Here is a 144,179-nt window from a genome sequence, read left to right on the forward strand (position 1 = left end):
CGGTACACCGACATCCACTTTGATCAGATCAAGTATTTTTAGATTTTATTTCTCATGATTTTATTGAATTGTCCACATGATAATCTTAGCATGATTTGATCTGATCGATCTAATTTATTGAATCATATCGTCTGAGGAGTCCAAGATGAATTTTCTCTCTCTAAAGTCATTTCTCTCTCAATCAATTTCTCTCTCTTGATCGATTTATCAATGAAGAAATTCTTTTAATATTTTTGATCTGATGAAGAATCTTGATCCATGATTGTCAGACAGCGTACTGGCACCCACCTTGATCAGACCATGAATCTTTAGATTTGATCATCCATGATTTCGATCTAACCATGACTTGATTTGATCATGTTGATTTCACCAATCGAGATATTGGACCAATCGTAATGTTGGATTGTGTCACCTGATCAATTCGAATTGTACCTCATAAATTCTCTCTCCTCTAATTGTCTCTCTCTACTTAATTTTATGAAATTGATGAAGAAATCTCGGTCCTATCACTTCGAATCTGATTTGATCTGATAGTCAAATTTTGGATCGTTTAGGTTCTAATTAGATTTTGATTAGATGAAATTAGATGATCAGACCCAATCTAAACCGTTGAAATATGGTATTCGTATTCTTTCTAATTATTGAAATTGATTCTGTATAGGATTGTGGATGTTTGATCATGGGATATCGTAATATGATCTACGAACAGAATTTTTAGAAGAAAATTTATAGAATTATGTGATTTATTGGAATACGTTCGAGGTAAGTAATATTTTACTTTTTCTAGATTTATTGACAAATTATAATGTATTTTTCTGACATGATTTGTGTTGCCCAGCTATGCAACCCAAGAGGGGGGGGTGAATTGGGTTTCTAAAAATTTGAGCTTAACTAATGACTTGTGAAAAATGATTGTCAATAGCTAAATGAATATGAAGAGTAAACTTAATTCAAGACTAATTGCCAAAAGCAAGAATGCAAGGAAATAATGAAGAGTTAAAGAGAAACAATTATGCACACCATAAACAAAAGGATTTATAGTGGTTCGGTGCCAACCTTGCACCTACATCCACTCCCCAAGCTCCTACTTGAGAATTCCAATCCACTAAACTTGTATTCAACCCGAATACAAACGTCGGAAACTCCGACTCTAGCTATCCCAAGCTAGACCACTTGTTTCTCGGGTATAAATCAACCCAATACACTCTGATTCTAGGTTCGGATCAACCTTCTCTTGTTTTGGAACCCTTCCAAAACAAAAACAATCACTCAAACTGAGTAAAACAATTTATAGCACAAATAAGTACAAGGAAAGCTCCTTTAATGAGCGAATATAACTTTAAATACACTTTACTCAAGAGAAGAAGATCCTCTTTGAATTTTCTCAAGGTAGTTGGAGACTTAAAAGTGCACTTGAGGAGTTGGTGAGCTTGGATTAAAGGCTTCTTCAAAGCTTTGAATGAACTCTTGATTAGGACTGAAAAGTTGGCTTGAAAAACTCTTTTTCAAATTTTCTCTTTTGAATGCTCTTGAATGCTCTCTTGAATGCTCTTCAAATCTCTTTCAATCTCTCTTACTTATTTCCCACCTTTTGGATCCTTTTATAGCTTTAAGAAATAGAGGAAAACACTCTAGACTGAAAAAGAGCCGTTAGACCACATTAAATGAGCATTAAAAGCACTTAAAACGGGTTAAAAACTAGCCGTTGCGGAGAAATTCCGTCACAGGGGTCGACTCATGGGTCGACTCATGCCTGGGGGTCGACTCATGGGTCGACTCACAGGTTGTGCCAAGCCAAAAAATCTGCGTGCCAAACAGCTCATGTGCCATGAGTTGACTCATGGGTCGACTCATGAATTTCAAACATGCATAACTTTCAAAATACAAGTTCAAAAATAATGAAATTTTTGTCAATGGATCACAAATCTTTTGTTCTATCATTTGATACTTTCAAATCAGGATTTTGATAAAATTACGATTTTGCCCCTGAAGAGCAATAGGTCTTTTTCAAATGAAAATTATTAGTACCCCTTCAACTATTTTGTAATCATCAAAATCAATCTAAGGAGCAACAATCTTTCCCTTTTTGATGATGACAAAATACTTGAACAAAAGTATCTATGTGAAGCATGAATTTCAAAAGAATGCATTATAAGTAGTTTGAAGATAAAAAGTAGATTTATTACCAACTTATAAGTGCATTTGCTTGAGAAGAAGATTGATTCTTTTGGTATGTGATACAAGTACTCATTTGCATAAATAGTTTGCCCATTGCTTAATGATTTGAAAATTTGCTCATTTGATTATGTGATTTTGGTATTAGAGTAAAAAATTTATTTTTGTTATCAGAGCAAGTTGTATCTTGAAAATTTGCTCATTCTCATTTGATTATTTAGTTTTAGTATCAGAGCAAAAATAATTAAGTATACCAATGCATGTCTAAGAATTAATTTATAAAGTATATCAGAGCATGTCAAATTTAAGATGTATCAGAGCAAGTTAAATTTTAAAGCATATCAGAGCATGTTTAAAGAAGTAATTTTAAAGGTTGCTCATTTGCATTGTACTTAGCAAGTTACTCATTGTATTTTTAAGTCATTTAACAATTTTACTTTTGATATTATTCTTTAATTTCTCTCCAATTCATTCATTTTATTTTCAAGTCTTTTAATAATTTATAATTTTACTTTTGATATTTTTTTTTCTTTAATTTCTCTCCCTTTTTGACATCATCAAACATTGTTAGCTCCCCCTCTTTCTCTGAATACGTTTTCTCTTTAGTGTTTCTTCAAACTTCTAGTGCTAATCATTAATGTTTGCTCCCCCTGAATACAGCAATCATTAACCAAAATATGCCATATATTACCATAGATATGAATTATCAATAAAGAGAAGATATATAATCAAGAGATGATAGACACCATTACAAAGAGTAGATATATAATTAAAAGATGATTAAAACCATAGTTGTTTCAATACATATTTCATAACATAAAAGTCAGCTAGCTAATGTCATTACATGGCCCAAAATACAGATCCTAGAAAGAACAAGAGACTAACACCTAGGATCTAGTAAAGCTCATGACTAGATGGATCGGAATCATCAGAGATAGGGTGAGGAGATGATGGATCTTAACCAAGAGTACGTTCTCTACCCCGTCTGCCTCTGCCACGAGTGGAGGTGCTGGCACGAGCAGGTGAGCGAGATGAACTAGGAGGTTGAGAACGTTGAGAGGCCAAAGACTGGACTGAAAGAGTGAGTCTAATGGAATCAAGAACGTTCAGTGCTCTCGAAACAGACTGAAGCAGAGCAGTGAACTGAGTAGATGCATGCTCACTCGAGCCTCTGATCTCTCTCCTCAATAACTCATAACCACCCTCCAATGCACCTCTGAGCCTGCCAGCCTCTGCAGTAAGGTCTGTGACCTCAATAGTACTCTCCTGTGGCTGAGGATGGGCCAAAGCTAAGACTTGCCCCTGCAAGTCAAGAACTCTCCCAATCAGTCTCAAAATACTATCCTCGAGCTGCTGAATCCAAATAGACTGATCTGAGATCAACTGAAATACAGTGGAGATATGGGGGATCAAGGTCTGATCAGATGAATCTAATGAAGTGGATCCCGGTGCAAATGTAGAAGTGCTCCACTGTCGAGAAAGCAAGGAAGCCACACGCTGAGAAATCTGCTCAATCTGATCATCAGCCAATCTGAACTCTGAAGGTGGTGCTCTGCTCTCTGGCTGCTGTACTGGTGTGTACCTCCTGGTGAACTCTGAAGGGCCAGCCTCTGGATCTGAAACAAACTGGATATCTGGAGATGCTGCCCTGAAGTCATGGAGAGGAGATGAGGGACCTTCTTCTTCAGCTCTGTCCTCAGGTCTCTCCTCAGAACCCTTGATTCAACCACCATCAGATTTAGTGAATCCCATACGGTGTAGAGTGTGTTGGTTGATGGTGTCTGCGTGAGAAAGCTTAGCAGATACCTCCCCCTCAAAACTGACTCCAAACCTCCTGAAAACTAGTGTGAGAGCCATACCAAAAGGCAAATGTGCCTTGGATCTGTTCAGTGTCTCTCTCATGACCTCAATCATTAAAGCAGGGAGGTTTAATGGGGTTTGAGTGATCACATGAAATATTATACAAATATCTCTGTCAGAAAGGAGGTCATGCCTACCACTCCTAGGGAAGAAGAGCTTTGTCACTAATTGATGTAGGATTCTCATTTCAATTGACAAGATTTTGGCTTTCAATTTATTCAAACTTCCGAGTAGGTTCCTCCTAGAATTACACTGATCTCCTCTTCCTTCACTAGGAGTTCCATGTAAGAATATCCCTCACAGGGTAAATGTAGTATCTCTCCCAAAATAATAGGATCCAGACAGATATCAACTCCCTTAACTGTAGAAGTTACTGTTCCATTGTCATAATGCAGATTTTGATAAAATTCTCTAACCAAGTCTACAAAAGTAACTTCCTTGAGAGAGCAGTAAAAACCCCAACCCTGATTTTTTATCTTTGTTCCAAAGGTGAAACCCTCTTTTTCAAAGAATCTAAAATCCACATTCTTGCCGGTTTCAACCTTCCTATCAGATAGAGGGATTTTACTAGGGCTAAGGGGAGACTGAGAGGGACCTTGAGCAGACACTGAAGCCGGAATGGGAGCAGTGGAGGACTGAGCAGCTTGCCTTTTTCTGCGGACGCTTTCTTCCAGCTCACGGACTGATTTTCTTCTTTGAGGAAGCTTCATCTTGAGAGCCATTCTCACCACAAGAGCAGGCAGGGAGACTCGGAAGACCAAAAAGGTGAGTAGAAGGAGGGTTACAAGATGATGGAAAGGGATTTTGGCGGAGAGAAGAGACGATTTTGAGAAGAATGGTGGAAGCTAGGGCACGCTCCAACCGCTTCAATCAAGGGAGAAAGATGCGAAAAGCTCCTTTCCCAAGGAGTGATTTGAGGTGGAGAGGAGAAGGGAGAATGCTCTTGGGCTAAATCTTTAGTTTTGGAGAGAAAGAAGATGAGGATGACGGGTCTTGGAGGGAGGAAGACGAAGAGAATAGGGGGTCGGCTCATGAACAGGTTTAAGATAAAAAGGAATGAACCCGTGGGATATTGGCCGAAAATTACAAGTATGCCATAGGGTCGACCCTAGGGGGTCGACTCATGAATCACAAAAATTCAGAAAAAATATGAATAAATTTCAAAAAAATTTAAAATTTTGGAAGAAGAAATTTTGCTCAATGACAAGTTGTGAGAATGATAATCTTGAGCTTTTAGGACCAAGAGAGATGATGAAAATTGATCTCAAATCGATTCTTTGGAAATGGAGAAACACTTAGGCATAAGGATCAAAAATTCCTAGATTTCTCCTAATTTCAGAGAATCTATCCTCGCTAAGGGCCTTTGTAAAGATATCAGCTAATTGATTTTCAGTGCAAACATATTCAAGAGTTATATCTTTATTTTGAACATGTTCTCTTATAAAATGATGTCTTATTTCAATATGCTTAGACCTTGAATGTTGAATTGGATTTTTAGTTAGATTTATGGCACTTGTGTTGTCGCATCTTATGGGTGTTTCATTAAGTTTGATATCAAAGTCTTCGAGTTGTTGCTTAATCCACAAGATTTGAGCACAACAACTTCCGGCTGCAATGTATTCGGCCTCAGCCGTAGACAGTGCTACCAAATTTTATTTCTTGCTAAATCAGGAGATTAGGTTAACTCCAAAAAATTGGCAAGTTCCACTAGTGCTTTTTCTATCTAACCTACATCCAGCAAAATCAGCATCTGAATATCCTAATAAATCAATTAGTGAGTCTTTAGAGTACCATAATCCTAGAGTTTGAGTACCATTTAGATATCTAAGGATTCTTTTAACAGCATTCAAGTGAGACTCTTTAGGATTAGATTGATATCTAGCACACAAACAAACACTAAACATGATATCAGGCCTACTTGCAGTTAAATATAATAAAGAGCCAATCATACCTCTATAGTATTTTAAGTCTACACATTTACCTTCTTCATCCTTGTCAAGCTTACATGAAGGGCTCATGGGTGTGCCAATTGGTTTGGAGTTCTCCATTCCTAATCTTTTGAGCAGTTCCTTGGTGTACTTGCTTTGGATGATGGAGATTCCTTCTTTTGTTTGTTTGATTTGGAGTCCGAGGAAGAAGGTGAGTTCTCCCATCATGCTCATCTCGAACTTCCCCTGCATGAGCTTAGCAAAGTCTTGACAAAGAGACTCATTAGTAGACCCAAAAATAATGTCATCAACATAAATTTGTATAACTAATATGTCATTTTGATTTTTTTTAATAAAGAGGGTTGTGTCTATATTACTTCTTGAAAAATCATTGTTTAGTAAGAATTTGCTTATCCTATCATACCAAGCCCTAGGTGCTTGTTTTAATCCATATAGAGCTTTATTTAATTTAAAAATATGATTAGGAAAAGCATGATTTTCAAAACCTGGGGGTTGTTCTACATGGACTTTTTCAGCAATATATCTATTTAAAAATGCACTCTTGACATCCATTTGAAATAATTTGAATTTCATAAAGCAAGCATATGCAAGTAGAAGTCTAATGGCTTCTAATCTAGCAACAGGTGCAAAGGTCTCATCAAAATCAATTCCTTCTTCTTGATTATAACTTTTAGCAATCAATCTTGCTTTATTTCTTATTACATTACCATGTTCATCTAATTTGTTCCTAAAGACCCATTTTGTGCCAATTATTGAATAATTTTTAGGTCTTGATACTAAAGTCCAAACATTATTTCTTTCAAATTGATTAAGTTTCTCTTGCATTGCATTAATTCAATTATGATCATTTTCAGCTTTTTCAATAGTTTTTGGTTCAAGATGAGATACAAAAGCATAATGATTAAATACATCCCTAAGTGAAGAACGAGTTTTTACCCCATGCATAGGATCATCAATAATTAACTCCTTAGGGTGATTGTGAACATACCTCCATTCCTTGGGTAGGTTATTTATACCTTGAGGTTGTTCTTGAATTTCTTCACCTCTCTCATCTTGTTTGTCTTCTTGTTCCTCGTCCTCTTGAGTTGTTGAATCTTTCAGAGTGATCTCCTTCATTCCTTCTATTAGAGGATCTGCATCATCAACACCCTCATTCTTCTTGAAGGAAGATCGTTAGATTCATCAAAAACAACATGTATGGACTCCTCTACTACTAAAGTTCTTTTGTTAAAAACTCTAAAAGCTTTACTAGTGGAGGAGTAACCAAGAAAGATCACTTCATCTGATTTGGCATCAAATTTATCAAGTCTTTCTTTGCCATTATTTAGTACAAAACATCGGCAACCAAAAATATGAAAATATGCAATATTCGGTTTTCTTTCTTTCCAAAGCTCATAAGGGATTTTTTTTAAAATTTGTCTAATCAAAGCACAATTTAAAATGTAATATACTGTGTTAATTGCTTCCGTCCAAAAATATCTTGGAAGGTTGCTTTCACAAAGCATGGTACGGGCCATTTCTTCTAAGGTTCTGTTTTTCCTTTCAACTACCCCATTTTGTTGGGGTGTCCTAGGAGCAGAGAAGTTATGGCCAATTTCATTTTCATCACAAAAGTTTTCAAAGTCTTGATTTTCAAATTCTGTTCCATGATCGCTTCGAATATTTTGAATTGAAAATTCTTTTTCATTGGTGATTTTTCGATAAAATTTAGTGAAAATATGAAAAGTTTCATCTTTGTGTGCTAAAAAGAAAACTCAAGTAAAACGAGAGTAATCATCTATAATTACAAAACCATATCATTTTCCTCCTAGACTAGTGGTTCTAGTTGGTCCAAATAAGTCCATATGCAAAAGCTCTAAAGGTCTAGAAGTTGAAACAATATTTTTGGATTTAAATGAAACTCTTGTTTGTTTACCTAGTTGGCATGCATCACAAATTCTATCTTTTTCAAAATTCAGTTTAGGCAAGCCAAGAACTAATTCTTTCTTAATTAATTTTGAAAGAGAATGCATGCTAATGTGTGCAAGTCTACGATGCCAAAGCCAACTAGTCTCATTAACTTTAGCATTCAAGGATACTAGGCATTGCATGTTTATTTTGGCTAAATTATTTAAATCTACCATATAAACATTGCCATGTCTATGTCCAATAAATTTAATGCCATCGTTAATAGGACTAGTTACAATGCAAACAGATGATTCAAAAATAACTTTATATCCTTTATCACAAAATTGACTAATGCTTAGTAAATTATGCTTTAAACCATTAACTAACAAAATATTTTCAATGTATTTGGAGGGAGTGATACCAATGTTACCTATATCGATGATCTTTCCTTTGCCATTATCTCCAAAGGTGACCATCCCTCCATCCTTAGCATCAAGCGTGATGAATTATGATTCATCACCAGTCATGTGTCTCGAGTATCTACTGTCAAGATACCATTTCCTGTTTTCTCCTTGGGATGCTAGACACACCTGCAAGCAAAAGTCAAGTTTTTGTTTTAGGTACCCAAGCTTTCTTGGGTCCTTTTTGGTTAGTCATAATGGTTCCTTTTGGAACCCAAATTTTCTTTATAGTTGAGTTTGCAGATTTGTTAAAGAAGCAAGTGTATGACTTATGTCCTACTCTACCACATTTGAAACAAGTAATATTGGTAGACTTGTTACTTAAAGAGTTTACATAAATATTTTTCAGATATTTTTGTTTCTTCAAGGGGTTATAGCCAAGTCCAGCCTTATCATATACGGCTTTTTGATTATCAAGAATCATATTGAGTTTATTTGAACTCAAGGTGAACTTTTCTACTATTGGTTTCAGCTTGGCAATTTCATTTTTTAAGCTTTGATTTTCTTGTAGCAAGGTGGATTTTTCAATTGAAAAGTTTTCAGCTTGTTTCAATAAAGATTGATTTTTCAATTTTAGCTCTTTGTTCTTCATCCCTAGTTTCTTTAATTCATCAACTAAATCATAGAATGCTTCATGTAATTCTTCAAATGTAAAGTCACTAGGGGTTTCGGGAGTTACCTCATTTTCGTGTGCCATAAGGCATAGGTTGGCTTGTTCGGTTGAGGTTTCCTCATCGGAGCTTGAGTCATCACTCGCACTCCATGTGGCCATCATGGCCTTCTTCTTGAACTTCTTGGGACCTTTCTTCAGTTGTGGGCATTCGAATTTGAAGTGTCCCGGCTTCTTGCATTCGTAGCAAATAAGGGGTTGGTCTTTCTCTTTTTCTTTGCTTTGTTCCCCTTTTGTGAATGGCCTCTTCCTCATCCCCTGTTTTCTTTTTCTCAAAAATTTCTTGAATCTTCGGGTGATGAGTGCCATCTCTTCATCCTGTTCTTTATCTTCAGTGTCATCAGTTTCTTCATCTGGTGGAGCTGTGGATTTGAGGGCAATGGTTCTTTTCTTTTTGACTTCTTCCTCTTGATGTTGCTTCATGCTTAGCTCATGAGTCATCAAAGATTCAAGAAGCTCTTCTAGAGGTAGAGTGTTCAAGTCCTTGGCTTCTTGGATGGCAGTCACTTTGGCTTTTCAAGTTCTTAGTAAGGACCTGAGAATCTTTCTTACAAGCTCACTGTTAGTATAGGACTTACCAAGACTCTTTAAACCATTAATAGTATCAGTAAAGCGAGTAAACATTTCAGTAATGGACTCATCATGCTCCATTTTAAATAATTCATATTTATGCACAAGCATGTTTATTTTAGACTCTTTTACTTGATTGGTTTCCTCATGGGTTACTTCTAACCTATCCCATATTTCTTTAGCAGATGAGCAAGTAGAAATACGATTAAATTCGTTTGCATCAAGAGCACAATAAAGAACATCATTGCTTTAGCATTTAATTGGGCCATCTTCTTATCAACCTCATCCCATTCTTTCTCGGGTTTGGTTGATTCCTCACCATCTATAATTTTAGTGGGTGAGTGAGGACCGTTCACTATGATACTCCACATATCATAGTCGAGTGCTTGTATGAATATTTTCATCCAAGCTTTCCAATAGGTATAATTAGACCCATTGAAAAGTGGAGGTCGGTTGGTGGATTGCCCCTCGACTAGAGAAGTACCGACGTGGGTTGCCATAGATCTTTGGCTCTTTGATTGTTTAGATCAAAGAAGGGCTAGAGCACCGGGCTCTGATACCACTTGTTGCCCAGCTATGCAACCCAAGAGGGGGGGTGAATTGGGTTTCTAAAAATTTGAGCTTAACTAATGACTTGTGAAAAATGATTGTCAATAGCTAAATGAATATAGAGAGTAAACTTAATTCAAGACTAATTGCCAAAAGCAAAAATACAAGGAAATAATGAAGAGTTAAAGAGAAACAATTATGCACACCACAAACAAAAGGATTTATAGTGGTTCGGTGCCAACCTTGCACCTACATCCACTCTCCAAGCTCCTACTTGGAAATTTCAATCCACTAAACTTGTATTCAACCCGAATACAAACGTTGGAAACTCCGACTCTAGCTATCCCAAGTTAGACCACTTATTTTTTGGGTACAAGTCAACCCAATACACTCCGATTCTAGGTTCGGATCAACCTTCCCTTGTTTTGGAATCCTTCCAAAACAAAAACAATCACTCAAACTGAGTAAAACAATTTATAGCACAAATAAGTACAAGGAAAGCTCCTTTAATGAGCGAATATAACTTTAAATACACTTTACTCAAGAGAAGAAGACCCTCTTTGGATTTTCTCAAGGTAGTTGAAGACTTAAAAGTGCACTTGAGGAGTTGGTGAGCTTGGATTAAAGGCTTCTTCAAAGCTTTGAATGAACTCTTGATTAGGGCTGAAAAGTTGGCTTGAAAAATCTTTTTCAAATTCTCTCTTTTGAATGCTCTTGAATGCTCTCTTGAATGCTCTTCAAATCTCTTTCAATCTCTCTTACTTGTTTCCCACCTTTTGGATCCTTTTATAGCTTTAAGAAATAGAGGAAAACATTCTAGGCTAAAAAAGAGCCGTTAGACCACATTAAATGAGCATTAAAAGCACTTAAAACGGGTTAAAAACTAGCCGTTGCGGAGAAATCCCATCACAGGGGTTGACTCATGGGTCGACTCACAGGTTGTGCCAAGCCAAAAAATCTGCGTGCCAAACAGCTCATGTGCCATGAGTTGACTCATGGGTCGACTCATGAATTTCAAACATGCATAACTTTCAAAATACAAGTCCAAAAATAATAAAATTTTCGTCAATGGATCACAAATCTTTTGTTCTATCATTTGATACTTTCAAATCAGGATTTTGGTAAAATTACAATTTTGCCCCTGAAGAGCAATTGGTCTTTTTCAAATGAAAATTATTAGTACCCCTTCAACTGTTTTGTAATCATCAAAATCAATCTAAGGAGCAACAATTTATGAAACGATGCATGAATTGGATGAATGGTATTTTGTTATGAAAATATCTTATTTGAAATGTTATGATGAAGCATGATTGAATATATTGATTCTATGATGTATTATATTGATTGATTTCGATACTACATGATTATATATTTTATTATCAAAATTAGAATATGAAACATGATTTATGAAGAATTCTGATATAAGAACAATATGAATTGACAACCTGACTATATAAAGGACCCCGTCAATGGGGGCATATACGTTGGCAATTGATTTGTCGTGAGGGTTTACGTCGTCAGAGAGACCAGCGACAAACCACCAGAGAGACCAACAGTTCCGAAGGACTTTGCTGCCAGATGATTCACAGCTCACCGTAAGAAGATACACGGTGTTATGACCCTGTCACAGAAAAAATGTGGTCATAGCTCATGGTTGACGAAAGAAATTTAAGAATGAAAGAAATTGAAATCTGGAAAGAAACTTGAATTTTCGAAAAAAAATGAATTTGGCATGAATTATGTTGCATACTTGAAATTGATTTCGAATTGATGAACTCCATATGCTTATTTTCTATAAATGATTATTTACTTAAATGCCTGATAAAATCTGTTAAAAAGTAATCATTGCTTACTGGGCTGTCTAGCTCATTACCTCTTATTTTACTGTTTTTACAGATGTTGAGGAATTAAGATGATACAAGATATGAATAGAAGAGTGATCAGAAGCAGAATCTCTATACTTTTATTTTAAATTGAAAGTCTTATTGAATTTGATGTAAGGACTATGAATCATTGTTGAATTTATGGAGACATTAAAGAAAAAAAAATTTAGGTCATTATATTTTGGATTTAAATAATTAACTAATTATTCCACTGTTATTTTAGGATAGTATGATAAGATGCCTTGCATGCTTATGGGAAGAGTTTTCTATGAGTATGCGGCGGTTGCCATGACCCTCGATTCACAATCTCGGATCGGGGGCGTGACACAATTGATGAGGACACTAAGTTGGGGGTTCCTTCTAAATTCACTTTGTTGGAGAAGACCCATTTTGAAGCCCCACATAATTTTTCTGATGAACAAGAAATGAAAATTTCTAAACCTTTCACTTTCCAAGCTATCTAGTCTACAAATGTGTCTTACAAAGAAAAGAGGAAGAGGTCACCTCCTTCTCTGAAGGGTCAAAGTTGGGCTTCTATTCTACTTCACCCCCTTAGACAAAGGTAATTATAGTTGAAGACCCTTCATTCAAAAGGTTTGGTCACGATAAGGCTGCATAGGCTCACATGGCTACATCACAAACAAGCACTATGAGGATTTCCCAGGAGGTGTGGAAGCCGATTAGGGATTCTAATAGATTGAAGGTTGCAAAAGACTCTATGAAAGCTAAAGATCAACCAGATGGATCCAAAAATCATGATAAATCTAGCTAGATTAATAAAGGTAAAAGCTCTCAATCTCATTAGACTATTTTTCAAGAGTTGAAAAGTAAATTTTAGGGCAGTGAGGCACATAGGAAGCATATAGTGTCTGGTATTGCTTATGAGATCAGAGAGTGTTTCTATAAGGATGGGGGGTTTTCCTCAGGTAAAGGGGAAGTGTCTAGTCAAGTTGGTGTTGAAATGGCTTCTATGTTTTCAACTTTATCATGAAAATTATTGCTTGGAACTGTAGGAGGCCTGGGGCAACTAAGACTTCCTTTAAAAATTATGCTAAAATTTTGATAAAACAACATCAACTTGATGTTTGTTGTTGCTTTGAAACAAAGCTATCTTTAAATGCTTTGGCTCGAATCAAAAAGTTTATGGGCCCTCCTTGGGAGGTCTATATGATTCCTTCAAATGGATCATGTGAGGGGATTGTCATTTATTGGTGTAAGAACTTTAGAGATATTTAGTTTACTCATGTTAATAGGTAGGTGGCTTTTGGTCTTATTTCTCAGCATAATGGTCTGGTTTAGATTTTGGGGGTAGTTTTTGCTAGTACAAATGGGTTGGAGAGAAGGGCTCTATAGAGTTAGGTGAGGTTTGTTTTATCTATGGAGATTTTTTTTCTTTGATTGATGACTTTAACTGCATTCTTAGTGCTCATGATAAAAAAGAGAGCACGCCATTTTCTATGGATTGGGATATTAAAGAGTTTCGGACTTTTCCTCGTTAGACTAGCCTATTAGATTTGGATTTTCAAGGTCTCCATTACACTTGGTGTAATAATAGGTATGATATGGCGAGGGTTTAGGAGAGAATCGATCAAGCTTTTGAGTATGATAAATGGCTTGATATCTTTTCTAACTCTACTATCACACATCTAACTAGATTTGCATCTGATCATTGCCCTCTCTTGCTAAATATTTTTAATGCTAAAAATAATGCATTGAAGATTCTTAGATTTAAAAAAATATGGCTGACATTTCAGGAGATTCATGGGGTGGTGAAGGAGGCTTGGTATTGTCAAAATAATCATTCTCTTGAGGAGAAATTATACATCCTATTATAAAATATTGAAGAAGCTATTAAAAATTGGAAGAGGAGCGTAGGAAATATTTTTAGGAAAGGTCAAAAGCTAAATGAGCAAATCAAGGTGTTGCAGTAGATGGAAGATCAAAATGGTGGCTTAAATGTTCAAATGCATATGAGGCTTTTAGCTCTTCTTAGATAATATCAAAAAAATTTAATCTTACGAGAAGATTTTTGGAAGCAAAAGTCTAAAATTGCTTGGCTAAAGGAAGGTAATACGAATATAATTTTTTTTCATAAGTCAACGATTCTTAGAAGGAGAAGGAACAAAATTCTTATGCTTCATAATGATCAAGGAGTAAGGACTCAAGATCTTAAGGAAATCCAAAATCTTTTGCTTTCTCATTTCAGCAAAGGTGGCTGAGGATATCATATCTGAAATGAATCTTCAAGGGTTACTTTTTCAACTAACAAATGCACAAACTGAGGCATTATCTAGAGAGGTTTGGAGGAGGAGATATAGGAAGTGTTGGAATTTCGTGTCAGGATATGCATGTATGTTTTAATTTTTTTTTTTAAATAATACAACAGAATAGAAGAATAAAATATCTTTTAATTTAAATTATGCATGCATAAAATATAGAACATAAGGATCTACTTCATATACTGAAATTGAATACATACTAAATTTTATGTTGAAATTAAATATGTGATCGAATCACATATATGTTTCATAATTTTTTTCTTCAAATATAGATCTAAAAGAAGGTAGGCTCTTCCTTAGCCATACAAGTATCTGACCTCTATGGGTATCCACTCAAGATCAGCTTGAAATAGTCCTCTATGACATTGATCTTTTTTCTCCAAGAATGATCACCACGCGAATCTGTACGAAGTCTGGATCGTAATTTACTCTTTGATATTTTTCTTCATATTTTTCTTCTCTTCTTTTCTTACTCTTCTTTTCTTGATTATGAAGAAACCAAAGTCTAAAAACCAACCATCAAAGAGGATGCCCAAACTCTTTTTGGGCATGGAGATGGAGGATGCCCAAGCTCCTTGAGCATTGGAATTAGAAGAGAGAAGAGAGGGAGGCATGAGGAGATCTTAGAAGGTATGGGAGCTATTAAAAATCTGATGTTTAGAGTCTTAGAGAAGATCCCTTTAAATAGGCAAAAGTTTTGAATTCTATTCAAAATCAAATAGTCCCTTAATACCAGTCCTACTTGCATTAGGAATCCTTGTAGCCTTAGATATTTGATCCCTTTTCGGAGATCCATTAGGCACCAACTATTGGAGCCTTTTCATCCACTTTTTTATATGCTACATGGGGCTTAGGGGATGCCCCATGCTGGTCTCACATGCCATATATCATATGGGCACGTCCAACTTGATTAAATCAAGTAGTGCCCCAATGTAAATAATTAAGGAAATTGATTAAGGATTTGAACCCTTAATACATATGATACAAAATCCTAAGCACCTAACAATTGGAGTCTAATAAATCTAATTCATTTAGATTATTAGTAGATAATTAATTAAAATTAATCTTATCAAATAAATAATTCAAGTACAAAAAGAAAATTAGATTCAATCATGTGCTAACAAGATTATCCTAAAGCTAATAGGATTTTTCTAAATCCAATTGAAACTTCATAAGCTCAATTACTTATTCTAGATTTAATTTTTTTATTGTGTGACCCCATAGGTTTAATTCTATTTAGTAATGAGATATACAATGATCTCTATCGTAGCATTATTAAAACTTTTTTCAATAAGTCGGAACGATTCCACTCTAACTCATCAAGAATTATTGATTTTGAACAATCCTAGTGAACTCTCACAATCTATCAGTAACACCTAGCAGTATATAGTAGCAACCCAGTAGAACCGAAATAGAACCTCAAGGTATAGTTCACATATGATTTAGTCCCTCTATCATGAGTCCCGACTTGATGGCAGATCATGGATAAATCGTCAAACCTCATCATCAGTCATATGATAGATTCGATCAGCTCAAGTTCATTTGTGATCCTCATTAAAATTTTTTTCCATCAATCATACTGCTATGGCCACAGACTTTCGGATTTAGCCTCTCAAATCTTATAGGACTACTTTTCTCTATCAAGATCAATAAATTTTATCTAGATGCGCATCGTACTTCTATAGTGGATCAACTATCGTCAACATCCACTATAAAGACTCATCGAGATTATATTTATGTGTCAGTCAAACTCCAACAGTCTCACTGTGAGCAATCGTATTATCGTAGGTCAAAGAACCATTTACACAATTACAGTATCGAGACGATCATTGACGATTGAGTAAAAATCCAAATGATCTCTCATATGGTCATGCTCAGTACTAGTTGTTCTCTAATAACTATCCGCACTCGTCGCTCAATATCTCTATATTGTAAATCAGAGACTCATCTATCTTGAAAAAAGTGATCTGTGTATCGATCTATCTGAATCAATAACCGTCCTTATGATGATACTATGATAGGAAGTATTTAGAAATTATATACATACCTCTAATTCTTAATATCTTGAGAATATATATCGAAAATATTAATTTTATGGACGATTCAAGGACACATTATAGTTGAATAAAAATAAAATTTGTCCTTTTATTGATCAAATCAATGTATTAAGTATAAAATTATGTCCTAGATTTATTATATTGTGTCAGCCATATTAACTTTTAGGATATACATCTAACAGAAAATAGTCAACAGTATGCCACCAGATAAAGCTCTAGGCCCTAATGGACTTCCAAATTTCTTTTTTCAGAACTTTTGGTATATTATTAGACATATTGTGGTTGATGCTATAAAAGATTTTTTTACTAATGTTAGTCTTCCAACTTCATGGAAGAGAACCTATATTGCTCTGATCCCAAAATCCTCTGCACCTGAAACTATGGATGATTATAGGCCTATTAGCCTTTGTAATACGGTCTATATAAGTTAGTTGCTAGGATCGTTGCAAATAGATTAAGGCCTATTCTTTTATATTTGGTCTCAATTGAACAAGGGGCCTTTGTTCAAGACCATAGCATGTTGGACAATATTATCCTTGCACAGAAAATAATGCATAGTCTAAATTGGAAGCCATCCTTGAGATGTTAAAGATTGATATAAAGAAGACTTATGATAGAGTTCATTGGCCTTTCTTGATACACATTATGTAGGTCTTTGGATTTCATGATAATTTCTTGAGGTGGGTGCGGGTGTGTATCTCTAGGCCTCTATTTGCTGTATTAATCAATTGTCAGCCAACCACTTGGTTGACTCCTCAAGGCCTAAGGTAAGGATGCCCTCTCTCTCCATACTTATTCTTTATTATGATATTTTATTAAGATTTCCTTCATCTGGCGATTCAATCAAAGTTACTGAGAGCTTACCAACCTCAGGGAGGACCGTTTTGTATGTTTTATTTGCTGATGATTGTCTTTTAGTATCTCAAGCAAATGTGAGGGATGCAATTATTATTAAAGCTATTCTTTAAGCTTATGATTCTCTTTCAATATTATTATGCTATCTTATATTTTTAGTCCTTCAATGCTTCTATTTATTAAGTTTTAGGTGTGTAATTTGCATAATATTGGTCAAAATAGTGGATCTTGGAAATACCCTGGGGTCCCAATTTCGGAAAGAAATCTTGGCGCTGCTAATTTTGACTTTTTCATTGAAAAGATTCATACTGAGATAGCTGGGTGGAAATGGAGGACTCTTTTTTCAGCTGGGAGAGTAACTCTGCTCCACTTTATACTTTTCTCTATATATTTATTCTCCTTGTCGTGTATCTCTATTTCTGTATCTATTTTAATAAAGCTTGAAAGAAAATTAATGTCCTTCTTTTGGGCGCGCCCTAGTGACCAAAGGGGGTTGCACATGATAGCTTGGGAGACTATTTGTACACCTAAAAGTTCTGGGAGACTTGGTTTTCCATCTCTATTTATGCATCAGCAAGCTTGTTTATGTAAGTTGGCTACTCAACTTACTATACACCCATTATCTCTCTGGGCGTAGATTGTTTACTCTAAATACCACTTTGCTAGATCCTGGAAAAATTATTCTATACCTAGATAAGCATCTACCATCTAAAGGAAAATATGTTTCTTAGGGCTAATTGTGCAATATCAGTCTCAGTAGCTTATTAGTTTAGTCAGCATGTTCGTGCATTATATGATCCTTGGATTTCTAATATACCTCTTAATAGATGGCCAACATTTATTAATATGGATTCTAATATCAATGATTTGCATGTCTCGGATTTCATAACTCCTTCTAGAGGCTGGGATATTTCAAAACTTTCTAATTGCTTTGCTATTGAAATGATGAACCTTATAGTTTGTATCGCTATTAGGTAGCCCCTCTGGTCTGATCAGCTTATGTAAGCTTCTTCTAAACTTTCTGATTCCTCTTTAGCCAATATGTACCCTCTTGTTTCTCATCCTTACCAATTGATAATATACCTTGTTTCACTTCGATTTGGAAGCTTAAGGTTCTTCCTCATGTTAAATTATTTTTATGATGTCTTTTATGGGAAAGATTACCATATAGGTATGCATTGACTAGAAGAAGAATCATCCTGAATGAGGAGCAACTTTGTGATCTTTGTCATTCACCTGAAAATTCTCATGATGCTGTTATTTCATGTAATTATGCGAAGGATTGCTGGATGTTATTAATGTTGTTTGCCAGCTAGGATTTGTGCCAAATTCTTTGCAAGAATTTTTTGATTGTCTATCTAGTACCACGATGCATGAGGGCAACAAAACCATCATTGTGACCATGGCTTGAAAATTATGGCTAAATCGGAATGAGAGGATCTTTCAACATTCAAATGTTCTCCCTTTTCATTTGGTCCGAGGCACCCTACTGAAGTATATACTCTCTGGGAGTCTACTTATAATGATGATGCTCTATGTAAGCACTAAGGTAGTGGCTTGCAGCAAAGTCGTAATAGGATTTCTTCAAACCATATAAGGTGGCTGTCCCCTTCCTATGGAGTTCTAAAATAAACTTTGATGCCTCCGTGACCTAGGACTAGGTAGCTATTGAGTATGTAATAAAGAATCATGTTGGCCAATTACTTTATGCTGGGAAAAATCTTATCTTCCTTGATTCCTTTTGCAGAGCTCACAACTGCCTGGCTTAGTCTCCAATTTGTGGTTAAGAAATTTGGAACTAGGAAGGTTTGGTTAGAGGGAGATTCCTTGACTGCTGTTATATGGATTTTAAAATTAGATGGAAATAATTATAAGCATCTTTTTATTGTGAAAGATTTACTTAAGTGAAAAGATTACAGTTCATCCTATAAAATCTCTCACACTTATAGAGAAGCAAACTATGCAGCTGATTATATGGCTAATAAGGCTTTGTCAGGGGATGTGCAGGTTTTCTAGGACGAGACTCTAAAATCTGAATTTGCCAGAATTATCCGGTCTGATGCCTATTCTATTGCTTTCATTAGATATGTTTAGTTTGCTATTAATGAGGATGCTTTGAGTTCTATTGTATTATTTTGCTGCTTCATGTGTCACTGGTCTACTTTCTCTGCTTTTGGTTAGTCTTACTTGGGGTCATTGAATTCTTGGAGTTTTTTACTATTTGCAAGGTCAGCGCTGGTTATACATTCCTTTAACCTATGGACTGCATAGTTATGTCATTAGCTTGGGTACTGTTCAATTGCAATTCTATCCTCTTCTCTATATGCTCATAGGTAAATGCACAAGAAGAGAGGTGATGGAAGTGTGTTTCATGTTGGGTGCTTTGTTTTCGCAACTTAGCTGCTAAAATATTTGCCACTGAAACTTTATGCTACATACCTTATTTGTCTTCATGATAATTGTTCAATTCCTTAGCAAAATCCAGATGAGCTATTAATGCAAGAGTTTTTTGTTTTAGCTATTTGAAATGCAATGGATATGTAGCCTTATTGATGAATTTATACCTTATTTTGTTGAACTATGGTATACGCAGTTACAAAGACATAATATTACTAAACTATTTGGCCACTATATATGGAGTTCAGCAGATATTCAGCTTCCATGATAGGCAGCTTTGAGCTCTCTATATCAACAACAGAGGACATTTTGTTCATCCAACTGCATCAATATTTTTGTTAGAAGACTGTTCTGTTCAAAACAGTGGTTTCTGGATGTTAACTGATATCCATCAATTTCACTTCTACTTCATTATTCTATTGGAAATTATTACATGAGATTTATCTTCCTTAACATGGCTATTTCTCTCACTGCTGGGTTTCTTATTCCATAGCCTTTTATAATCATGAGTGCATTATAATCTTGTTGACCAGCTAGTATTGCAATCCAACTTCAGACTTAAACATTCAGCAGCTTCAAGTTAAGATTCTTTAGAAACTCCAACAGCATATGAGCTTGGTACCAACTCAGTTGCTTTTGTATTGGATGTTTCTCTCATGTTATCAATTTTTCGAGCTGTTTTGTTCTTATGATTACCGGCTTATTGCTCTTCTTATTTATTTCAACTTCCATGTTATGTAACTTTATACTCAGCTTCCCTGGGGTGTATTTCTCTCTATGTTGTTGGTCTAGGGGCCTTCTGTATATGAATACTTTGTAATCTGCTCAGGTTAATTTACTATTGCATCTTTGATAAAAAAAAAATATATATATATATCAATTAGAAAAAATAACAAAAATTATAAAAATAGAGCACTTCATAGTACTGTATAATTAAACAAATCACAAAGCATATCATGCATGCTTAAATCATCAATAATTCATAAATATGATTAATAAAATTATAAATCATTTTTTGTCATAGTTATATCATAATCCTCATATATTCGTACTATGGTCATTATATGAATGCAACAAGGCTCATGTTTCTTAATCGACCAAGTTTTTATTTATATGCTAACTTTATATATATATATCTACTGATAGGATCCGTATTTGTATCAATGCTAGCTCTGGATATTGATTTTCTCCAATTCTAAGGATTCATAAATAACTGTCTGAAAGCTTTTAAAGAACTTTATATTTTTTTCTAAAACATGTGTGTCTATATATATATAGATAGGAAAAATAATAAAAGGCATGATAAGATTCGTACTTTATAAACTTGCTATTTTCATAAAATACATTCATATAATCACTTTTCATAATGAAGCATACTTTTTTTATTTTACTTATGCTGATTCTTTATTTTAAGAAAAATATAATTTCATTAATAACAATCCATATGCATGAAAATATGATAATTTGAAATAAATGAGGAGTGTAAGATCTATTTATAGTTGGATAGTAAGGAGTGTAAGATTTACTTATCTCAATTATTTTAGATTTCAGAGCTCGTTAGGTGAATCTAGCAATCCTATTTAAGATATTAAATTATAATCAATTTTTTTAATAAATTCAATAAAATTAAATAGTAAGAGAAGAGACTGTTGATCAGTGATGGTGTTTGGTGGCTTTGGATGGGTCAGGTATAAGTGATACGATCAACAAATCATAAGGCATGGACTCGATCAATGTCAAGATCGATCCAATAAAGTTCATCAATAGTGAGTTTTAAAAAATACTCAATATGATCAGGATGATCGGTTCGATAGGCTATCCAGGCATCAGGATGGTTTCGGACCTCCTTGCTAGGGGTTAACACACATCTATAGGACTTAAAGTCAAACTTTAAACTAGAATTTATGGGTCAAGAGAAAGAAGAGAGAGACATAAGAGAGAGAAATAGAGCTGGTCTTCTCTCTCTCTCTCTCTTTTTTTTTTCTTCTTCTTCTTCTCTTCTTTCTTTCTTTGGCCTAAGAAGGAAGGGGCTGGTGGTTGATGGTCGAAAGTCTGGCAATGGGTGGTAGGGCATAGCTAGTGTGGGTAGTAATGGACTGATGGTGGCAATAATCGACCAACAAAAAATCATGGGAAAAGGCCCAAAAATAAAAAATGATCTTGTTGTTTCTTGGATTTTGGTCGCTAGCTATTCACTGGTGGTCATGATCTTATCGAGATAGGTGGTAGGTAGACTGAGCAACCCGACCAAGGGTCTGACATCAAGAGATGGTGGTGCTGATGGCCAAAAAAAGAATAAAGAAGGCTGAAAAATAGAGGATATAGAATCGAGTGTTGATTTTGGCCAATTTATCAATAGAAACTAGCTAGAAAAAGGTCCATGAGAAGATGAAGAGGAAGGGGAATCGAGACTTTATCTCCAATAGCTTTCTAGCAAGCACAATGATGGGATTCTAATGAAACAACACAAGAAAAAGGGAGAAAAAAGAGATGGTGATTGTGGTGGAAGGTCATAGAGGGAGAGGGTCCAATTTATAGAGGACCTTCAAGTTTTTTGTTCAAGAATGACAGTCCTAGGAGTCCTTTTCCTTTCCAAACTCATTGGGAAGAAGACTCCCATTGGAAGTCTTCCCTGACTTTTTTTTTTTTTTTTTGTTTCATTTCATTTGTGGATTTGTGGCTCTTTAGAGATGGCTTGGTCTAGTAGACTGGGCCATCACGGTTATCCCATTCGCTTTCACTAAAAGTGAAGGTATTGGTACAGACACATATTTTGACAAGAATTTAATACAAATGCCAATACATATGATTGTTACTTAGGTAGCATGAAACATGTTCTCCATCTTGTTTAGCTTCACATGTACATGTTTTTCAAACTTGATGAGATTGTAGTTAATTTAGTCCAGAAAAATATGTGCAATTTGTACTATTTGTCGAGGAGAGAAATGAGAGGGTGCATATATATAAAGTTGAGATGCATTTGCTATGTTAAAATCCAAAAGAAAATTAATGAGGATTGTAAATTGTCCATACTTATGAAATTGTTTTCAACTATGATAGATTAAGATATTATCAAAATTTGACCAAGTAACTAGAACATTTATGTTTATGTCTAGTATTAACAAAATTGCTTCGAGCCACATCCATAATATGACAATAATATGATTAATAATATATTATAATTTAATATATATCATAAATATAATATATAATATCAAATATAATAAATATCAGACATATATATTGATATAATATATTAACGGTATATTGATATATCAAAGTTTTTGCTAGATTGAGAGTATTTTGGTCTTTATATTTCATCTCAAGATTATTGTCCAGGGGTGATATTAAATTTCTGACTTCAAGAATGAATATCCCATCACTAGATTTAGGGATGATTTGAGGAGTAGGGATGATTTAAGATCATTGTCCCATCGAATCATCATGGACAACCAAATATGATGATTTTATCACCCTTAATTTTAGATGGATCATCTTATTACGTCAAGACTCTGGGGTGCTAATCTGATCGAGGTTGGAGGGAGATCTGGAGGTCAAGACACCAGAACAGACCTGCAAAAGAAATTCGTTCACACCAAAGATGGGCCTTTGGTGAGAGATCCTCTGATGATTAAGTCAGCTGGATTGGCTTACCAAGCCTACCTCTAGGGTCTCCTTATTATCTTTTTATATGGAGAGATGTCAAAATTTGTTAGGCCTAAACTTGTAGGTTATCAGATTTGCGCCCATAGGTTCTTAGTCGTAGGTGTTTCTTACACTCATGTGGCCATATTTTGAGAGTTTATGGGAGATTCCAACAAACCGCCCAGTGGCATGATGAATTAGTAGACTGAGATCGGCTCATAGTCGAGGTGTCGTCCCAAACAGATATGTATCAGTACGAGCCATGGGACTTTATCCTTGATAGTCGATGGAATTCCAACCCAGAGGTCGGCATTGGTTGCAGGCTTCATTCCTGCTGATAATGAGGTATCAACCCGGAGTAGATGGGAGTCTGGGCTAGTGTGATTATTTCGCCTAACTTTCAATGGTGGACCGTCATCATCTTGATGTCTCCATAGGCTCAGGATTTCTGAGGATGAGTCCTGAAGTCTATGGCCAGGTGGCATGACCCCAAAACACATCCCATGCCAAACACCCCGAACATTTTTCTAAAGCATGCATCCCTTTGTGTCCATTCTCAAATCAAATAACCATACAAAAAGTATATAATTTAAACTATTTAGTGTAAATACCTATTGTTGCATTAAGGCTCTAGAGGTGCTGATGTGGTCAAGGGCAGAGGGAGATTCGAAGGTTGGAACATCAGAATGGACCTGTAAAAGAAGTCCACTCACACCAGAGTTGAGGGACTCCAATGGGAGATCCTCCAATGGTTAAGTTAGCTGGAGCTTAAGCACATACACAGAGAGAGAGAGTATAGAAACTGAGAATGGCTTGGATTGGCTTACTAGAGCCTTCTTGAGGATCTCCTTGTTACCTTTTTATATAAAGAGGTGTTGGAGTTTGTTAGGCCTAGACCTGTAAATTGTCAGACCTAATCCTATAGGTTGTTAGTCGTGGGTGTTTTTTACACCCATGTGGCCGTATTTCGAGAGTGGGAGATTCCAACAAACTACCCATGTAGCATGATGAATTGGCAGACTAAGATCAGCTCGTAGCCGAGGTGCCATTCCCATCAAATCCATATCAATATGGGCCGTAGGACCTTATCCTGGTGGTCAGCGAAATCCCGAACTGGAGGTCAGCATTGGTTGCGGGCCTCATTCTTGTTGATAAGAGCTATCGACCTAAGGGTGCTGGGAGTTTAAGCTAGTTTTATCATTTCACCTCAGCTTTCCATGGTGGACTATCGTCATCTCGATGTCTCCATTTGCCCAAGATTTTTGAGGATGAGTCTCGAGGTCTCGACTGCCCCCATAACACATCCCATACTAAATGCCCTTAATATTTTTCTAAAGCATGCATCCCTTTGTGTCCATTCTCGAATGAAATAACCATACAAAAAGTATACAATTTAAACTATTTAGTGTAAATACCTATTATTGCATCAAGGCTCTGGAGGTGCTAATATGCTTGAGGACGGAGGAGATCCAGAGATTGGAACACCAGAACAGACTCACAAAAGAAATCCGCTCACACCAAAAGGTGGGGCCTCCGACAGGGGATCCTCTAATGGTTAAGTTAGTCGAAGCTTGAGTATATGTACAGAGAGAGAATAAAAGCTGAGAATGGCTTGGATTGGCTTACCAGAGTCTACCTTGAGGGTCCTTTTATTACCTTCTTATATAGGGAGGTGCCAGAGTTTGTTAGGGTTAAACCTATAGGTTGTCAGATCTAAGCCCATAGGTTGTTAGTCATGGGTATTTATTATACCCACGTGGCCATGTTTCGAGAGTTTGTTAGGAGATTTCAATAAAACACCCATATGACATGATGAACTGGCAGACTGAGATTAGCTTGTAGCCGGGGTGCCATCCTGATTAGATCCATATCAGTACGGACCATCGGATCTTATCCTTGGTGGTCGGCAGAATCCCGATCTGGAGGTCGGTGTTAGTTGTGGACTTCATTCCTATTGATAACAAGGCGTCGATTCGGAGGTTGATGGGAGTCCAGGCTGGTATGATAATTTCATCTTGACTTCTCGTGGTAGGTCATCATTATCCCAATGTCTCCATCGGCCCAAAATTTTCAAGGATGAGTCCTGAGGTCCACGACTGAGGTAGGACAACCCCATAACACCTAATGAATTATTATTTTGGATTTTCTTACTGATGGGATCTTAACTTGTGTGTATCCACTCTTATGTGTGTTTTATGGAATCGTAAGAGTGATGTTTATCAAGAAATGGAGTGTAAACAATAATTTATTTTTCCATATATGTCAAGCTCTTAACTAGTTCTATAAATTCTAAGGGGACCTTCTTAGCAATAAATGAATAAATGATTTGAATAAATTTGTCAGAACTTTGATATTTTAAATAAGGGGTACTAAATGTGTCTTGGAAATCTTATAGAAACCTTAAGCATGAAGAGCTTTCTGTTGTGTAGCCTAATATAGTTTAAAAATTATCAAAATTGATAGGCTATTAGAAAGTTTACTTAAGGATTGTTACAGCTGAAATCTGGCTCTTGATCGGATAGATGGAGCAGTGGCGTGCCCTTCCAAAGAAGAGACTTGCAAGACAAGTCCTAACTGAAGTTGGCTCCGACGGGGACCATCTGATACTCAAATCAGATATCAAAAAATAAGAGAGAAGGAGCATTTTTGAAAGAGATTGTATGCATACTTTAGGGGTTCACTAGAGGCCATTTTATAGGCGAGGGCTAAACAGCTATTTTGGACAGGTTGTTTAGCCGATTTGGATGTGATATGACGAGATTTTCATTCAAAATCATCGAGATTAGGTAGTTATATTTGTCTTATCTGTTTTAGAGCCTACAGCGTCATAGGTACTTTTGAATTTGAAACGAAGATGTAGGTAGGATCGGTCCACTTTGATTGAGGAGACTTTGGAGCAGTCCAATGAATATAGGCATCGAAGGAAAGAGGTGGCCAACTAGAATAAAGATCGATAGGTGTCGAAGTATGCCTGCGGAAACTAGGATCAGCTGGTGAAGTTTTGATCAAGGTGTCGAAGTCTGAACCGGTTGGAATATGATGTAATCTATTTAAGATGTTCACCAGGGATAAGGATCATTGAGCTCGAAGCTAGGATCGAGGAGGTTCGGTGTCATGTACTGAATGACCTCCTTCACATAGTCCTCTCATGGTTTAGAGAAACATATCTACTTCCGAGATTGGACAAATTCATGTCCAACAGTGTTTTGTGGTGTCATCTGTACACTTTACACATGCCTTTCTATTGACTCATGTCTTCGGTCTGGGTGACAAATTATCCCCCAATGAGGATTATGAAAATTGATAGACCATTAAAAATTTTTATTACTTTCTAATTTGAAAAGGTTCAAATTGTTAGATTTCATATTTTCCAATCCCACATAAGTGATGTATGTTTAAAAATTAACAAAATTGATCCTCTATTAGAAAATTTTATTTAAGGATTATTGAAATTGATAGACCATTGGAAATTTTTGTTACTTTCTAATTTGAAAAGGTTCAAATTATTAATTTCATATTTTCCAATCCCACATTAGAAATTCAAATGCAAGTGTATTTATATTTAGGGGGTGCTTGGTTCATGGCCAGAATCGAAATTAGAATGATTTGAAATCAGAATCAAAATGGTCAAATTCTTCAAAGCACTTGGTTCATAGAATCGGAATCGAAATTAGAATGATAATTTGAATCTATAGAGGAACGTAGGATTGAGTTTTATATAGATTGAGCCATTCCCATCCCACTCTGGAATCGGAATCGGAATGTGATTCCTTTCAACCAAATAGTTGGAATGGGAGTTATCCATTTCAATTCCGATTTCAGACCCTGACTCTCCCCAATCAAGCACCCTCTTAGTGAAGTCAAGGCATTCCGAATCCAGTTGTGCATAATGGTTTTAGGTTGGCGACCCTATGCTTACTTGGCCTAGCTTAGCTTGTTATGCTGCCTTTATATATATATGATGCAATGAAATCTATGTGCACATAATGCTTGTTCATAAATTCTTCTTAGTCCAAATGCTAGCCTATAATTTCAATATTTTTTGTTTGACTATGCATGCTGATAAGATGGCTTTATTTTCCTCATTTGTTTGCTTTCTTTTTAACCAAAATTTTCTTACTTTTTTATTTTTAAAGTCAACATTACCTAACCATTTATGCACCCTCTATCGTATTAAGTTTAAGAAGAGAGTGATGCAAACCTAGTAGTCTGGTATACTTTTGGATAGGATAAATAACTATCCGTGGCTTTTTTTATGCACTCCATGAGTTGGGTTTGGCACATGACATGCCACATTATATCCAAACAAACGTGCCCTTGCCAAACAATTCTAATTAAAGTTCTTTAAATCCAGTTGGATATGTTTGGTTGGGTGAAATGAAATAGAAATGATGATTCTATTCTATCTATTTAGTTGAAGTAATTTTTAATTTTAATTTCAAAAAAAATAAAAATATTTTAAATTTTTAAATTTAATTTTTATTTATCTTAACATTCAAATTTTATTTTAATTTTAATTTTAATTTTATATATTAAAAATATAATTATTATAATTTTTATTTTAACCCATCCATCAAATTTCAGTTGCGAACCAAAAGCACCCCAAAACTTCTGAGGTCATCGCTCAGGGACTTTTCAGCCCCTGCTAGACTCAAACTGGTACTTCGTTGTGTTTGGGGCTGCTTGGCCCATTGAGTCAGTGGCAGCCGCTGCTCCAATTCAATTATGCACTGGAGCGCCGCCATCGTTATAACCGACGTCAGAGCGGAACGGCAATCTCCTTTCCGCGAGTCCAGAAAGAAAGGGGGAGTGGGGGCATGCTGAGAGGGTTTCCTCTTCTTCTGCGGCCTCCCGTTTCCGCGCCAGAGCGCTGGTACGAGCTAATCTCCAAGACGACTCTGAGAAACTTGTAGCTGTCATGATTTAGGGCTCCAGAATTCCAATCTCTTTGCACCCAAGATCCGTCTTCTTCTCTTTGGCAAACCAGCAGATGCAAGCTTCTGGATTCTCTTTTTTCTTTTTGTCCTTGAGCTGAATTCCGTTTAAAGTTGAAGTTCAAGTTGGCCATAAATCTTTTGTATCCCTTACTCAAAAAATAAATCTTTTGCATCCAAAATTTTGACTAAATAGAGTTAGTTGGCTTTTCTTTTCTGCAATGTCCGCTGGATTTGTTGATATATGTCCTTTTTATAATCATGCATAAGTTCTGATGAAGATTGCAAAATAGTTTCCGTTGTAAAATAACTTTAAATTAGTATTTATTTCGCTACTAGTGGAGGTCATTTAATTTAGTCTTTCTTTATAAAAATGAGATCTTGATCAGTTTCTTGCTGCCCTCTTGGTATAGAGGTGTTGAGGGTAATTCTTTACTTTCCTTTCCTTTCTCTGTATATATTCGCTGTTTTACATGTTATGAAGTTTGGCTAGGTACTGTTGATTACCTTTTCCCGTTCTTTCTTTTGATTAATATAGTGGAAAGCCACCTTCTTCTTTCAACAGAAATGAAATAGGAGAGAATTGGAAGTGGCTAAAACCTCAGAAAGAAGAAAAAACAAGCGATAGAACTCTTTCCCACCACCTTAAAAATTAGAAAGAAAAGGAGGAGGAAGAAGCAATCGAGTAATAGGACTCTCTCACCATCCCAAGAAAGCAGCAGTGATAGAATTCTCTTCAACCTTTCCTAGCATGAAGCAGTGATTGGACTCTTTTCCATGCCCCATAGTTCACAAAACCTGCATGGAAACTCATTCCCAAGCTGTAAAACAGGATATTTTCCCCTTTACAAAAATATCAAACAAACAAAATGGCTATCAGATAACTACATTGTGGTGACCTTTTTGTCTTGTTGTCTGTGCCTATATCATCCCTATCATTGTCCCTTGGCCTTTGTTGCTTTGAACATCTTGTGCTTGAAGCACAACTTCTTCAGTCAAGTCAACCCCAACTCAAGTAGTTGAGTCCCTGAACTGATACACACCTTCACCTTATTTCTTAGACAGCACCCCTGCTCTTCCCTTCCTTTTGAAGCCCAAGAGAGTCGCTGATCAACTTCAAGGAGTTGAGAGCATGACGTCCATGCAACTCATTTCTGTCTTGCATCTTTCCAGTAGCCAAAACACCTCCAAGGCCATAGACACAGAGCCAATGAAGCATAAAATAATCAAGCAAATATCTGGATTGAGCAACATGCAAAGGAGAAAAAAATGTTCCTTGGCGCCAATGAGCAGTTGAGCGCTTTTCAAGCTTGATGGGAGATAGTCCACTGGAAGACCTGGCATCCTCCTTGGTTGACAGCTCAAGCCTGTGAGCTGGTTTCTCCATGCCTCACTTAGTTGTGAATTATTTAGATGAAGAACTCAAGCACAACCTCTCCATGCAATGCATCCTCTCATGCCTCACTCCCTAATGTAAGGGAAGGATTTGTTGCAACTGCCTGTATGTTGATTGGCAAGTAGTGTGTTGCCAATATATACAGAAGCGGCCCTTGTACCATACATAGAATCTCCACCTGCAAACCTTAACTTATCTTCCACAAACTGCCCAAATCCTATTCTCCTCCAAAGCTAGCTACCTAGGCATGGTGAACTTACTACCTCACCCTTTTATCTTCCCCTTTCTCCATTCCAATAGAACAAGCATCAATTGTCCTTGTACTATGTGGATAATCTCATCTAGCTTATTGAATCTATGTTGATACGTTTTCGAATTGGATACATGTTAGAGACTTGGATACTTTTTTTTTTTTCTTGTTAGAGCTTTTAGAAATTTGTAAAGAGTTTTCGAAAATGGATTCATTACTATAATAATGTTACAAGTGACATTTTATTGTTTTTTAGATGGGTCAAGAATGTGGCCATTTAGGTACTAAAATGGCATTATGAAATGTCATTTTTCTAAAATCCCTAAGCTTGTTAGGAGTTTCAATAAGAAATATGTATTATTGCAAGACCTTAACAATTGATGTCATTTATTTTTTTTATTTATTTAATTATATAATACTTTAATGTAAATTATTTCTATATGCATACCTATATCTTCCTTTTTTCCTCCTCTTGTTGAGTCATACCTATTGGAGACACTATCGGATCCAATTCTTGTAAGTTGTAACTATGTTCATGGAACACTAGCTACACTCGATCTAGCAACAACTAAGGACTTAACCTGACAATAAAGTGTTTCATCTTGAGAGCTATCCTTGCATCCCATCTTTTCTCATGTCTCTCGTCTAGAATCTTTAAATCTTTATTGATCAAAGATGGGAAAGAAACCTAACTCCCTTTTAATCGCATTCTACAGCAAAAAAAAAAGTTGTTAGAGCATATTGGAACTCAATGTGTACTAGGTGCTTGGTTGGAGTGGTAAAATATTTCGATCAAGATTCACTGTGTCGATATCAGGGCCTGCACTGGTCGGCCAGCGGCATGATTCAGTACGTCTTTGTGCTGTTCCATGTTAGGCCGGAATCGACACAGGAGAGAGAGTGGGGGAGAGGGAGAGCTATAGAGAGGGGGGGAGAGAGGGAGGGTAGGGAGGCCGGTCGTGGCCACCAGAGGCCCACGGAAGCCCTCGAATGATCGGAGGAGCAGGAGAGAGGGAGTACTAGAGAGAGGAAAAGAGGGAGAGATAGGGAGCGGGAGAGGGAGGGAAGGAAAGGGAGAGGTCGGGGAGGTTGGTTTGCTAACTTTCCTGTGAGTTGGCAAAAGAAAAATTAAATTGCGATTGAAACAATGGTGAATCACTCCTATTTTAATCTGATGAAGGGCGGAGAGGAAGGTCTGACCAATCAGAGGCCTCCATAACTCTTCGACAGCCATCGTCGGCCTCCCTGCCCTCTCCCTCTTCTTCCCTCCCTCTTTCTTCCTCCCCTCCTCTCTCTATTTTCGGCCTTCTGGTGGCCTTGGCGAGCCTCCAGCGGTCTCTTTGGCCTTTCTTTCTCCTTCTCTGCCCCCTCGCTCTCTCTCTTCCCTCCCTTCATCTTTATCGTTGTTTTGTTTTGAACATTGGAATTATCTCGGTTAGCCGTTGGTATGGTTTGGCATGCCCCAAATTGGGTGGTTGGGTGGTTTAGCGAATCTTGATCTCGATGATGTCAAACCAATCCTTTTGGCTCAGTTGAGGGCAAAAGTACTATAGATGCCCATAGGCATCATAGTAGAAGAAGTTGCTTTGACACTTAAAAGCAAAGTACCCCTTCTGGTCACAATGATAGCAATGGAAACCAAGGTGCTTGAGGGTTCTTTCCCCTTTTCTATGCTTTCTATGTCACTAGGAGGAAGTCTCCATTGGTGATTTTCATCTTCTCCTAACCATCCCTGGAAAGAGTAGGACAGGAGCATTGCCTCCTCTTGCTCCTTGATAGTCTATGCCTCAATCCTTGAGGGCTCCATTAAACGACACCTTTTCCACTCTCCAAATTGTCATGTCATTATGGGGGAGATCAAATTCCAAATGTGTAGATCAGAGTCTGCATAGGTGTCCCCCTTGGAGATTGTGTCGAATACCTCTTGAGTTGATGACCTTAGGCTAGATTGAGTGAGGGAGGTGGTTTTAGAGAGGGAGGCTATAGTTAGTCTATTGAATGGGAAGTAGTAGAAAAAGAGGAGGGGAAGAGAAGGGGGTTAGTTGTTGCTCTTACATGTGGCAATAGTAGGATACAAATGAGATGATTATATACATGATTTTTGATTGGGAATGATCTTTCGAGATAGGCATTATGACCAATAGTGGGATATAAATTAGATGGTGATGTAGATAGAGGTTGCCTGTTCTAGAAGCACTAGCGACATCTTATTTCTGTTAGGAAAGGCCACTCAGCAAGAAGACCATGTATGGGAATGAAAATTGTGTGCGTGCATCACAAGGCTAAGTGGGACATCCAACTAATAATATTTGTCTGTGTCAATTTGATCGTAGTTTATTGGTTAGTTCACTTTCTGTTTTTAGTGTAATACAGAGACCTTGTATGTTGCAATGGAAAATTACAATTATCATATGGAGAGTTTGAAGTCCAAGTTTGGCTTAAGAGTTTGATGATTGTTCTTGCTGGTTTAGGACAGACAACAACCAAAAGTTTGAACAATCAGTGAAAAGCTTTAGGCAAGAGTAGACATTTCATAAACTTTTCACTAGGTTAAGAATTGTGTGAAGTAGAGACAATTCCATTTTACAGGATAACCAGAGCTGTTTAAAATTATGATCTTGCCATTCTTTTCATGTAGATGATGATTACGGATGAATCAGTTGTTTTCTGTCTTTTTTAGGGTGCCATTGCCTAAACTATTTAGGGGTAGGATTGTCGCTGCCTGTGAATAAACTACTTTTTTTTTTACCAGGAAGCTCGGGATGGGGATCGGATCCGAGTCTATAAAAAATTATTTTGCTGCACTTTTCATACACAGTTAATACATTTGAGGCTGTGAGGCTTTATTAAACACTTATTCTTTTGTGGTGCTGAATCTATGCAAAACACCACAATGCTGACTCTGTGGTTCACCAGTGGAGGCCTTGTACTGACTCCAAGGACTGGATCAAACAACCCTCATGGATCATCAGGGTTGACTTCTTTCTCTTGATTTATATTGCTTCTGCTCTTGCTGCTTTGCTAAAAATTGCATGCCATCTCTTCATATGACTACACCAATTTAGTATTAGATCAATCTGATTACTCCTGCTTTTATCTTCTCTTTACTTTTGTGATTGCTTCTCTGACATCTTTGTGGTTTATTCTCCCAAGGTGGCCTGCACAATTGCACCAGCTATTTGAAGGTTGAGCATATCCAAAATTTTTGTAAGGCTGGCCTGTTTACATAAACTTAGTATTTGATAGACCTCGAAGCTGGCCACATCACGAGCTAGTAAGATCTTGCGTTAGATTACTCTTGAACATGAAATTCATAAGGTAGAAAAATTGGAAAATATCCTCAAAAGGAAGAGCAGGAAAAATTATTCTAAGGAATGATTAAAATAAATTATAGTATTTTTGTAAAATTGTGTAGATCGTATCTGGTGCTTGGTTTCATGATTATGTATCGTATCTGGTGCTTGGTCTCATGATTTTGTATCTGTTTGTGCCTTTGTCACAAAATGGATTTCTTGCAGTGATTAAATTCATTGTTGGACATTCTATATCTACTTAGTCACTCCATATGCCTTCATATATCATGGACAATTCTGCGATCAATTCCAATGTGACCAAAAAATGATAGAGAACAGTTTGAATTTTCTTTTACTAGTAGGGGTTTTCATGGATCAAAGACAAATTTTGTGGTTTAGATCATCTGTTGATGATGTTGGATTTGGAAATGAGTTATTCAGAGGAAGTTGGGAAAACAACTTTCACATATTTGTTGAGTAGATTGGGGTTGTTAATATCAAGAGAAAAAGTCTAGGGGTTAAGGTATTAGGGTTTCAAAGGAAATGGATAGGTTTCCCTAGGAAAGCAGTTATGGAGATTAATGATAACTGGAATGGAATAGAATCATGAAAATAGGAATGGATCAAGGTTGCCAATATGCAGGCCCTGTGGGTTTTTTGTTTTCTGAGAGTTGGCAATAGCAATGGTTTGGGGAAGGGTGCCAGGGCGAGTGTTTGGGAAGATAGGGTATGGAATTTATGAAGGTGACTTTGTTAAAATATTATTCATGGTAGGCGTCGCATCATGGTTACTTGCATTGAGTTTGCCCTCATTTGAAGAGAATTGGGAGAATTATGGCTTATGCATTATGTTTGAAGAAAAAAGATGAGAATTTTTGAAAAGTATAAGTAATTAGATGGTATTTGGTAGGATGTACCTTCTTGCAATTGTCATGGGACTGGGAAAGATATTCTGTTGTTTTGCAGTGAAAACTAAAATTTTACTCTCCTTTGGCATTCTCTATTTATTTTGCATTCTTCCCCATTTTGCTGTTAATATGCTTCATCATTTAGTTGAGGAGGTGATTTTTGCTGTATTATTTTCATCAAAAATTTGATCCCATTGCTTATGTGAAAACAAATTTTTCTGAAAATTTCACTTAATCTAACCATTTAATATTTCAGAAACTGACAGTTATACATTTTTTAGAAATTCTTTCTGTATTTCCTATTAGCTAGCTTAATCTTGGGTTGCCATCATAAATCTTAATGACTGCTTTTAAAATTGATGTTGTTTCTGCTTTAATACTTGGAGCTGTTCAATGCATTGCACACTGTTATGTCATCCTTTCTGCAATCCTTGTCATTCTTGAAGATGTCAATTAGAAAAAATCTATAAAATAGTTAAATTTACCATAAGAATTTAAGTATTTTCAGTTAGACAAATGAAAAAAAACTTGCAAGATGCTTCCTTCCAATAAACTATCAACAGCCAATTGTTCAGGAGGATTTGCAAGAGCAAGATGAGTGGAATGCCGAAGCCTCCTTGTCCGAAGTTTATTTCTTTGGAAGATGGAGAATTTACAACAAAAAGTACTTCAAATGGTATGTTTATTCATGTTCTCTTTTGACAGTTAATTGTTAGAGAAAACATGTAGTCATTTGAATGTTAACAAATTTTGTTGTTTTTGGCTATACTTTTTTTTTTTTAAAATTTACTATGATTTAAAGGTCATCCTTTGGCAATAATGTGAGTGCACGTATCACTTAAGCTAGACATGATCAAAACTCTCAAAAGTGTTACTGCATTCTCTAGATAAGGCTGGCAGATCTGCTTGGCTTTTCTGAAATATTCTTTTTGGAGGATTTGTTTTCTTTTGCTGTTTCCTTCTTCACATGCTATCTATACCTTGTAACATAAACTTGCTTTGAGAAAAGGTTGGGGTGTGATTATTTTGCTTCTGCAGTTTGGAAGTAATGATTTTGTGTATTCCTTTGCGATTAGAATCTTTAGGTTGTGAACTCGCATTTCTTTACATGATAAGACAAAAAATTCGAAATATCAACACTTTTTGCAGCTGTATTTTCTTACCAGTAAATTCTCTATCAAAATTAGGGTCCTACGGTTGTGTCACATTGTAATGTTATAGAACTGTTAGTCTGTGATGCGTACTTTCTTAGCTTGAAGCTGCTAAACCCTTCCATCTTCCATTCATAATTATTGAATTCTGTTGTTGGAGGATTACTAGCTTCTTTGGTTATTTAATTGTCTTCATTGTCCGAAAAAGACCACATACACCAATTCTATTAGCACCTCCCCTCCTTCCCACACACTAAATGATGTTGTCATTGTCCAAAAATGAATGGAGTTCTTGAGGCATATAACAGCTCAAGGGTCCATCTAGTTCCCATATGATTCTGCCCCTTGATTTAAGTACAATGCATGGGATGCACATTTGCTGAAGACACTATGCGTATATTTATGCAATTTGCATCTGTTTAGACTACTGCTCACTTTGTACTTATCTCCAATGACAAAAACTTTGCAGACATCCTTCTGCAAAAAAAAAAAAATTGACCTTTTCGCTAGCTGAATAATTAAGTGGATAAGTAGCCAGTGGAAGGTTAAGGTAGACAGGGTTGGAAAGAATTTATCATGATGCTGTATTATCTTATGCTTTCATGTTAGAACTATGAAAAATACACATGCATTTCTGCCACTGGTGAAATTCACCTTTGATTCCTTTATACTGATGTTGGACTTTGGGTGAGCTAGAAGTATGTGAGATGAAGAAAATTGCTACTTATGCCCGCTCTATTGTTAGGCATACTTGTTCTGTCACTTTCTAGAATATGTCTAGAGAACACAAGTGGAGTGAGTTGACCAACAAGATGTATTCATTTAAGTTATCAGAACATAGATAAAAAATTAGGAAAAAAACCGCTCAACACACTGTTGGGGCCCTCGCCATTATCTTCTCATTTTTAGTGAATTGTTGGGCCCTTATTTCACGCCATCATAAAAAGTGGTTCACCAGTGAACTTTTTAAGAAATCTTGCCACAAGATCAAGAGCCTCTTGAGTAATCACAAGACTTCATCTAGTCTTATTTTTTCTAATATCATATATATCACTAATCTTAATCAGTCATACATGCATTACATGTGCTCAAATATAGCGCATACATATTTAAGTACGTTCATGCATATATAGCATAAAGACACAACTGTATTTCATCTCATCAGGGTCTACATTTTGGATCCCATTTCATTGTTTGTTCCTATCTAGGTCAACTGCAAATTTTAATGTTGTAAGAGCTGGACACATTGATATGAAGTTAGTAGAATTTGTGGGGCAGCTACTCATTCTTTGTTAGAATGCCACAATTGATGCATGTTAGATGTTCTCTTTTAAGATGATCTTTGAGAAGCAATGTTGGGTAAAGTTTTGGAGAGAACAGACTTTGTACCAAAGCAGCCAGTTTGGGAGGCATAAACTTCAATATATGTAGGATGACTTTCCAGACCATGACAAGCATGATTTTTCCCCCCAAGTGGTAACTCACAAGTGTTGTTGTTTATCAATTCATTATACTTTAAGAAACAAATCATTATATTGCCAAATGTGCCTCATCCTTCTTTAGCAGATAAGATGATTGTTTCATGCAGCCTGCCATACTCACAAAATTAAATTTTCTTGGAAGATTTAGGGCAAGTTGATCCATTGACAACCATAGAGAGAGTAATTTTGGTGAAGTTTTCTTAAGAATAACCACATCAATCAATCATCATTTGGCATGGCTAGCACGTGCAAAAGCACTGGAGGTATAAAAAATCATTTATCATTTGGCATGGTTTACAATGAAGTCAATATAATTTGATGGGCCCCTTGCAGTAGGTATAAAAGTCCCTTGATGACAGCATTAGATTTCTACAAACACAAAAATGCATGCTAAACATGGTCTATGAAAAAAAATAGATATCACAAAATGTGGGGCATTGAGATGAATTTGTTACATCATTATGTGTTTCAATCAAGTGTATATGAATGTAAAAATTATATAGAAAGACAACTAATTTGAAACATGAAAGATATTTGATATCGGACTTAAAATTGTGTGGTGTTTCCACACCAAATTAAGCATAATAAAAGGGGACCAGTTTAATATGACTTCTTGCTATTTATTTTGTGCTCTCATGATGAGTAGGATAAGTGGTAATGGCTTCTGAGTGAACTTTTAAGTGCTCCGCATTCAACAAATTATGAATGGGAAGATCATCTTGCGACTAGTGAAACTAATTTTGAGTTGTTTAACTTTAGAGTCTAGATGTTAGCTTGAAATTTTTTCCTTGGGAACAAAAATAAATGGTGTTATTATCTTTATCAATTCATTTCTAACAAGTCATAGGAACTTTGAATTCCAGAAATTCCTTATGTTGTAAATGTTTGAGATCCATTTTGACACTACAAGTTACCATAATAATACCATTTCCATACCTATGCTTGTGACCTATTTATTTTGCACATTATTTTTTTTAAAATGAACAAACAGTTTTGCTGACCTTTTTTCATGATTGCACTTAGTTTCTAATTGACATGCCAAAATTTTGTTCCAGGTTTCAAATTCCGCCTTGTATCGTATAATATTTTAGCCCAGGTATGTGACCTGTTCTAAGAGCATTTTACTTCCAAAAACAATGTTTTAGTAACATTTGTTACTTGATGCTTTTGTTATGATTTTGTTTTGGTATTGAAGGGCCAGTTGAATTAGAAGTGACCTTTTATTATATACTGTTCACATATTCATTTTAATTGTATCAAGGTTTTTCATACCATGCTGAACCGGTCGGTACACTCCGTATCGTATCGGACCGACGGGGAATTGGTATGATTCGGCCGGTAAATTCGATACATGGGAGGTACGGAAAGAAAAAAGAGAGAAAGTGAGAAAGAGAGAGAGAGAGGAGGAGAGGGAGGGAGGTGGGAGCCGTTGGAGGCCGGCTGCGGCTGTCGGAGGGCTTCCGAGCTCCGTATCGCCCGATAGGGCTTTCAAGAGAGCGAGAAAGAGAGAGAGAGAGCTCGGAGGGGGGGTGAGGGACCTACCGGACGGATGGCGCCTCCGTCACGAGGGCCCCGGTGGCCGGCGAGCAGACGTCGACGACCTTAGGGCAGTCGAGCGGGCGGAGCCCGCGGCTCTGCCCCCTTCTTCTTTTTCGAAACAGACGATCGTCTGTTTCGATTTTTTAATTTTTTTTTGATTTTAAACTTATGAAGTCGGTAACTTTTTTTTTTTTTGTTTTAAACTTATGAAGTCGGTAACCTAGTTGCCGACTTAAGAAATTTTAAAAAAAAAAATACAAAAATCGTGAAGCCGGCAAACTATTTGCCGGCTTCACTTAAAACTAGGTTTTTTAAAAAAATTTGCGAAACAGGGGCGACGCCCCTGTTTCACGCCTGCGGCACTGCGCGCGTGGACTGCACCCTCCGGCGATCACGGCGGCCAGCCGGATGCCGTCCGGCGGCCCCGTCGGCTCCTTCCCCTCCCTCTTTTTCTTTCTTCCTCTTTCTCTCTCTTTCTCTTTTTTTTTCTTCCGGTTCGGGTCCGCTTGCCTTCGTCGTCGGTTCGGTACGGTATGAAACCATATCGCCGGCCGGCCGGCCGATATGGCTGACGGCACCGGTTCAGCATACCTTGAATTGTATCACAGATACTTTTGGAAAATAAAAGAATTATAAGTTGAATTATTGTGTATGTCTATCCTGCTCATGCTTAATGTGATTCTTTTTGTATTTGCATAATATCATGATCTACTATAGGCATGAATAATTTGTAGTAGTTCTACCATTTTTTTTCACACCTACATACAAAAGGTCACATCTTTTTATTGCATCTCTCATCAACTAGCTTATCCATAATAAAGGGGCGCTAAAGCATCATGCCAAACCATGACAATGCTTGGCACACAGTCAGACAAGAATAGATGCTAGTTTAAATAATCCTGAATATTTTGTGCTGATTGTTATTTAACATTTGCATTTCTCAGTTTGAAGTGAATAATCATTTAAATCAACATGACACAGCTATTGATAAATACTAACAAGAAACAGCACAAACAAGCTGGAAATAAGACTACAAAAGGAAATAAGACTGTGTTCGCACATTAATAAAAATTTGTAGGTCGTCACATTTTGCCAGTAGTACAGGAAACACCTCAATGCTCCCATAGTATGTGTCACCTTCATTTGTAATCTTTGGTTCGATAAGATCTCTCTCTCTCTCTCTCTCTCTCTCTCTCTATATATATATATATATATATATATAGACTACTAGTGGAGAGTTAAACTACAAGTTGGTTTTTTTTGTTGCGGGGGGTGGGTGATGTGTTAAACCCCAGGACAAAAAACAGGATTAACAAGAATGAAAACAGTGGCAGCCCATGTACTCATATTGAAATAGCAAAGCAAGCTCAATCACAATGAAGAGTGGAAGTAGCAGGTATCCTTCCAGCTAGCCATTCAGCAGCATAATTAGCTTTCCAAAGTTTATGGTGGGCCCTGAAAAGCTGGAGACGGGATATAGCTTGATGAATATCTCTGAGCAGAGGCTAAGTACCGTGTGTAAGAGGCACTATAGGTCCAAATCCAATGCACAGTAGAGATTGAATCACCTTCAAGCATAATTTTGCTACATCTTAAAGTATAAATGGCTACCATCAGTGCCTCCAAAGCAGCTCATAGTTCAGAGATTGGCATAGAAGATGCATAAACCTGCGAATAGGAACTGACCAAAGTGATTTTGAACAATGAATCCAGCTCCAGCTTGTCCATCTTTAAACGGGCCATCAAAATTTACTTTCCCCATCCCATGAGGAGGGGGTACCCAACAGACCAAAGTTGAAGGCGAAGGGAGTGAGCTCCTGGAGCTGCAGGTATCCCAATGTCATAGGTCGGTAGCCAAGGTAGATGATCGTGCCTCATAAAATTCATATGCAAGTTGGATGGCATAGAAGCCCTGTTATGTAAAAGCCTTTCATTCCTGGAACTCTATAAAAGCCAGCCCAATGCGAACCAATAGACTGTTGATGACCGGGAACTCCCATGAGAAATGCAGCTTAGCAAACATTTAATGGAGTCAAAATTATTCGAAGCACAAACCTTTGCACTGGTATGGATCCAAGTGGCTCTAGCTGCATGACAATTTATCAAGATATGTTCAATCACCTCAATTCTGCTGATGTCACAATGGACTGATTGATGATTAATCAAGCCTCTTTGTGCCAAAGAGAGTTTTACAGGGGACCCGTTGCCCAGCAATTTTCCACTAGAATATTTGAACCCTTGGAACAGCTAAATTATTCCAAAATCAAGAAAAGATATGTATGTGAATCAGAATTATACTTCAGAGGTTTATAGACATCAGGGCCTTCATATGGTTAGAGCCAGTTTTGCACCAGACCAGTCTATTATCACATTGAAATCTTGGTATAGCCAAAGAAGTGATATCACTAACAAGTTCTGTAGAAAGATCTCCTGCAATAGCTGCGAATGCCAGGTGTGTTAGTTAGGAACTTAGCATGCCTTCACAAATGATAGCAGATCATTAGCAACCAACAAGTGTGATATTTGAGGACCATCATTCCTGGCTGAAACACTTTTGAGTATACCTGCTGTATACAACATTATTTTAAGGATCTAGAAAGCTTATCTGAACAAGTCAACAACATGTAAACAGGAAAGGAGAAAGGGGCCAACCTTGTCGCATACCCAAGATTGAAGAGAAGCACGATTAAGAAGCACCATTTATAAACAAACAGGGTCACAAGCACATTCACGGATGCAAAAGACAAGCTTAGAATTAAATTAAAGTGTTGAAGCACTCAGAAAAAGATAGTGCCATTTAATCCTATCATAGACTTTCTCCACGTCTGCCTTGATCACGATCAACGAATTCCTCTTTGAAGCTTTTTTCCATGGTGTGCATAATTTCTTGGGCAATCATCACATTGTTAGTAATACTTCATTTCTGAATGAAAGCCTCTGCTCTTTAGAGACTAGGAGAGGCATAAACTCCCTCGTTCCATTTACCAAAATGCATGCCCTATGCCAAGATTTTATGTCCCAGCCATCGTATCCCGTTTCTGTGAGAAAATGGGATTGAAATGGGGTTAAAACTCAGAAACCCATCCACACGAGGAGAGAACATGAAAGAGAAAAGAAAGAAAAAAAGAAAGAAAGAGGATGTTTACTAGGATGCCTGATCGGGGCTGCTGCTGTAATGGGATGGGACCAGGCCATCCCTTTCCATGGAGAAACAAGGACATCTTTATCCCATAGGATTTAAAACCTTCCCCTAAGGTTCGTCATCTTGGTACTAGAACCCGTACCAGTGAAATCTCGCTATAATTTCGATATATGGTATGGTATGGTACGGTTGTGTCGATATAGGATGGTTTGGCATACCGGTATAGTATTGGTATGGTGTGGTACGCCTTATACTGCCCAGTATGGGGTGGTACGGTGAACGTTGCCTTCCCCTATGCTAGAGAAAAGTTTATCTTGATCATTTCAGGAATGATTTCTGTAATTCTGGTGTGTATCATAAGATGACTGGATAAAATTAGTTATGTAATTATTAGAATGTCCAAAAACTCAACGCCATACTACCATAGGACTATTTATCTAACACATTAAAGAAAAAAGATATTCATAGGCATAGATGAAGCTGGGTGTTGAACTTGTATGGCTGTCATCATGTGCAGTTGTCTAGGCATACTAGAGTGGTTCAACTTGACACATGGGTTCGTTCTCCTTCGGTGATCAAAGCAATATCAACAAAATCATATTTTTGGGAAAGATACATAAATTCCATATGCTTGGAGGTCCTCATACTTGAGGGCATAATTGTTCACTATCATTCTTTATTCACACTGGAATGGATGACAGCGTGTCCATGATATATGACAAGGAACATGGAGCAACTAATTAGATACAGAATGTCTGAAAATGAATTTTGTTACTGCAATTAATCCATTTTGTAACAAAAGCATGATCAGGTACATATTCATGAATCAAAGCACTGGAAATGGTCTACAGAATCTTACAACCACACTATAATGTATTTTAGCTATTCCTAAGAAGGATTTTCCTGTTCTTCATTTAAGAAATTCACATTCTAGAGTAATCTAACTTAAGAACTTATCTAGCGATGTAAATAGGCCAACTTCGAGATCTATCAAATCCTAAGTTTATGTAAGCCAGCCAGCCTTACAAACAAGATTTCAAATGTCATTGTTGGACCTCGTACCAGTTATTTTTCTGGAATGGTGTGGTAGCGGGTACCAACACACAGTTATAAGACTATCTTGTGCCAATACAGTGTACCGATTCTGAAAACTTGCTGGAACAGTATAGTACCATTTCGGCTGTCCTGTTCTGGTTGTCTTTGAAACTGTGCTGACACATATCTTGGATGTGCTCAACCTTCAAAATCTCAAATAGCTGGTGTGATTGTGCTTGGTTGCTTGTCACTTTGGGAGCTTGAATCTTCAAATACTGAGATGAGGTCAGAGGGTTTCTGGTTCAGCTTGCCATAAATCACAAGCATCAAGGCCCACTTAGTTCCTGAACTCTAGGATTCCCCACTGGTTTTCCAGTCTCTTGTTTGATTTTTTGGTACTTGATCACATCTGTCCAACCAAATTCCTCTGTGAAATCATATATCAGCCAATTTCCTGGATGTCCTGTTTAAAAGTGCCATCCTTTGAAAATAAGAAGATCAGACTAGAGATCAAGACTCCAAGACCTCTTAAAAAGCTAAGAGAAAGGGCCCATATGATGGGGGACAACCCTAAAGAAGAGAGAAAAAGAAAATCAATCCTAATGATCAAGCTCTCTTTTGTTCATCAACAACAAATCACGTCCAGCCAGGGACTCATTATTTCCAGAACAGACAGTATAGTTGCCTATACTCTGCTCAGGCGGTGTGATTGATTGATACGAGACTAAAGCGAGATCAATCTAAATGATACAGACGAATGCCATTCGAGAGATCAGTAAACAACTAGCAATAGAGAATTTCATAAACAGATAGCAGAAATTAAATATGCTCACGAGTAAATGCAAACAGAAATATGAATGGAACGAGAGAATAAAACATTAAACTTGTGAGAAAAATCTAAGAAGATAAGAATTCGGATCGTGGTAGTTAAGAAACTACTTTGATTAGGACTCTTAATCTTTTAACCAAACAGATCCATCGATAAAGAATTAGGTTTTTACCAACATCGGATTAAAAAAAAATCAAAGATCAACTGATAAGGAATGAAGGTCCTTGACAACATATGATCTGTAGAATAAGAAATCACTCCTCTCAGCACGATAGATGAAAATTCTGAAGGGACAGATCTTCTCTTGGCGGAATAGGCTTGCGTGGGTAGATGGTGGAGTCGAATCAGAGTCGCACGAACACTGGATCTTAAGTAGAAGAGTAGGATAGAAAGTGGGCCTCACACCCTCCCTTTGTGGGACGATTTTGGGTCTCACACCCTCTCCCTCTCGGAGCGATTGACATAAGTATTTGTGGAGTTTGTAAAATTATTCATTTCTCTTCATGGAAGATACAAGAATTTATATAGGACTCTAAGGTCCTGTTTCTTTAGGAATCTCTTACCTTTTACAAGGAAGAAATCAGTCCTCTACAAAAAAGTAAAGCATTATATGTGATAAAATAATTACCATGGGAAAAAAATCAGCCTTCAACAAAATAAGTAAGTAGCCAAGAACTCTTAAGGAATTCTAGGGAAGAAATGGAACTCCATGTGGGTGCTTGATGCTTGACACAACTTGGCATGAGCACGGCACACGCTGGCATGCATATTTCTTCTCTTGGCATGTGGAGAGTGGTGGCTCCAAAGATGACGTGAATAAATCCAAGTATGGCCCTATGGATCCAAAGCTAAATGCATTAAAAATTTATTGACTGAAAATAAATAACTGAAGTAGAATCAATCTAATGAGGCTTCTTCGATCCAAATCGAATTTAAATCATGTTGCTGATTTTTGATGGCTCTGGTATCCGCACCAATTCTCCCGAGGTGGGAGAAACTCGATCCTGTCGAGTGTGGGTCGATTTCGCTCTGGTGATGCTCAAGTAGATCGAGATCAATGCATTGCAGCTCTTCTCGAGTGATTCAGGTATCGTCAGACTCCGGTCGACCTCGTCATCTGACAGATACCGCTGATAGCCTCGACTTCGGGTGGAGAGGATCTGCTCATCCAAAATTCTCTCTATCTGATCGTGTTTTGCTGACATTTTGGCTAGTGGACATTCAGGGACAGATTTGCTCTCAAAGGTTGGTTCAGGCTCAAATGGCTCACTAGGTATCCGAGTTGGTTCTTTATAGGCGACAAGATCTGTAATGTTAAAAGTAGAGCTAATCCCAAAATCAGAAGGTAGGTCCACAACATACGCATTTGATCCATTTTCTTTATGATCTTAAACGGACCTGCTCCTTGGGCATGTAACTTCTTCACGATTCTAGATGGAAACTGTTTAGGCCTCAATCGAACCATCATATAGTCTCCTTCTGCAAACTCTTGGACACGTCGATGAGAATCTGCATTCTGTTTATAAACTTTATTGCTCATACTAATTTTTTTACTGATATCTTTATGCAGACTTTTGACATGCTGTGCAAATGACTCTGCAGATTCGGAAATCCTGGCATGCATGGGTAGTGGGATGAGGTCTATTGGTTTTCTAGGTTGATATCCATGAACTACTTCAAAAGAACTCATACCAATGGACCTATTAACAGAGCTATTATATGCAAATTCGGCTCGGGGCAGCAAAAGATCCTAGTTACTTATATGTTCCCCAATCAAGCAACGCAAAAGATTTGCAAGACTCCTATTAACCACTTCGGTCTGACCATCTGTTTGCGGATGATAGGCAGAAGAAAACTTTAGTTTTGTGTCTAAAAAGTGTCATAGGATTTTTCAAAAGTAGCTCATAAATCTAACATCCCTATCAGAAACAATGATTTTAGGCAATCCATGTAGTCTAACAATCTCATCAAAGCATATCCTTGCAACTTTCGACGCATCAGACGTTTGGCAACAGGGCAAAAAATGGGTCTTTTTTGAAAATCTATCTACAACCACTAGAATAGAATCATGCTTCCTAGCTGTCTTAGGTAATCTCAAAACAAAATCCATACAAACATCCTGCCAAGGACAGTCTGGTATAGTAAGGGTGTATATAGGCCGGTGTTTTGTTTTCTCTGTTTGGCCACGGCACATGTTCTGCATTGGGCAACAATTCGGACGACATCTCTTTTCAAGCTTAGCCAAAAGAACTGGGCTTCTACCAACTCTATAGTTTTATTCCTACCAAAGTATCTAGCTAATCCTCCAACATGTAATTCTCAAACTAAAAAATCTCTTAAAGATGTGCGGGGATACACAGTCTAGTTTCTCTAAATAGGTAACCATCTTGAAGGGTATATTCACTACATTCTCTAGATGGCCCTTTCGTAAAGCGGTAAGTATGTCACCAAAATCTGGACACTCATAATTTTCTTTAACCTTATCAAAACCATCAACTTCTATATTAACAGTGGACAGCAAAGTATGACGACGACTCAGGACATCAGCAGCACGATTCTCTACACCTGCACGATGTTTCAAAACAAAAGTATAGGCTTGCAAAAACTCGATCCACCTACCGTGTCTATGATTCAATTTCTTTTGAAAATTCAGAAATCTAAGGGCCTCATGGTCAGAGTACAAAAAAATTCTTGCGGTAGTAGGTAATGCCTCCAATATCTTAAAGCTTGGATTATCGCATAAAACTCCTTATCATAGGTAGAATACTTGGGTTTAGAATCGTTAAGTTTCTCGCTAAAGTATGCTATCGGATGACCTTCTTGACTAAGGACACCATCAATCCCAACTCCTGACGCATCGCACGCTACTTCAAAAATCTTAGAAAAATCAAGGAGACGTAAGATTGGGGCATGGGTCATCTTGTCCTTAATGTCTAGAAAGGCTCTATTGACTGTCCTAGTCCATTCAAATTTTTTCTTTCTAATGTAGTCCGTGATGGGAGCGACTATGGTGCTAAACTCTTTTATGAACCTACGATAAAAGGTTGCTAATCCATGAAAACTCGCATATCATGCACACTCTTGGGCACTGGCCACTCAACTATTGCTCTAATCTTTTCAGGATCAGCAGATACACCATTGGGGGTAACAACAAAACCTAAAAAGATGATATGGTCTGTCATAAAAGCGCACTTCTTAGGATTAGCATACAAGCTTTCTGTTTTAAGAACTTGACACACTCTTTGGAGATGATCTAGATGGTCTTCCCTAGTTCGACTATAGATCAAAATATCATCAAAATATACGACTATAAATACTCCTATAAATGGTCATAGTACTTGGATCATCAACCTCATGAAGGTACTAAGGGTATTAGATAATCCAAATGGCATCACCATCCACTCATATAAATCATTTTTTGTCTTGAAACAGTTTTTCACTCATCTCCCGGTCTAATCCTTACTTGATGGTAACCACTCTTAAGATCAATCTTAGAAAAGATAGTGGATCCGCCATCATATCTAACATGTCATCTAATCTAGGGATGGGAAAGCGGTACTTAATGGTGATCTTGTTAATGGCACGGCTATCTATGCACATCCTCCATGTACCATCCTTCTTTGGAGTCAGTAGTGCAGAACCGCGCAAGGACTCAAACTCTCCCTCACAAATTTTTTTTTATCAGCTCTCCAATTTGTCTTTGTAGCTCGACATGCTCATTAGGTTCAACCTATAGTGGGGCAAGTTGGGTAGGATAGATCTAGGAACTAAATCAATGGCATGTTGAATGTTTCTCATAGGCGGTAAGTAATATGAAAGATCCTCAGGAAAGACATCATGAAACTCACTAAGAAGGCTAGCTACTTCCTTAGGATAATTCACCTTAGAATCCTCACGAACTTCTCTAGCAGCAAGCATCCAAACTGGTGATCCTTCACTCATGGTCATCTCTAATTCTTTAGCACCTATCAGATGGAGGCTTTTCTTCTTGAGATTTTCTTTTGGTCCATCGCTATTTTCTATTAGTAGTCTTAGGTGGGGAAGGATTAATCGTGATCTTCTTACTCTGATGAGTAAAGCTACAGGAGTTGGTTCGGCCATAAATCATAACATCATTGTCGAATAGCCAAAGCCGACCTAATATGATACTTCGACTTCCATGGGTAAGACATCGCACCACACATGATCTTGATAGGAATGAAGCTGGATGGGCACACGGTATCTAAATTTGATGGAAATAGAGAGGAATCAATCCAAGACACACGGTATGGACTGGGATGATCCACAGGAGTTAATCCTAATCGCTTAACCGTGTCGGTGGAGATGGCGTTGATACAGCTACCGCTATCAATGATCACCTTACAAATTTTATCGCCAAATTTTATGAAGGTATGGAAAATAGAGGTCCTACGCCAGTCTTCACTTTCCTTAGTTTGTGTTAGGATATATCTAATGACTCCAAGTCTAAGGTCTGACTCGGGTGCGGCATAATCTAGGATGTCCTCAGTACTCTCAAATTGCTCGGCTAAATCTGGATCAGCTTCATAAACTTCCCTCAATATTTTTAGAGTTTCTCCTTCTAATTCTTCTATGAATAATGATCGGTTGGGGCATTGTGCAGCAAAATGACCGTAACCATGGCATTTGAAGCAATGGGATCGAGAACTACTTCCTTTTGATAACTCTCCTATAGCTCCTTTTTCTTTATCTTCTTTTCTCCCAATAGGATTTGTAAGTGGAGGTCCGTTACTAGGAGTTTGATTAATATTAGGTCTCGATCCAGAAGGGTTACTCGGTTGGGTTCAGGACGACGGAGAGTCGAATATCTAAAAATCTTTCAAAGTCTAAGGCAAGTTGATAAGCTTGTTCCAACGTGGTTACCTCTCACAGAAAGAGCTCATGCTGAATATCCTCTCGTAATCCAGCTCTAAATCTAGATAAGGTAACAACCCTATCTTCGGCTACTCCACATCTCATGAGGTATTCATCAAATCTCGTGATATACTCGGTGACTGATCTATTCCTTGAGTAAGCCTCTGCCATTGATCTAAAAGTCTTTGTTGATAAGAGGTGGGGAGGTATTTCTCTCTGAGTTTTTCTTTCATCTCATCCCAGGTTTCTATCGGATCTTGTCTTCTCTGATTGAGAAGACGCTCAACATTTTTCAATAAAGTCGGGCTTGCCTAATCAATTTATCCTAACAAACCTAACTCTCCTTGCTTCAGACATTTCGTACCATCTAAAATAGTGGTCCATACCTGATTTCAATCTAGGTACTCTCTCGATCTAGACAACCATCAAAACTTGGGGCTTCGACCTTCACATTCCTAAGAATATGCTCATCTTGATCGAACTGGTTATGGTGCGGGCGTGCCCCTATAAGTCGATCAAGTTCTAGATTCCTACCTCTTTGTCCTATAGGTAGTCGGAGAGACTCAGGTTCAGGTTGTTTCTGCCTAGCTTCTTCTAATACCACTATTCTCTCATCCATGGCTTTCATAAAATTTTTCATGTTATCAAACTTTTCAGTTAGAGATTAATGATGGCTGCTATATTGGGATCCATATTGGTGTTGGGTGGGGAAGTAGGATGTTGGTACCAGATACCTGATCTAGTGATCATGCAACTTTAGGATGTAGAAATAAGGTGTAATAAAAATTAAAATGCTTGAATACGAAATTTAGAGTGCGAAAATTTAACTTGCGAAAATTTAAATTGCTGAATTTAAACTAAAGCCCTAATCAACCGGCTCTGATACCAAATTGATGGGGGATAACCCTAAAGAAGAGAGAAAAAAAAATCAATCATAATGATCAAGCTCTCTTCTATTCATCAACGACAAATCACGTCTAGCCAAGGGCTCATTATTCCAGGACAGACAGTATAGTTGCCTATACTCTGCTCAGGAGGCGTGATTGATTGATATGAGACTAAAGCGAGATCAATCTAAATGATACAGACGAATGCATTCAAGAGATCAGTAAACAACTAGCAATAGAGAATTTCATAAACAGATAGCAGAAATTAAACATACTCACGAGTAAATGCAAAAAAAATATGAATGGAACGAGAGAAAATAAAACATTAAATCCGTGAGAAAAATTCAAGAAGATGATAAGAATCCGGATCGTGGTAGTTAAGAAACTACTTTGATTAAGACTCTTAATCTTTTAACCAAACAGATCATCGATAAAGAACTAGGTCTTTACCAACATCGAATTAAAAAAAAAAATCAAAGATCAACTGATAAGGAACGAAGGTCCTTGACAGCATATGATCTGTAGAATAAGAAATCACTCCTCTCAGCACGATAGATGAAAATTCTGGAGGAGACAGATCTTCTCTTGGTGGAATAGGCTTGCGTGGGTAGATGGTGGAGTCGAATCAGAGTCGCAGGAACACTGGATCTTAAGTAAGAGTAGGATAGAAAGTGGCCTCACACCCTCCCCTTGTGGGGCGATTTTGGGTCTCACACCCTCTCCCTCTCGGAGCGATTGACATAAGTATTTGTGGAGTTTGTAAAATCATTCATTATCTCTTCATGAAGATACAAGGATTTATATAGGACTCTAAGGGTCCTGTTTCTTTAGGAATCTCTTACCTTTTACAAGGAAGAAATCAGCCGTCCACAAAAAAGTAAAGCATTATATGTGATAAAATAATCTATCATGGAAAAGAAATCAACCTTCAACAAAATAAGTAGCCAAGAACTCTTAAGGAATTCTAGGAAAGAAATGAACTCCATGTGGGTGCTTGATGCTTGACACAACTTGGTATGAGCACGGCACACGCTGGCATGCATATTTCTTCTCTTGGCATGTGGAGAGTGGTGGCTCCAAAGGTGATGTGGACAAATCCAAGTATGGCCTTATGGATCAAAGCTAAATGCATTAAAAATTTATTGACTGAAAATAAATAACTGAAGTAGAATCAATCTACTGAGGCTTCTTCGATCCAAATCGAATTTAAATCATGTTGCTGATTTTTGATGGCTCTGGTGTCCGCACCACCATATATATATATATATGTGTGTGTGTGTGTGTGTGTGTATATATATGTATAAAGTTGAGATCCATTTTGGGGATTAAACCTTATTGGGCTTAAGATGTCTAGGAATTAGTGGAAGTCCTTGGAATAAGGAAAGTTAATATCTTGGTTAAAAGGAATTCTAATTATCATAAATTTATGCCAAAAGGGCTCAAACTTGTGAAGTTATAATTTTATTAGGATTGCCTTTTGCTGTAATTTGGATACCCCTCTATGTAAACTGTTAAGCTTGTTGGATCCACATATTGTAATGTCTAAGTGTACTTTTTAATGAAAAGGAATATTTCTTGCGGTGATTCCTTAGAACTCTGTTCTCTCTTATTTTCGTCTTCTCCGCTTCATCTTCTTTCTTAATCAAAATGTTGTAACTTGTAATTCTATCACCAGCATTACATAAGAAATTCACAAGTTTTGAAGTCTACTCATATCTATAATTGATTGCAGAATCCTTTCATAATTCATGCAACATGTTGCCAATCATATTTTGTCATATCATTAAGTGCCACTAGTTGGTAAAAATATAGGTGCGGTAGGAGTGATCCTCATTGTTAGCCTATAATTCTGCAATAGCTGGACTTAACATAATTGAAGTGCAAAATTTCTCCGTGCAAATTTTTGTCATGTTTATCCAATAGATTATCAATTCATGTCTTGCATGTGATGTATAGATTATGTTGAAAGTTCCCATCCTATAAATCTGGAATGGCTAATTTTAAGTCCTTTACTCCATCTTGCTATGCAGGTTTATGTGAAGAGTTCCTATTTTCCACACTCTCCATCTTCTTGTCTCAAGTAAATCTTTTAAATCCCTATATTTATTTGTGCAATCATGTGTGTGTGTGTGTATATATATTGCAAGTAAGATTAAAGAAATCAGCCCAACCCATTGCACAAGCATGAAGAGTTATAACCATGTTAATCAAAAGAAATCATGTAGGAATACTTTTCACTGCTGTTCAAACTAGTTGCAGCTTTAGAACTTAGCAAATAAATATCTCTTCTAAATAGGATTGGATTTATGGATTAAATTATTAACTTGTGTAAGTTGTAATCTGAAAGGAAGGGGCTGAAACACTCTTTTATCTGTGCCTTCAATTCATGACCTATGTTTTTCAGTAATTTTCACTCTTATAGTCTTACCTAAACTTACAAAAGTACCAAGCGAGGATTTGGGTCCTGCTGTCCTATTGAGCATAATACCGTTCCATTGAGAGAACAGTACCTAGGATGCACCTGGGACACTGGTTCGCCCATGGACCAAGATGTCTTGACTGTCCTAGTTGATACCAGCGGTGATGAACCATGATACGTGTGACTTGACACTTGGGAGTTGGGATGACTTGGTATCCTGCGACATCTTTTTTCCCCCCTATACATTCTTGTTCGTAATGATTGTTCCACACCATCCATCTCCATCCTGGTACTATACCAACATAGGACCAAACCAAGATAGATACCAGTACTTGGACTTTAATCCTTGTTACCAAGTGTCTAGTTGTCTTTAAGTTTCCAGCATTTTATCCTCCAAAACTCATGACAAATACCAAAAATGTTAAAAAAAAATATTAAACATGTGAAGAAGAGCTCAAAGTAAGTTCACCAATCAATGGTACTTTTGTTAGAGATAACTTGTATGAATGCCTTGTTATTTAAAGTCATACAAAATAGGTGTGATCACTGGAAGAATCCAAACCGTGGTTTGCCGTACTAGTCCGCTATGCATATCAACTATACTGTACCATACCTGTATCGAACCAGTATGCGGTATGGGGGCATATCGAGTGTCAGTATGTTGAACTAGCTCCCATATTGGGTGTACTGACAGTAATAAGATGATACAGGTATGGTGTCTGGTATCGAGATAGCAAACCTTAATTTGAACACTTTAGATTGATATTATCTAGCAATAAATAGTGGGGATTTCAAGTATTATGAAGTGCAACAAGATGTTTTTTGATGCAATATAGAAATCTGTGCCAATTGATGATACTTTTAGTTAATACTAGCAAGATGCTCCATTCCTTGAGGGCCGCTAGGGCTGAAACTGGATCTGATACTAGTATATCGATATTCATATTTGTTTTGTCTGATGAATATAAATATGAATCGGATATTAGTTGAATGCAAAACTTCATATCCATATTTGTTTTAAACAGATACGGAAACAAATTGGATATTAGAAGCATGGATATAAAAATGGATGTAAGTTGGATAAGTAAATTTTATGACTATAGAATCAAAGATATTACTAAATCGATGATAAATCAAGTTAATAGCATGTTAATATGATTGTATATTTCTCTTAAAAATTAATTAATGCTATATAAAATTAAATAGGGTTATAGGTAAAATCAGATATTCGAATATGGATCGGAAATTGCTTATCCATATCATATCCAATTTTTTTTTTGATAGGCATAGATACGGATATTAGTCGGATGCTCAAATTTCTGTCAATATCGGATAGATTTGGATATGAAAATGGATCCGGACAGATATTATTTGATCCACTTTCATCTCTAAGTGCCATAGAGTGTTGTTCGGTGTTTGGTAACATGTTGTATCCGATTATAAAGGAGCATCAATGCTAAAATTCCAGAACACTTATTGGTCTTAGGATGTTCTACAGAGTTCATTAGATAAATGATCTTGTACCCAATTGATATCGTGTGTTCCCTTCAACACTTCTTGAGTAAGAAACTTCCTAACTCATGCATGTGTTTGATACCTATTCACTACTACTATTCACTACTTGCCATATATCATTATTTAACATGCTTATATGCATTGGTATTTTATAATTTTAACATGTTTATGTGTATTGACATTTGCCTACTATTTGGTGTCACAGGTGGAAAGCTCGTTCACAAGCTATTTTGATGGAATTTAAGAACCTTAGTGCTGACTTCCTCTGCATACAGGTGCAAATTCAACTAGAGGTTTACATATATTTGCTTTTCAAAAACCTAGAATGGGAGCTTATGAATTTGTTGGTTTTGTGCTTATGACTTAACCATGTAGATGCTTTTCTTATTTATCTTCTAATCCTATCTGTGCCATAGATCATAGCAACCATTTTAATAATCTACTCTGCTGGAATGATTCCATTAAAGTATTAAAATATGTTGCATTTGGAAGCAGCCCTCCATTTCATCTAAAGTTTGTAAGTTATGCAACTTGAGGCCTGTAATATTTCTGCGTATGATTCGAACATCTGCATTTTCTGGGAAAGGAGCAAATAATGGAGGACATTTTAGCCATTTCTGGGTGTGCAGATCAGATTAATTCAATTACTCAACCATTTACAATTGCCAACTGCTTGTAAATGCATATGTGGAGTTGATGCTCCATTTCTTTCAAGTTCATTTAATCTTCCTAATGCTTAGAGACATAGTATGTTAACTCATATAATGTTATGGGTGGTTGTTTTGATGGTACTTGTGCAGTTCGTTCCAGTTTCAGGATTAGTGTTTTTCGAATGGCACCATCTAGTTTTATGTGGGACTTTGGCTGTTTTGCTCAGGCCCTACCATTTAGGCAGTCCTTATATGTGGACTAGCCACCTGGTGGTCCCTAAGCAATCTATATTTTTTAGTTTATTTTGAAACACCAGTTTTTTTTACTTATGTATAACCATAACTATAACCATCAAGCCTTGCCCCAACTCCCTAGGGTTGGGTTCATGAATCCTCACTCGCAATGAGTTCCCATTTAGCAATGACTTTGGTGTTATTTGAGTTTTGTCATAGCCTTTTTTTCACAAATACTATGTTTGTTATCTAGGTATTTCCCCTATATTCAGTTCTTCCTACATTATTCAACAATTAATAAAGTTTTTTCCTTTTTGTATTCTCCTCAGTTTTCTTTGCATATGCTCATACTAGCTCAGTCGATTCTCCATCACTTAGTTCTTGATTTGTGCAACTCCTACAACATGCTATGTTACAATTATGTCAAACTAAGTTGCAAATCTTTTCTCCAATTTATAAGGCAATCATTGTCCTGCTGGTGTGTTGAAATGGATCTGATGTTGAAAATGGTATAAAATTGAAGTTCACTTCCCACCCTTAATATGCAATAGTTTCATCCTCCCATGTGATGGTTACTAGCTTGAGGCCTTGTCTTGTCTTCTTTTATCTGGATTTTGCTCCTAAACTATTCCTTAAAGAGGGGTTTGCTTCCTTCCTTTTCCTGCTTATAGGAAATTTTATTTACCATTTCAGGAGTTAGATGAATATAACAGCTTTTACAAAAGCAACATGGAGAGCCTTGGATATTCAAGTCTTTACATTCAAAGAACTGGGCAAAAAAGAGATGGGTGTGGGATTTTTTACAGGTCTAGCAGGTATAAGAACTGTATCTTTCTATAGTGCAATATAGTGTAGCAAATCTACTCTTGTATATCTTTGAGATACCAAAGGTAATGTCTAAAAAGACAATTTCTCCACAGGTCTACATCATCTACAGTGTTCTTTAATGTGCTAGTGTTTAACTTCATTTCTTTTGAACATCTCTGGGTTATGTATCTGTAATTTTAAACATTGCTACTTTGGTTCCCCCTACTTCTGTTTGGCAGGTCTTTATGTCCGAGTAACAGCAATTTTTTTTTAAGTTTGTGCTTCAAATCATTCATTGAAGATAAAAAATGGATCATGTGAACTTGGAATTTTTTGAGACCTAAAATCACATGTTTTTTTGGTATGTGAAATAGGGATTCTTAAGATGGATCTAGAGTCATTTCTTTTTTCCTGATATAACCAGATATAGGAGGTTAACTGGGAGTTGACTGCAAAATATTTGAGGATTTTGATTTAATGACTGATCTTATTATTCACAAAAACTCAATGCAGTAGGAAGATTTTGTCACTGATTTTTTTGCATGGCTTATTGCTTGCATCAAAGAGTCAAAAACTTGGAAGGTTATTACCCTAGAAGCAGAGGTTGACACCTTTCTCATTTTATAAAATTTGGATTGAATCACTAATTATTCTTCATATATTCTTCCAACTATTTGAGGTACTAATATCAACATCTTTGGGAGTTATTGTAGGATTCTTACTCCTCTACATGAAACTTCTTTTTTTTCAAGTATTCTTACAAATCAAATAACAAATATTTTGATACCTTGTTTTTTCTTTCACCATCTTATAGATTACTATGACTTTTGAAAAAACGCACCATGAGTGTTAATTTGAGATGTATGTGATATTTATGAGGAGTATATATGGATTTACAGTGTGACATTCTTTTTTAAATGTTTAACAATGTCATGTTACTTAATCTTATATTGAGTGGCTAGACAGTTGTTGCCCTACTAGTGTGCAACACACTACATTAAAGCAAGATATATTTTTTGGATTATAAGAAATGAGACTTGGGACTAAACTCGGAATTTAAGAAATTTGAGAAAGCTTTGCATTTCAAAGAAACTGAAAAATTCTTCATAGAATTTAAGCATTGTGATTATATATATCTTTCTAATCAAGATTTGCTGCACTGATTTTGGGGAATGTACTGATCGGCAACCGGTCAGTATAGTACGATATGTACCCTAATTGAGCTCAGGTGTTTTGGAACCAGGAGGGTAGAGAGTGAGTAGGGGGAGAAGGAGAAGGAGAGGGGAGAGGGGAGAGAGGGAGAAGAGGTTTTGTCTTGATCTGATTCAGTATGTCCCAAAGATCCCGATTTGGGACAGTTTGGCAGTCCTTTCTAATTCTTGAAGCCAGTTATGTTCTCAAGGATTGCAGAGGTTTCTTCTTAGTCTTCTTTTGAGAAGTATAAATATTAATTACTAGAATTTGGCGTGTGCATTTGCACATGATATTTAGGTATGGATTTTTTAATCAGATCACTATCATGAAATATCATAGAGGATGGCATTTTCAAAGGGAATTTGCTTAGAAGACATTTTTAAAGGACGGTGCTTTTTTGGTAGACACACCCTTTGTGGCAGTGCCTTTTGGACAATATATATGTCTGAGAGGGAGAAGGAAACTGGAGGAATATGGCTTATATAATGCAAGTGCTCTTATCAATTCCCAGGTTGCTCCAAAGACAAACTTGGAAAGTAGGAAGAGGGGTATGGCTCCCTAATGGTTTTGCTGTTTCAGGAGTCAATAGCAATTTGAATTAACTAATAGTATACGTATCTTACTATTTTTCCTGTTAATTTCTTATTTCATATATTCATGATCCAACTGGTTGGAATAGCTTACAAGCTGATGTGCAAAACTGCTATTTTGTCAAATGATTCAAGGGCATTTCCTTTATTTATTTATTAAGTTCAACCATAGAATTTACTTCTTCTTAATGAACATTTTGTTCAACTTCTTGCCAATTTTTTGCAGTGCGGAATTGATCCTAATGGAAGAAATACATTACAATGATCTTGTGAACGGTATTGATTATGAGAATGTTCCAACTGAAATTGAAAGCAATAACACACTTGATGTTGATAGAAGAGAGGAAGCATCTGGAAAAGGTATGCAATTCCTTTATATGAAGTATGGTTTCTTTTTTTTTGTTATACTTTGTGTGTGTCAGCAACAGTTGTACCAGTGCACCTTGAGCTCTTTATCCTATAGGGTGCAGTTATAATACATATAGGGTGTAAACAGAGGGCTTGCCAGGTTTAATAATCAATTTGTGGAATGATAATATAATATAACGCCTAAGATTCCTATGAACAAAAATTTTACATTGAAGATCTTTTGCCTATGCATTAAATCCTTCCAAATTAATGATCATGGTAGTATCTAAGGGTGTTGATTTATGGAGGCCTTGATGCATAGGAAAGAAGGCAGCATTTTACACCTTGTAGATTTGCATCCACTGATATGTATTTTATTTTGCAACTCTGATCATTGAATTTGGCAGTGGACATAACTGCATTCTATGTGTATTATAGCCACATAAATGCACAGAGACACTAATTTGGAAACATGTATGCTTCCTCTGATTTAATAGGCCCTGTGTTCTTTGTCAACCTTTCAAGGATCCCTTGTAATTTGGCATTTTCATATTTTGGCCGTTTATGCTAGTGTAATGAATTTGACTACCTTGATCTATTATCAGTAGCTGTCATTGAAATAACCATAATATCTTGCTTCAAATTTCTAATCTCCTGACATTTAGTCATATCATTTTGGTATCAAGTTATTAATATTCTTGGATATAAGCTCCTTGCAGATTCTACAAAAGCGAACAGTCATGGTGATCAAGGAGATCCTAATGATCCATGTGTCAGATTGAAACGTGATTGTGTTGGCTTATTGATGGCTTTTAAGCTTAGAGATCCTTCTAATCATTTGATTGTTGTGGCAAATACACACATTTACTGGTAAATGAGATCATTATCAATCTTTGCAGTTTTCATGGCCAACAAAGACATTATGATCCACCTAATTCTCAATTTCTTATGAAATTTTCAAGTTGTCTCAATCTATTGCTCTGTTTTGACTTGTTATTGAGCTATTCTTTTAATGGATAATTTTTGGACGCGACGGCACTAGTAGTTTTTTTTTTTCCTTTTTTAATTATGCCCCTTTTTTAAAAGGATTTTTTACGTACATACCTTCCGGGATGTTAGAATTTGTATAAATATCCTCTTAAAATTGATATTTACATGTATAGCCTCGTGAAACACTTGTTTTGCATGTATGCCCTTTTTTTTCTTTTCTTTTTTTTTTTGCATATTTATGCATATCATTAATGCCGTTAAGAAATTAGCAGTTTAAAATTAAAATGACCGAAACATCCTTAATGAGTAGACATACAAAAAAAAATATTTATAAGTAAACATGCAAATAGCAACTTTGCGAGGGTATTCATATAATTTAATATATTTAGGAGGGTATACACGTAAAAAAAAAGCTATTTTTATCTATTTCAACTTGTTTTAACATTCAAATTAGTCTAGCATTTGCTCATCAATATTTTTGTATGAAAATATTTCTCAGGAATAGATCCATTTGACAATTAGATAACAAAAAGGTTTTGTTATTAGGGAGAAGGGAAGTTCTAGTGAGACCTGTTAATTGAAGTAAGCAGATAATTTCATAATTCTAATTACTTTTTAATTTAAATAGATATGATTTTGACTAAGGTTCTCAGTTTTGGTATCAGTGGCCGTTCCGGTTGGCCGGCGGTATAGTTTGGTATGGTTTCGTATCGGATCGAAGCAGCGCGAACCAATAGAGGAGAAAAAGAGAGGAAGAGAAAGAAAGAGGAAGAGAGGGAGAGAGGTCCGTCGAAGAGGCCGTCAGAGGGCCTTAGGCTGGCCGTTGTGGCCGTCGGACGGCATAAATACCGCCTGCGACTCTATGGCGTGAACAGGAGCGATCGTTCCTATTTCACAGGCTTTTTTAAAAAAGTCCAATAACAGTGAAGCGGGCAATGGGTTTGCCGGCTTCACTGTTTCTAAATTTTTTAAAAAAAATTGAAATAGTGAAGCCGGCAAATGGATTGCCAACTTCACTATTTTTAAATTTTTTTAAAAAAATTCTAAAATAGTGAAGCCGGCAAATCAAGTGCCTGCTTCATTGTTAGTCTTTCTTTTTAAAAATCTGAGAGGTGGTCGCTCCTGTTCCGCAACCGCGACTTCGTCCGCACCGCTTCCGCCATTTGATGGCCACAGCGGCTTTCAGAGACCTCCGACAGCCCCTCTGCCATCCCATCCTCCTGTCTCCGACAGCCTCCCCCTTTGTCTCTCTCTCTTTCTCGCTCGTTGCGACAGCTCTATTGGGCGAATCGAGCTTCCACCGGCCTCCGATAGTGACAGAGGGCCACCACCGGCTTCCAGCGGCCTCTCCCTCTCCTCTCTCTCTTCCTTTGTTTCCTTCTTTTTCTTCTCCGGCACCGGCATGTGTCGTTTTTTCTGTCGGAACCGTCTCGATTCTCCGTCGGTCCAGTTCGGCATGCCCCGAATCGGCTGGTTCGGGATGGTTCTGAAGACCATGATTTTGACTAATGGCATCAACTGAACTATTTTGTCAAAGGTATTCATGCAAAAACAACATTTTGTAAGGGTATGCATGCAAATATCAATTTTGGAAGGGTCCTCATGCAAAACCAATATTTAGGTGGGCATTCATATAAAAAATCTAAAGATTTCTTTGCATATATATCCTCTTAAATATATAAAATTACATGAATACTCGCAAAATTGCCATTTTCATGTATATCCTTATAAATGTTTCTTTTTGTAGGTGTACCCATTAAGGGTATTTCAGTCATTTCAATTTTAAATCGCTAATTTCTTAACGGTGTTTGATGGTATGCGTACATGTGCAAAGAAAAAGGAAATAAAAAGTATACATGCAAAATAAGTATTTTATGAGGGTATATGTAAATATCAATTTTGGAAGGATATTTATACAAATTTTAATGTTTAGGAGGGTATGTATGCAAAAAATCCTTTTTGAACATTCTAATTTATATTGTGCTTATGAGTTTCTTTGCTGGATATTTAATTATTAACTTGAAGTCCTGGTGCTGTAGGGATCCAAATTGGGCTGATGTAAAGCTTGCGCAAGTAAAATATCTTCGAAGACGAGTTTCACAATTCAAAGAAATTGTTTCAAACAAATTTTGCTCTACACCTTCCGTTATTATAGCTGGTGATTTCAATTCTACTCCTGGAGATGAGGTTAGTTTTCATTTTACCTTCTATCCTCTCTCTATGTGTGCATAGCTTCCTATTGATGTCACATGTTCATACTTCATACCTTGTCCAAAAGTTTTCCTCTTAAGGAAAGTAGGAGGGTCTAAGCCCATCCAAATTTATTGAGAAATAAGAGAAAGAAACTAGTACAAATTACAGGGTTACAAACATTAGAGCCAGAGAGAAAACCCTGGTACCCAGGTTTGAGTATGAACATGGAATAAACAAGGCAAAACTTCCAAGGGTTTTCCTAATACCCAGGTTTGGCCATGAGAGATAGATCTTGTCAATCTCTTATTGAATTGAGAATTCATGGTTACCTCTTTTTTTTTAAGCTCATTCCATAGATCCTTGGGAATTCATATGTCAAAGCCCCATATTTTGTGCAAACATCCTTCCGTAATCTCATGTCTTTAGGATCCCCAATATCAAATCTGTCTATTCCACAAAGCTATTAATGTTTTCATGATGTCTTTCCAAATATGGGAAATTGGTATGCCTCATCTTTCTTTAAGTGGTTTCAAATTCACATTCCTATGATAATTCCAAGCTACCTTTCTCTTCATAGGTTTATATCATATCTCAGACACCATCCCCACTTTGCAAGGAGAGCAAGATTCATGTTTGACAGGTTTCTAATTCCGTGCTCCCTTTCTTTCCTTGCATATTGTTGTCCAATTTGCCAATAGGAAAATCCTTTTGCATTTATAGCTTCCTTCCAGAAGAAGCCTATCCTCATGCTGCCGTTCCCTGACCCAAAAGCATGAGCCAAGTGCGTGGCAGATGGCCGCACATCTGTAGGATTTAATCTCTACAGGATATACCTTTTTCATACAAAATATTAATTCAAAATCTAGATAGTGGTACTATTACAACAACAATAATTCTAGAATAATAAATTTAAAATGATTGTCCTGACAATCTTATGAAATAAAGTAAAAACATGTAGTTGTCTTCTATTCGTTAACTTAAGAAAAGTACATATACACTAAAGTAATCCTAGTTTCCTTCTCTCAGTCCATAGTCCCCATCCAATATACTTTTCACCATTTGAAAAATATTAAAAGACTTGAGTGAGCTAAAGCTCAGTAAGTCACCTTCTTTAGTTGGATCGAGTATTATTATGCATAAAATATCAATTTTCATCATATAAGCTTTTCAATTAAACATAAAAGCATTTTGATAAATACTTGACACAAAATATGTTTATCAGTTATTAGTACAAATTTTGAAATATTTAATGCATCTAGCAACATAAATTTTCAAAATATCTAATGCATTTGATCAAGAAATAAATTTCCAAATTAAGGTATATAAACTATCAGTTATATCTTAGCATTTGCAACTATGGCCACGATCTGTCTGTGACAAGATTTGAAAAAGACTAGCTACTGAATATAAAACATTTTGTCCATAAGGTTATGCTAGCAATTGGTCTTAATTGGCTAGGCTCGAAAAAGGAACTAGTGCTGGTTCATATGGCCACAATTCACCCCGTGACAAGGTAGAGAGACCAGCTCCTGAGTATAGAATTTGCTATCTATTTGCATGTGCTAGTGATCAATCCCAATTCGTTAGGCTTGAAAGGAACTAGCTCTACTGGCAATTAGCCCCGACTGGCTAGGCATGGAAGAAACTAATATTTAAATATATGGCCAATGATTAGTCTTAGTGGCTAGATCTGAATCATAGTTAGCTAAAGAGTATTCAATAAATCCATGTCGAAATTGGTTTTGTCAGATATATAGTGAGCATAATTCTTTCAAATCGGTATTAAAATGGGATTTAAATTTTGTTTCAATTACTATCATTATGCAAAGCAATCGTCATACTTATGATCATGCTCAAATATCCGTACAGTTTCAAAAACAAGTTTTAACATTTCTTTCAAATACTATCATGCAAATCATTCGTCATGCTCATGGTCATGCTCTAGTAACATATTTCATGCTTGATCTTGTAGTTTTTTATTATTCTTCTATGTCGAGCATGTAGAATATTTAATTAAATATAAATATGCATAAACAATTTTCATAAATTTTAATTTCAAATATTTAGTATGCTTTCCAAAAAAAAGATATATAATAGAGCAAAATAATTTTAAATCAGTGTGTATGGCATGCATGATAAAATCATTAAAGATTGAGATAGTTATAGATCAACTTAGGAAATACTGAGAATATCTTCAACTAAGTTATATGCGACATGGTATAAATGATTAGATTTCCTCTAAAACAAATATAGATATTATTTTATAATCTTGGAAATCTCTAGGTTTGAGGGCCCCACCTGGATCACATGTCAAAGTCCTAGATCAGAGGTTACTTCCAGGTCCACCAAATATAGCCAAGATTTGGATGCTCATCTCCGATTTTATAACTAACCTTTAGGATACCAACTCTCTTGATCTAAGATGAGTTCGCAATGACCTCAAATGTGGGGTTAGGACTTCTCATGCGTGACTTACAATGTAGCGTAGGCGGAGGATCCACCCCACTAGCATCACAACACTTGAGGAAGAGAGAGAGAGAGAGAGATAAAGAGATGGAGAAAGAGAAGAAGGGAGAGAAATGAGAGAGCCAGAGGCAGGGAATGGGGTTTCCATGGGAAGAAATGGAGAGGGAGAGGAAGGGGAGGAGAGAGGAAAGGGAGCGGCGGCTCACCATTGATGGCCTTGGTTCCTGACAACGCAGTGGGGGGCATCGATGAAAAAGGGATGGCCCTTTCCTGACCATCATATGGCAGTGCAAGAGATAGAGAAGGGAGGAAGAAGAAGAGGGAGAGGACTTATCGGCTAGGGCTCTGGCAGCTAAGATGGCAGTAGAGAGATAAGTTCTGGTGTCAAGCGAAGCGATGATCTCGGTCACAAGGTGAAACAGGGAAGAGGAGAGATGCTAGAAGAGTGGAGGGAGGGCAAATGGGTGAAATAGGGAAGGATGGTGGTGACAGAAGCAGTGGCCTCCACGAGGTGGTTTAGAGGAAGGTGGTGGCCTCCTTGGTAGCTGGTTGAGAGGGAAGTTGTTTGGGGAGGATGGGGGTTGATCGATTTAAATGGAAGGGTGAAGCTGTGGCTTCCCCTCTTTTGGCTAACTGATAGCCGGCTGATGAGTCCTGAGGGGGACTATCGGTAGGCATTGCAATTTTCAATTGGTGCTACAATCTCCGGCAGGCATTACAAAATGGGGAGGTAGGGGGCTATTGTATGTTTTTAAATGAAATAAAGGACACCCCCGATATTTTTTTCCTGTATTTGGATTGCAATCGGCAAACCATCTACCAAACATCCCTGGTTGAAGTTGACGAACTCTATGCTGACCTTTCTTTGGTAAATCGGCAAACAATTGGCCGAATTTGGGCTGGTGAACTCATTAATCCCCTTGTGGACTTTGGTTCGGCTGTGCTAGAGTGGGTCCAGTTGGACTGGCTCTCACATATATTGTCTATCTTTTTTACAACCCACTTTTATAGTAGGAAGATGGGCATATTATAAGTAGGCAGAGAAGAAATTACCGAAATGATGCATAGTCAATCTTCCACCAAAGAAGAGAGATCTGCTATTCCACATTTCTAATCTCCTGTCAAATTTTTTGATGAGAATTCTCCATTCTGCTTTGTTTAATTTCCTGTCGACCAAGGGTAAAACGAGGTAAGTGATGGGAGATTTACAACTTGGGAGCAAAGAATTTGAGCTGTTGCTTGCAAATGGTCCCTACTAAGAATCACAACACTTTTTGATTGGTTGATGGCCAGGCCTTTATTTATCAAGAAACAAATTGTAATAGATTATAATTATTTGGTCAAAAAATAGAGGAACGAGGATATTTGAGAAATTGAGGGCCTGTTTGGGAAATCCCATACGATTGGGCTGGATATTCTGTTGGATTCATGGAGTTTGTAATCTATTTGAGCAGGGTCTATATCAACCCAATACACCCACAGCTCAAATCCTGTGGCAGGAAAAAAGACCTCCATGGGTCTCTTTGCTTTCCTACAAAGCAACAAGCTCATATATAGGATTTAGGCTAAAACTAGGATGGGCCTTTAGAAAAATACAGGCTAGGCAGCCAACAAGCCTGATTCCTGGGGGAAATCTAACCAATCCTGCTGGATTTTCCAAATAGGTTATGATAATTAGTCATAAGAAAACTTTTGCCCTACCAAGGGCTTGATCTCAGGGCATTAGTGTGCTTGTAACAATGGAATAGTTGCAACATAAGATTGTACTGTTGACCTCAGATGATTCAGAATTAAATTTTATCATATGGCATTAATATAGTCAATGTTTTGATGATTAATGTTCTAGCCCCCAGGCATGGCTTATTTATTGCACATGCTTGGTCATTAGGTTGTATTGTTGACTGCAGATGGTTTTTTGTATAGTTTTCCAAAATTTGACGATGGACAAAAACATTTCCAAGAAATATCCGACTGTGTAGTTCCTTATTTCATTCATGGTAAGAGTTAACCATTCTAGTCATTGGTGGATAGACTTGTGTATTTCTTGGGCCGGGCTAGATCAAAGTTCGATATGAACACAAAAATGGTGAATCTGAGCCTAACTGGATCTGGCCTGGGGCCAGAAATTTGTAACCCAAGCCCAATACAGGGAGAGAAAGAGAGGGTCGGGGCTTGATCTGAGGTGTCCTAGACAACTTCGTCTTAGCTCTGACTTGATGCAGGTTTGGCTTGGCCCGATCCAAGCAGCTCTGGTAGCATGGCTGGGGGGTGCGAGAGGCGGAAAGGAAGGATCAAAGAGAGTGAGTGGTGACTTGTTGAGTCTCTTCGGCGCTAGGAGTGCTAGAGAGAGAGGAAGAGGGAGGGATCCAGGGGTAGGTGTGGGAGCAACTCAGAGCCTGTTGTCTAGTAGGGGGGTGTTAGTATGGGAGGTGGCAGCTAGAGAGGAGGATAGAGAATAAGAGGGGCTCTAGATTAGTGTTAAGTCTTCTAATTCTTTAAATATATTAGCGTTAGTCTTCTTATTCTTTAAATATATTATATAAAACAATTATATTATATTGAAAATTGTGCTCGAGCATGGCCCAATTTTGTTTCAGGTCTTGAAATCTAGGTCTTGCTTGACTCTTCGAGCTGAAAACATTTGCCTAAGATTGTCAGTACATGGGCCAGGTTGGACCATTTTTGCACAGATCTATTTGTGAAGCATACAGTCTGGTTCAACTGCACAAGTAGTTCTAGTTGTTCTTTACCATATACTTTCATTAGGTAAATACTCTTATAATTCTGTAGGTGCTTTCCTTTTTTTCTCTCACATGATATTGTGAACCAATATGTATTGTTTAATATGCCTTTGGGTTTAAAATTTCTAATTTTATCATCACCTTTTGCACATCTAATAATTTTGTTTTTTATCCAGGTCTACCAATACCTTGTATCGGCAAATTCTGATTCGGAAGCACCAGCAATCCAATTATGCAGTCTCTATGCAACAAATGGAGGAGAACCGCCATTCACAAACTGCACTCCTGATTTCACTGGAACACTTGATTACATATTCTTGTCAGATCCTGGCTACCTGAAACCAGTTAGTTTACTTGAAGTTCCAGGGCCACAATCAGCTGATATTATTGGGGGGCTACCTAACCACTATCACCCCAGTGACCATTTACCAATTGGTGCTGATTTTGTGGTTCTTGGATCTTCAAACTCTTTGATAATTCCCGAACTGCAGGATGTTGAAGACAGACTTTCTAAGTTTGAAATTGGGGAACAGATGAAAGTCCAAAATAATTGATAACATGCTCCTTAAAATAAGTTTTATTTCATCATTCATGCAAGTGAAAAAAATTACTTTCCATAATGGATGCCATCAACTCATCTTGATTGGGGTGAGTCACATTGGTGGAATTCTTTGGCAAAAGCCAGAACCATTTGTGGACACAATCTCGTGGGACAGATTCTCTTTCACAATGGCATTATCCTTTGGGGGGCTGAGGTTTTTCTTGAAAATATGATATTTTAAGGAAGCTTGAGAATATGCTTAAAATAGCTATTTTATTCTTTGTTGTTTCTGTTAGTCTCTCTTTTGGGCAGGAGCAGTGGATGGACTGGCTATATGCCTGTTTAGATGAAAGATTTTAAGAGCAATGGGCATCCAATACCATGTTGCCTTATTAATGCCAACCTCTTCTAACTGCAAATATGTGCATCTCTGGATTATGAATGAATGCCTGAAGGCCCGGGATTAAGAAAGCTCATCATGCAGTGGATATATTAAGTACTACAGAAGGCAATGGTGCAACTTAGCCGAGTGGTACACTCTCCTGGGTCTAGCTAAGTTGCCATTTGGTGACAAAGTTTTGCCTTTTTTCTTTCCTTTAATTCTTTTGTGTGACTGGGCATGCAAAGATGATGTTAATGCATGTGAAAGATTTGCTTTTGGAGGTCTCTCAGAACCCCCTTTATCTTGAATGTGACATCATACAAAGACTTACAGACTGTTTTTATGAGATATATATGTTTCTGGCATTTACTGGATTTAGACTAAATTTTACACAAGCATAATTCATAAATGGATGCAAATACATGTTAAAGATAGAAGTTTTTGAACTATGATATGAAGTACAGGCTAGTAACGTGATTAGTGGGTCAACATCCGTTGGTTAATTCTGTCCCCAAGTTCATCCTATTACATTGATTTCTATTGTACTAAGCTTGGTTTAAAGTTAAACTGTGTCCAACTTGAGTCTCATCTAGATCAACCCTTTTATTAAACCTGTTATGGATATTGAGTTCCATTACTTATTCAATAAATAAGTTATATTTGGCTTCAAGTCTTAAACTTGCGTACTAAATGAAGAAAGAGATCAAAATATTTGTCTCATACAAATACTAACTTGACACAATTCAGTAAATCACTGACCCCCGCAGAATGTTGGTTTCTATTTATTTAAACAGTGTGAATCATGCATATGGATTAGATTTTGAATTGGATGGTCTATGATTGATTTTGGATGTTAACCATCTTTTTTTTCTGCCGAGCTGGCCATTGTAGCAAAGCATTTGCAAAATAACATGCGGCACAGCTATGTTATTTTTCAGTATGAGTGCTTTTGGTTGGGTATGTGAGATTATGAGATAATCTGATGTTTTTTTAAATTATTTATCTAAAAAAATGATTGTAGGAAAAAGAATTTTATTATGTTTTGTTGGTAGAAAAAATATTTGAGAAAATGACATTAGAAAAAAATTAATACCTTTAGTTGAAGGTAATCTTATATAGAAATATTGTTAAATTTTTAAAAATATTTTTAAACAAACAACTCAGGTAATAATACTCAGATAATATCCTTAAATTTATTGGCTATTTATGGCCTATTTATGGGCAATATTGGATATTTATTGGTCGTTTATTTTTGTTCCAAATATGGTAGCGATTTATTTTCCCATTACTTTCAGCCAAACCAGCCAACCAACCCCTTTGTGACACAGGGTGGCATTTTGGGAGGCCTGAAGGCCCTGAACCCCTTTCTAGCTACAATGGTTAGAATAAATAGTGGAATGGTTATGGTGCGAAATTTTTTGTACACCGTCTGCGGTGTAGAAAATCTGATGTGAGGTGCATCGTATCACCTAATTGATCCACATAGTATTTTCGTGGCATGGTACAAAGGATATAACTTCGATGAAGAAAAAAAAAAAAAAATCTGATATACTATAATTTTATAAGCTTTGGAATGCGTTAATATGGTGTATAGATACGGTGGTTAAGATAAATAGTGAAAAGGCAACAATATATACATATGTATGGAAAAAAGGCTGATGTATCGTGATTTTGTAAGGATTGGACTGTCCTCACATAGTTTGCAAAATAAAGAATGTTTTGGGTGCTATTTATGTAGAAAAGGATCGTCACATAATTTAATGGAGAACAAAGGTGCATTGAATTGGGCTATTTGGACCATGCCACATCGTTTTCTCGATTGTGATATCTGCAGGCACTGACCATGCCATATGATGCTCGTCCAGTGGCCGGTCCACATCCACCATTTCTTGGCCGTGAGTGTGCCACGTGGTTGATCCACGTCTCTCATCCATATTGCCAATTTCCTCTTGCTTGTAGAAGGGAAAAGATGAAAAAAAAAAAAAAAATGGTACGTTGGGAAATTCTGTGTGCGCCACATGTGAGCAGAAAATTCAACGTTTACATGATTGATCTATATAGTCATTATTTTTTAATATATATTTAATATTTATAATTTTATATTTTTATTTAAAAATTTTATATGATGAAAATATTTTTATCTTTTAAAAATATTATAATATTTTATGATATATTATGATTTTCTACATGCAGAATGTCATAATATGATCTAAAAATTATGACATTCTATGGTATATTATGATATCCTGCGTCAAATTATGATTTCCAGCATGTCATAGGAAGTCGTAATATGATCCAGGATGTCATGATATAGATGTGATATTTTTGCCCAACCATTTTCTAACACGTATTTAATATCTATAGTTTTACTTTTTTATTTGAAAATTTTGAATGACGCAAATATTGCTGCTCTTTGAAAAAAAATTATGATCCATATTATGATATCCTATATCAAAATCATGATTTTCTGTACGTAGGATGTCATAATATAGATATAAGATATCTTAATTTTTTTTCAAAAAATATAATATTTTTATTATTTAAAATTTTTAACAAAAAAATAAAATTATAAATATTAAATGCATGTTAGAAAATGATGATTATGTAAATTAATCCTATAAAGTGATGCGTTTTACATCAGATTTTTTATACCGTCCGTGATGCATAAAAATTTTTTGAGACGTTAGTTGATGGAATGGAGCAGAGGTGCCCCTTTCTTATAACGATAGAGGAATAGGTTAAACCGTATTTAAACGAAAGAAGGAAATCCCATACCTAACTAGCCGGTTCCGTTGATCTTCTTTGATCAGAGGAGAATGAAACTTCTACTCTTGGGGGGAAGATTCTCAGAATGGAGGAGACTGGGTGGTCATTTCTCAATTTTTTTCAAATCAAGTTCAGATTATTTAAATGGTGCTTTGAACAGTGGGAAGATAAAAGAATTGGGAGATCGTCCGAGGAAGTTGGGTTTAGCTTGAGGGGTGGGAAAATAGCAGACTATCTCTGAATCAAGGAACATAGCAGAAACTATTGAAAAGATAAAAATAATCACTATTATTTTTATTTTTTTTTTTTTTTTTTCCAATTCTTCATTAGCATTTTATTTTTGGGAGGTTATTGCCCAGGAGGGTGCAACCTTCCAATCATTTTTTTACATCACATATGAGGGTTGCAATCTGGATCTCAAGTGCCTTCCACATCCCATGAAATGCATCAGAGTACTTTACTAATGTAAATAATTTTTTTTTTATCAAAATGATATGCTTTTGAACTTATTTATCAAATCGGTACAAAAAATAAAAATATTATTTGAAATTATATTTTTTATCTAAAAAAATATCATTCTAAATAGCGCTTTCTGCCCCCAGCTTACCCTCCGTAGTCTATGCGGAACCAAAAAAAATTTGAAACTGCTATTTTGAATGGTGCTTTTAGGTCTGTTTTGGCTAAAACTCAGCATGCCACGCCTCAACTAAGTTTTTAACTAATTTTTGACTTCAAAAAAATCTAAAATTTCCTCCAAATGGTCTGAAATCTTTTCTAATATTCTTAGGAACAGGATGATGAGAGGTGGAGGAAATATGGCAAGTTTTAGAGATATTTAGAGATGCTTGATGAATATACGGTAAAATAATCACAAAAACTTGATACATAATTTTTTCGTTGGAGTATGTATGTCCTCTCAATTGGCACTTTAACATGATATATTTCTCCCATACATTAGAGAAGTGGAGCTAACTTATGTAAGCTTGTTGCTTGCTATTTTAAGGGATGTAATTGAATTATTCGACATATTATTATTATTTATATTTTGATTTATATGGCCTTTTTAGCGTGGTATGTCCAAAAATTTCATAGCATCCTAACACTTGAAATTAACAAGTAAAATATCTAAACTAATCTCTAATAGAAATAATAATTAATAATATAAGATAGAATAAAAATATCAAATCTACAAAAAGAAATCCCATAGTACTATATGTCTAAAAAATACTAAGTACCACAAAGACATCGTGGTGCTCGTGGTCGCTTAGACCTTATCAGGAAGGTCCTCAACAATTGCTCCAGCTCTTATGTCACCTGTGATGGCCTCTTCCCTATATCAATGGATGTCTCGTGGTCATATATATGAGGAATAATATGTGCTGTCGGAGCATCTACGAGCTGAGTGACCCCCTCAACCCCTCATTTGGATCTAAGAATGGGCCTGTAACAAAATAGTCATACCGATAGGGGACTGAAATAGTTTTCAACTGCTCAGACCATTCAGATGAAGACTCATGATGCCAATGGGATTCGTTGCTGCCATCTGAGCATGTAGGAAGATGAAGACTGGCATCTATAGATCATAAGGTGGTGGCATATATGGAGCATACGATGATAACATCTGCGAAATATATAGTGATGGCATATCTGGAACATATGGTGATGGTGTATTTCTCATATCTGGTGCATCAGATGCTCTATGCCAAGGCATAGTAATATACTCATAGCCAATTGTCATCAACATCCCTAAATATGATTTCTCCATCTCCCATAGTATCTGGATCCGCTCATCTTCATCAGTCATAGACAGAGCACGATAAGTGTCCACATAAGATCCGAAAAATATTCAGTCTATATAGCAAAAATAAAATTAGCAATATATTATAGAATATAAAATAAAGATATAACAGAATTATATAAAATATTTTGCATTAGAGATGGGCTTATCACCATCTGTATCGTCTCTCCCTATCCATAGTATCCGAGCTTTAAATAATTTGACTTTTCTACCATTGAATGGGTAATCTGTCGATACCACTCTATATACTCTCGATTGTATGGAATGCCTCCAAGAATTGGCTCACCAGAAACAATAAAATATCAGCGATCGTGCCATCTGTCGATATAGGTGGCATGTGTAATATCTCAAATAGTGTTGGACCTGCCTCGTCGGTGTATACCATGAAGAGCAAGTCCTGTGTCGTACATTGTGGTATCGACTGACGTAGGCCAAATTGCTTAAGTACACGATTTGAAAAATGCCACTCCACGATATCAAAGCAAATAAGAGGCACTTGTGCCATCCAAATATCCTATCCATCAGTACACATGTGGCAAACATGCCAAACATCTGGTATGCAAGGCTCCCAGATGAACTAATAAAAAAATAAATATATCTCTATTAATAATTATAAGTTGAATATTATTTCAAAAATTTTTAAAATTATAATCATAAATGTGAAATAAGTTGCCATCTTTTAGTATTATCTAAGCAGTCTAACTGATCTTTATAAGCACATACGATATGGACGGACACATCCTTCACACGAAACAGAACATTCCATCTATAGATATTGTTATTATAATTTAACCATAACCAATTATAAAAGTAAAAATATAATACTTATAATATAAATTTTTTTACCTAAATCTCCACAATGCATCTAAGACGAATGGCATATCATGTCCACCCCTGTCGGTCTCATCTCTAAAAACTATCATCTCTCTGGATGAAAAATAAGAAACCTCTTCGATGCCCATATATGAAAATATCCAAAGATAAATCATGTAACTAAATTATATATTACAAGAATATTGAATATTAGTGATGGTATTGATGACGAAAAAAATTCTGTTGCTAATAATACCTTTTAGCCACCATAAAACGACCAAAAATCTTACCGTCGTTAATACTATTAGCGACGATAATTTAATTATTAGTGATGGTAAAAGTCATTGGTAAAAGTGTTTAAATTTTTTCATAATATTTAAGCATAAAATAATTATTAGCGATGATGAATTGGGGTTATTAGCGATGGAAATCTTCCATCGCTCATAACTTTTTTAAAAATAATGAATAATAATTTGAAAAAATAATTTTTTTTAATAAAATTATTAGCGATGGAATTAGCGACAGTGATACTTTTTCATCGCTAATAATCCAGAAAATGATTTGAGTTCAATTCAAACTAATTCGAATCCGATTCGAACCCAATTCGAAATCCTGTCAAATCTAATTTAATTAGGTTTTGAATCTAAATCTACTTAGATTATAAAATTTAATTAGCTTCAAATTAAATCAAAATTAATTAAATTAAATCTGATTTAAATTAATTAGAAGAAAATAATTTTCAGTGTGGGTTCAATTCGAATCTAATTTGAATCCTATTCGAATCCAATTAAAATTCTGTCAAACCAAATTTAATTAGACTTTGAATCCAGTCCTAATTAGATTGTAAAATTTAATTACTCTCAAATTAAGTCATTCTTAATTAAGTTTGATCTGATTTAAATTAATTAGAAGAAAATAATTTTCATTTTGGGTTCAATTCAAATCCAATTCAAACCTAATTCAAATTCAATTCAAATTCTGTCAAACCTAATTCAATTAGGCTTTGAATCCCAGTCCTACTTGCATTATAAAGTCTAATTAATCTCAAATTAAGTCAAACCTACTTAAATTAAATCTAATTTAAATCAATTAAGAGAAAATAATTTTCAATTTGGGTTCAATTCGAATCCGATTCGAATCCAATTCAAAATCCTGTCAATCCTAATTCAATTAGACTTTGAATCTAAGTCCTACTTAAATTATAAAATATAATTATTTTTAAATTAAGTAAATCTTAATTAAATTTAATTGATTTAAATCAATCAAGAGAAAATAGTTTTCAATTTAGGTTCAATTCGAATCCAATTCAAACCTGATTCGAATTCAATTCGAAAATCTGTCAAATCTAATTCAATTAGACTTTGAATCTAAATCTTAATTTGATTATAAAATTTAATTATCCTTCAATTAAGTTAAGCTTAATTAAATTTAATCTGATTTAAATCAATTAAGAAAAATAATTTTCAATTTGGGTTCAATTCAAATCTAATTCAAATATATTCGAATCCAATTTGAAATCTTGTCAAATCTAATTCAATTAGACTTTGAATCTAAGTCCTACTTGAAATATTAAAATCTAATTAGTCTCAAATTAAATCAAGTCTAATTAAATTAAATCTAGTTTAAATCAACTAGGACTTGATCCATAAATTAATTAAGCCCAAAAATTTAAGAAAACTCAATAATAATTTTTAACCACCCAAAAAATGATCAAGAAGAAAAAAAATTAATATTATAATTTAATATTAAAAAAATTTAATAATATTATAGACGACATTAGTGACGGAATAATATGCCGTAGCAAATAATTTTGAAAAAATATTATTTAAAAAATTTAAAAAAAATTTAATATTAAAATTTAATATTTTAAAAAAATTAATAGTATTAACGACGGTGGATGGATATTATCGATGAAAAATACCGCCGCTAATATCCTAGCACATAAAATGGAGTTGTAATGACCGTATTATCGATGGCCATCATTGCCGTCGATAATAGTCCGGCTAAACAACACCTCCAGTCCATCGGAGGAAAAAAATTTTGCACTCGTTCTCCTCCTTTCCGCGAATCCCATTTCGTTCTCCTCCTTTCCACTCTTTCCCACCTCATCAATGCCTCCTCCTAACCAAGCGGCGACCCTCCTCCTCAATGCATCCTTCTTGGCATTCCTCGCTCCCCACACATCCTTCTTTTTGGTGTCCCGATCTCACCGTGCCTCCTATGCTGTGGCTTTAAGCCTGCCGTCTTGGCCCACCTCACCCGTGGTGACTCTGATCTCGTTGATGCCTCCTATGCCGCAGCCCCAAGCCAACCGATTTGGTTGCGGCCGCCCTGACCCCATCGGTGCCTCTTATGTTGTGGCCCCGAGTCCGCCACCCTGGTCCCGCCTTGTTTGCAGCCACCATGACCCCGTCGGTGCCTCCTATGCTGTGGCCTTGAGCCAGCTGCCCCGACTCCACCCCCGTCTACGGCTGCCCCGACCCCACCGACGTCTCCTACGTTGCGGTCCTGTGCCCATCGCTCGGCCCGCCTCGCTCGCGTTCGCCCCGACCCCATCGACACCTCCTACGCCATAGCCCTGAGCCAACTGCTTGGCCCCACCTCACCTACGGCCGCCTTGACCCTACCGGTCAGACCCTGCGGCCCCTGCTCCGTCGGTCTCCTCGTGGCCCCATCCCTCCCAGCCTAACCGCGCGGCTCCTGCCCCACCGCCCCTAGCCCGCAGCCCCTACCCTGCGGCCCCTACCCTACGGCCCCATCCCCGCACCAGCACACCTACTATTATGAATATTAGCGACGGCATTAGCGATGGCTAGTATTGTCTTATGGTTAAAGGTGCAGAGAAATTTGCAATTCCTTATTTTCCAATGGCTATGTTCCTATAGTTGCCTTCTTATTTTTTCTGATGATGATCCAAACTAAATAGATTTTGAAGGAACTGGCCTCTTTTTCTTCTTCCCATATGATGTCTTAAAGCTAATGGATGTGATGGGTTTTAGTTGCTATATTCTTATGGTTGCCTTCTTATTTTCCTTGATGATGAGCCAAACTAAATGGATATTGAAAGGACTTATCTCTTTTTCTTTTATCCATATGATGTCTTAAAGCTGATGGATGCCAATAGATTTTGCTCGTTATATTCTTATGGTTGTCTTCTTATTTTTCTTGATGATGATTCAAACTTAATTAATGAATATTGAAGGGAATGGTTCTACAGATTGCTATGGGCTCTTTTTCTTATTCCTATATGATGTCTAAAATCTGATGGGTACCGATGGATTTTACTTGCCATTTTCGAGGACAACAAAAGATTTTACGCAATGAGAACTGATCTCTTCTTTTGCATGTTCGGAGTCCTACATCTTTTTTTCTCCCTTTGGGAGGTCATTAGCCCTGGAGCAGCAACTTGCTGGTACATTATGGACTGAAACTTGCCTTCCCTTAAACACCCCCTATAAATAGTAATTTTTTTGAAATCCTACAAGTCTAGAAAGTCATGGACTGGGGCTTCACTTGCTTAAATATCTATTTATTTTTACTAGATCAATTTGATGCCTCTAATAATGTTGTCCTTGATCTACGATAGATGACGCACCATAGCAGACCTATCCCTTGACCTGCCAATCGATATCGATCCTTCATCAAAGAGATCAGATATTATGTAAGATTGTTAGTTAGCATCTGCAATATATCAGCAGAAAAATAATTCTCATCCAGCAGTACATGATAATATGTTGATCTGCATGGCTATAAAGATAGAAGTCAAACTCCGTCGGATGATAAATACTTGTGACAAGTTGCCTTTCATCGAAGTAGAACTCCTTGCAGAAACTAGGATGCTCAAAAGGAAACTGAAATCGTACATTATCAAGATCTGGCCAAAAGTATCCTATTGATGTAGCCAGATATTTTTTTTTCTGATTTATGTTTCAAACTAATATTACTCATTTTTTTTTAATCATAAATTATGCACGTTACTTTTATGAATATGGTACAAAATTAAGGTATTATGATATATAGTTAAATAAATATAATATATAATTATTTTATTCTGGTATATAGTTAATACAATATGATACATAGTTATTTTTATTTTTAAAGATTATAGATTATGTCTTTCCAAGGTTGGAGTTGTCACAGTCGAGGAGGGAGCTCTGGAGGAGGAGCTCTAATGCAGCCAGCTCAGATAGTTTTGTGGCACATGTCATGTGATAAACTCTAATACTTTAGTTATTCTTTTTTATGTTATTTTATCCTTTATTATCTAATATAACATTCTTTATGATATCTTGATACTCTCAGGTTGGACGACAGAGGGTCACTAGTGACCCCACAGTCACACACAGCAGGACCGGCTCTCAAACACAGAGGCATGGTAGAGGACCCACCCAGCTTGCGATATCTCTAACTCAGTCGAAGGATAGAGAACTCATCTGTATTCAGAGCCTCTCGTAAGTATTATATCTTTACTGAATATATTTAAAATTTAGCCATTGTAGAGTTTAACATTTATTGATCAAAATCAAATTTTCAATACATTTAAAGAGAGCTCCCTACCTCGTGTGGTTATCAGGATCATCCGATATTGATGTCGAGGCTGGTGGATATGTTCTCCAGTTGGCTGTTGGAGGCACGTGATGCAGCCTGGGACATGTTCCGGATAAGTTAAAGATGTTTAATTTAATAATTCATAGTAGATTTGTATTTTATTTATTAATACACATTTGCTTCTACTTAAAAGATTACTATCGATTTGTATCTCCTTAAGATGAGGAGGCTGGCCGCTTGATCTTCAAGTAGGTGGCCATACGTAGGTTTCGAGATGGACTATACAGCCTATAGCAGTCCGCCATCAAGCATTCTGATTTTCAATTACCATCAGACTGGAAGTCCTACAGGGATCACAAGATGCAACGGGTGTATGGGAGGCCCTCTGTGATCAGTGGAGCAGCGAGGAGTATGCCGGTAGGTGGCAGAGGGTCCGACAGAATCAGACCGCCCAGTAGGATCCGATCAGACATACGGACGGCTCCTGTTAGATGTATATCCTAGAAGCCATATGGCTGATATATTGTAATAAATCTAGAGTACAATTTTGTGCTTAATTCATTGATTTGATCAATAAAAGGATAAGTTTATTTTCATTCAAGTGTGATGTATTCTTGAATCATCGATAGAATTAATATTTCGATACATATTCTTAAGGTGTTGAGAATTAAAGATATGTATATAATTTCTAAATGCTCCCGATCATAGTATTATCATGAAGACGGTGATTGATCTGGATAGACCAGCACACAGATCGCTTTCTTTGGGTAGATGAGTCTCTGATCTACAGTGTAGAGATGCTGAGTGACAAGTGCGGATAGTTGTTAGAGAATGACTAGTACTGAGTATGACCATACGAGAGATCACTTGAATTTTTAATCGATCGTCAGTGATTGTCTCAATACTATAGTTGTGTAAATGGTCCTTTGATCTGTGATAGTATGATTGCTCACAGTAAAGCTACTAGAGTTTGACTGACATATAAATATGATCTCAATAAGTCCTTATAATAGATGTTGGTGACATTTGGTCTATTATAGGAGTAGAATATGCATCTAGATGGAATCTATCGATCTTGATAGAGAGTAATCTTATGAGATTTGAGAGGCTAAATCCGAGAGTATGTGGCCATAGCAGTGTGATTGATAGAAAAGAGTTTTCATGAGGATTGCAATTAACTTGAGCTGATCGAATCTATCATATGACTGATGATGAGGTTTGACGATTTATCCATGACCTATCATTTAGTCGGGACTCATGATAGAGGAACTGAATCACATGTGAACTACACCTTGAGGTTCTTTTTTGGTTCTACTGGATTGCCACTACATACTGCTAGGTGTCACTGGTGGATGGTGAGAGGTCATTGGGTTGCTCAGGATCGATAATCCTAAATGAGTTATAGTGAAACTGTTTCGATCCATTGAAAGAAGTTTTAATGATACTATAATAAAGATCATTATATATCTCACTACTAGATAGAATTGAACCTATGAGGTCATACTACAAAGGAATTAGATTTGAAATAAGCAATTGGGCTTATGAAATCTCAATTGGGTTTAAAAAATCCTATTGGGTTTAGGATAACCTTGCTAGTACATGGTTGAACCCAATTTCTTCTTTGCATTTAAATTTTTTATCTGATAGGATTAATTTAAGTTTAATTACTTGCTAATAACTTAAATGAATTAGACTCATTGGGCTCCAATTGTTGGATGCCTAAGATTTTAGATCAAATGAATTAAGGGTTCGAATTGTTAATCAATTTTCTTTATAGTTTTGATTGGACGCCACTTGATTTGATCAAGTTGGGCATGCCCACCCATTAGAGGGCGTGTTGGACCATATGGGGTGTCCCCTAGGCCTCATGTGGCATGTGTATTTATGGGTGCAAGGGTTGTGGGGAAAATCAGTGCAGGGGTAAAATGTAATTTTAAAACTTTTACAAAATCACTATTTTACAGTAAAATTATTAATTAATTTAATTAATTATAAAATTTATCCTACACTAGGATCTAAATATGATATATAACATGCATGCATTTAAATTTAAAATTCGAATTTGAACAGTAAACACTTTACTGTAATGTGTTCAGAAATAATACCTTTGTGCGGGTAGTAGATTGCCGTAATTTGATCACCATCAGGAGAGTCTGATTATCACGATACAGCTACACAGCATGTTTGGCCTCTGCGGATCGTCCACACGAAGCTCCCGATCTGATTGACTCCTCACGAGTGCTAGCTCGTTGTAGAGCCCTTTCGATGGCCGATGCTGATCGAACTCCTTCAATCGATGTCTGTCGATTCTTTGGATGCTCTGAATCATCAGCAGACATGTTGAGAGGATGTTGAAGATCTTCCTAAAATTTGGTGGGCTCACGATACTCGTAGCTCATCTTCTCACTTCCCGAACTCCAGGCAGAAACCCTGAAGAACTCACTGAAATCCTGCGCACACTTTTTCTTTCTTTTCTTTCTTTTTCTCTCGGAAGGATATTGACCTTCACCTTGCACACAAGGATTCCTCACGCCCAGATTTTCTCTCCAAAATTTTTCTTGCACACGCCCCACTCTTCTCCTCCTTTTAAAATAATGTCAAACGTCTTATCCACGTGAGAGGATAAAGATGAGTAATTGCACATTTGAATTCAAATCAAATTTTTGAATTCAAATGGAAACCAATTTATCCCTATCCACTAAGGGCATGAGAAGAGGAGGGCATGGCTTAATTTGTGCATGAGTGATTTCATGAAAAATATTTTCTCATGTAATAAACGGGGTGTTAAAAGAGGATAAGGTCAAGGCGCTAAGATTGGTTGCTCATTCAAATTCAAACTTTGTTTTGAATTTGAATGGCCAACCAATCATCCTTATCCACTCACATGGCGCATTAAAGTAGAGCGTGGGAAAAAATTTATGAGAACTTCCTTCTCGTGAATTCAAATGGACGCAGTGGAAGTGAGGTGGCGCAGGGAGAATGGGTCAAGGTGGTTTCATTATTTAAACCAACCTAATTGAACCAAATAAGTTAGGCCCAATTAGATTAATTTAAATATAACTTAATTAAGCTTAATTAGGTTCAATAAAATTCTAATCAAATCAGAAATTAATTAAGCCCAACCCCTGATCATATCAGGGACCAAACTATCTCGACGATTAGGTCAACTCTTAACCTAATCAGATCAAACCCAACTGAATCCAATTCAATTAGACTTGATCCAAAATTAATTACTCAATCAAATTGAGTTAATTAGCGATCAAATCACTAATTAAATCTCTCATAAATATTGAGTCCAAATCCGAAGGATAATCGGGCATCAGAATTCATCGATATGTAACCCTGATCGAAGAGTCCTAAACCAGTGGGACTCTTGACCCCGGTACCCAAAATGTGTGAATTCATGATCAGAGAATCTTGATTCTCGATCACAGAATCTCAGACATGAAGGACTCTTCACCAGCTATCAGATCAGATAGGAACCTCTAATGTGTATGACCCCGTAGGTTCGAACCTAAGCCGGTAGCACAGGAATCAATTCCTGTACTAATCGAAGTGACCATCTAGCAATGGTACCCGACGATCGGATAGGTCGAATGGTCGCAATCGCAACACTTAGAACTATGTGAATATGGTTACTGTATAATTCATCCATTTGACCTCTGTGTTTAGGACGACTCAGGTTAAACTGTCAACCCTGATTAGATCATCCGAATCGTGCTCAACTCAAATAGTCCTGTGACTCCTCACAAAGACTACTCTGGCCAAGATTTTGCTAAATTGAAACATGATTGTACACAGCTCCTAAACTGAAGTGGTCAATCCCATCTTGACACACGCACCGACAAGTCAAGACTTGACTACACCCAGCAGCCTTCCGTCACTGAATTAAAAATTCAGGTAGTCCAGTGCCTAAGTGCAGTGAGTTGCTTGCAAGTCATCATGGCGGTCTCAGTCGGAGTGATATTTATACCCATATTCCATCGGAGTAAATCTTGACAGCAGAAAAAGCTCCGGAGTCGGTCACGTTCAGTGTAGATGTACCCTTACATCTCACCTGTATGCCATACCAGTGTCTCCACACTCATTGATTAAGAGGACAACCAACCTATATGGCACACAACGACCTATGCTTGATAAACGTTGTCATCCTTGGTAACAACGTATCATTTGGTCGCGAACAGATTTAAGGACTAAATGACAAATCCTCCTTTGTCGAGTCTAAATAGTCCTAAGGACTTCACCACAACATAGGAGTTCATTAGAAGATGAAACATTTTGTGATGAAAAATATCAAAATAATTTTTATTAATTCATAATTTATGTACATATACAAAAATGAGCACAACCGTCAACAGGCTGACGATTGGCTTTGGGACACTATTCCCAACAATCTTCCACTTAGCCTAAAGCCAATCGGTGCAGTATCTAGTACCCATCTTCGACTTGTAGTCGTCAAACTCCTTCACCGCAATGGCTTTAGTGAATGGGTCAGCCAGGTTCTCTTTCCGTCGATCTTCTGAAGGTCGACGTCACCTCGATCCATAATTTTTCGGATGAGATGGTAGCAGTGCAGAATATGCTTCGTCTGCTGGTGTGCCTTCGGTTTCTTCGCCTGAGCAATGGCTCCAGAGCTGTCACAGTAGAGCAGAACTGGACCTACAAGGGAGGGTGCTACTCCGAGCTCGATGATGAATTTTCTCAGCCACACCGCTTCTTTGGCAGCATCTGATGCAGCGACATACTCCGTCTCACAAACTGAATCAGCCACTGTGTGTTGCTTGGAACTCTTCTAGCAGATAGTCCCACCATTAAGGGTAAAAATAAATCCTGACACACTTTTGCTATCATCGTGATCAGACTGGAAACTAGAGTCTGTAAACCCTATAAGTCTCAAGTCCGATTCACCATAAACAAGCCACTGGTCCTTAGTATTTCTTAAATACTTCAGGATGGTTTTAACAACCTTCCAGTGATTCTCCCCTGGATCAGATTGGTATCTACTCACTACCCTAGTGAGTATGCCACATCTGGTCGTGTACATGTCATGGCGTATATGATGGATCTTACTGCTGAAGCATATGAATTCTACTCATACGCTCTCTCTTGAGGTGTTGTCGGACAATCCCTCTTCGAGAGAGAAATTTCATGGCCTATCGGTAGATAGCCTTTCTTGAAATTCTCCATGCTGAACCTCTTCAGCATAGTATCTATGTACGTAGACTGGGATAAATCAAGCAACCTTTTAGATCTATCCCTATAGATCCTCATCCCTAGATGTAGGAAGCTTCTCCCAGATCCTTCATGGAGAACTGTGACGACAGCCAAATCTTTATTCCCTATAATGCAGGGATATCATTTCCGATTAAGAGAATGTCATCCACATACAATACAAGAAATACTATTATGGACCATTAGCCCACTTATAAATGTAGGGCTCTTCTCCATTCTTAACGAAGCCATACGTCTTGATCGTCCTATCAAAACGTATGTTCCAACTCCGGGATGCCTGCTTAAGTCCATAAATGGATTTCTATAGTCTGCACACCTTAGACTCATCTGTGGATGTGAATCCTTCAGGTTGTATCATATACACCTCTTCGTCCAGCTCTCCATTTAGGAAAGCTGTCTTCACATCCATCTGTCAGATTTCATAGTCCAGATGGGCAGCTATCGCAAGCATAATCTGAATTGATTTAAGCATTGCCACAGAAGAAAATATCTCATCATAGTCTATACCATAACGTTGACGATGTCCCTTGGCAACCAGACAGGCTTTATAGGTTTCACCTTTCCGTCTGCACCCCTCTTCCTTTGAAGACCCACTTACACCCTATGGATTTTACTCCTTCGGGTGGGTCAACCAATGTCCACACATCGTTGACCTTCATGGACTCCATTTCGGATTTCATGGCCTCTAGCCATTTCTCAGAGTCGGGTCTCTGCATTGCATCCATGTAGGTGATCGGATCCTCATCATTTTCATCAAGTTTGATAGGATCATCATCTTGGATCAAGAAACTATAGTATCTGTCCGGTTGAAGTGGTACTCTACCAGATCGCCTTATGGGTGCTTGAACAATGAGCTCCGGATCTGATCTAATCAAATTCGATTCAGGTTCAGCAACTTGTGTCGATTTTTTCACCTGTCGAACTTCGTCAAGTTCGACCTTAGAGGCAACAGTCCCTTCACTAAGGAACTCTTTTTCCAAAAAGATTGCCTTAAGCTGACAAACACCTTTTGCTCATCAGCCAGGTAGAAATAATACTCTTTGATCTCTTTTGGGTATCCTATAAAATTATATTGTCAAACCTAGGTCCTAGCTTGTCCGTAATTAAACGTTTAACATAAGCCAGACACCCCCAAACCCTAAGGTGCGAGAGTACTGGCTTACGTCCTATCCATATCTCATATGGCTTTTGGTTACAGACTTACTTGAAACTCTATTTAGAAGGTAACAAGTCGATTCGAGCGCATATCTCCAGAGGGAGATCGGCAGACCAGCAAACCCCATCATGGATCGAACCATGTCCAACAAGGTCCGATTCCTCCTTTCAGATACACTATTATGCTGTGTATTCCAGGAGGAGTCCATTGAGAGAGAATCTCATTCTTCCCAAGATATGTCAGAAACTCATTGGAAAGATATTCACCTCCTCGATCAGATCGAAGAGTTTTAATACACTTTCCAGTTTATTTTTCTACCTCATTTCAGAATAGTTTGAACATTTCAAACGACTCCGATTTATGCTTCATTAAATAGACATACCCATACCTCGATAGGTCGTCTGTGAAGGTTATGAAGTAGAAATATCCACCTCTTGCACTTGAGCTTATGGGTCCACATACATCAGAATGTACCAGAGCCAAGAGTTCACTGGCTCGCTCACCTTTTTCAGTAAAAAGTGACTTGGTCATTTTATCAAGAAGACAGACTCACAGGTTAGAAGTGATTCATAATCACCTACTTCAAGAATTCCTTCTTGAGCCAACCTGTTTATCCTGTTCTTATTGATATGACCTAGCTACAGTGCCAAAGGTAGACTTCTGACACATTATCTATTCTAGGGCATTTACCAGAGGTTTGAACCACATTAACAGGTTATGATAGAAAGTAAATTCCATTATTAAGTTGTCCAACAAACATTGTAACACCATTCAAAATGATATTGCAAATATTTTTTTTATTAAAAATTGATAACCGTTCATGGCCAAAAGGCCTACAGAAATAATATTTAATAAAAAGCTTGGACAATAGTGACATTCACTCAGAATTATATTTCGAGAATTGATTACAAGGTTCATGATTCCTAATCTAGAACTGGAACTTTGCTTCCATCTCCAACGTTCAGGAATCTCTCGCCTTCATCAAATCTCCTACTGACCTGCAGACCCTGCATCGAATTGCAAATATGATAAGGGCTTCTGGTATCCAATACCCAGACAGTAGTATCACAAATGAAAAAGTTGCAAGGTGTTATCATATAAGTACCTTGCTTCTTCTTTGGCCTGTTCGGGTCCAGTGAGGCAATGTATAGAGGACAGTTCCTCTTCCAGTGCCTCTGCTTCTTGCAAAAGAAGCACTCCGCCTGGCTCTGGTCGGGCTTGCGCTTCTTGGTCTGACTCTATGCAGACGTCCCAGCATGCAGCTGCACCTTCTTATTCTTCTTTTTCTAGTTCTTCTTCCCTTTCTTAAAGGGTCGACGACTAGAAGAAGACCCTCCCACAACATTCACCGATCCTTATGGAGCTGGTGATCCTTCTCAAAGTTCTGCAGCAACCCCAACAAGCCGTGGTAGTTCATTGCAGGCTTTGTCATTCGAAAATGAGTAAGGAAGGGAAGGAAGGACTTGGGCAGAGAATTAAGGATCGCATCCTTACCGAGCTGCTCGTGCAGGAAAAAATCCAGTTTACTTAGGTGCTCAATCATTTCGATCATGTACAGTACATGATCAGTGACTGAGGCTCCATCCCTCATCTGAGCATTAAAATGGCACAACTAGTTTTGTGCCTTTCAATATCGTCAGGCATGCCAAAAGAGTCGTTCAACATTTGAAGCATCTCCTGTGGCTGGGCGTTCTCGAACCTGCGGCTGAACTCATCATTCATTGCCGCCAGCATTATGCACCGAACGATGGTGCGGTCGTTGAGCCACTTCTGGTAAGTGTCTCGGACCGTCCCTCTAGCATTCAGGGCTGGCTCCTCAGGTGCCGGATCCGTTACTACATAAAGGATCCACTCATGCTCAAGGATGATTTTTAATTTTCGATATCAGCTATCGAAATTAGGTCCCATGAGCTTGTCATTATCTAATAATGACCGGAGCGACAGGGTAGTGGCCATAGCTGCATAAAGAAAATAGACCTATATAGTACATAAATTATTAATACTAAAGACTTGGACTTTAGTCTAATGTTTCTCCAGTATTTTTATGAATTGGTAGCCTCAACTTCCAATTCGAGAATTACTTTAATTCCTTAGTGGGTACTAGAATCACACAGACTACACACGAGCCCAACTTTGGTTGGTCAACCCATGTGCATCTATGGGTAGGTTCATAACCAGTTGTTTCTCTAAACAACTTCTAATAATTGATTTTGCTCCAGAACCTAATCAGTAGGCTTTGGCCTCCACTGAAAAGATCTGGTTAGGTCCAACCATTAACATGATTTGATTTGGTGAATCGAACTAATAAATGATCAGGCCTGACTTTGGCCGGCTAACCTGACCACCATCAGAAAGACTCAAACCAAATTATCATATTATGAATGATAATTCCATTAGTCAATAAGCACCAGGCCTTTGGGCCTCCAATGATTATTAAACTAATGGACTCATTATCACTCACTTAATGGGAGGCTATGATTTAGTTATCAATATAACTTAATTATTTTTAGGGACCTAATAATTTTTGAGGATTTTATTAAAGAATCGAAGAGAAAAAAATATCCAGCCAATTTCAATCCTCCCACTGACTTCACCAAGTCAGATTAAAAAAGATTTAATTAAAGCCGGCATTAGGAGCACCTAAATCAGTCACACTGATTTACCTAATAACATGGGTGAGTCCTAATCACTAAGTGATCTAATCAAAACCTAATTCACCAGGTTGGCTAGGTAAGTGAGATCAGTGGTGGGGATAAGCCATTAACTCGTCAGAAATCGAATCACTGCGAGTAGCTCCCACTTAAAAACCACTGGTCAAACTGCCAAACTTACCTTAGACACCAACCGGTTCATTAGTTTCAATTTGATCAATTTAGTAAATAGGGTTTCACCGCGTAGCCATAAATTAAGTCCATCTTGGTCTAGTTAAAGACATGGACCCATTCAACTACAACTATTGGAGTTGAGTCTAGAGTATCTTTGACCTAATCTAATTCAACTTTTGATTAGATTTGATCAATTACTCTAATTTAGTCCATTTCTTTAAGCTAACCTTAGGTCTAACCCAATTATGGACCTAATCTATCTAACCCATTGACCCACAAGTTTATTCAATTGTCTTAGGTCTTAATTCAAATTCTAGACCTACTAGACAACACTTAATTCTTTTAATTAAGTATTTGGACTGATGGGTCAGGATTTGACATTTCAAAAATAATTTTTAAATTTGAAAGGTTTTATTTTTTATTCACCAAATATGTTGACTCATTACACAAATAGATCAGCACATTTTATAAATAGCAATCCTATTGCTAATTACATAACAAAAAATAACTCAATCAAAATAAATCATGAATATTCTTTTGCTGCTTCATTTACATGGGATATAATCGCATTGGCACCCCTACCGCCATAGGAGACCCCATCGAATGGGAAGAGAGGGCCTTTAAATCTTACTTTTCTCTATATCGGACGGCCATGGCAACCAACCCAATTCGATTACTTGCTATTTGGATCAAGTATATCTAAATATACCAATTTTAAAATTTAAATTTCAAATTTTAAATTTTAAATTAAATTTTGAATTTTAAATTTCAAATAAATTTAAATTTCAAATTTGAATTTCAAATTTTGAATTTTAAATTTTGAATTTTAAATTTTGAATTTAAATTTGAAATTTAATCAAATTTTAAATTTTAAATTTCAAATTTTGAATTTTAAATTTTTAAATTTTAAATTTTAAATTTTAAATTTTAAAATTTAAATTTTAAATTTTGAATTTTAAATTTTTGAATTTTGAATTTGAACAACTTTCAAAATTCAAATTTCAAACTTTAAACTTTTAGATTACAACTTAATCTACACATGCAAATATATATATCATATCTAAGAACCCGCTCTGATACCATTTGTGGAAAAATCGATGCAGGAGTAAAATGGTAATTTTAAAATTTTTATAAAATATATTTTATAGTAAAAATTATTAATTATTCTAATTAATTAATAAAAATTTATCTACACTAAGATCTAAATATGATATAGAGCATGCATGTATTTAAATTTGAAATTCGAATTTGAACAGTAAACACTTTACTGTAATGTGTTAGAACACAATACTTTTGTGAGGGTGGTAGATCTCCACAATCTGATCACCGTCGGGAGAGTTTGATCATTGCGATATAGCCACACAGCATGTCTGGCCTCTGCGGATCATCCACACGAAGCTTTCGATCTGATCGACTTCTCATGAGTGCTAGCTCATTGTAGAGCCCTTTCGACGGTCGATGCTGATCGAACTCCTTCGATCGATGTCTGTCGATTCTTTGGATACTCCAAATCATCAGCAACATGCTTGAGAGGATGTTGAAGATCTTTCTGAAATTTGGTGGGCTCACGACACTCGTAGCTCACCTTCTCACTTCCCGAACTCCAGCAGAAACCCTGAAGAACTCACTGAAACCCTGTGCATACTTTTTTTTTCTTTTCTTTCTTTTTCTCTCGGAAGGATATTGACCTTCACCTTACACACAAGGATTCCTCACGCCTAGATTTTCTCTCCAAAATTTTTCTTGCACACGCCCCACTCTTCTCCTCCTTTTAAAACAATGTCAAACGTCTTATCCACGTGAGAGGATAAAGATGAGTAATTGCACATTTGAATTCAAATCAAAATTTTGAATTCAAATGGAAACAATTTATCCCTATCCACTAAGGGCATGAGAAGAGGAGGGCATGGCTTAATTTGTGCATGAGTGATTTCATGAGAAATATTTTCTCATGTAATAAATGGGATGTTAAAAGAGGATAAGGTCAAGGTGCTAAGCTTGGTTGCTCATTCAAATTCAAACTTGTTTTGAATTTGAATGGCCAACCAATCATCCTTATCCACTCATATGGTGCATTAAAGTAGGACGTGAGGAGGGCTTTGCATGAGGAAAAATTCATGAGAACTTCCTTCTCGTGAATTCAAATGGGCCAGTGGAAGTGAGGTGGCGCAGGGAGAATGGGTCAAGGTGGTTTCATTATTTAAACCAACCTAATTGAACCAAATAAGTTAGGCCCAATAAGCCTAATTTAAATCTAACTTAATTAGGTTTAATTAGGCTCAATAAAATCTTAATCAAATCAGAAATTGATTAAGCCCAACCCTTGATCATATCAGGGACCAAACCATCTCGACGATTAGGTCAACTCTTAACCTAATCGGATCAAACCCAACTGAATCCAATTCAATTGGACTTGATCCAAAATTAATTACTCAATTAAATTGAGTTAATTAGTGATCAAATCACTAATTAAACTCTCATAAATATTGAGTCTAAATCCGATGGGTAATCGACATCAGAATTCATCGATATGTAACCCTGATCGAAGAGTCCTAAACCAGTGGGACTCTTGACCCCGGTATCCAAAATGTGTGAATTCATGATCAGAGAATCTTGATTCTCGATCACAGAATCTCAGACAGAAGGACTCTTCACCAGCTATCAGATCAGATAGAACCTCTAATGTGTGTGACCCCGCAGTTCGAACTTAAGCCGGTAGCACAGAACCAATTCCTGTACTAATCAAAGTGACCATCTAGTAATGGTACCCGATGATTGGATAGATCGAATGTCGCAATCGCAACACTTAAACCTACATGAATATGGTTACTGTATAATTCATCCTTTTGACCTCTGTGTTTAGGATGACTCAGGGTTAAACTGTCAACCCTGATTAGATCATCCGAATCGTGCTCAACTCAAACAGTCCTGTGACTCCTCACAAAAACTACCCTGATCAAGATTTTGCTAAATTGAAACACGATTGTACACAGCTCCTAAACTGGAGTGGTCAATCCCATCTTGACACATGCACCGACAAGTCAAGTACTTGACTACACCTAGCAGCCTTCCGTCACTGAATTAGAAATTCAAGTAGTCCAGTGCCTAAGTGCAGTGAGTTGCTGCAAGTCACCATGGCTGTCTCAGGTCGGAGGGATATTTATATCCATATTCCATCGGAGCAAATCTTGACAGCAGAAATAGCTCCAGAGTCGGTCACGTTCAGTGCAGATGTACCCTTAATCTCACCTGTATGCATACCAGTGTCTCCACACTCATTGGTTAAGAGGACAACCAACCTATATGGCACACAACGACCTATGCTTGTTGAAGATCTCCCAAAATTTGGTGGGCTCATGACACTCGTAGCTCACCTTCTCACTTCCCGAACTCCAGACAGAAACCCTAAAGAACTCACTGAAACCTGCGCACACTTTTTCTTTCTTTTCTTTCTTTTTCTCTCGGAAGGATATTGACCTTCACCTTACACACAAGATTCCTCACGCCTAGATTTTCTCTCCAAAATTTTTCTTGCACACGCCCCACTCTTCTCCTCCTTTTAAAATAATGTCAAACATCTTATCCACGTGAGAGGATAAAGATGAGTAATTGCACATTTGAATTCAAATCAAAATTTTGAATTCAAATGGAAACCAATTTATCCCTATCCACTAAGGCATAAGAAGAGGAGGGCATGGCTTAATTTGTGCATGAGTGATTTCATGAGAAACATTTTCTCATGTAATAAATGGGATGTTAAAAGAGGATAAGGTCAAGGTGCTAAGATTGGTTGCTCCTTCAAATTCAAACTTTTTTTGAATTTGAATGGCCAACCAATCATCCTTATCCACTCATATGGTGCATTAAAGTAGGACGTGAGGAGGGCTTTGCATGAGAAAAAATTCATGAGAACTTCCTTCTCGTGAATTCAAATGGGCACAGTGGAAGTGAGGTGGCGCAGGGAGAATGGGTCAAGGTGGTTTCATTATTTAAACCAACCTAATTGAACCAAATAAGTTAGGCCAATTAGACTAATTTAAATCTAACTTAATTAGGTTTAATTAGGCTTAATAAAATTTAATCAAATCAAAAATTGATTAAGCCCAACCCTTGATCATATCAGGGACCAAACCATCTCGACGATTAGGTCAACTCTTAACCTAATCGGATCAAACCCAACTGAATCCAATTCAATTGGACTTGATCCAAAATTAATTACTTAATTAAATTGAGTTAATTAGTGATCAAATCACTAATTAAATCTCTCATAAATATTGAGTCTAAATCGATGGGTAATCGGACATCAGAATTCATCGATATGTAACCCTGATCGAAGAGTCCTAAACCAGTGGGACTCTTGACCCCGGTATCCAAAATGTATGGAATTCATGATCAGAGAATCTGATTCTCGATCACAGAATCTCAGACATGAAGACTCTTCACCAGCTATCAGATCAGATAGGAACCTCTAATGTGTGTGACCCCGCGGTTCGAACCTAAGCCGGTAGCACAGAACCAATTCCTTACTAATCAAAGTGACCATCTAGAATGGTACCCGACGATGGATAGATCGAATGGTCGCAATCGCAACACAAGAACCTACATGAATATGGTTACTGTATAATTCATCCTTTTGACCTCTGTGTTTAGGATGACTCAGGGTTAAACTGTCAACCCTGATTAGATCATCCGAATCGTGCTCAACTCAAACAGTCCTGTGACTCCTCACAAAGACTATCCTGGTCAAGGTTTTGCTAAATTGAAACACGATTGTACACAGCTCCTAAACTGGAGTGGTCAATCCCATCTTGACACATGCACCGACAAGTCAAGTACTTGACTACACCTAGCAGCCTTCCGTCACTGAATTAAAATTCAGGTAGTCCAGTGCCTAAGTGCAGTGAGTTGCTTGCAAGTCACCGTGGCGGTCTCAGGTCGGAGGGATATTTATATCCATATTCCATCGGAGCAAATCTTGACAGCAGAAATAGCTTTGGAGTCGGTCACGTTCAGTGCAGATGTACCCTTACATCTCACCTGTATGCCATACCAGTGTCTCCATACTCATTGGTTAAGAGGACAACCAACCTATATGACACACAATGACCTATGCTTGATAAACATTGTCGTCCTTGGTAACAACGTATCATTTAGTCGCGAACAGATTTAAGGACTAGACAAATCCTTCTTTGTCGAGTTTAAATAGTCCTAAGGACTTCACCACAACATAGGAGTTCATTAGAAGATGAAATATTTTGTGATGAAAAATATCAAAATAATTTTTATTAATTCATAATTCATGTACATATACAAAAATGGGCACAACTGTCAACAGGCTGACGATTGGCTTTGGGACACTATTTCCAACAAGGGTTCCAATAGTTAGCGCCAAAAGGATCTCCTAAAGGGGTCAAATAACTAAAAAAATAAGATTCTTAATACAAGTAGGACTTGTATCAAGTGGTTATTTGATTTTGAATAGGATTCAAACCTTATGCCTATTTAAAGGAGCCTTTCCTAAGGCTCTTAGGACTGAATTTCAGCACCCCACACCTCTCTTAGAAGGTCCCCATGCCCCCTCTCTCTTCTTCCTCTCTTCTCCCTTAAAGATCCAACGCCCAAGGAGTTTGGGTGTCCCACTTCTCCATACCCAAAAGGTGTTTGGGCATCCCTTTGCTGGCTGATTTTCAAACCTTTATTGCTTATAATCAAGGAAAGAAAAGCAAGAGAAGAAGAGAAGAAAAAGATCAAGGAAAGGATCAAAGAGTTGATCGTGATTCAGGCTTCGTTCAGATTCATAGGCTGATTTTTCTTAGAGAAAAAAATCAATACCAAAGAGGACTATTCCAGACTGATCCTGAGTGGATACCCATAGAGGTCGGGCATTGTACGGCTAAGGGAGAACCTACTTTCTTCTAGATCAGAATTGAAAAAAAATTTATGAAACAAGTATGTGATCCGATCACATATTTAATTTCAATATAAAATTCAGCATGTGTTCAATTTTGACATATGAAGTAGATCCTAGTGTTCTATATTTTATGCATGCATGATATAGGTTAAAAAGATATTTTAGTTTTCTATTCTGCTGCATTGTTTAGAAATTTTTTTTTGAAACATACATGCATGCCCCTACACCAAATTCTTACATGGTATCAGAGCCATGGGTTTCATATACATAAATTGATATATATATTTTGAAAAGAATTTTAAAATATAATTTTTTTTGATACATGAGATATATAGATAATTACTTTGAATCTAAAATTTATTTTAAATTTAATTTTCAGATCATATAGTTGATATATGAAAGTATGCATAGATCTGAATTTTGTTCTAGAATGATTTTCAGTTCATACTTATGTAATACGTAGATGCATGCATAAATCTGAAAATTAATTTGATCTGATTTATGATTCATATATGAGATATGTGATTACATATTTAGGTATAAAAATTATTATTAATATGATTCATGATTTATATATGAGATATATGACATCATGTTACAATCTGAATTTTTATTTAGATCTGAATTTTACATACATATATGAGATATATGTTTGTATGTTAAATCTAAAATTAGTTTTATGATTTAAAACTTATCTTTCATGTAAAAAATTAGATCTAAAATTTAATTTTAAAATATAAAATTTATGTTTGTGCATGAGGGTTTTGATCATAGAAAAATTAAAAATTAGATCATGTAATTAGATTGTATCTAGAGTTTTTGATTTGAACATAATGGGTCTAATTCGATTAAGCAATTGATCAAATTGAGTCAAGTGTTGATTAGGGTTAGATCAATTAAGTTATAAGATCATACAATTATTGTTGATCTAATCAATTAAACCCATGTATAGAATCGATTAATCTAATGACCTAATTCAGCTTGATGGCTTGAGCCTGATTCTCCTAAGCTAACCTATTTGGACCAATTGATCTATTGGTATTTAAGATAAATAATTGAAAGGTGGTTATTTAATTAGTACCATTCGATGATCTGATCAATTTATTGGTGTCTAAGGAAAGCAATGGGAGGACCCTCATCGATGTTCACTTATCTGGCCAATTTGGAAGATTGAGTCTTGAATAAGATTGTTTGACGTTTGGTTTAGTTCATGTCAATTAGATTGATCATATGATGACTAATTAGATGAAACATAAATCTAAATTTTTTCATAAATATTAAGTCCATAGGTCTTCCATTGTTGTAAATGTGCGGACGTGCTACTGGTGTTGATTGTTCTCCACTAGTCACAGTGATTCAGTTGCATCGAAAATATGGAACCACTCTATTAGCAAGGAGTTGCTCTACGATAAGGATGGGGTTGGACCCAAAAACCATTAGGTGAGGGATCCAATGATGGTCTTGCACCTGCTTGCAAACGGTGGGTCGGGCTCAACTAAAAAGTGTGGTCAATAACTGTTAGGTAAATCCACTTGACTTAGAGATCAAGTCGTGCAACATACTTACAAAAATATCTATACAAAAAATTATCCACGCATCGATGTGCGTGTTATCAATAACTGTTAGGTGAGGTACATGGCATCGGTGGGACTGTAGCATCCACTACGAATCCAGTTATCGTGTCATGATTTTGTTTTCCACCCGGAGAATGGAGGGATCTAAAAAATTAGTGGGAGTCATTGTTTGCATCTTAAATTTTTAGAGCAAATATAAATTTAAAGTATAAAAGTCTAACTTGAATTTCTACTCTCGCAGTTAAACAATATCAGCCTCAAACCCTTTAGCCCATATCCTTGAATCTAATCGTTTGATCAGAACAAACTATAAAGACTGACTAAGAAACCTCAGGATTGTCCTGACTTCTGAAAAATTAGGTCATGAACTCGATCAAGAACCCCTAGTATTACCAAACCGTCTTACAACAGAGTAAAAAATTATTTATGAAAAGTGGACAGATGAAGACAATCGGGTCAAGTGCTATGTGCTGGTATCCATGACAAATGAGTTACAGAGCCAGCATGAGCATATGCCCACTGTCAGAGCTATGATCATTATCTATAAGAGTTGTATGATGAGCAGAGCCGTACAGTGTGCTTTGAAGTGATCAAGAGACTCTTCAATCTGAAGATGCGCGAAGGATAGTCAGTCCATGAGCATATATGACAGTGATCAAGGACATTGAGGAGCTTGGAAAGCTCAGACTTGATGTGCAAAAAGAATTATAGATGGATTTGATCTTTCAATCTCTTACTAGTTATATAATCAATTTATTAAAAATTTTTATATGAACAAACTTGATTGCACTATACCCGAACTGGTCAACATGTTGGTCATTATGGAGAAAATCTTGAAGAGTTCAAGGGGCACTGTTCTTGCTGTGGAGCAGACTTTTTCGACTAAGAAAAAATTTGGTTGGAAGAAGAAGAACAAATCTGCTAAAATGTAAAAGAAAGAGAGCAAGCCAAAGAAGGACGTTCCAAAGAAGGCTGAAGCAAGGAAAAGTTTTCTACTGTGATGCTGATGGCCATTGAAGGAGGAACTATCCATTCTACTTGGAGAGCCTAAAGATCAAGAAGGTTGATAAATCTTTAGAAAGTATGCTCGTAATTGAATCTAACCTTACGATTTTTTCTACTTCTAGTTGGATATTGGATCTGGTTCGAGTGCTCATATATGTACCTCAATGCAGGGTCTAATAAAAAGTAAAAGGTTGAGAAAAAGTGACATGATCTTTCGGATCGATAATAGAGCAAAAGTTGCTACAGAAATCGTTGGCACTTATCCTCTTCGATTATCGTCAGAATTTAGATTAGATTTAAAAGACTGTTATTTTGTTCTTGTTGCTAGTCGAAATTTGATTTTCATGTCTATGCTAGCACAGGATAATTTTGAATTTAATTTCAATAAAAATTTTTATTTCATTTATTTATGAAATAAATTGATTGCACATGATCTTTTAATTGAAATATATATCACTTGTATGTTGATGCGAATATAAATTTGAATGAGCAAATAGTGAGTGCCATAGGTCAAAAGAAACTAGAGATGAAATTAATTAGAAGTACTTGTGGCATCACAGATTAGGCCATATTGGAGAGGACAGGATAAATAAACTGAAAAAGGATGGAATCTTTGGCTCTTCTCATCCAGAGTCATACTCAACTTGTGAATCTTGCTTTCGAGAAAAAATAGTCAAGTTATCCTTTGTAGGATACGAAAAAATGGCCACCGAGTTACTTGCTCTGATACACATCGATGTGTATGGGCCATTTGATGATCTATCACGGTATAGATATGTGTATCTGATGAAACACAAGTTTGTAGTCTTTGAAAGATTTAAAAAATTCAGAAATAAAGTAGAAAAATAAACAGACAAATCTATTAAGATTCTTCGATCTGATTGAGGAGGTGAATATTTTAGTCAAAAATTTTTAAAATATCTTAAAGACAATAGCATAGTCTCAATGGACTCCTCTCCGAAATCTCAGCTTAATGAGATATCTGAAAGGAGAATATGACCCTATTAGATATGATCAGATCTATGATGAGCTTTACTGATTTATCCTTATATCTTTGGAGACATATCTTAATAACTGTAATTCACCTATTAAATATGATTCCATTAAAATTTTTTCTACCAACCATATGAGATATGGCACGATAAGAGTCGAGTCTAGGTTATCTAAAGACTTGAGGATATTCGGCCTATGTCAAGAGACAGATGGTTGATAAATTAGAGGATAGATCTATATTAGCTTATTTTATAAGGTATCTAAAAGAATCAATGGGATACTACTTCTACTTTCATAAGATCATAATGTGATTGTGAGTCAGAATATCATATTTCTAGAAAAATAATTTATCCAGGATGGTGGCAGTGGGAGATTAGTTGAGCTCGAAGAGAAAGTCTCTAAAGAGCAAAAAGCAATGGATCTCAAGAATCTATTATTCATGAGCCAGTAGTTGATGTTCTTCTACCATCTTGTAGATCTAGCAGGGTCTTCCGATCTCTTGAAAGATACATGGATATGCTGACGGAGGAAGTTAAGAAAATATTCTTTATGGGAGATAAAGATTATGGTAATGATCCTAATACTTTTGATGAGGCGATGTCTGATATTGATTTTAAAAAATAGTTAGATGCAATGAAGTTAGAGATTGACTCGATACACTTGAATCAAGTATGGACCTTAGTGGATCTACTGAGTGTATAGTATCCATTGGGTGTAAATAGATCTATAAAAGAAAAATAGGTACCGATGGTAAGGTAGAGACTATAAAGCTAGGCTCGTGGCAAAAGATTATAGTCAGCACAAGACATTGACTATTAGAAAATCTTATCATCGTAGTCATGCTAAAATTCATCTACAATCTGCTTGCTATTGTAGCTCATTATGATTATAAATCTGACAGGTAGATGTGAAAACTACTTTTCTGAATGGATATCTTGAGGAAGATATTTATATAGAGCAGCCTTTGATTTCATATCTAATGATGGTGATCATAGAGTCTGCAAGCTGTAAAGGTCCATATATAGATTAAAGTAAGCTTCTCAAAGTTGGAATCTTCACTTTGATGATGCAATCAAATCGTTTGATTTCATCGAGAACAAGAGGAACCTTGTGTATACAAGAGGATCAGTGAGAGCGCAATAACATTTCTCATATTGTAAGTAAATGATATTCTTCTCATTGGGAATAATATTCTCATACTGATCTTGATCAAAAGATGGTTGTCCAAAAAATTTTCATGAAAGATCTAGGGGAAGCATCTTATATTCTTGGAATAAAGGTCTATAGGGATAGATTAAAAGAATGCTAGGTTTGTCACAAAAGCAGTACAAAGAGGAGATGTTGAAAGGGTTCAACATAGAAAACTCTAAAAGAGGACTTCTATCTCTTGGACATAAAAGTATGCCATGCTATATACTCGATCTGATATAGCCAATGCTGTGAGTGTCACGAGCATATATCAGTTGAATTCAGGCTAGGAGTGCTGGATTGCTGTGGATATCTCCTTAAGTACTTGAGAAGTACTAAGGATCTACTCTTGGTCTTTGGAGAATAGACAGAGTTAGGAGTGGAGGATATATAGATACTGATGATAGAATGTCTACATCTGGGTGTATTCTTATACAATATTGGTTCGCTATGTTGGAAAGATTTCAAACAACCGATCAATGAAAGCTGAGTATGTTGTAGGTTTGTAGGATAAATCTGATTTTAATATTTGTTGCGAAACTGAATGTCATACTATTAGATGCTATGACAATTACTACAAAGATAATGCACTATTGTCTTTGCTAAGGAAGCCTAGGTCTCATCAGAAATTCGAGTACATAGAGCAGCGATATATGTGACTACCTCAAAAAAAATATATCGAGGTGCGAAGAGTGACTATGTAAAAATATGATAGACCCGCTGACAAAGCAATTGAGCCAGCCAAAGATGGAAGTCCATCTTGAGAAGATGGGACTTAGATTAGTGACCAATTGGCTTTAATCCAAGCAGGAGATTGTTAGATGTATGTCCTAGAAGCTAATACGGTTGACTCATTGTAATAAATTTAGGACATAATTTTATACTTAATTCATTGATTTGATGAATAAAAGATATGTTTATTTTCATTCAAGTGTGATGTGTCTTTGAATCGTCCATGAAATTAATATTTCGATGCATATTCTTAAGATGTTGAGAATTAAAAAATATATATAATTTCTAAATACTTTCGATCACAGTATCATCATGAGGATGGTGATCGATCTGGATAGACCGACAACAGATCACTTTCTTCGGGATAGATGAATCTCTGATTTACAATATAGAGACACTAAGCGATTAGTGCGAGTAGTTGTTGGAGAACAACTAGTACTGAGTATGACCATACGAGAGATCACTTGAATTTTTAATCGATCGTTAGTGATTGTCTCGATGCTGTAGTTATATGAATGATCCTTTGATCTATGATGGTATGATTGCTCGCAGTGAGACTGCTAGAGTTTGACTGATACATAAACATGATCTCAATGAGTCCTTATAGTAGATGTTGGCGATAGTTGGTCCATTGTTAGATAGGATATGTATCTAGATGAATTTATCGAGCTTGATAGAGAAGAGTAGTCCTATAGAATTTAAGAGGCTAAATCCAAGAGTCTGCGATTACAACAGTATGATTGATAGAAAAGAATTTTCATGAGGATCGCAATTGGACTTGAGCTGATCGAATCTATCATATAATTGATGATGAGATTTGATGATTTATCCATAACTTGCCATCTAGTCAGGACTCACGATAGAGGGACTGAATCACATGCAAACTATATCTTGAGGTTCTTTTTCGATTCTACTGGGTTGCTACTACATACTGTTAAGTGTCATTGGTGGATGGTGGAGCTCATTAGGGTTGCTCAGAATCGACAATCCTAAATGAGTAGAGTGAAATTATTCTGACCTATTGAAAAGAGTTTCAATAATACTATGATAAAGATCATTGTATATCTCACTATCAGATAGAATCGAACCTATGGGATCACACAATAAAGGGATTAGATCTGGAATAAGCAATTGGACTTATGAAGTCCCAATTGGGTTTAGAGAAGTCATATTGGGTTCAAGATAACCTTGCTAGCATATGGTTGAACTCAATTTTTTCTTTGCATTTGAATTTCTTATTTGATAAGATTAATTCAAGTTTAATTATCCACTAATAATCTAAATAAATTAGATTCATTGGGCTCCAATTGTTGGGTGCCTAGGGTTTTGGATCAAATGAATAAAGGGTTCAAATCCTTAATCAATTTCTTTAATAGTTTTGATTGAGCACCACTTGATTTGATCAAGTTGGATGTGCCTGTCCATTAGAGGGCGTGTTGGACCAGCATGGGGCGTCCCCTAGGCCCCATGTGGTGTGTGTATTTGTGGGTGCAAGGGCTCCAGTAGTTGGTGTCAAAAGAATCTCCTAAAGGGGGTCAAATAATTAAAGGAATAAAGATTCCTAATACAAGTAGGACTTGTATTAAGTGATTGTTTGGTTTTGAATAAGATTCAAACCTTATGCCTATTTAAAGAGGCATTCTCTAAGACTCCTAAGGACTAAATTCCAGCACCCCACACCTCCCTTAGAAGGTCCCCAGCCCCCTCTCTCTTCTCCCTCTCTTCTCCTTTGAAGATCCAACGCCCAAGGAGTTTGGGCATCCCACTTCTCCACGCCCAAAAGGTGTTTGGGGGCCTCTTTGCTTACTGGTTTTCAGACTTTGATTGCTTCATAATCAAGGAAAGAAAAGCAAGAGAAGAAGAGAAGAAGAAGATCAAAGAAAGGATCAAATTGTTGATCGCGATACAGGCTTCGTTTAGATTCGCAGGCTGATTTTTCTTAGAGAAGAAAATCAATATCAAAGAGGGCTATTTCAGACTGATCTGAGTAGATACTCATAGAGGTCAGATAGTTGCATGGCTAAGGAAGAATCTACTCTCTTCTAGATCCAAATTTGAAGAAAAGATTTGCGAAACAGGTATGTGATCTGACATATATTCAATTTCAATATAAAATTCAGTATATTTCAATTTCAGCATATGAAGTAGATTTTTGTATTGTATGTTTTATGCATGCATGATGTAGATTAAAAAGATATTTTAATCTTCTATTCTGTGTGTTGTTTAATTTTTTTTTTTTGAAACATATATGCATGCCCCTACACCAAATTCCAACAGCTCCATTGGCACACATGTTGTAGCCGACAGACTGATAAGAAATCTATACCAAGACTCTTTACTAAAACTGTAAAAACTCTTATATGCATGATTTAATTAATTTAATTTTATCATTAACTTATTGTAGACACAACAGTTGGGTCATCCACTAGACCAGCTATAGTTGTGGCGGGCTACACACCAGTTTAGGAGAATTGGGACTATTTAGATTCTACATCATGGCAAATCACAATAAGAACTTCAAACTTTATTTACTAATTAAGTTATTATAGGATCTATTTTTATATTAGAACTAATGTATTTCTGAACTGTACAGACATATTAGCGACGTACGTTGTTGAAGGTATGATGATGACCCATCTTCTCAACCTCCCTTGACCTTAAGGGATGGCTCAGCACCATTGGAGGGGGGGGTGAGTAGGAGCCGGATCGTAGGATTCGTCCATAACTTCGATCCTCCATCGATTTAATATCCTTCGACATCCTCATACGCTTTGACATCCCAGACTTGGAATGATGTACACATAAGGAGGTCGTGCAGAGGTTCTGAGCCAGCGACCTCAGAGCCTCCTGGATACGATCCGTGATACGATCGTAGAGCTTCTTCAAGACCTATAGCTACACGACCACTGGGCTCGACATCCCAGCCATCAATCAGGTAATTATATTACTAAATCATTTTGCTGGTTTTAAGTTTTCATATTTAGAAGCTTTATATATTTAGATTTGAGTTCGGAAAGGAGATATAGGGGCTAAAAATTCAATCTAACCATCCATTCGATGGGCCGGGGGTGTCTATAGCTCCGTATCATTAAATAAAATGTATAAAAATAATCTATTCAAAAATTAAAGAAGTATATTAAAATATATACCTCCATATCGAAAGATACACCTCTGCATTGAAACTTACTAATATTATTTTATTTTTTCGTTATAGATGCTAGGACATCCGGCTCTCATCCACCAACTGCTAAAGAGGAGCAAGAAGAGGAGGAGGCAGAAATGAGGAGATTGGACCTGATTTTTTTTTTTGATGTATTATTTTTTTTGATACTGCTTGTAAAAAATAATTATATAATTTATATTTTTAATATAATATAATTAATTTTTAATTTTTAATTATCATGTTATCTTTGGATTTTAATTATAATAGGTATTAAAAACTATAATTCATTATGATTAATTAAAATAAATTTTAAAAAATAATATTATTAATTTTTAAAAAAATAAAATTAATTGTTAACGATGGTATTAGTGATGAAAAATATCATCTCTAATACTTATAAGCGACAGCATTAGCGATGAAAATATTATTGCTAATATTTTAAAATTTTTTTATTTAATTTAAAAATTAAAAAAATTAGAGACGGCATTAGCGATGGCTTTATTGATTTTTAATAATTATTAGCAATGACATTTGTCATGTAAAATACCATCGCTAATATTTTTTTAAATTTTTTTAAAAATTTAAAAAAATAATTAACGATGGATAAATTTCATCGCTAAAGCCGTCGCTAATAGCCTTATTAGTGACAATTATAATTTTCATCACTAATAAGATATTTAGCAATCAGATTTTTTTTTAGATTGATTGTTACGACAGAATTAGCGACGGTGAAGTTATTAGCGATGGTATGTGGATTATTAGCGATGGCAACTAGTCATCGTTAATAGTTTGAACTTTTATAGTGGTATAAATAAATATATATAAACTTGAAGAAAATATGTACCTTAATAAAATTTAGTAAGAATCGATGTCTGATTATGTAGGCCTGGTGGGTCTACATAAAGTCTGATACAAAAATGCCAGGATCGTACTCCTCCAACTTATGCAGGCCAACTGATGAAGATCCTCCAATAGAGATAAATACATCAGCTTCACTAGAGCCGATGATGTATCAGGTAAAAGAGATCCTCCAAGCATACGCAAATCTGGCGCTAACTGAACGGCTGAACCATCTCATTGAGAGCATTATTCGATAACAAAAGTCTGCATAATAATTGACAGCCATCTCAACCTAAGTCTACTCCCCTCAAAAACTTTAGTTGGAGGTGCAACCCCTAATAATCGCTCCCAAAGTGACTGCCACTGTGATATCGTAAATGCAGGATCATGATCAGTAACTGACAAACCATCGACATGTAAATCAATGAGAATGCTGACATCCTGTAATCTGATGGTAGCCTTCCTAAAAGATAAATGAAATATATGGGTATCTGTACGCTACCTCTCAATTAACACAATAATCAAACCTACATCCATCTGTATCCATCCAACATGATAGACACCGTAAAAATCCAACTACTACAAAAGCTGTAAGACTCTATCCAAAAATGTGGGGTGCATGTCCAAAAAGATCGATCTGACCATCGACATCTGATCTGCTGCATCTCTTGAAACAACACCAAACAAAAATAATATGAAAAATAGTAACATCATTAATATCAAGTTAATTGAAATTGCTTCAATGGAAAGTTAATCACCTCCCCCTCATACATATGCTCTGATCCATGCAATACCTGTAAAGTCAGAATGCTAGGATCCTGGGGCTCTGGATTCAAAATGTAATGAGACATAATGGCTAAAACAACCAGTAAAAGACATTCAAAAGAATAGGCATACAAAGATGTTAGGAAATTCTCAAATAATAAGGCAAAAGAAAAACACCAGCTCCACAATCAGTGGCATAGAATAATAGAACAATACACAACTGTGGACATATATAGAATAACTATTCATCTTTGAATATATACTACACAACAGTTCAACTCTGAAAATATATAAAATAATACATAACTCTGTACATAGATTACACAACAGTTCAACTCTCAAAAATTTATAGAACAATACACAACTTTGAAAATATATAGAGTTATACAATCTACTATCTTTAATTTTTTCACTGCTTGACGTTGATGTGTGTTGAAGTAACCTAGGACAGCGACAATAATCATGACCCTATTCCTTACAAATGCCACAAGAATTTTTACTTCTTATTTGCCTATCATCCATCTCATTCGAAGCCTTATTGACTTTGGCCTGCCTTTCTGCTTAGGTCTCAAATGATGATGATTAGAAATACATATGAACATATGTGTGCACTCCTAATAGTTCTCATATAATTAATGGATAAAACTCATCACTTCAAGCATTCATGTATGCTGCAATTATGTATGCATCATCCATGAATCCACTAAAATGCACAGTAATTTTTTGGCACACAGCTAAAATATGTAAATAAAGATATCTATAGATGCTCCACTTTTCATAAGAATATTTTCTTTCACTTAAAATCACAGTATGAGAATTACCTCCACCTCTTATCCTTATGCTTGCTCTCTTTGTAAACACTTTATATATGCCTCTTTGGAGATTGAATACTGTTACTCTGTGCTAGTTAGCTTTAACTTGATCTTTAGTAATTTTAATTGCAACATAAAGAGTAAAAAAATTATTTAGATTCTTCTGCACATATCTTAAGATTTGGGCATATTTTGTATTAAAGTACTTCACAAGATGGTAAAATATCATTGGAACACAAGCTGTAATTGACACATTTTTAACTTCTTGTAAGACACTGTTAAAAATTTTGACAAGTTTGTAGTTAAGACACTATAGTGCATGCCAGCATCATGTATCAATATCCACTTCTTTTTTTCCAACTCAAACAGTCAACTCCAAGCCTTTACATTCACTGTATTGATCCTACCTATGATAAATTCAAGCTTGCAAACTTGAAGAGTGCTCTCTACTTGCCATACTGCTCTTTTAAGCTATGAATTGTTAAAGTGAGTGTTGAAGTTGCTGCAGACATATCTTAAGCAACATCTATGATAGATAAGTGGCGGACTTCATCCAATAAACTTATTTGTAATGGTATTTAATATATCTAAATATCTGTCAGAAATTATATATATTTCATTTTTATCTTATGCGACATGTGTTTTGAGCTTTAAAAGAAACCAACTTTAATTGGTAGTCATCTCCGCATCCACAATTATATATTATAAAGAAAAAGTCTCATTCTCTGCATCAATTTCTGTTGTAATTAGCATCTTACGTTTAAACTTTTCATATAAGTATATGCCATCGATGCTGATCATAGGATGGCAATGCCTAAAATCCTGGATGGATGGTTGGAAAGTTCAAAAAATATAATTTAAAATACACACATCAAAATTTTTAGTTGGAAAAAATCTCATGAAATAACAGTGTTGGAGTTTGCATTTTAGAGTGCAACCATATAATAGGATAATTTTGCATAAGATAGCTCCCATTCTCTATAAATATCAATCAATACCTTTTATTTTTATATCATGCTTTCTTATACGATACTGTATATTAAAATTATTCATTAATGGTTGCCACAATAGCTTCAACATTAACACCTAGATCTTTCTCAATAGTATATCAGACTAGTGTACTAATCATCCTTCCATTGATATATTTGTGGTCTTGACTGAACCCCTTAAACAAACAAGTATAAAAACTCTCATATCTTTTGATATAAAAATATCTATTCTTTTTCAATAATGCAACACGAAGTCTCCATTTACATACTTGTTCATTATCTGATGATGCACATCGTATGGATCATAACTTCAAATGTGACTGAACTATATTGTATATCCGATACTTCCGAATGTGATAAAGATCAATAATTTTTTTAGCTTATCTTTACTCTCAAACATTAGATTTATAGAAAATTCAGTCATCCAGGAGTCCCAAAACTGATAGTCAGAGTTCAATTTTCGATCAGCACTAACACCACCACCATCAAGTAAATTTAAGTTGCTAAAAAATTATGAAAGTTCATACAAATAAGGTTTAGGTTCTCCTACAGACTGATCATCTTCATCACCATCTTTGTCTTCATCTTCATCTTCATCATTATTACTGTCCTCATCAAGCCATTTTTCTTCAGCCTTATTCTCATCTGACTTAAAACCTCAGCCATCAGAATTTATTCCAGTACTGATCCAATTATCGTCTCCTATTTGAGTGTTGTATCTCATACTTACTTCCACTATAGGAGAAGTCATCATAGGACTTTGAATAATTAGACAACTAGGCCAACAGTATTAGAATGTTGTTCTACAAACATGATGTCAACATCAACGGTTCACATCATAGGACTTGAGAAAGGCGAGGAAGATCCAAAAGTATTATCCTCTCAGGTTAAAAGCCCACTAAAATATTCAAACATCGGTAGCATCATTTGAGTAGTATTTTCATTAGTGGGTACATCTTTTTTTTTCAATATATAATTCAATATATCAGCATTGTAGATATTTCAAAGAAAATATCAATATTTCTTGGACATGTTCATCGTCATCAATTAGAACTAAGATATACTTGCTCTACATTAATTGTCCCGACATATTAGGAGATTTTTATCTTAATTTGATTTTATATTTTTCTCTATCTATAGAATACCACCGTATAAATGGTCTAATAATTCTTGATATGATAATGATGAAGACAATTTAACCATCCAGCTCACAGGCTGGCTGTATTGCATGCCATCTTCGTCATATTCTATTATACCATCATAATATAATAATAAATGAATCCGAGCACTAGTCATTTTTTCAAAAAATTCTGTGATAGTATCAAATTCAGACTATTTAGTATTAATAATTATTTTGATAAAAAAATCTAAATTATTATAAATTAATGTTGAGAAAATCATCAGTATTTAATGTATTTATTTATAAATTCCATCATCTAAATGTCACAGCAATATAGCAAACAATTATTCAATAACTAATTTTAGTAATTCAATTATCTACAAATATAGCAAACAATATTAATGGATACATTAATTTAATGAATATATTAATTTGATATTCTGTGAATTTATTTTTCTGCTAAAATACCTACATTAATGGAGTACACACAATCAAATTCCACATTTATAGATAAATTAGATAGTTGTAAGATTACTATAGCGAGGCACATCATTGTGGCGTTGGGCAGCTACGTCGGTCATCTGGAAATGAAAAAAGACCTCGAGGGGGGGGGGGGCAGCGAGGAGAAGAAAAAAAAACCTAGAGGGAGGGAGAGAGAAGAAAGAGGGGCAGGGGGACGTCAGATGGGAAGAGGGCCAGAGGGGGATCGGATGGGAAGAGGGCCGGGGGGGGGGGGGAGGAAGAAGGAAGAAGCCTGGAGGGGCGGAGGGGGTGGGCGGGTGTCGGATGGGAAGAGGAGCGGAGGGTGGGCATCGATTAGGATGGAGATGGAAGAAGCCTAGAGGGGGGGGTGTGGGCTTTAGATGGAAAGAAGAAAGGCCGTGGTTGGGGGGGGGAAGAAAGGGCATCGAACTCGGGGGGAGGGGGGTGGCGGGATGGACATCGGATCAAAAGAAGAAGAGGCTGATGGGGAGCGCATCAAGTGGGAGGAAGAAGATGTAGGCGGTGTGGGGTTTTATGGAGGCCCACTTAGAAGCACCATTCGGAATGGTGCTTCTAGATGTGCTATTCATGGGCCACATCATCCCATCATCTACCTGAGAGAGATGGGCTGATTGGGCAGAAAGTATCGTTTGGAATGGCATTTTTTAATAGCTCCTCATTAGTGTTTTATTTTTGGAAGGTTGCTACTTAAGAGGGGGCAGCCTTTCAAACCCTTTTTACATCACATGAGTAAACAAGGTTTTCTCGTTAGTCTTCAGGGATTGCGACTTGGATCTCAGGTGCCTTCTGCATCTCATGAAATGCATCATGTAAGAGGGACATTGGGAGGGTCATGGTTTTGGATACAGTAACCTTTCGCTCAAAAAAAAAAAAAAAAAAAAGGCTCGTCAGGTTCATAAGTGGGAAAGAAGAAAATAGATAATAGAGGCCAAGGAAGGAGGGGAATAATTTTTGAAAATAGATCTAGACTCATTAGATTAATGGTTAATGGATTCGGATCGTGGGATTGTGGATCGCGAGGTTAACAATTATGGGTTTGTGTTAACGGGAATGGGGTTAAAGGGTTTTGCATTAATGAGTTAAGAGGTTTCATGTTAACGGGTTGTGGATGCATATAAGTGGATCCATATAACTGGCTTTAAATTATCGGTCCGGCAAGTAAGTATTTGGTTAATAAGCAAAATAGTTCTGTTAATAGGTTAGGGTTGGGGTTGGGTTTGCATTTGGATTGGAATTAGGGTTAGAGTTAGGGTTCAGTTTAGAGATGGGTTAGGGTTAAGGGTGGAGTTGGGGGAAAATTATGGTGGATAAGATGACTGAAAAGGGGAAAAGAAAAGATGGAGGCTATGAAAGGTAGAAACAAAAAAGAGAAGGAGAAATTAGCAAAAAAAGTTGGTGAGAAATTTTAAGGAAATATTAGAGAAATCATTTGGAATAGAAAAAAGAGAGAGAAATCTATGGAAAAATAAAAGATGAGAAATTTAAGGGACATGGTAGGGAAATCACCTAGAAATGAAGCCGTTTGACGGATTGGGATCCATGATGGAGCCATTTGGGGATGGTGATGGATAAACATGGACGTGGAATAAAACATGAAGAATGGAAGACTAGAGATGAGGTGGTAAAGGAGATGAAAAGTGGGGAGCGAATTGAGTGAGGTGAGCGATCGGAGGTGAGAAAGAGAAGGGGGAAGGAAGATAGTGGGAGAATAGTCAATTGGTGGTAGAGGTCCTGGAGGGATGGGGAGCAGATATAGAAGGTGAGTGGAGAGTTAAGAGTATGGAATGAGGTTAGTGACTAGAGGTTGGAAAGAGAAGAAAAAAACTAGAGGTAAGGAAGATCATTGAAAGAGCATTCGATCGGGAGTGGAGGGGTGGAGAGAGGGTAGGAGGTGTGTGAAGAGCTAGGATTTTAGGGTTAAAAAAGGTGGAAAAGAAAAGAAAAAGAAGCGAGAAAAATAGAGATCCCGGGATGAGCAGCAGACTAAGGTTTTGAGGATGGGAAGATGGCGAGAGGTGAAGGGAGAGTTAGGATTTTAAGGTTAAAAGAGTGGTTATTGGCTAAACGATCTGTGACACATATTAATCAACAATAATCTAATTTAGATGGACCATAGAAAAATCATGGGGATTAATGCATCGAGAAAGAAAGATAGTTTTCTGCAAGGATACACACATATTTTATGTATGCGTGAACTTGCATGAGATTTTTATGAAGATGGTTACATAAAAGGGAAGCTCTATTTTTGTAGGCTTGCTCCCATATTTTTCTACGTCGGAAAGATGCATAAATAATCTATACAAGCAATCACATATAAGTGAGCAGTCATTTTTTCATGTGGTGTTCATATAATTTTTTTTTTTAATGAGTCAATTGGCTTTGAGAAAACTAAAATTACCACCTTTTTTTCCATTTGGATTTTCACTAGGATTAGTAAGATTGTGTTCCAGAAAATTTATTTGATGTGGTTTTAACTAATTTATTATTTTATATCTAGAGAATGATCTACCAACAAAGAAACTACGTACTAAGTAATTTAATTATAACAAAAGCTTTTTTCTATTATTGATATTATTTATCATATAGTAATTTATCAATAATTTTATAATACGGCAATGTGACATTAGCTTTATTTTTTTTTTAATACAAGTGAAGAACCAACATCAAAAAAATATTAACATTCATATAAATTTAAGGTAAAAATTTTATGGTATATATTTTTTTGATTGAAAAAATTGTGATGCCGAGACTGTTTAATTCGTATTTTTTATTATTCCACTGCGTAGAGCGGATTCCATACTAACTTTAGCATTACTTTATTCCACGTTGGGAGCCTTCTTGGTTCTAGTTTCAGGCAGTCAAAAGGTTGTCAGTGTTGGAATTTGGAGGCCTCGGGGAACCAAGAAGAAATAAATGGGAGCATGGGGGCTTTTAGTTCGAAGGCATGGCCCCCCTGCCAGTTTTGGATCCTGGACGTGACTTAAAAGAGACTTCTCATGGCTGAGAAGCCCCGGAATCAAACGTACAAGAGATGTCAAAATCTTGGATTTCATCATTACTGTAGACGAACAGGTTATGGAAAGCAACGGTGGTTGGGAGTGGTGAATTATCTTTTAGTTCTCATAATTGATGGCATTCAAGAGTTTGTTGAGTTTTACTGGTGGCAGCTGAGACCTGACCGCCTGACGAAGCTAAAGACAAAAGAAGGTTAACGTTAGGATGACGAAGTTGGAGGGAAATATGTATCTTCGTCTTTAACCATGCTGGGAAGCCAACTATATATATTATTACTCTCAGGAGGGCTGAAAAGATCGATTATTGAAGAAACTTAACTGTCAGGTACCTTGCAAAAAATTCACTGGTAATATATATTGTCTCTTGTGAAGCCAATGGTGACTTCAGTTGATGCCCTCGCCTCTGGCCTGCATACAGGTGAACCATTTAAATGTTGGTCACCAAAATAATAGATGGTGGTAAGAAGAAGTATTGATACTAAGAAGAGGATATGGCGATGAGAAAGTTGAATCTTTTTGGTAAGTTTATTTTATATATGAACAAAGTGAAGTCCTCTCCTCATCTTCTACATGCATTATCTGCTAAGAGAAGTAATTGTTCCCAAACATATTACATGATGACGAAAGTATAAGGCAAACCCATTTAACTTTTCTGACTTCTCAAGAAAATACATTGTCCTTGCATAAAGCTTGGGACCAACTATTACTAACTCTCTGTTAGTAGGTGAGGTTATAAACAAACTCTACAATATTCTAACAAAAGAAGTCATCAATCAATTCCATGCTTTCAAGATCTCCATCTATTTTTCAATTGTGGACTAATTTTTGTCAAACGGGATTTGCAATGTAATTTTTTCTCTATAGAATGCAGTACTATTGTGGATAGATATCATGTCATCCATCTATGAGACAGGTGACTCTTATTTATCCCAGAACTATGTCCAAAAACTTATGATCGATGCACAATGTCTAAAAATGTTCTCCGGATAAATGAGAGCCATCTATCTTTGCAATGGATGGTGATGGTACAAAACTCTATGGTGCAAAAAAGTTACATTCTAGAAAGAGGAAGACTAAACATCTTGCTGTATCGAAGAAGATTGAGTCATTATTGAAATTAAAGATAACTTATCTAAATCCTTGTAACCCTTAGGCCTGTATTGTCTTGTTTCTCCTCGTATTTTCTATATACTTTATTCTGTAATTAGTAGAGGATTCCTTTCCCTGTTGCACAAAAAAAGAAAAAAAAAAAAAAAAAGGAAAAAGAGGAGTTGGGCAGCACTGGAAATCACGTGACTGCCTATGGACACATGCATGCTTCTACTTTGATTTTTCTTTTCTTTTCCTTTTTTTCTTTTGTTCAAACTATTTCCAAATCCCTTTTGTCAACGTGGCTGTGCCAACAACCCTACCAGTGCCTTTATAAATAAGGCACCATACTACTATGTGATATCCTAGTCCACACTTCTCCTGCTCAAAGAAGATGCCACTGAGTCTCTCTTTCCCACCCCATAACCTTTCTTGTTTCTCCTCCTCTCTGGTTTTTGGCGCTCGCAAAACAAAATCTTTAAAGATCCTCATGACCCTCTCCCCACCTCCAAAGCCTAGGTTAGCTCCCTTAATTTTTCATTACTTTTCTATCTGAAAGAGGATCCCTTTTTTTTTTTTTTTCAAACCATTTGTTTCTGTTACGATTCCTTTTCGATCTCCATGATTTTGTTGATTATATAAAGAAAAATCTTGCAATGAATAAGAGTGGAAGTATGGTCTTATTAATGATTGGCGAAGGCTTACAACAATTAATCAAACTTAGTGGTAATTATCGTTTGCTTGTCTTGAATAATTAAGACGAGATCAGATGGTTATGATTGTGATGATGCACCAAATAATTGACCAGTACATGTCACATATACAAGTTGCTACTAGTTTGGTCATTATCTTTGTGGTCAGATTTGTCATTGTTTAGAGCTGACTTGATGATCTGTTTAGACTTTTGAGTGATCATTATCTATTTTTTCATACGTGTGGTTCTTATTTATTGATATGGATTAATAATAATTCCTGGATCCTTCCAACAACCCCTCCCGGCCCTAAAAATAAAAATCCGTGATCATTATCATTGTTGTTGTTATCCTGTTCGTGTGTTTTTTTTTCTTTTTTGGCTGTTATTGCCGTTCGTTATTTTCATTTGTGTTGATGTTAGATTTCAACTTGGATCCATAAGGGATCCATTGATGGCTTTTTTTTTTTTTTCTTCTCTATTCTTCCCTTTATTTCTGTTCATCATATTAGGCATGGGCTCAGTAGTTACTACTCTAATATATTTGTCATGATAGGGAGGTAAAGAATGACATGAGGAAGCAGCGAAGTCCCCTTGAGATAGAGATCAAGGAGGTCATGACTCACTCCATGCATCCAGAAAAGCTGGAGATCTTCAAGTCATTAGAGAAATGGGCGGAGGACAACATCCTGACACTCCTGAAGCCCGTCGAGAGCTCGTGGCAACCGCAGGACTTTTTACCGGATCCCTCGGCTGAAGGCTTCTTCGACAGTGTAAAGGAGATAAGGGACCAGACGGCGGGGATCCCGGATGACTACTACGTATGCTTGGTCGGCAACATGATCACTGAAGAGGCCCTGCCGACGTATCAAAGCGTCTTCAACACATTCGACGGCGTTCGAGACCAGACGGGTGCCAGTCGGAGTTCGTGGGCCAGGTGGACGAGGATGTGGTCGGCCGAGGAGAACCGGCATGGAGATATCCTTAACAAGTATCTCTACTTGAGTGGGAGGTTGGATATGAGGCAGATCGAGAAGACCATACAGTACCTCATTGGCTCCGGGATGGTAAGTTTCAGTCTCGCTTCAACCTAAAGTTGGACTACAACAACGATGGGTGAAACTTCTGCCTAAAGAATTGGATAGATAAATAGATAGATAGATAAGAAGTAGTTGCAATAGAAAAATCAGATACATTTATTTGGCATGCCAACTGGTAGTGCGTATTAACGGGATGAAACATGCAACCAAAGAGCATAATCTGCTTTGTTCAACTTCTTGTGGAGGACAGTTGAATTTATCATGGCATGGTCCACTCTTATTACATTGCAAATATATCGAGGGTTGGGTTTCTAATGGGTTTGACATGGTGATATATAAGTTAATTTGTTTTTCAATAATGTATGTACTAGTAAAAATGTTCCTCCAAAAAAAAAAAAAAAAAAAAAAAAAGAAGCAAGTAGATATGTTTCTCACTTGTTACTCTCTTTTCATATTTGCTTAGATTATCGGTGCAGAGAACAACCCATATCGGGGTTTTATTTACACTTCCTTCCAAGAAAGGGCAACCTTCATCTCTCATGGGAACACAGCAAGGCATGCGAAAGACCATGGTGACCCACTGCTGGCAAAAATATGCGGCCTCATCGCCGCAGACGAGAAGCGTCACGAGGCAGCATACTCCAAGGTCGTCGAAAAATTATTCGAGATCGATCCAGACACGACCATGATGGCCCTCGCTGATATGATGAAAAAGAGAATCACCATGCCTGCTCTTCTGATGTTTGATGGCCGAGACGACAACCTATTCAACCACTATTCCTCTGTAGCCCAGAGGATTGGTGTTTACACTGCCAAGGATTATGGAGACATAGTGGAATTCTTTGTGAAGAGATGGAATGTGGAAGAAATCACAGGCTTCTCGGGAGAGGGGAGAAGGGCGCAGGATTACGTGTGTGGCCTTCCTCAGAAGATTAGGAGGATGGACGAGAGAGCTCAAGAGAGGAGGGTCAAGCAATCCCAGATGGTTCCTTTCAGTTGGATCTTCAACAGGTCTGTTCTGGTGTAGGTTAATTATATGACTAGGTTGATAGCATCAAAGAACTTTCCTAGTGGTCTTGGGGGCTTATCTTTCTTTCTTGCATATATTTCTTGTAATAGCATGGTTGTTTGGCATGCCCATGCATATTACTGTATCTTAATTAAGCAGAATGAAAATTTCTTCTCTCTCTCTCGTTTTTTTTTTTTTCTTTTTTTTTTTTTTTTCATTTTTGTTTTCCTTTGTTTTTGGTCTGCCAAGGACATGTGAAGTCCCTGGTACGTTCACATGCATGGAGATTGGGGCCGAGGCTGGATGTATTATTTAGGTTATTCTTTACTAAATGCCTTACAGGAGACGCGATTCTGGGAGCAGGAGCCATGGTTAGCTGCTAAAGAGAGACAACCAAGTAGAAATAAATGGGGTACAAGAGCTTTCATTGCTGAGGAGAGAGGGGGGCATGGCCACCTTGGCTGGCTTTAGAGCTTAGGCATGGCCGTCTGCTCATGGCTAACAAAAAGATAGCTCCTCCACCGTTTAATAGATGAAGTTAAATAGAATTGTGGGTGGGCCAAGTGAATTAAATTGCCATTGCTTCTAATAAGTGATGGCATTTAAGAAGAGCTTGTTGAAACAAATTAATTGGTACGTACTGTGGCTGGGGCCTCAGAAAGCTGAACAGAAGCCCAGATAAGATAATGTCAGGAAGACCTTACGAGGAGAGAGAGTTATCTCCTTGACTAAAGAGGGTGGCAAGCCAACCGTATTGCATTCCAATGGTGGTCATCAAAGAAAGCCCATGTTCTATCCAAGAAAAAAAAAGAAAACGAAAAAAGAAAGCCTTGTAAGTTAAAGTCTTGCAAGTGATTTGGAGTCAAGGCTTACTGTATTACGTTGATTGAGGAACTTGTGGTCAGGGTTGGAATGGGCTCAAACTGAGCTCGGGTCGGTTGGACCAATTATGAGACTTTTCAGGTTAGACATGGGTCTAAAAAATAGGATTTGAATAAATTTTAGAATAGGATCAAATCAATTCTTAGCCTGGCTTTGGGCTATCCCAAAGCCCAAGCTGGAACACTGATCTTGGCACGAATTCTCAAGAGATTATATTATATTTGATTTATCAAAAATCTTCTTTAAAATTGATCCACTAGCTATACATATCTTAATTGTATTTTGGTGCCTAAACTTCAATTAAGAGCATTTATTATTCATTATTATGATGTTTTCAATGAGTCTTTCAGTCAGGTAGAGCATTTTGGATCAGTGAGGGCAATTTTTAAGTCTGAATGGCTTGGTGGATATGAAGAGAGAGAAAAATTAGAAGTTTTCAAAAGAAAAGCCCTTTTGAGGTAGTTATTAGGAATATGGTTGATCTTTCTTTTTTTTTGGCTAATCTTTTGCAAAAGAAAAGAAGCATACTAAAATTTTTTGTTTGGAGGAATTTATATAGAGTTTTCTGTTTTCATATTTGCAAATTCTATATGCTGTGGACTTGTTCCCCTTTCCGTCCTTCTTTCATTGAGTAGTTGTAATCTTCTTATCCGGATGGTTTTTAGACCCCCATTTTCTATTCAAAAAAAGGAGGGGGAGTAGAGTGTTAGCGGAGGGTGGTGTCATGGATTTGCAATTCAAAAGCTTTTAAATTTCTGAGATGCGAGTCTATGACAAGTAGTATCAGAATTATGTTCATTGTGAGTCATGATTTTAATTTATTAGTCACACGAACTTCTTATTGAGAGTTACTAAGATTTGTGGAGGATTAGGATTAAATAAGACCTAGGTCATGGGTCGAGTACTCCCCTCTCTCGAGTAGGAGCTAACCATGATGAAAGTGTCATGGCGTTTGGTGAAAGAGATTGTCATAGTCAATATGGGTTTATTAATCTTGGCCAACTCTCTTTTTAACAGCTTAAGCTATTAGGCTGTGAGTCCATGACAATAGCCATGGACCATGAAGTCATATAGGTGTCAATTTTGGGCTATTTTGGGCCTTGGCTTACTTTTAACTTGGTGTTAAAACCTCAAGCTAAATTATTGGCTGCCCGTGAATAAAAATTTAAAACCCAATCTAGATTTGCATATTTTCTTGGGTTAGGAGCTATTCAGTTTGTCATCAAAATTTGATAGATTTAGTACAAAATTATCCAAATTCCATATGTATTAGGCCTAGTTAGGTTTCAAGACCTAAAACTCAAGCTTGTGCTAGCTCTCTTTTGGGTTAGGTCTTTAGGCCACTTGGGTTGACCTAGCCAATTGATAGCCCGAACAAAAATATAGTAGCGATCAAACCCATGGTAAAAGATATAGAAAATTATTGGCAAAATCTATACCAATGATTGGTAAATTGTGGCAACAGATAATGTCGCTAAAAGATATTGCCGTCCTGTAATGATGATTTGTATCTATCCATCAAATATTATCTTCTTATTCCATCAAATATTATCCTCTTATTCTGTTGAAGTCATGTTCGTATATGATATTCCTATATTTGATCAAACTTACAATTTTAATTAATCATCTATATAGAAAATTAAATCTAGGACCTATTGGATAGTTATCTAATACTTAGCCATCATAATAACATTAACTTTTGATACGGGATTATGGTTTATTCTACTTATTCAAAACTTATTCATATTATAATATATATATTCATATTATACTTCATTTTATTTTTTATAATATTTTAAAAATCTTATTATTTAAAATATTATTTAAAATATAAATAATTTTAACATATTTTTATAATCATAAATATTTTTTCTAAAGTTCTTAAACTGTAGATAATTCATAATTCTTCTTATTTGTATTATAAGTAAAAGATAATAATATTTAATATATAATATTTTAAAATTTTATATAATATATTTTATATAAGTACTCCTTTAATTTTTCATATATTTTTAACATAAATTAGACTGGATCAAATCCAAATTCTTGATAAAATTTATTTTTATACAAATTATTTAATAATTACATCATAGATTATTAGTTGGTTGTGATATTGTGCATTCATATCAAAAACTATTTTTATTTAATTATTAAACTTCTTCTTATTTATATTATAAGTAAAAAATAATAGTATTTAATATATGATATTTTAAAATTTTATATAATATATTTTATATAAGTAATTCTTCAAATTTTTCATATATTTTTAATATAAATTAGATTGGATCAGATACAAATTCTTGATTAAATTTATTTTCATATAGGTTTTTTAATAATTACATCATAGATCATTAGATGGTTGTGATATTGTGCATTCATATCAAGAACTATTTTTATTTAATTATTAAACTATCTTGACTCATATAGTTGAAAATATATTAATTTTAAAATTTATTAAATACCATTAATATATTTTTTTAGAAAATTTAAATATATTTTTAGTGATCAAATATTATCAACACAAAAAATCTAAATTAATTTACAATAATACTAATTTATCATAAAAATAGTCTATAAATAATTAATAATAAAAAATATTAGTTATATAATGTTTAACCATAAAATATTATTCTTACATGGTATCATCATAATATTATAAATTTTAGTAATATGTATATATAACCATTAAAATATATAGATTTTTATGATAATTTTTAAAATTATTATAATATAATATAATTTTTTGTAGCAATTATAAGATACTATTGCTATATAATAACTTTTAGTAGCACTCTTGATAAAGTGCTATAATATTATATATATCTTTCATGATATTTTTCAAAATTATTGTTAGAAAGTATTTATAGTAATACTTTTTTCTGAGTGTTATTAAAATTCTATCGCTATAGGTTATTTTTATTTAGTTTTTCCAATATAGATAAATACATAGATTTAAATTTCTTTCTCAGTATTACTTTCTTTTATCAAAAAAATTATAGAATAATAAATATTATCAATTAGATTTTATTTAACTATAAAATATTATTCTTACATGATACTATTATAACATTATATATTTTAGTAACATCTATATATAACCATCAAAATATTATAGATGTTTTATGATAATTTTTAAAATTATTATAATATAATATAATTTTTTATAGTAGTTATAAGATACCATTGCTATAATAACTTTTAGTAATACTCTTGATAAAGTGCTATAGTATTGTATATTTTTTATGATATTTTTTAAAATCATTGCTAGAGAGTATTTATAGAAATATTTTTTTTCTAAGTCTTACTAAAATTTTGTCGCTATTGATTATTTTTGTTGTAGTTTCTCGAACATAAATAAATATATAGATTTGAATTTTTTTCAATATTATTTTTTTATCAAATATTTTTTAAAAATAAATATAAGTCAAGTTATGCTATCAAACCTGCCTGTACTAAGTACAATTACTTTAAGGAAAAGCTATCATAAGATTTTCTTAATATAAAGTTCTCTTTACACTTTTTTAATTTTTTATGGATAAAGGTGCTTTCAGCATTGTGTTTTTAAAATGATATATATATATATAGCCAAATATAACTTAGAACAACAATTCCAATAGGTATAAGTACTATTTATATTCTATTTTTTCCTAATGGCCATAAATAAAATGATAATAAACCTCCATAATATCTCCTTTGTGGAAGTCCATATGCTCAAAGTAGCCAAGAGCATAATATAAACATCTCACTTAGATATACTGCCACTATCCTATATATTTAAAATTCTATATCTTTTGCAAGTGGAGAGGGATGTCAGCCTATTGAGCTAAAGTTAGTTGGCTGAAAGATATCTAATTATTTATTTTTTTTAATTTTTTTTAGATAATTATTCTAAAGAATAATTTGTTCAACCATAGATTGATAGTCATCGATAGTTTTTATTTGGCTGTTTGGTTTTCATTCCTTTTCATCCTACAAAAATCCATGTTATTTTGTAATTGTTCTATAGTAATCTCTCATTGATCTATGTGCTAATTATGGATGGATAGAGTTAAACCTCTATCAAAGTTAAATCTTACTATTGCCATTCAAAATCTAACCTAAAGGAGTTGGTAATATGGTATTTAAAGATCATCGTGCGCAGCTTGATCAGAGTTGGGCTGCACGGCATAAGAGCCAACTTGCAATGAAAGAGAAGAGATTGGAGATTAATGAAATATATCTAGTGAGAAACTCTTTGATGCTTAAGTTAGATAGAATTTTAGGAAGAAATAGTAAAAAGATCCAGAGTAATGAGGTAAGAGCGAGATGAAAACTTCCATACTTAAGATCCTCATGACTTGGTTTATATAAAGAGGAGAGTGAGGGTTTGTCGTAATTCTAGTGACACGATCTTTGGATGAGCCATTATGTTCTTTCTTTATTTACTGCTTTGGATGGTTATACTTTTCTTTATCTTATACGTCGAGATTGTACCAAGCTGTAATAGCCCATATTAATTGCTCAGAGGTCTATTTGACTATTGATTTTGTGTGTTACATATCACCTAACCATTAGTTAGCTAAGTTAATGGTATACTTTTGGTGGGCAACAAATACGAGCCGTATCTCTCATGATAAACATGACAAATATAATTAAACTCAAGGATTATGGCTAAAAAAAACTCAAGGTTCAGCATTATCTCGATCTATTATAGTTAACATGTGGCTAAAGTGAAGTTTATAAAAATGAGGGCAAAGGTTCCAAGATTATAGATCTGTTACTATCATGTTTATAATTAAATTACAAAAGTTGAGCTTAATCAAAGTCTACTAATATTTGGAGAGTTTTAGAAGGTACTCAATGATGTATAGATATTAAGTAGATCACATGATTTCATCCATACATATCCAAGAGCTCATGTGAAAGGATTTTAGAGTAATCATATCCTAGTTATCTATTTCAAAACCACACGGGAGATAACTAGCACCACAACTGAAATTGAAAAATATGATTCAATGCCCATCAATCCATTCCCAACCTCCGATTTACCATCAAATTCATGGCCAAAATACCAACTTTGAAGCTCTATTACCTTGTTAGCAAGGTTTACTATAGATGAACAACCTCTAGCTAGAAACTGCTTCTCTCTGTTCATGAATTGAATTGAACCCTTATCACAATGTTTCCAAGCCTTGGCTTCGATGAATGCATAATATTGTGAATTCTGACGATGAGGTCGGAGAAAGGTTGTGGCATTGACGGAAGCCACAATGGTATTGGCCACCTTATGAGCAGTCGATGATTAAATGTATTGGTATCGATCAGTTAAGCAGCCATTTAGGTGTGATTTTGGTGTGGGTGGGTGGGGTGGTGAGCTTTTTATATAGTGGTGGAAGGTGAGGGTAGAAAAAATTGAAAGAAATTATATCCTATACTATATGCATTATGTGGCCAAGCCTCCACCAATCATAACCACTCATTTCTATAGCAATGCATTGAGAAGCATGCTTGATTAAGAGGTTGTGATTGGCAGCATGCATTGTGACATGGTGCACATAGTGTAAAGAATAATTTCTCAAAAGATATGGTTATTAGCTTTTAGTCAATGATCGTAGAGTGCATATAATATAACATGATTCATATTATTAGTTTTGTCATTTTCAGGCAATAAGTTAGTTAGGCTTGAGCTGATGAATTTGAGAGGATAGTTGCATCTCGGAGAGAGAAACTAAAGGATGAAGTGACAAAAGAAAACACTGATTTTTTTTTGGTTTTAGAGGATTCCCAAATTAGTTATGCAGCATAATTACTTTCCAATGTTCCAATTTAATAGAGGTAGAAAAAAATCAAAGAAAAAAATAAAAATGCTACACTCTTACAAATGATATGTGCACATAAAAAAATCAAACAGTGCTCTAAACTGGATAGCGACATATATAATCAATCATATTAGAACCACTTTGTGGTTAATATTCCTCCTATGAATGTATTTATCTTGGACTGGCCCCCAAAAGTCTCACTACTATCAATTAAAAAAGGAGAAATGTAAAAGAAAGAAAGGGAGGAAGGTAGCTTGTAAGAGAGTTTAGAAAGAGAGTTCAAATTCTCTCTAGCTGCTTAGAAGATTTAGTTTGATTGTTTGCTGTCTATATATGACATGATGACCGATAATTAGATAGGAATAAGATGTACGATTACTTGCACATGCCCATCTCTATTTTATTATGTATAATATATGTAGAGCTGGATCATTTGAGTTGAAGTGGGAGGATCAGGGTTATAGTTTGTTTATCCAAAAGAACCTCCCGCATGAAATTAATCAATAAATCCGCAGTAGTTGTCAATGAACTTGAATTGGTTGAGCAAGCAATATTGTTTGTCTTGCAACATTTTTGTTGCAATATAATACTTGTTGTAACTAGGAAAAATCTATTTTATAATTTTTAGGTAATTGTGTAAGTTGTAAGTAGAATGAAATCAGCTTGACCATGATGGTGGTCCCTTATAGTAACTGCTAACAAGTCCCCTTATTCTGGGAACATATTTAAAACATTCATATTAAAGTCTATTTAAGTTATTTGAATATGAATTATTATATAGATATGGCACAACAGTTTACATGAGCCTAAGCAAGTAGGGGTATAACCTAGTGGTGGCACCTCTCTTCCAATGGAAAGAGGTTTGTGCAATTTGGAAGGCACTTCCTTAGCATTTTACTTGGGTCATCTTCTATTTCTACGTAATTAATGATTGTTCATGTCACTTTATTTTGAAAATTGAACTAGAAATACATAAGAGGGCAATGATTTGCATTCTAGTAAAGTCTAGCTGCACCATCTATATAATATTATTTTGATTTTAGCATTATGACTAGAGTAGCTTAGATTGAGATTAACTCTAAATGATTATCTGTTTTTCAGTGTTTGTTTTGATGTTGTTAAAGGTCAGACGTGAAATTTAATTTACACCAGATAAATAGTATAAAAAGGAAAGATTGATGTATATAATCATCTCAAAGCCTTGCTAATTGTTTAAATTTTTACGTCAACTTGAGTTTTCACATGTTGTATACTAAAATATCTATTATCTCCCTAAGAAGTGGTATTTATCAAATATATGAGCACTGAGATCACAATCGATCTCAAGAATGCCAACCAAAAGGTAATAGGGGTTCTTGAAAAAGGTATAATTATTAAAAAAATAAATACAAAGTGAGAAGTTTTTCAAAAAGCGGTGAATTAATGAGATAAATAATATGACAAGACTGACACATCAAAGTGTGCCAGGGTGTGCTATCTATAAAGCTAAGTACAACCACATACTCGCCCTAGATGCTGATGGGCTCATTGTAAAGGACTGCAGTGGCTCACCTATGCATTTGATTTTGTGGACGGAAGAAAATTAATCTCCATGCTTAAGCCCATCGGATCGTAATAAAAATTTATAGAGTAATTCTTTGTGCACCACCTGTGATGTAGAAAATCCAACGTAGAGTGCACCGCTTTCTCCAATTGGACCACATAGCCATCGCTTTCACGCATATTTAATGCTTGTAGGTTAGTATTTTTGTTTAAAAAATTTTGCATGATGAAAATATCCATGCCCAAAATTATGATGTCCTTTCACAAAAGTTCTTTATGACTTTTTGATATCTTGTATGACTTTCTGTAAATAATTTTTTATAAATATATATGACTTTCTGTGAACATATATGATTTTTTATGAATACATATAACTTCTTATAAGATCTATAACTTTTATGAATATATATGATTTTCTATGAATATATATAATTTTTTATAAATATATATAATTTTTTATAAATATATATACTTTTATGAATATATATGACTTCTTGTGAATATATATGACTTACTGTGAATATATATGACTTCCTGTGATTTTCTATGAATATTTATGACTTTCTGACTTACTGTGAACATATATGACTTTCTGTGAATATTTATGACTTTTTATGACTTTTTACGAACATATATGACTTTCTGTGAACATATATATATTCACAGAAAGCCATATATATTAAAAAAAGTTACATATATTCACAGAAAGTCATATATGCTCATAGAAAGTCACAGAAATTATATATATTCACAGAAAGTCATATGACAGGAAGTTATATATATTCATAGAAGTCATATGACAGGAAGTCATATATATTCATAGAAAGTTATACGACAGGAAGTTATACAAGATATCAGAAAGTCATGAAGAATATTTTCACCATACAAAATTTTTAAATAAAAACTCTAACCTGTAGGCATTAAATGTGCGTCGAAAAGTGAGGGCTACGTGATCCAATCAAAGGAAGTGGTGTACTCCACGTTGGATTTTCTATACCGCAGGCGATGTATAAAGAATTTCTCAAATTTGTAATACCCCATCCCGATGGGCTTAACAAAGGCTGGGCTTGGTTCATTTGATCCACCCAGGTACCAGTCGAATCCAACATGAAATAAAATGAAAAAGAAAACCTAGAAGATGACTCCCGATTCCCATGGACTCTTTGCTCGTGATGGGATTCGGAAAATGAAGGCCACTGGAAGGAGACCTCCCCTCCCCTTCTTCTGCATGACAACATCGGAGATAGGTAGCAGTGTCTCCACCTTCACTGACATCACCCGTCTTCAGGCTATCGTTGCCGCCAGGATTGCCTTGTGAGATCGTTCGATTTGGGGTGGTAAGTCATGCCCTATTTTTGTTTTCTTCCCCCTTATTTCACCTTTTTCACTGTGATTCGATGCTAAGATCTTTTCTAGAGTTTTGCCCAAGCTCCTGACAGATTCAAGTGATGCTCAACGGAGCCCGGTGGAAGCTCAATTTCCCTTGTTTCAGCCCGATCCCTGCTTTCTTTCTTTTCGTCGAGTGGGCTAGCACCACCATTGGCCACAATCACCGTCTGCGCTCCTCCTTCTATCTCTTTCTTAGAAGAAGATCTGGCCCTTTCCACTGTCTTTCCAAAGAAACAAAAGAAGAAGAAAGGAAAAGGAAAAAGAAAAAAAAAGAAAGTTTCTCACTCCTCTTCTTTCTATTTTCTCTAACTACCACCACTTCTCTTTTTCTTTTCTCTCTCTAGTTTTTCTTTACAAAATTTCTCTCACCAGATTAACTCTTTCCACTATCTCTCTAGGATCGTTGGATCCAGCAAATGACTTTTTCCAATGATTTTGATCGATCTTGATGAAAAGATCTTGACCCATGGTTGCCGGGTAGCATGCTGTTGCCCATCTTTGTCATTGCCAAACCATTAGATTAGCTTACTATGCCCTAGTCTAAACTTTGATCAGATGAAATTGCTTTGATCGAACAATCTCGTGCTATTAGATGCTATTGTCTGGTCAGCTTTATTCTCTTCTCTTAGTTTCTCTCTTTTTTTGCTAGCATTTTCTCTCTACTTGATCTATGAACCTGATGAAGTGTCCTAAGCCTTTTTATATTGAACCGAGTTGACCTCAGTTAAGGGATTTTGAACTATCTTGTTGATTGGATAGCGTATCTACACCACTTGAGTCTTTGTCAAATATCTCAAGATCTAGACTTTATTGATTACTATCACATCTTTGTATTTTAATTAACCCTGATTAAGTGAAATTACTGGATCGAATTGATCCTTGATCATAAGATGGCATACTGACCTCTATTTTGGCTCCTATCAGATATTACTAGATTTAGTCCCCTCGATTTCTATGGAGCCATGTATATCCTAGTCTAACTTTGATCGGATAAAATTATCATGATTGGATATATTCGGACCATTATATGTGAGTATCCATCAATCAAGTTTTTCCACAATTTTTGTATTCTTTTTCATTATTAGTTTTATTTCTATATAGGGGTGCAATCATCTTGATTAATAGATGTCCAGTAGTGGATACCGTATGATCTATTAATTAAAGATTTTGAAATTTTTTTTTGAGATTATTTGGATTTGTTGGAGTATTTATGAGGTAAGTAATGTAACTCTTTCTTTAAGATTTATCAATGTATTATAAGATTGTTATATAAATAACTTATTATTCTTCTTACCAAAAAAAAAAACTTATTATTCTTGATGCATGAATTTGATGAATAGTACTTTATTATTGAATATATTTTATTTTGAATATTATAATTATGCATGATTGAAAGGATTGATCTTATTCGATTGATTTCGATACTACATGATTTTATATATTTTGCTAAATTGAGATATGAAACTGTATGATTGTTTTGAACTTTCAGTTTGACTATGTTAAGAAACTCGCCGCTAATATGTTGGCATTTGATTGTCCCAAATGATTCATGTGGCCAAAAGATACATGAGATACTGCAAGTAAATACATAGTTTTAAAGGATTTTGCTGTAAGATAATGTATAGTACATCGCAAGAAGATATGTGGTATGATGGTCTTGCCTTAAAAAAATGGCTTATGTTTAATAAGATGAATTTGATATTTTGAAAGAAATTGAATTCGTGAATAAAATTTAAATTTTGAAAAGGATCGAATTTAGCATGTATAATGTTTTGATAATGTTGCATATCTAAATTTGGTTTTGAGTTAATGAATCTATATGCATATTTTTTATAAATAATTATTTAATTTATTATCTAATTAATCTAATTAAAATCTTTATATGCTTATTGGGCTGTCTAACTCATTATTCATATCTTACTATTTTCACATATCTTGAAAACTGAGATGGTACTGAAATATGTTTCGAGAGAGTGATTAGAAGTAGAATTTCAAATTTTTATTTTGGATTAAAATTTTTACTAAAGTTTAATGTAAGATCATTTTAATATTGTTGGATTTTTTTCTAAGATATTAAAATTTAGATTTTTTTAGTTAAATTTTTGACGTAATTTATTAATTAATTATTCTGCTATTTGCTTTACGATATCATGATAAGATGCCTTATATACTTGTATTGATCAGAGTTCTTTATACGTATGTGACAGTTGCTATGACCCTCGGTTTGTGATCTCCGATTGGGGATGTGACAAAATCATTCATACTTTTTAATTAGAAACTTAAGAGCCATAAATAGTTTCAAATAAATGATGGAATATGAAAACTGCTTGAAAAAACATAATTCAAAATTCAAAAACCATTCATAAGCTGGTAGCAACCACACATAAATTATTAGATATACCAACTTTGAGATTTTTTATGACATGAGAGTGATGCATCACTAGAGCTCAATTGTTACATGATAGCAAAGTAAATCATGACCTCCTAGGTTCAGTGAATCGACTACAGGTCAAACTTGGTGGGGCACAAATTGTCCAGCAAAACCTATGTCATTCCCTTTTTAATTGATGAGAACAAATGCGCTGAGCTTAGGAATTTTGTGTGGCTTCTTTCTAAGGTATTGTAGTTGAGTTTGGAGACCTAAGAAGTGACTCTAGTCTTTTGTGATCAAATTTTTTTTACATCTAAGATGATGTGTGCACAAGTTGTCCATGGAGCCATGCTAAAGAAAAATTCAAGCCACAACTTGGTCGAACAAATACCAATTACAGAAATTCTTTTTAATTAGATAAACAAAATTTCCAATTAAAAACTTGAGCAATAATCTTCAACTTTTTTTTTTTTTAAGGGATTGTAATTGCTCATGAATGAGATAGGGAAGAATTCAAGCGAAGCAAGCCATACTATATACTTCATTGAATAATTTCCCAACTAGGACTTATTATTGTTATTTTTTTCTTTTGGGAAAATGAAGGATTCTAACTCCAACCACTTCATTAAGGAGATGAAGTTCGATCAATCATAGAGGAAGAGTAAAGATTACAAGGAGGGGGAACAGTAGAAGAAAGTTTACATGAACTACTAAAGCAAAGTCTTAAAGAAAAGAGGAGGGACAGGGTAGAAAGTAGCTCGAACTAATTACATATTTAATTAGGTGCCTTACATGTATTTTTGAAGTGAATCTACAAATTATCTAAGATTCAGTAGCATGAAAATACAAGGATGATGGATAATGTAACCGCATCTTTGATAAACTCCTTTTAGACAGTCTGGTCTCAAAGAAAACACAAATATACAGATCATGTAAATTGATCAATATTCTAATAATAGCTATGACCTCTCTAATCTTCATTTTGTATTATTCGAGGGAGAGTATTCTCTATCACCACTATTTCAGGCCTCATCTAATAAAGGAAAATCCTGGTTTCTACCTGTTACCTCGGACATATGAATTACCTCCAAGTAGCCATTAAGTGGGCACAATGGTTTCCCCTGTTGCTCTTGATAAGATGTTTTTTGATTTGCTGTCCCTTCCTCCACTATAGAAGGCCGTATTATATTTTTCCCATGGTTGGAAGAAGATGCCTTATAACTCTTGTTGGGCATGGAATTTGTTGAAAAAATAAATGGGCATGAGAAGGCTGCCTAGATCCCACTTGCTTAGCATTTGATCTATTAGTCACTTGGCTAGGCTCACAAATTCTCACTCCTCTTGACACAGTAATCTTCCCTGGTATTTGGGCTTTGCCAACAAAAGCGCCCATAGTACGTGGGGACCGGCCTCTTTTTCCATTGGGCAAATTAGAGACCATAACATAAGAGCCCACATCATTGGGCTGGTCCTTATCCACCAAATCCTTTTGGGCTAACACATCAAAATGGTTTGCTTCAACCTTTGGCAATTGGATGTGCTTGGGTGAGGATCTTCTTCTGATTTTTGTTGGTTTTGTCCATTCAGCCTCAACACGTAGTCCACTTGGCTATCCATTGAAACTTGTTTAAGCGAGTTCTCAGTAGCTGGCGACTCAATCGAGTTATTGATTGGCGACTTCTGGTTCTAGGGTTAGGGTTAGGGATCCTACTACTCATTGCCACTAGCTAGGGTCCATAAATTTTTTCCGACCTCACAATAGTATTCTTGTCACTTTCATCCCTTGGGACATCATCCATAGAATCATCATTTCATTCCATCAAGATAAAATTATTCGGTTGTATTTGGCAGTTGTTTGATCTCATAATTTATATACTTGGACATATTGACATCGGGAATGATCTTTTACTATTTCTTTGAAATAGTTGGTGGCACTTCCATGATTACTCTTGAACATAGATAAATATATAGATTTGAATTTCTTTCCTAGCACTACTTTTTACCAAATGACTTTCAAAGATAGACACAAGTTAGAGTTATGCCATCAAACTTATTTGTAGTAGACACAATTATTCCAAGAAAAAATTGTTATAAGCTATTCTTAGTATAAAGCTATCTCTCAGGATATTCTTTTGAAATTTTTCATGGAAAAAAACACTCTCGGCATTGTATTTTTTGAAGAAAATGTAGGAACAATTTCAATAGGTGTAACTATTTTGTTTCCACCTTTCTTGATCTGAACATAAACTCAAATAAAATGATAATAAATTTTCATAATATCTCCTTTGCAAAAGTTCATATCCTCAAAGTAAACAATCAAAGAAGATAGCATAATATAAATATCTCACTTAGCCATGCTACCATCATCATAAATGTTTAAAATGCTACACCTCTTGCAAGTGGAGAGAGATGTCAACCTGCTAAGCCAAAGCTAATTGGCTGAAAGATCTCTAAATGCTTCTATCTTTTTTCAATCTTCTTTTGCCAATCATTTACTAAATAATAATTAATTCAACCATAGATTGGTAATCATTAATATTTTTTGTATGGTTGTTTGGTTTGTATACCCTTTCATCCCATAGAAATCCAACTCATTCTGCAATTGTTTCATGGTAATCTCACTATTGATCCATAAACCTATGCTAATTGTAGATAGATAGAGTTAAATCCCATTGTTGTTGCCTAAAATTTGAACTGAAGTAGTTGGTGTATTGGCAGATGGAGATCAGTCTACACAGCTTGGTCGAAGTTGGGCTGCACGATATAAAAAAAGCTATCTGCAACTGAAGAGAAGTAATCATAGATTGTTAGAATGCATTTGGTGAGGGACCTTTCGATACTTAAGTCAAAAAAAATTTTAGAAAAAAAAAGTAGTGATATGAAAGAGTCACGAGATAAGAGTGAGGTGAAAAGTCCCATATTTGGGGTCCCTTAATCTGATTTACATGAAGAGGAGACTGAGGGTTTGTCATCATTCTGGTCACACAATCCTTAGATGAGCTATTATGCTCTTTATCTACTACTCGAGATGATTACACTCCTTATCCGATGCATTAAGATTGCATTGAGCTATGACCACCCGCACTACTCGCTTGAAGATTTATTTGGCCATTGATTCTACATACCATATGTCACCCAACCATTGGTTAGTTGAGTTGGTGGGCACGATTTTATTTAGAGACAAATTCGGGCAATATCACTCATGATAACTTTGATAAGGTTAATTAAACTCAAGGGTGATTGCTCAAAAAAAAAAAAAAAAAAGTAAATAAACTCAAGGTTGAGTATTGTCTCAATCTATTACGATAAACATATGGCTTGGAATTTTTTAGGTTCAGTCACTGAAAGAGAAGAGTTGGATGAGCTCTTAGGTTTCGGAGGTGCCCACGGGATGCAGAAGTATCCGAAATAACTTCAGAGGGGTCTGCAGAGTGCCTAATATCCCAAAGGACAGTGATGGTGATCGAGGTGCAGTGGTAGGCCAAGCAGTACAGCATTGGGTGGTTGACCTCGAGTGACTTGGTTACAGAGTCATCTTCTGCAGCATCAATGGACTTCAAGTTCAGATGGAGCACTAGGTAGAGGTGGCTTCATAGGTGGAGAGGGATTTGACATGAGTTCAGAGTAGAGTGTTTTGAGAAGACCATGTCAGGGTTTGCAGCGAGTGCTGGTTGAGGAACGCTATGCATTTCTCCAAGAAAGTCTAGGGCAAGTGATGAGCTGCTTATAGAAGGGAGTCTACAATTTTAGGATGGTGCTGAGGAGCAAGTCAAGATCCTCAACTATGGATGTTGTCATCCCAAAGGTCTCCAAGGATGCACAGCAGCTGAAGAGGATTGACGGTGGCGATGTTTGCACAAGGGGCTGTTCAGGCACAATGACAGCGGGAGCGTGTAGGAGAATATTGTTGGATTTGCCAAGGCTTGGTGGCACCAAGATGGAGATTGTTGACACATGTGTGGAGCTCTCAAGCCTTGAAAGACCACGAGAGGAGCTATGGGTTTGGATCCAAGATTCTAGGATCGATTTGGATCTTAGGACTAGGATCGGTTTGGTCCTAGGATAGAAGTTCAGTCTCCATGAGCTCGAGGCCTAGGAGATTTAGGTCTCAAGGGGGGTTAATCTAGGTTTGGATTAGGTTTGGGTCTATGAAAGTGAGAGCACATCATGTACTTGGGTTTGGGTTGAGTGCTTTCAGGTATTGGGTTAGCCTAAGAAATTTTTGGGCTAGAGTTTAGGCCATGTATACTAGTATATATATGTAACTTATAAACCCTACATCTCTACCTCTCTCTATGATTTTCCAGCCGCTATGAAGCCCTAGGGGGCTGCACCTCCTAAGAAGAGAAAGGAGACGTGCCCCCTCTCTCTTGATATGCGTGGGACAAGACAGCGCATGCTAGCAAGAAGAGAGACTCCCATCTGCCTGGGAGTCTCCCATCTTCCTGAGAGTCTCTCTCCTAGCAAGATCTCCATGCTCAGATCATCCACGGAAGAGGGAGAAGGGGGTGGGAGAGATTTCTCATGGAGAGAAATCAGGGAGGCATGTCCAAGAGGAAAGAAATCAAGATTGCGTGCGGACAAGCTGTAGATTTCTATGGTAGAAGTCCTTGTTGGATAGGGAGTTTTTCTTCATCTGGATCTCGACTTTTGTTGGGATTAAATAATAAAGAGGGAATAAAAAGAGACCTTACTATCTTAATGGTTCACCTAGATGAGATCTAGAAAGGTGAGAGATCAGATGCACAAGAAAGATATGCGTAGGTTGAAATGTGGCCAAGGAGTCCTGGTCCAACAAGGACTCTCCTCAAACCAATGATTTTAGTCCAAATCTATGAGCCCCGAGATACCATGCCCCTAGCCCAGGTTTCAAAGGTATTAGGGGTGGAAGATCTGATCCGAAGGTACGTCCCAGATCTCAAAAAGTGAGGGGGATGTAGACTAGGTCACTGCTTCAGGGTTCAGGTTGTGTAGTGGTCTAGGGTATAGCATTTGCTATCCTTAGAGAGTCTGGATCATCATGGACTCTTGCAGAGGGCTCCATCGCAGGTTTCCTCAGGTCCATGTAGGTGCACGGCAATCCCAACAGAAATGAAGTTTATAAAAATGCCAAGATCAAAAGTTACAAGATTATAGATTTGTTACTATCATGTTCATAATTGTGTTATTGCAAGTTGAGCTTACAGAAACTGCTACTAATATTTGGAGAGTTTTAGAAGATACTTAGTGTTGTGCAGTATTAAATAGATCACATAACTCCAAATATTCATACATATCCAAGAGCTCATGTGAAAAGATTCTAGGATAATCACCTCTGATATCTATTTTTAAATCACACTGGAGGTAACTGGCACCACAATTAGAATTGAAAAATATGGCTTGATGCCCATCAATCCATTCCTAACCTCTAACTAGCACCAATTTCATGGCCAAAATACTAGCTCCAAAGCTTCTTTGCCTTGTTAGCAAGATATAATGTAGGTGAACAACCTTTGGCTCACAATCACTTTGCTCTCTTTATCAAGATTTTAAATCCTATGATATAGAGATGTCTCCATTACTCCCTGGAATGGGACGTCCCACTATCCTATCCTATTCCGGTAGCAATCCCGATTGTGCATGCCAATAGATATCTTCTGTCTCTCTCTCCTTATTTTTCTCTTTTTTTTCTTTTTCCTTTCTTTCTTTCTTTTTATTCTATATTCCTTTCTTTTCTTTCCTTTTTCTTTTTAGTCCCTTTCTTTTTTCTTCTTCTTTCTCTTTCCTTTCTTCCTTTCCTTCCTTTCTTTTTCTTCTCCCTTCATTTTTTCTTAAATTTTCTTCTTCTTTTCTTTCACATTTTTTTTCTTCATTTTTTCTTTCTTTCTTTATTTTCTTTTTCTTCTCTCGTAGAGATGTGTGTTGGAGTTCCGACCACATCCCAATCCTATTTTCTCTCGTAGAAATGGGATGGGATGAGGATGATGCCCTCCATTCTGCCTAGATGTAGAACCTTTCTCTTCATGTATCAAATCGAACACTTGTTGTGAAGTTTTGGAGCTTTGATTTGGATGAATGCATAATATTGTGAATTTTGATAGTAAGGCAGGAGGAAGCCAGTGACACCGACGAAAGCCATGGTGGCATTGGCCGCCTTGTGAGCAGTCAATGATTGAAATATGGAGGCACCAACCAGTTGTGTAGCCATTTGAGTGTGGTGTGTTGTGGTGGGGTGGGGTATGGTGGGTGGTGAACTTTCCATATAATAGTGGAGGATAATGAAAGGAAGAAAATGCAATCAATAGCTTTTGATTAATGATCATGGAGCCCATGTGATATGTAGGGTCATGATGTGATTCATATGCTTAGTTTTATCATTTTCAAGTGACAAGTTATTTAGGCTTAGGCCAATGGATTCGGTCAGATGGTTGCCCTTTTTAGAAAACGAAGCTAAAAGAGTGTCAAGAGAAAACATTGGTTTCTTTTATCATCAATCTTTTTTATTTTGTTATAGAAAAAGATTTGATGTTGAGAATGTTGAATCATTTTGGTAACTTTATTTATATATGAATGAAGTCTTCTCCTCTTCTTCTACATGCATTACCTGCTAAAAGAAGTAATTTTTCATGAACATGTTACCTTACTATGCAAGTAGGAGGCAAACCCATTTAACTTTCCTAACATGTCAAGAAAATTCACTGTGCTTGAGTAAAGCTTGGGACCAATTATTACTAACCCTTTGTTAGTGAGTATGGTTAGAAAGAAACTCTAGAATATTTTTACAATAGAATTTATCAATCAATTCCATGCTTTCGAGAGCATTGCCTCACTTTCAATAGTAGACTAATCTTTGTCGAACAGGATTTGCAGTGTGACTTTTGCATCATAGAATATGGTACCATTATGGATAGCTATCACATCATCTATCTAGGAGACAAGCAGCTCTCATGGTGCTTGAACATATTTTTGGGATAAATAAGAGCCTTCCATCTTCGAGATGGATGATGTGATAGCTATCTCTGGTAGTATAGAGCTCTGTAGTGCAAAAGTCGCACTATGAAAAGAGAAAGACTAAACACCTTCATATATCCAAGAGGATTGATATTGAAGACAAATCTAATTCTATGCAACCCTTTAGGCTCTATTGCCTTGTGTCTCCTCATATCTTTTTTATTCTTTGTTTTTTAGTTATTAAATTAGGGTGAAAGATTCCTTTTCCTTATTGTATAAAAGCAATATTGTAGGAATTGAGCAACATAGGCAATCACATTAATACCGCTAAGAGGGGTGTTTGGTGACCCCAATAGGTCACCACAATAATCTAAGATCATCGGTGATCCTTATATTGGAGTAATCCAATCTCCAATGATCTAAGATGACCATATTTAGTATGTCATACTCCAATAATTGAAGATCCTTTGGTATCCATGAGTAACCTATTTGATATGCCATGGAATCTAAGATCTTCAATCATATAATATCAAAAATATCCCCAATATATACCAAGAGGATTTTTTATAATGTATTCTTAGTTTTCATGAATCAAGAATATGAGTAAATATACTGATTTTTATAGTGGTTGTATTCAAATAAATAAAGCAGATAAGCAAATCACTACTTCATGATGCAGAGCCATCATCAGCTTGTCAAAAGTAAAGGCTTTATTATTTATCCAGAATAGAAAAAGAAAGGCTCTCAACTCTTTCTTACTCAATTTCTAGAAGAACTTGTATCGTAGATTCAACTATTTATTTTGTTGCTAATATTTTTGCAAAGTGGGAAGCAAATACATCATGATAAATCATGGATGATGTACAGATGGAAGCTAGAAATTTTTTAAAGTAGGTCTTCCATATAAATTCATAGCATTTTTCCCTTTACACACATAGCTTTCTTATTATTCTATTGCCGGTGAATAGAAAAGAAAATCCTTTCAATAAAAGTAATGGAAGAAAAAATATTTCATATTAGGTAGAGGGAAGATATTTTGATTGCTTGATATATCATACAAGGACATGACATGTGCATAGATTGAACTAAGGCAGCATTGCTCTGCTCTTTTCTTTTCTTTGAAGCTATTCTTTGTTCTTTTTGGAGGGAGGGGGTTATGAGTATCGGTGAGGTCACAAAGGATATTAGCCACGCAAACTTTATATCCTTTGGTATTACTAGCTTTTTTCGCCAACTAGTTTGCTTGGCCCATTATCCTCTATGAACATATGACTAACCTGAATATTCTTAACTTGCCATGTTAAAAGGAAGACAAGGATGAATACAACATTCAGTGCATGGACCAATGCATGCTTCCCCTTTATTTTTATTTTTCTTTTTGCAAATCATTTCTAAATCCCTCTTCTCTTTGCAATAGAAAAAATATTCTTTCGGTTTACCAAGAAGCTTGCTAAAATCCTTTGTTGAGAGGAATTTTTGTAGAGTTTTCTCTTTTGATATTTGCAAATCTCATATATTGTGGACCTTTTGCCCCTTTCTTTCTTTTATTGAATAGTTGTAATCCCCTTATCATCAATAAATTGGGTGGCTTTAACCTCCCTTTTTCTACTCAAAAAGGAAAAAAAGCTAGGGGGAGGGGGGGGAGGGGGGGGAGGGGGGTGTGGGATGGGTGGGGTGTATGGGAGGGTGGTGTCACAGAGTTATAGCCCAAAAGCTTTTAAGTTTCTAGGCTGCAAGTCCATAACAAGTGGTATTAGATCTAGATTCATGGTGCATCATGACTTTAATTTATTGATCATGTGGACTTCTCATTGACAATTTCTAAGGTCGTGGAGGATCTAGCAAGGTGGAATAGGACTTGGGCCATGAGTAGGCTCCCTTCTCTCGAATAGGAGCTAATCATGATGAGGGTGTCATGAGGTTGGGTGAAGGAGATTATCACAGTCACACATAACTTAGAGGGCTAACCAAAAAATTAGGCAAGCTGCTTGGGATGCCTATAGCCCATTGATAGTCTTAATGAAGATCCTTTGTAGATAGTTGTTTCTACTTGGCAATAACTACTACAAGTCTAGCAATGAATAAACTAGTTAGTAAAAATAATAGATTAAACCAAGAGGGGGTAATAAACCTTTCGCACAAAGTAAAAAAAGTGGGTATTTTTTTGTTTGGGATATCCATTTCGAATCATTTTCTAGATTAAATTCCTGATCAAATTTTTTCTGATATAATGATCCTCACAAAATCATTTTATTAAGTAATGAGGACACTATAAATATTCTTTTAGTGATATATCAACATTCTAACAAGAATACTTGTATGCATAAAAAATCTTAGGTTCAGCGGGGTAAATACATTAGGCTTCTATTGAGCCGAGAAATAAGTTTGATTGTTCATCTTTTTCATATATATAAGGTATGCTCTGGATAATTCAAATCGAAGCAATTTGATGTCTGACTTGGGTCTATATGACATAATCAATTAATAGAAATACTCCAATAGTCCACCTTAGAGGGGCCTACCATTGAAAATTGGTACTTTCATCCAATTTTGATGAAAAGTAGTGATGTTAATGCATTAGGTAAGCCATCACCCATACCCGTCCCATACTTGCCTCGAGGTGTGGCGGGGTAGATAGGTAGAGTTAGACAGATTAGATGGACTAAGTTGGATAAAGCTATAATTTTTTTTTTTTTTTTGTAGAGTCATATATATCCGGATTAGGTTTGGGGTAGATTTTATCATTATCTATATCTATCTTAGATCTGCTATAGGTTAGGTAAAATCTTGGATCGGGTCAGATTAGGTACCTAGTGGAGCAGAGTAAATTGCCATCTCTAATGAAAGGCCTACTAGTTAAAACTTTTTGAGACCAGCCATTTTTGGATCTCTATTTTTTTTTTTTGGGTACAATTTTTGGATCTCTATTTAAATTTTGATAATGTCATGTGATTTATCTATTTTTCTTTAAAAAAACAGACTATCTCCTACTCTCATCAATGGGAATCTTTAAGAGTATGCAGTTGGTTCAATGATCTCACCTGTTGCCTTGTGAGTAAAGACAAGGATTACATGAGTACTTAGAGAATTAATTACAAAAGAGTTCCAAGAAATGGAAAGTCTAAACAAGGAAAAAACTTCTAACAGAGTCTCACTTAAAACGAGCTCTTTATGTGCATCACACGTATTTCATCCTTGTTTAGATCAATAAGGAAGCTAAACCTTACTATAATGGGTAATATTGGACTTCAAGGTGTCCAAGCAAATTACACTTTCCACCCTTATAACCTATCCTGCATGGAGGCTGGAAATAGCAAATCCAAAGGACCCAAACCCAATCCAAATGGAGAACTTTGAGGACATGTTGTGATCCCATATAACAAGCATAAGAAATCCAAACTTCTTTTTGAAAGCCATATGCCCTTGCATGTTGCATGGCATGCTAGCTGCTACTTACCTTGAGAATTGCAGGCCTTATCTCCATGTATGTGAGAGAGAGAGAGAGAGAGGGGGCAGGGGGGGAGAGAGATAAAGGAGATTTACTTGATCTTCTTTATGATTTTGTTTGCATTGAATTATATAATACAGGTACTCGATGCAAATGTTGGAAATTCACTATGAACTTTAGACAGAAAAAGCACGATCAATCTATGGTTATCTTTAGAGGGACAAGCAACATGGTAATACTATTCCAACCATTGCATGGTGTTGCATAGGTTTAATAGTGAAGTTTAAATGCATTTTCTACTTTGATCTTCCTTTTACCATTAAAGAGAGAAAAAGGCACAATTATAAGTTGGATACAAGATAATGCTCATCCTAATTTAAATCCATTGTTGCTGGATGCTGGTATTTTGCATCAACTTTGGACTTCTTTAATGCTGAGCATGCTTTTAGGGAAGCCAATTGTCCTGCTGATTGGTTAGTATGTACAAGCATGAATTTGGACTTCATGGATGGTGATTCAAAGGAAGCCAATTGTCCTACCGACTCTCCTACAGATAGATTTTGTAGGCTCGAACTATCTTCGGTTTATCTGATTTCTTCTTTATTTTTTATTTTAGTTTCCATCTTATTTTACTTTGATCTTCCTTTGTGGAACAACCCCCCCCCCCCCAACACACACACAAACAGAAGTTAGTTTGTAAATCATTGGAGGCCTGACCAATCATGGTTTGACAATACATTGATGACAAGTGATGTGTACCATCATAAAGACTGCCCTAGCCATTAGCTAATAACTTAATACATACACCATACACATCTTCTTCAACTCTTAAGAGTCTCTGGTAGCAGTCTCAATCTTAATGTCGACACAAATATGAGTAATAGCTATGTATGTACATGTCAATGTGATCCCATTCAATTGTGTGGCCCTAAAAATCCTGTGAATTTTCTCCATACGTGCATGATCTTTACTTATGCATGGCCAACACTGTAACAATGTTACACCATGAGGGCTCCACATTCATTTGCATGTATTGCTAGATCCACATCAACATGCATATGACCTGCACTACTATTTTGCACCACTGCCATGGGACAAAATTTTTTATCGCAAATAATTTAATATTTATGATGTAATTAAAATTTCTATCACAACTAATAAATTATTTACGATAAAAAATATTTTACATCGCAAAAATCCTATATTCTTGTAGTATAATTTTTTTCTATTTTTCTCTGAATATGATATAATTTTAAAATTTAAAGTCCATCTTCACCGTTCATTATCTAAATAATTATCGTTAGAGTATCGTCACAAAAGATCACCTCGATCTGGTAATCCTAGCTATGTCGATTTATAAAATTTGATTTCGATGGTCACAAACGATCGTATAATGATCTGATAGATAGAGACCACCGATAGATTTGAAAACTTGTAACGATGATCTTGATGATATTTTTAGCATACTATCAAGATTTTGCTTCAATCAGACATCATTATCATGGTCAATTTAGCATGGGATGATTTGAGTCGTTAAATGAAAAATGAGTGATCAAAAGGCCAAACAGTGTTTGATTATATCATGATTTTTTTTAGATAAATAATTTTTGCTACTATTTTGATCATGTATATGGTGATGATTATAAAATTCAAACCATACGTATATGAACCATCCAAAACTGTCTATTTTTTGATACTCATTCTTAAAGTTCTGAAGTAATTATACTTGAACTTTTACAAGATCTACTTAATGTGGATAGTTTATATATGTGCGGTTTGAATTTTATAATTACCATCATATAGATGATTAAAGTAGGACCAAAATTGAATGCTGTTTGGCCTTTTGATCACTTATTTTTTATTTAATAGTCCAAATCATTCAGTACCAAATTGATCATGATAATGATGTTCGATTGAAGTAAAATTTTGATAGTATGCTACAAAAATCATCGAGATCATCATTGTAAATTTTTGAATCTATCAATGATCTTTATCTATCAGATCATTATGCAGTTGTTCGTGACCGTTGAAATTGAATTTTATTGATTGACATAGCTAGGGCTATCGAATCGAGGTGGTCTTTTGTAACGATATTCTAATAATAATTATTTAGATAATAAATAGTGAAGATAGACTTTAAATTTTAAAATTATATCATATTCAGATAAAAATAAAAAAAAATTATATTTGATTGCAAAATATATTTGCGATCAATTTTTTGGTTGTAAAATATTAAAAAAATTTATGATCAAAAAATTGATCATAAAATATTTAAATTATTTTTTTAATTTATAAAATATTTTCATCATAAATCATCTGCTATTTATTTTTTTTAAAATTTTTAAATTTTCATCAATTATTTATAATATAAAATTTTATCACAAATAATATAATATTTATGATATAAATTTTATTTAGTCATAAATACAGTTATTTGTGATGTAAATTTTCGATCACAAATAATCTTCTTTTTATTTTTTTGAAAAGTTCTATTTTTTCTTTGATTATTTTTGATGCAAAATTTACATCATAAATAATGCAATATTTGTGATGGAACTTAAATTTTTGTTGTAAATATCTTTATTTGCGATGCAAATTTTCCATCATATATAGTTCTACTATTTAATTTTTTAAATTTTTTTAATTTTTTGATGATTATTGATGATAAAAAATTTATATCATAAATAATTAAATATTTATGATATAAATTTATGTTGCATCGCAAATATATTTGTTTGCGATGAAAACTTTCCATCACAAATAATCTAGTATTTATTTTTTAAAAAAAAATTAATTTTTCATCGATTATTTATAATGAAAAATTTATGTTGTAAATAATTATGAGGTAAATAAAATTTATATCATCAATATTTTTTTTACGACATAAATTTTTTATCATAAATAATCTACTATTTATTTATTTTTAAAATTTTTAGTTTTTCATTGATTATTTTTGATGCAAATTTTGCATCACAAATAATTTTATACTTTTGATGTAAATTTTTGTTACATCACAAATATCTTTTTTTGCGACATAAATTTTTCATCATAAATAATATAATATTTATTTTTTAAAAAAATTTAATTTTTTATTGATTATTAATGATGCAAAATTTTGATCATAAATAATTTACTATTTATGATGTAAATAATTTTACTGTCGTAAATACTCTTTTTACGATATAAATTTTTTATCATAAATAATCTACTATTTATTTTTTTAAAAATTATATTTTATCATCGATTATTTGTGATGCAAAATTTACATCACAAATAATGACTATTTATGATGCAAAATTTGATATATATCGTGAATAATATGTTATTTGTGATGAAAAGATTTTTGCATCTTAAATAGTAAAATATTTATGGCGTAAAGATTTTTCATCATAAGTAGTTATAGTTGCAAAAAAAATATTTTCATCATAAATAATTACATCATAAAAATTCTATTTTCTTGTAGTGTTCTTGTAGGACTGTGGGATTGTTGGTCAATATACCATGCTCGAGATTTCTGAATAGAATAGCGTGGTTGAGAGATACAATCGCACCCTTAAGAATATGATGAGGTGCATGATAAGTAGGTCTAATTTGTCGAAATATTTATGGAGAGAAGCTATTAAGACGGCATCGTATATTCAAAATAAAGTTCCAACCAAATTTGTATCCAAGACTCCTTTTGAACTGTGGATAGGAAGAAAATGTAGTCTGAACTATTTTTGAGTTGGGGGTGTCCTGCTGAAGTAAGGATTTACAATCTTTCTGAGAGAAAGCTAGATCTGAGAACTGTCCACTGTTATTTTATTGAATACCTAGAGCACTCTTAGGGGTACAAATTTTATTATCCAATTTGAGGCATCAGAGTAGTTGAATCAATGACAATAAAGTTCTTGGAGCTCGACATAGCTGATGAAAATTATTTTCCACCTATGATTGAGGATGAACCAGGCACCTCTATTTCAATTCCCTTACCTACAGAACTTGTTAATATTATGGTGGAACATGTAGAAGGGACGAGTCAGTATAATACAGAGACTCAAGATATGCATACTATTAATGAGATTCCTTTTGATTTTGAACCTACTATGGAAGAAACTCCTATTATAGAGGAGCCTATTATAGAGGTTCCTATGATGAGATCTACAAGAGAGAGAAGGTCGGCAATCCCCAATGATTACTATGTCTATCTTTGGGAGGCAGATTATGATATTGGCCAGATTATGGATCCCATAATTATGATGAAGCTATCTCAAGTCCTCAATCTGACATGTGGTTAGATGCGATGAAAGAGGAAATAAAATCTATGGCAGATAACTCTGTTTGAAAACTAGTGGAATTGTCTGAAGGTTACAAACTCATAGGCTGCAAATGGGTATTTAAGACTAAAAAAGACTCTGAAGGTAGGATTGATAGGTTCAAAGCCAGACTGGTTGCAAAAGGTTTCACATAGAGAGAGGATGTTGATTATAATGAGACCTTTTCATCAATTTCTACTAAAGACTTATTTAGAATAGTGATGGCATTGATAGCTCATTTTGATCTGGAGTTTCACCAAATGGATGTGAAGACAGTCTTTTTGAATGGAGATCTTCATGAGGAAGTCTATGTGATGCAACTTGATGGGTTCAAAGAAGAAGAAAAGAAGCACATGGTATACAAACTAAAGAAGTCTATCTATGGGCTCAAGCAAGCTTCTCGACAATGGTGTCCCAAATTTGATGAGGTTGTGACATCATTTGGCTTCACTGAGAATATGTTTGATCAGTGTGTGTATATGAAGGTCAGTGGGAGCAGAATTATCTTTCTTATACTCTATATTAATGACATACTGCTTGCTACTAGTGATATGAGTCTGCTTTATGAGACCAAAGATCTCTTATCCAAGACTTTTGATATGAAAGATCTTAAAAATGCATCCTTTGTTCTTGGTATTGAGATTCATCATGGTATGTCTCATGGCCTGTTTGGATTGTCTCAGAAGGCTTATATTGAGTGTGTGCTTAAGAGATTCAACATGCAAAACTACAAGCTTGAAGATGCACCTATTGTGAAAGGAGAGAAACTTAGCAATAAGCAGCATCCTAAGAATGATGTTGAAAGAAATTTTATAAAGAATGTCTCTTATACCAGTGCCATTGGAAGCTTGATGTATGTGCAGGTTTGCACCAGACTAGATATTGCTTTTGTTGCGAATGTTCTTAGTCGGTATCTCTCAAATCCAGGACATGATCACTAGATTGCGGCTGAAAAGGATATAAGATATCTACAGAAGACAAAAGACTTTATGCTTGTATATAGAAAGATGGATAATCTTGAAGTGGTTGGATACTCTGATTCAGATTTTGGTGGCTGCTTAGATGATCTGAAATCTACTTCAGGCTACATATTTATGCTTGTTGGAGGAGCTATATCTTAGAAAAGTGTCAAGCAGATATTGATAGCATCTTCAACTATGTATGCTGAGTTTGTGGCATGCTATGGAGCAACCTATCAAGCTATATGGTTGAAAAATTGAAGAAAGTCTAGGTGATTTGCATGCAAAATTCATCTGATGAACATGGTGCAGTAGAAGGCACATATGAAAATCTTTTTCATACAAAAGCATGTAGATCTTATCTATATCACCTAAAGATCGATTAACATACATGAATAAATTTTAAAAATAGATCTGAAATCAAAAATAAAGAGTGAATGAAGATTGATTACTTTAATCGCTTTTCATCTTCTTATTGGATCGGATCCTACAGATGCCCGAGATTTTTGTTAAAGCCATACACATGTCCAGCCTTACTAGTATCCACATGGAGATGACCTGATCAAAGTATTGAGGCCATCAAAGTGCTAGCACCTTGCAGGCCTTGCTCCTCGCTTGGATCTAGATCCTTTTCTTCAAGATCTTGAAGATTAAGACTGCAGCACGATCTCATCATACTGATCTGATGGATTTGATTGAGACCACCAAGAAGTGAAAGAAGATCCTTCTTCTTCACTCTCTAATCTCTCCCTCTCTCTTAGATCTAATCTAAGGAGGAAGAGGAGGGGTGTTTGGATGAAGGAGGGGTGTTAAGATATCACGGCAAGAAGAGATCACGCATGAGAAAAAATCAGCGCACGCCTTCACTCCCTTTTTCATTTTTTGTCGTACAAAATAACCTCCCAATGCCTTACCATATGGGATAGGATGCTCTTCCTGATTTGTATCAAATTCAAATAGAAAGATGTGTCCAAATCATAAAGAGAGACCTAGAGATGTGGGATGCCCTTCCTTTCACGCACACAAGGGGTGTGGTCTCACTCTCTCCTCTTAATTTTTATCTCACAAAGCCATCCAATGCCCACACCAGATAATGATAAGATTCAATTCCTAATTTGAATTGAATTCAAAATAAAAATAGAGTCCTAAAAGGGAGAGAGAATCCCAGAGAGGTGGGGCATGAACTATTGGTGCCCCTCCACCTTCATGCACACAAGAGAGAAAAGGGATGCATGCCCTCCCTCTTTTCTATGTGAAACAAGAGAAAAAAATCCTAGAAAAAGTTAGTTGGCTTCCTAATTCAATCTAATTTTAAATTGGATTCGATTCAAATCCAATTTGAGCCCGAGTCGAATCCAATTCAAAAATGCTGTCAACCCTGTTCTGATCAGGATTGTAATCCAAGTCGTACTTAGACAATTAAACCCAATTAGTCTTAAATTAAGTTACATATAATTAAATTAAATTTGATTCAAATTAATTAAAATTTGATTCATAATTTAATTAGGCCTAATAATATACACTTGTAGTTAAGTCCCTCAGGCTAATAATTAGCAGTTTTCAAATTTGTAACTCTTACAAATTGATCCAAACTATCAATCTAATTGATAATTTGATCATGATCCAAATTATTGATCAGGAAGAGCTCCTTTTGTGTGTGATCCCTTAGATTTTATCATGTCTGATAGTAAGATATATCATGATTTTCATCACCGTATGATCGAAACTCCTTTCGATGGACTGGAACAATTTCAACTCATCCCAATCAAAAATTATTGATCCAAAAATGATCCTAGTGAGTTCTCACAATCCACCAGTGACGTCTCGCAGCATATAGTGGCAATCCAGCAGAATAGAAAGATGAACCCTTAAGTGTAGTTATCATATGATCAAGTTCTTCTATCGAGAGTCTCGATAGGATGCAGATCATGGAATCTCATCAAATCTTAAGCATCCATTATATGAAAGACTTAATTAGCTTGAGTCTAATCGTGAATCTCATGAAAACTCCTTTCTATAATCATGCTACTATGGCCATAGATTTATGGACTCATCCTCTTAGTTCGTATAGGACTACTCAACTATTAAGATCGATAGATCTCCTATAAGTGTACTCCTATTTCTATAGTAAACTGACTGTAGCTAATATCCACTATAAAGATTTATATGGTTAGGGATCATATTTATGTATAGTCAAACTACAGCAATCCTACTGTGAGCAGTCGAGGCACCGCAGGTCAAATAATCACTCACATAACTATAGCATCAAGAAGTCACTGATGAGTGAGTAGACATCCATGTGACTTCTTGTTCTTGATCATGCTCAGTGCTGTTGTGTTGAAAAATATATCTTAAAACTAATTATCTATCTATAGATGATTGAGCTTTTTGTAATATGTCCATCAATTATTAATGAATAAAAATTATTTTTGGTAAGTTCATCATCAAACTGATAGGAAATGTGTCCTAAAATCAATCGTTTGGATGATTGTGCTCTTTGTATTTTGTATATAAATTATGAATCAATAAAAGTTATTTGGCATTATTCATCATAAGATGTACATCTTTTTTATTAGAATTCTTGTATTGTGATGAAGTCTTTAAAACTATATGACAATCGATAAAGGAAGATTTATCAAATAATTTTTAAACATATTCAGATCAAATGATATATCATTAAGGGATGATGATGTTTATCAAGAGTAGATCATTGTGTGCCATATAGATTGGTTATCCTCTTAATCAAGGAGTATGGAGACACTGGTATGGCATACATGTGAGATATAGGAGTACATCATCACTAAATAAGTGACTCACCTGTGGAGCACTCTGCTATTAAGAGTAGCTTGTGAAGAATATGGGTATAAGTGTCCCTCTGATCTGAAATCATCATAGTGATTTACAAGAAACTCATTGTGCTTTGGTACCAGATTATCTGAATTTTTAATTTAATGATGGAAGGTTTTTAGGCACAGTCAAGTACTTATGTTAGTCAGTGTGTGGATCAAGATGGGATTGACCCCTTTGGATTTTAAGAGTTGATGCATCACTGTATTTTAATTGAGTGAGATCTTGACTGAGGTAATCTATGTGATGGGTCACAGAATTTGAAAAAGATTGAAATATAATATGGATGACTAATCAAAGATTGACAGTTAAATCCTAGATCATCCTGAGCATTCAGGATCAAAGAGATAAATTATGCGATAATCATATTCCTAGGTTCTTGAGTATTGCATTGCAAACATTTGATCTATTCGGATGTTAGGAACTATTGCTAGATGGTAACTTCGATTAGTACAGAAAATAATTTTCTGTGCTATCGATTTAGTGTTCAAACCTATAGAGTCATATACAAAGTCAGACAAAATAAGAAAGAATGGACTTAAGTCTATATATTCAATTTGAAAGTATGAAACTTGATTGAATAAATAGATTAGCTTAATTAAGAATTAAGTTAGAGATCATACGGATTAAAGAGTTATCTATGTCTAGCTAGCACTAGACATGAGGTACAGGTTTAATTTCAGAGATGATAATGATTTGATCAATGATCCAAGGAATTTATGAGAGTTTGAATATATATCTTAATTAATTTTAGATTAAATTAATTTAATTAAAATTTAATTAGATTAAAATTTAAGTTAGACTTGGACTAAAATCCCAATTAGATTGTGATTGACAGCCTCATAGAGTTTGGTTTGAATCTGATTCGAATAAGGTTCGAATTGGATCCTGTTTGGATTAGATCCAAAGAGTCCAAGATGCCTGAATTTCTCTAATTTAGGGGCCGACCAAAGGAGAGGTGGGGTGCTAGTTTTTCCACCCCAAAAATCCTCTTGCGTGTGTGAAGGAAGTTCACGTGAAGATAAGGGCTTAGTTCTCTCTTGATTTCCTAATTGGATGTTGTTTGAATTTGATTCAAACCCTATGTCCTAAATTGGTTGGGACACACTCAATATGAGGCATCATCTATAAAAGAGAAGGGCCCCACCCATTGGTGATAGATCTATTTTTTTTTTGTGTGATGAAACAAAAAGGAAGAGAGGAGGATTACCGTGTGATGTTGTGTGACAAGAAGAAGGGAGGCGTCCCTTCTTTCTTAGCATGAGGAATTTATGACGCCTTATTTCTTGGCATGAAAACTCATATCCAGGCGTCTGCTTGATGCGAGATCAGATCTCACTTCTTTCTCACTTTTCTTCTAAAGTTAATACCTAAGAAGATCATCCCACTTTCCTACAGAGCTTGGCATGCGCATAAAGTAGAGGATCTATGTGTTCAGACCTGACGAGACATCAAATCAAGCAATCCACTAGGGAGTTGATTCATATTCTACTATGATTCAAATAATTTATAATGGTTATAAATTAATAGAATAAAAAAATTTTTCAGATGCATCCTGATGTTCTGATCTGATCGGACAGATTTTTTCTTCAACTGGTATCAGAGCTAGACTGATAGATGATGTATAATTAATTTTTTTTGATTTGTATATATATGATATATAATCAAATTTTTATGGTAGATAATAAATTTGATTTAAGCCTATTAATATAAAATTTATGATGGGTTTTGACTAGATTTTAATAACCTAATCAATGGTTCATTGAAGGTTGTTATAAATATATTATAACAGAATTTTTTTGATGCAAATTTTTACTAAAATAACAATCAAATTAAAATTTATTTTAAAATTATTTTAATAGAATTTTTATGATATTATTTTGGATTAAAAATTAGACTTAATCAAGATCCGAATTGAATCTATTTTGACAGATTTTTAGATCTAGTTTTAAGTGAAATTCCGCACAACATCAAATTAGGTCTAACCAAAATTTTATTTCTATGCATTCATGGGTGTATTTGAATTATTTTTCTTTATGATTTTAGATTTGAATTGAATATTTTATATACTGCATAAATTTAGTTTTAGATCTGAAATATGTATATGATATATTAAT

The 144,179-nt window shown here is 35.8% G+C and overlaps 2 protein-coding genes across 16 annotated transcripts; both read left to right on the forward strand.

Annotated features, from left to right (window-relative positions):
• Positions 1–27,884: 27,884 nt before the first annotated feature.
• On the forward strand, positions 27,885–66,389 carry LOC105053526 (carbon catabolite repressor protein 4 homolog 4). 15 transcript variants are annotated; one of them, XM_073245525.1, is made up of 12 exons: positions 27,886–28,229; positions 32,570–32,790; positions 34,582–34,694; positions 37,706–37,746; positions 50,985–51,034; positions 53,094–53,163; positions 54,466–54,587; positions 56,590–56,723; positions 57,431–57,581; positions 59,741–59,888; positions 60,472–60,534; positions 65,278–65,434. In XM_073245525.1, the coding sequence occupies exons 2-11, from the start codon at positions 32,696–32,698 to the stop codon at positions 60,529–60,531; spliced, it is 984 nt and encodes a 327-aa protein (XP_073101626.1). In that variant the 5' UTR covers positions 27,886–28,229; positions 32,570–32,695; the 3' UTR covers positions 60,532–60,534; positions 65,278–65,434. The 15 variants fall into 15 exon arrangements, with proteins under 15 accessions (XP_073101614.1, XP_073101626.1, XP_073101613.1 ...); XM_073245516.1 differs by lacking the exon at positions 60,472–60,534 and adding an exon at positions 32,971–33,091 and having other exon boundaries at positions 27,899–28,229; positions 65,278–66,389; XM_073245517.1 differs by lacking the exon at positions 60,472–60,534 and adding an exon at positions 32,971–33,091 and having other exon boundaries at positions 27,899–28,229; positions 34,594–34,694; positions 65,278–66,389.
• A 42,831-nt stretch (positions 66,390–109,220) lies between these two features.
• LOC105053527 (stearoyl-[acyl-carrier-protein] 9-desaturase 5, chloroplastic) lies at positions 109,221–111,779 on the forward strand. Its single transcript, XM_010934734.4, has 3 exons — positions 109,221–109,380; positions 110,109–110,619; positions 111,056–111,779. The coding sequence occupies exons 1-3, from the start codon at positions 109,256–109,258 to the stop codon at positions 111,617–111,619; spliced, it is 1,200 nt and encodes a 399-aa protein (XP_010933036.2). The 5' UTR covers positions 109,221–109,255; the 3' UTR covers positions 111,620–111,779.
• Positions 111,780–144,179: the final 32,400 nt, after the last annotated feature.

The sequence above is a fragment of the Elaeis guineensis genome, chromosome 11 (assembly GCF_000442705.2).
Source record: "Elaeis guineensis isolate ETL-2024a chromosome 11, EG11, whole genome shotgun sequence".
NCBI classification, from domain to species: domain Eukaryota; kingdom Viridiplantae; phylum Streptophyta; class Magnoliopsida; order Arecales; family Arecaceae; genus Elaeis; species Elaeis guineensis.

Coding starts and splice junctions, on each gene's coding strand:
- LOC105053526 (XM_073245509.1), top strand. CDS start 32,696: ATGCAAAACACCACAATGCTGACTCTGTGGTTCACCAGTGGAGGCCTT. Junction 51,035..53,093: donor TCTCCATCTTCTTGTCTCAA/GTAAATCTTTTA, acceptor TTGGTGTCACAG/GTGGAAAGCTCGTTCACAAG. Junction 54,588..56,589: donor ATTTTTTACAGGTCTAGCAG/GTATAAGAACTG, acceptor AATTTTTTGCAG/TGCGGAATTGATCCTAATGG.
- LOC105053527 (XM_010934734.4), top strand. CDS start 109,256: ATGCCACTGAGTCTCTCTTTCCCACCCCATAACCTTTCTTGTTTCTCC. Junction 109,381..110,108: donor TCCCCACCTCCAAAGCCTAG/GTTAGCTCCCTT, acceptor TTGTCATGATAG/GGAGGTAAAGAATGACATGA. Junction 110,620..111,055: donor ACCTCATTGGCTCCGGGATG/GTAAGTTTCAGT, acceptor ATATTTGCTTAG/ATTATCGGTGCAGAGAACAA.